The sequence below is a fragment of the Mytilus galloprovincialis genome, chromosome 6, assembly GCF_965363235.1.
Source record: "Mytilus galloprovincialis chromosome 6, xbMytGall1.hap1.1, whole genome shotgun sequence".
NCBI classification, from domain to species: Eukaryota; Metazoa; Mollusca; class Bivalvia; order Mytilida; family Mytilidae; genus Mytilus; species Mytilus galloprovincialis.
Genome location: NC_134843.1, coordinates 48,192,585 through 48,307,749, shown reverse-complemented (window position 1 = coordinate 48,307,749; position 115,165 = coordinate 48,192,585). Strand labels below are relative to the sequence as shown.

At 31.8% G+C, this 115,165-nt stretch overlaps 2 protein-coding genes and 1 long non-coding RNA gene across 6 annotated transcripts; 1 reads left to right on the top strand and 2 right to left on the bottom strand.

Moving 5' to 3' along the window:
• Positions 1 to 4,699: 4,699 nt before the first annotated feature.
• On the bottom strand, positions 4,700 to 103,194 carry LOC143079744 (uncharacterized). Of its 4 annotated transcripts, none has more exons than XM_076255300.1 (53): positions 103,072 to 103,194; positions 98,600 to 98,672; positions 96,069 to 96,215; positions 95,368 to 95,462; positions 93,894 to 93,944; positions 93,118 to 93,234; positions 90,764 to 90,819; positions 90,277 to 90,438; positions 81,286 to 82,438; positions 80,086 to 80,148; positions 79,900 to 79,965; positions 70,470 to 70,535; positions 68,318 to 68,381; positions 67,698 to 67,811; positions 64,755 to 64,943; positions 64,433 to 64,564; positions 63,613 to 63,714; positions 63,151 to 63,195; positions 62,200 to 62,391; positions 61,357 to 61,485; positions 59,808 to 59,925; positions 56,070 to 56,215; positions 55,395 to 55,535; positions 54,944 to 55,005; positions 53,686 to 53,767; positions 53,112 to 53,271; positions 52,876 to 52,930; positions 50,962 to 51,019; positions 50,124 to 50,213; positions 49,082 to 49,144; positions 48,353 to 48,414; positions 47,166 to 47,295; positions 46,549 to 46,619; positions 45,619 to 45,738; positions 44,589 to 44,708; positions 40,367 to 40,542; positions 39,613 to 39,698; positions 38,799 to 38,945; positions 37,974 to 38,066; positions 36,211 to 36,275; positions 35,722 to 35,850; positions 33,356 to 33,416; positions 32,915 to 32,982; positions 32,369 to 32,444; positions 31,690 to 31,742; positions 26,599 to 26,718; positions 25,498 to 25,573; positions 18,028 to 18,128; positions 15,223 to 15,360; positions 14,663 to 14,776; positions 13,647 to 13,806; positions 13,172 to 13,265; positions 4,700 to 11,000 (listed from the first exon to the last, which is right to left on the bottom strand). In XM_076255300.1, exons 2-53 carry the CDS (start codon positions 98,621 to 98,623, stop codon positions 10,846 to 10,848), a joined length of 6,357 nt encoding a protein of 2,118 aa, XP_076111415.1. In that variant the 5' UTR covers positions 98,624 to 98,672; positions 103,072 to 103,194; the 3' UTR covers positions 4,700 to 10,845. The 4 variants fall into 4 exon arrangements, with proteins under 4 accessions (XP_076111415.1, XP_076111416.1, XP_076111417.1 ...); XM_076255301.1 differs by having other exon boundaries at positions 103,076 to 103,187; XM_076255302.1 differs by having other exon boundaries at positions 98,600 to 98,667; positions 103,072 to 103,181.
• LOC143079745 (uncharacterized) lies at positions 21,973 to 23,008 on the top strand. The gene is made up of 2 exons (XM_076255304.1): positions 21,973 to 22,187; positions 22,512 to 23,008. The coding sequence occupies exons 1-2, from the start codon at positions 22,112 to 22,114 to the stop codon at positions 22,820 to 22,822; spliced, it is 387 nt and encodes a 128-aa protein (XP_076111419.1). The 5' UTR covers positions 21,973 to 22,111; the 3' UTR covers positions 22,823 to 23,008.
• Positions 66,210 to 67,360, bottom strand: LOC143078162 (uncharacterized). The gene is made up of 2 exons (XR_012979081.1): positions 66,967 to 67,360; positions 66,210 to 66,483 (listed from the first exon to the last, which is right to left on the bottom strand). It is a non-coding gene; the product is annotated as an uncharacterized LOC143078162 (long non-coding RNA).
• Positions 103,195 to 115,165: the final 11,971 nt, after the last annotated feature.

Below are 115,165 nucleotides of genomic sequence, written 5' to 3'. Positions count from 1 at the left end.
CTTGCAGTTTCTGTTCAATTTTTTTTTATAGCCTTCTATTCAGATCATGTTTAAATATAAAAAAGAAGATGTGGTATGATTGCCAATGAGACAACTCTCCACAAGAGACCAAAATGACACAGAAATTAACAACTAAAGGTCACAGTACAGCCTTCAACAATACATATATGTTATTGTAATGACAGGTTTAAGGTTTTGTAAAACCTGACATTTATATATCCATGCTGTCTCATAGGAAGTAAATTTTGTTTTAGATAATTTAAACATATCAAATGTACATGGTGGTATATTTCCAATATTTTAATTTGCTTTTCATTGGCATTTAGTCAGAACAGTTTTTAATATAGGTGACGGGTAGACCAATTAGTGTTCAATATAAATATGATATATCTGTTAACTTACACATTTTATATAACATATATATTTTTATAATGCCAATTTAAGTTTGAGTTTAATTTTTTAATGGGCTTCAAGTCAGGTCATGTTAATTTTTATATACTTGTAAAGCCCTAACCAACAAAAAAAAAGAAGAAAATTGTCAGGACATATGTTTATAAAGTAAATGGACAAGACATATCATTTCATTATGTTAAATAATTGGTCCTTTCTTTGTTAAACTACATTTTGTGCAACTTTATTACTTTTTTGTATGTAAATGTACACTAAATTGATACATTATAGATTTAGTCGACGTGTAGTTACAACTAAACCAGTTTTATGAATAGCTAGGTTTTGTCCATGTAGGAGGACTGGTAACCCTTACTCTGATGGGTATTTGTCTTATAAATTAGTAGAGCTGCATTTTAAGAATCAATTTGATTTCCATTAACAAATTGTGATTTATATTTGATTGCTTACAATATATGGATTCATGTTTGAATATATTAAGAGATACAATATACAAGATATTTTATTTACCAGTCATGTTTCCCAAAATTTGAGCTATACAATCAAATGAATTACAAAATAAAGCACAGTAAATGATTAGAATGATTTAAATAAAAACATATCATTTAAATAAGGTAACATAATTATAAACATTATCATTGACAAAACATTAAGTTCTTTGGAAGGCACTAAGACCTGGAGAAATTAAATTTCTAATTCATAGACCTAGGCCTATGGGAGATAACTCCTGATAAATTTTATTATATTTTCTATTTTTTCAAACTACATGGATATTTTCTAGAAGTATTAATGATAAGGGCTGTTCTAAACTGTTCAATAGGGTTGAGAATCACATTTTGTAAACCATTTACCAGTAACAATATTTATTGTCTTATACATCTGAAACATCAAACAACAAAATAACCACAAATGCCTTTATCATTGATACTAAAGTGCTTCCCATCATTCCCTGGTCGGTGATTACAAGAAACGCCTAAGTGAATATGAACCAGTCCATGTAAAAAGCCTTGTTAAAAGAGACTTGAAAAGTTAAATATTGAGTTTTCTAATTGCTTTATGAAGAAGAACATTTGTTAGACCATTGATATTTAGTATGTTGTTGCATAATTAGCCTCCTTTAGCATTTAGTTTTGTGATGAGTTGAGGCTCGTATTCATGCTTCTATCAGAAGTTAAAACATTGTTTTATTGAACAGTTCTCTTATTAAGAAAAGGAAATGTGCATGTCCATCAAGAATGAGCAAAACATACATAGTAAGCTATAAAAGGACCTGAAATGATAAAATGCAGACAATTTAGAACTATTCAAAAGTGAAATTCAACAGGCTTGTTTATACTACAAAACAAAAACCTAAAAACTGTTAATATGGAGGTACAATGTACAGGTTATGCAAGTAAAGAAATTTATTTTGATACCTCTGATTTTTCAAATTGGTTTATTGTTGAAAACAGAAAAGGTATGCTTCTTGAATGGATTTTTTCATTTTAAAAATTTAGAACAAAAATGATTTTCTATTAAAAAAGTTTATTGCTTTTATGTTTTTTGCTACCAAATATTTTATTTATAGACACATATAATCAGTTTTTATATTTTTTCCTTCATTAGGAATGTTTATAATAAAATATTGATCAACCATTGTTTTTCTTTCGATTTAATTGATCAATTTGGTACCAGTGTATAGGTTACGTGTTTCGGGAATAAACTTCCTCATGAACATTAGAGACCAAAACAGTTTCGGAAGCTTTTACATAAATGCAAGTGAGTGTCAGAAACTATATGAATATAAGAAAATATATGGTGTATGGCAGTGAAACAAAAACAAACAGCTCAAATAGCTCAGACAAGAGTTTATGTAATAGGTCAAGCTCTTAGTCTAGTTTAACTATATTAAGACTATCAGAGATCTGCTATTAACACGAAATAAGATGATAACAAGAGACAACTAATAAAAAGGTTCCCAACTTGGGACTAACACATGAACATGGTTAAGATACATGTAACTTTTGTTAAAATGAACTTAACTTGAAATCAACTTTTAGTCTGGGAGAACTGATTTATTTATTTATAGATGAAACTGGTGTTTGACCTAGCTTTCAGTGAAAACTAAATTCTCATAGATCAGTACTTTGTGTCATTTGTTATTTGTACATTTCTGTTTATGGTTTCAGTATAAATTAGGCTTTTTTTCTATTTTGCTCATTGTTGCAGGCTGTACAATGGCCAATAATTGTTCATTGGTTATTATGGTTTTACATTTTTCTCATTGGCAATCATACTGCAACTTCTTACTTTCATTTCAAAATACTTAACCCACATAAGTTAAAAGGTGAAGCTCGACACTGTGATGATGGCATCTGTAGATTTCATACAGCAACTTCATCAACAGTTCTTGATTTATTCATCAAATCTATCTTGTTTTGTTGGGAAAATAAACATAAGTTTTATTGCCATATTATTTTTCTAATCTGAAATAAGTTCCAGTTAATTATAAATAAGAAGCAATGTTTCATTTTATTCTGTGATTGCTGTTTTTATTTACAAGTCTTGACTTTTTGAAATGGGAAATGGACAAATAACTGAGACTTTAAATGAAAGCACTGATATTTTAAAACAAAACGAATAACCACATAATAGGATTAAACTCTATCTATAAGCTCAGAGAAGCTGCCATCAACTTTCGAGCTATACCATTGAATTTGGAAATTGGCCAAGTTGATAAATTCTATGAGAAGAGAAGGTTTTTCAGAAAACAGAACAATTCTGTATAGGTACAAGCAACCATTAAATAAATTTCAAACAAGGAAATGTTGGATGACTGTCAATAAACAGGTATCTATTCTACTCTAAAGCATAAAGATGGGAATAATTTCAGAAACCTGGTCACTGTTCATTGTTCTGAAAAAAAGAATACACTATTGAACAAAATGTGAAAAAATTCAAAGGACCATAATGAATGATTTGAGACTTTTATAAAGAAAAAAAAAAGGAAAAACAAATATGGAAAACCACAAGGCACAAGAATATGGAAGCATTAAACATTCTAAAAGTGCTAAACTCTATGGGACAGTGTTGTTCCAACACAACAAAAGAACAAACTATAAAAGATCAGTTGGAATGGGCTTGACTGGGTACAGTAGTAGGCGTGTGTGTTTCAAACATCATGTTTTCTGTACAATAATTGACCATGTGATAGCTAAATACTGTGGATTCATTTATTTTTGTGGATTGAGGAAAACTTGCATATTCGTGGATATTTGATTTCGTGGTTTTGTCAATCTCTGCACTCAAAGCAATAGAAAATATGTAAATCATTGAACATTTAAATTCGTAGTTCACTTGTACCCACAAAATCCCACGAAAATTGGTTTCTAACGAATAATAATAAATCCACAGTATTAAAAGAAAAAAAAAATGTTTTTGGTCCAGTGGCAAATTAAATGCTTATTCAGGATGAGAACATGTTAGTGCAATATGAATATGAATTATTTTGTACTGGACTAACACACTGAGCAGGATTTTTAACATGCTAGTTCACAATGTAGCAGTCAACAGAAAGACATGTCACCCTAGCTGGACTTCAAGTTGACAAGTCTTTGCTCTTACTACTATAGGCTGTTTGCTTAGATAAGAAGCAGATTTTTTTTTTTTTTTAAAAGTCTTTGGTTTGACTAAGCCATGGTTCCAACCCATGACCTCAATCACTTACAAAAAATACAAATATTTTATCAATATGGATATTGGATAACAATCCTCCAGGAATATTAGAAATCAAAAGGTTGACTCCTAAAAAAAGTTTGAAGAGAATTTTCATTATAAGTTTGATTTTCTACCTGGTTTCAAATTCTATATAAAATGTAAATAAATGGAGTACATCTCCATGGGAGTCGATGAGACACATATAAAGCCCTGCTGGCATAAAACTATAAAGGGACATAACTCAAGAAAGGTGAAAGTGCAGCCACCAAAATTCAAACTTGATCTGTGGTTGGTTGTGTAGAAGTTTCATAACATTTGGTTGAGGAAAATTTAAGTAAGAAAACAGAAACCAATTTCATGAGGTATATACGGAACGATACTAAAGACAGACAATAAAACTTAATGCCCCCTATAAAAATTACTGATTTTTTTTTTTAATATATAATCTATTTCTGTGTAATTTTGACTCTTGAAGAGAATTGTTTCATTGCTATCATACCCCATTTTCTTATTTTCATATTAACAGCTATTTTTAACTGATGTTACATTCCATCTAATGATAGTCGGCTGTTTTGATTTTAAAAAAAGACAAAGAACATTTTTCTTTATTTTTATTTTATTCATAAAATAGTTTGAAATGAATAATGAACACATTAAAATGGAAGCTTCTTTTTTACATCACTCTGACTCACATCATCTGAGATTTAAATAAAATTAAACATTATCAATTTTTCAGCACCAGATGCTCATTTTGACAATAAATGTCTCTTCAATGATGGTCGAGCCAAAAATATTGAAAATACAAAACTTATTAAAAGAATCAGACTGAGAGCTTATAAAACAAAAAGGAATAAAGATATGTGTATATTAAATACGTCCCATTCTTCTTGATATAATATTCTTAGTGAGAATATGGTATAAATTAAACTTTTAATTATTTCAGAAGTCACCTGAAGATGCTAATATATTATATTAAAAGTTGTGCAGTTGAAAACCAATAGCATATTCCTTTTCCCAAAACCTTTTTTTCCAGAATCCTAAATCCTAATTCTGTAATAAAATTTGAAGGATGTTCATTTGACATTGTTGTTTTATTTTCTTCTAGTAATAGGCAATATTTTACTTAGGGAGTCTACTACTTATTCAATTAAATAAAGAGTTCATACACATTTTTATGTCAAAATTCTAAGACTAAATCATTACATGCCACTTCAGTGGCGGATCCAGAAATTTTCAGAAGGGGGAGGGGGAGAGGGCATTGACTGCCCTAAGAGGGAGCCAGCTTCAGTGATTCCCTTTATAATCAACCAATTTTTTTCCACAAAAGAGCTCCCCTCCCCCCCTGAGTCTGCATATGGACTTATCTATCATTTAAGAAATTCTGTCTGTCAAATTAACCCTTTTGTTTATTCAAAAAAACTATTAAAGATGTGAGTTAATCCTTTGATGCATAACGATAAAGATATTTAGAAAATGTTTGTAAACTATAGAATTGCAATACATTTTTCTGTACACTTTCTATAGTTTTTCTGGGCTGTTGATAACCAGAGATTGTTGATAACAAGTCATAATAAAACTCATGATTTTGTATTTGAGTTTTGGGAAAGGTTTTTTCTTAACATTCATTCAAGAAATACAAAGATCCTTTCTCCTGAAGGATTTTTAACAAACCAAAAACAAAAGAAGATAAAACTAAATAATCATATACATTTCTACATTTCTACAAAATAATTGTTTTCACACAACAAAAGAACTTAAGCTCTCAGTTATGACTTTCCACACAAAAACTAAAAATCAAAATTAATGTAACAAAAAAAATGTTGTCTAAAACTTTGAAATAAATTCCAAAGTATTACATAAATTCTGGCAAATATATATGAAATATGACAATTGGCACTGTATGATTTCCTAACAGATTACAAATGGTACAAGTAACCCTGAGATAAATACTGGTTGATTGACTGATTGCTGCTTTATCATCCAGCTACAAATATTATATGCACATTTAGGATATCAAAAATATTTCAAAATATACTTTGGACAATATCTTTTGATCCTATAAAAAATTCTCAAGTTTGAAAAACTGCCAGTAAGGCTTGACAATGTAATTAATATCTTCAATCACAGATTTTGATGACGCTGACAACGCAGAAAATGTAGGAATGCTATAAAATTGAGAAAAGAATTGAGGATTATGTCAAAGATACAGCAACCTGACATAAGAGTAAGAAACATCCACAAGCCACCAATAGGTCTTTAACACAGTAAGAAAATCCCTAAACCTAAGGCGTGCTTCAGCTGGCCCCTTAAGAAAAAGGTGTACTAGTTCAGTGATAGTGAAGGCCGTACTCAACTCCAAAACATATAAATGAACTAAATCAAAAATCCTACAAGACTTACAAAGGCCAGAGGCTCCTGACAGGCAAAAATTATAATACCTGGGACCTACATGGCTGCATGTAATTTATCAAGATGACTTGTACATCAGAGCATAAATGAATATTTCAAGACCAAATATTTAAATCATTAACTTTCATAGAAGCCAACAAAACTCGGTCCAAAATTTCCTTTGAACATTGAGTGTTGTATCAAATTTTTAACAATCGGCTACAAGGAAGAGGGCTACACAGCAGATGTGAAAAATTGTCTTACTCTCTACCACTCAACATTATCATTATCAGACCAAATATCAAAACATTTCATTTTATAGAAGTCAAAAAAAGAAAGTTTTGAACGGAATTGAGCAGTTACTGACCAACTTCTGTGACTAATGAAAAGAATAAAATAAAATATAAATAATTATACTTTAAAAGATTTTACTTTTTTCAAAGAACTTGTAATCTTGATTTTGTGCAGTGCTATCACATCAAATGTTTATCAAAATTATATAGGCAGAAGTCCTGTTTAAATTTTTCAAGTGACTGAAATTCAAAAGTGCTAGTTTTTGCTGCATTTGTAGAAAGAAAAAAAAATTCAAACCTCTATTGACAAGTAGCTTATTTAAACAGAGAATTTCTTGCTCCAGTAACATATACAGTCAGCAGAAAAATTAAATTGAGATTTGTGTGCAAGTGAATTTTATTCCTATAGCAACATTATAACACATATTACACAAACTGATAGCAACATTATAACACATATTACACCAAACTCCTATGTGTTTTATATTCATTGTGTACTAAAATTAATAGGAAAATGATAATAGTTTATGTTAATTTGGTTTTTACTTCAATTATTTTCATCATTACCAGAAGATTTTTTTTTTATATTATCATTAAAAGCTCCTTACAGGGAACCTTCAAACCATTGACGAGTTTAATATCTCATTGTTAGCAGAAAAGTTATTATTAGCCACTAAATTTTCACTGTTTATATCATGTAAAAGTTTCTTATAATGTTTATAAAATTTCATAAAAGCTTGACAAAGTTATAGTTGTCTTGAAAAAACTTTGAAAACAAACTGAACCATAATGTCAGAGGTGGATATAGATGGTGGGGCTCACCACTTAAAGTGTTACAAATGGGTGAATATCCTTAATGCCCTTCTAATTGAGGAACTGAAGAGATGTGTGTAAACAAAAAATCTCTGTGTAGTGATATTGGACATGTTTCTGTTTTAAAAAAAGTGACTGAACTTATCCATTTGTTTTAATTTGGAAAGTAGAGAACCGTAGAATAAATGTGTAAAAACTATGGAACTATTAGATGTATTCAAAGTATTAAATTTTAAGAGCTTATTGGCTGAAAAAAAAGTTGACAGGAGGAGCCACATCACGAAAGGATTCAAGGGGTATGCTCATTTATGGAAAAAAGGAATCTTAAAAAATAAACCACAGGACTCCAAAAATTAAACCACATATGTGAAAATGTCTTATAACTTTGAAAAAAATTACATATATGCATATTCAAGTTAGATGACTGACTTATGGCACTGACAATGATTTTATCATTTGTTCATTATAACTATTTAAGAATGTGTCAAACATTTTACAGGTCAATTTGAAAAGGAGATATGTCTCGTCTCAAGAATAACTACTGTCAATATGTACAGAAAGTAGTTTACTCTGGGTCACCTTAAAATCACTCTAAAAAACATTAAATAAGAGGTGCTTAACTACAAATGGTATGAAATAATTCAATCAATTCTAGACACATGATGGTAATTTTATTGGTTAACTGTTATGATATGCAGTAGAAACATATATACTGATGTGTGGGATGATACATACTAGATCAAATAATCATTTAAAAAAATACAAAACTTTATATATTTACATATTTACATAATGATGAGTATTCTTTTGTTTTGAACACAAGCTGTTAGATCTTAAATGGTACATTCATTTACAAGTTAATGTGTACTTTTTGATACATTCAATCACCACTTATACATTTCGAATGGTAATTCTACAATCACTTTTTGATACATTGAGATAACAAATGATAAAATTTTCAATGAACTGTACCTGATAAATCATAAAAAGATTGTCAAACTATATAAATCAAGAAGAAGTATAATAATTGCAGAATATAATTGAAATGTTTTGTATAATGTATAAGACCTTTAATATTGACAGTGCCATTTCAAAAAAAATAAAAGACATCTATTCTAATTCACATGTCTTTCACATGGGGAAATGCATCGACTTTTATTTGAATAATTAAGAAGTATGTGAAGCATGTGAATTTAATAAAAAACAAAGTTTGTTTCACATTTGTATAACATCTCTTTTTCTATTGCATAGAATGCCAGACTAATGCCCATGTGTTGCCAAATATTACTTACAGCACTGTATTCTAGCACTATGACCTTTAATCTTTCTACATTCTAATCATTCATTCAAAAAAAAGTGAAGTCTAACACCAATTGTTGATGTATTTTGGTTTCAAAATATTTGTTCTCAGGTTTATCTGATAAAAGTTAATCCAGATACATTGTGAATGGGCATTAAACATATAAATTATAATTTTAATTTTACTTGTTAAAACACCTTGTTAAATTAAAAGACAAAATAAAAACTTTGGCTTTTTCCTGTGTGTTAGACCCTGTTCACACTAGCATTTTTTTAAACTATCTAAATAAGACCAGTTAGCCTTCACATCATATTTAATCCTAAGGATCTCTATCGGTTTAATCTAAACCATTGCATTCACACTACAAGTACTGATCGAAGTACTGAACATCGGATGACCGCAAGTTCCAGTGGATCACAAGCACTTGCCTCAGAAAAAAATCATATCTCTATACCTGAAAGTTGTTATGATACATAGATATATTTTTTTCTGACACAACTTCCTGTGTGAATGATGAATAAATGGCAGGGAATTCAACCTCACCGTAATATCTATTATATTGTAGTGATATAATCATTTGTTATCAGTATACTCATGTTCGTTGTTATATATCATATTGAATTGTATAGCAAGTTATATATATATAGCAGATCATCAAAATACCTCTACATGTAAATTTTAATCCTTTTGCAATGATCCATAAATTTTTATAAGGGCTGCCTTAAGAGGAAGCTCGTTCCATTCAGTGATTCCCTATATAGTCAACCAAATTTTCCCCACAAAGAGGGTGTCTAGGCCCCCCCCCCCCCCCCCTGGATTCCCCATGGATTGTTTGTCATTCTATTCTACTGATACTCTTCTGTTATAATTCATTTTTCTAATTGATAGGATTTGAGTACTCATTCATATTTTCCCACTTTTGTTGCAAAACGTTCTCAGGATATTCTTCCACATGTGTTAACATAAATTATTGGTATTCAATGATATGCTATTGATATATATATTCCTCATGACAAAAAACATTTTCATATCATTTATCTAATTATATAATTATACAAAATATGTTTGGTTTTCAAAAATGCAAGTCACATTGGTAGAAATGACTACGGCAATAAAACACCAGAATGACTCAAGATAATCCATTGTAAAAATGCAATTGATCCGACCTAATTATCACTGTGTATTAGTTGTATAAGTATAAATATTTAATCAAATTAATGTTTTGATACACACACTTGCAAAAAAATAAATAATGGATGAATTAATTGATTCACTTAGGTTACAGGTTAAAATGTTGATACTGCTGTTCTTATAGTTTTTGTTTATTTTCAGCACTTTCATGTTGTTCATCCATTTTGTAATAAATTATATGTTTGATTTTTCTGCCATATTTGCGCACAAATTATTTTTGATTCAATCATACTAGTTTAAATCAATCTCTGCTTTCACATATCAGTTAAATTGGTTCACATAAGATTGATTCAAAATAAACTACTTCTTTTGGTGTTTTAGTTTAGACTAATTCACAAGATTGATTCAAAGCATTCACATTGGGCTTAAATCGATCTAAAGGGAACCAATCTTGTATCAATTGATCTAAATGTCCAAGGGTGAATAGGGTCTCTTATTATACTGGAGTAAAACAAAATAAAAATTGTTTCAAAGCTATTAATAAACTAGGAAAATAATACACTTCAAATTTCTAGAAAGCCCAAACTAAAGTAAAAAAAAAAAAAAAAAACAGGGAAAAAAAATCAAGGATGATCCCCTACCATTTACTCATTCAAAACCAGAAACACAAACAATAATACCTCACAAAAAAAGTTAAGGATCACTTCCTCAGATAAGAGGTAGACAGATTGTGGTAAAAAAATTGTAGCAGCACATAAGTTTTTCCATCTTGATATATCATGGAGGTAGTAGGAACGATGCTGCATAACTCTATCCTCAGTTAAATATATCATATGGACTATATTCTGCTGAAGTTTTATATTTTACTTCCTCGTCTGAAACTGATGAGGAATCTTCACTACTAACATCATTTACATTTTTTTCTATAGCTGATGGTTTCTTCAAGTTGCTTGGAAGCTGTTTATTCTTACCTATAAAAGAAATACATAAAGTCAAATGTGGAGAATACCAAAAGTGAGTAAACCTTTGGTCCAACTGGTCACAAAAAGTACTACTGTACATTTAAATAAAGTGAACAGACATTCATTAAATTCAGCAGTTTATTTCAATGATTAATATTCAGTTAAATTGTGAATTTTGAAAATGTTCAAGCATATACATTTTTGTTTGCTTGTATGAAATATACTGAGAAATCACATTAATTTTTTATCAAGTTTAACAATGTTATCAGTATTGCTTCAATAAAATTGACAATTTCATAACAGTATGAAATCAAAGCAAATCACCAGAAAGTTGGTATGGTCAACAGTATTTCCTTAAACTGCATTATTGGTGGCTGAAAACTGTAACTAGAGGCTCTAAAGAGCCTGTGTCGCTCACCTTGGTCTATGTGAATATTAAACAAAGGACGCAGATGGATTCATGACAAAATTGTGTTTTGGTGATGGTGATGTGTTTGTACATCTTACTTTACTGAACATTCTTGCTGCTTACAATTATCTCTATCTATAATGAACTTGGCCCAGTAGTTTCAGAGGAGAAGATTTTTGTAAAAGATAACTAAGATTTACGAAAAAAAGTTAAAAATTGACTATATAGGGCAATAACTCCTAAAGGAGTCAACTGACCATTTCGGTCATGTTGACTTATTTGTAGAAATTACTTTGCCGACATTTATTGCTTTTTACAGTTTATCTCTATCTATAATAATATTCAAGATAATAACAAAAAACAGCAAAATTTCCTTAAAATTACCAATTCAAGGGCAGCAACCCAACAACAGGTTGTCCGATTCATCTGAAAATTTCAGGGCAGATAGATCTTGTTATGATAAACAATTTTACTTCATGTCAGATTTACTTTAAACTTTGGTTTTTGAGTTATAAGCCAAAAACTGAATTTTACCCCTATGTTCTATCTTTAGCCGTGGCGGCCATCTTGGTTGGTTGGCCAGGTCACGCCACACATTTTTTAAACTAGATACCCCAATGATGATTGTGGCCAAGTTTCGTTTAATTTGGCCCAGTAGTTTCAGAGGAGAAGATTTTTGTAAAAGTTAACAGACTACGCCGGACGACGACATACGCCGGACGACGACATACGACGGACGCAAAGTGATGAGAAAAGCTCACTTGGCCCTTTGGGCCAGGTGAGCTAAAAACAGTAAAATTTCCTTAAAATTACCAATTTAGGGGCAGCAACCTATCATTGGGTTGTCCGATTCATCTCAAAATTTCACAGCAGATAGATCTTGACCTGATAAACAATTTTTCTCCCATGTCAGATTTGCTCTAAATGCTTTGGTTTTTGAGTTATAAGCCAAAAACTGAATTTTACCCCTATGTTCTATTTTTAGCCATGGCGGCCATCTTGGTTGGATGGCCGGGTCACCGGACACATTTTTTAAACTAGATACCCCAAAGATGATTGTGGCCAAGTTTGGATTAATTTGGCTCAGTAGTTTGAGAGGATAAAATTTTTGTAAAAGATTACTAAGATTTACGAAAAATGGTTAAAAATTGACTATAAAGGGCAACAACTCCTAAAGGGGTCAACTGACCAATTCGGTCATGTTGACTTATTTGTAAATCTTACTTTGCTGAACATTATTACTGTTTACAGTTTATCTCTATCTATAATAATATTCAAGATAATAACCAAAAACAGTAAAATTTCCTTAAAATTACTAATTCAGGGGCAGCAACCTATCAACGGGTTGTCCGATTCATCTCAAAATTTCACAGCAGATAGATCTTGACCTGAAAAACAATTTTACCCCCGTGTCAGATTTGCTCTAAATGCTTTGGTTTTTGAGTTATTAGCCAAAAACTGCATTTTACCCCTATGTTCTATTTTTAGCCATGGCGGCCATCTTGGTTGGTTGGCCGGGTCACGCCACACATTTTTTAAACTAGATACCCCAATGATGATTGTGGCCAAGTTTGGTTTAATTTGGCCCAGTAGTTTCAGAGGAGAAGATTTTTGTAAAAGTTAACGACGACGGACGACGGACGCAAAGTGATGGGAAAAGCTCACTTGGCCCTTTGGGCCAGGTGAGCTAATAATGGATGACATTAGCACATTATGATGAAATTGGATTTCAATAGTAATTTTGATGCTAACAGGGAATTGTGTTACTTACTTTTAGTTAACATAAATGGTCTTTCATCATCACAAACTTCAGAATCTGATGAACTGTCAACAAATCTTTCAAAATCTACACTTAAATTGGAAGGCTGAAAAATACATTATAAAGTGCAATCAAATGTTTATGAACCAATACCATTTTTTCTAAAATAAATAAAGTAAAAATCCAAAAGTATTATTAACTGTTCCAACAGAACGTTAATGACCCACAGACTGCCTTTTGTAATACAATAAATAACAAGGATTGGTATATCAATAAAAAAAAATATGCGTACTTATTCTTTGGTCCAACCAATTTATAACATCAAAATCAAAATGTTCTCATCTTTGATAAGGATGTAATGTTTGCAGCAGAATTGCCAGGAACCAAAAATGAACAAAAATAATTATCTTATGTCTTGAAATACATTCTGCAAATTTAAAAGACGGTGTAAAACACCTTAAATTGCTTGTAACATAATAAAACCAACCTTCTGTTTTTGCCTCAAAAGTCTTGGCCATTGTCCTTTCTCAACTTTCCTTAGAGAAATTCCAACTTCGCTACCTCTGATTTCATATTTACACTTTGACGGATTTACTGCATCATAAAGCTCATAAAAAAAGGAATATAGTTTTCCATCAACTTTTGTCCTAAAAATAAATATTTAACAAATGATGTTGTCATTAATACATATGTATAAGGATTATTCAAGAAAATTTCCACACATGTCCATTTCTAAAGATATGCATCCCTTGTAACTTATAAAAATAACAAACTTCAACATGCAAACTATGCCGAAAATCTTAAGTTAATGCAATATATTTCATGTATTTTTAAGTTGCTGAACTTTCTATTGCTATCCAAAAACTTTTATTTAAAAATAAAGATATTTCATTCATTTCAAAAAATACTATGAAATTATTACAAGTCTCAAAAATAAAAAAAAGTGCTTTTCTTCATTCCTTCTCCCATAATCCTATATATATATATATATGTGTTAGTCAGGAGCCTGTAAATCAGTGGTTGTCGTTCATTGATGTATATCATATTTGTTTTTCTATCATTATTTTGTACATAAATACAGTGATTTCTTTTCTCGTTTGAATTGTTTTATATTTTATATTTTTGATTTAGGGCCTTTTAAAGTGGACTTTGCAGGATGGGTTTAACTCCTTGTTGAAAGTTGTACAGTGACTTAGATTCTATAGTTTTCAATTTCGAGGTCATTTGGTCTCTTGTGGAGAATTGCAATCATACCACATTTTCTTATTTTTTTAGTATATCACTTCGGGAAGTGTGAATACAATATCTACATGATATCTAAACTGATTATTGTATATAACAAATGGTCTATTCCTTGGGATTTTCTATTCACCCAAACATTGTAGCATTCAATGATTTTCATTCTCTTTACACAACATGTACAATAATTGATCAATCAAGACTGAGGGTAACTCAAGTATTTTAAGGAATTAAATGGTCTGTGCAAACCAATTTTATACTAACTTGAATTCCAGAGTCCTTGGTTGGAAATCAATATGACATGTGACCACAGCTTTAATCTTCACACTAACAACTACTATAAAGGTATTCTGTACCCAATGCACTGGAGGCTGTGCCCTGTAAGTAACAAATCAAAAGATATAATGGCATACAAAACAATATACTGAAAGATTTTCATTACAGAACTGAATGCTTCTTTTTTTGTAAATTCATTGTAAAACATTTTGTAAAGACTGAGGAAGATTTAGACCTTGACATATTATTTAAACACAAACGGAGCTTTTTGAGCTGTAGAATTACTTACCACTCTGTAATTTTGGGTCAATACTTTAATTTGACATTAAAATTAGAAAGATCATATCATAGGGAACATGTGTACTAAGTTTAACAATTGATTGGACTTCAACTTCATCAAAAACTACCTCGACCAAAAACTTTAACCTGAAGCGGGACGAACGAACGGACGAACGGAGGCACAGACCAGAAAACATAATGCCCCTCTACTATCGTAGGTGGGGCAAAAAAAAAGAAGCAAAATCATAATGAGACTATTATATACTCACCCCTGTTTGGGACTTTCAATATGCCCTGTTGGTCTGTTTGTTATAGAAGTTGATTGAGGTATTTTCACTACTAAAGCATGGTATAAAGTCTGGCAATGTTTTCTTGTGTCCTCAGAAATGTGGACTGAATTCAAGATCCTTTAAACAGAACACAAAAAAATTATTCCAAATAAAGCATGTTAGAATATAACAATGGTTTATTTAAAAAATGTTCTACTGACTTATGATTGATTAGAATCTGTCTGATTTAGGCAACATTTTTTTATGATTAAATACAGGTAACTGAAGGCCAAAATCATTTACAGGTACTAAGATATGCTCATCCCTTGAATTTTTACTAGATAACATTCTTGTTCGCTTTGGAGATTCCGTATATTGTCAGGTATTCGGAATTCCAATGGGGACTAACCGTGCACCACTTATTGCGGACCTGTTTTTGTATTGCTATGAGTTACAATTTATGACAAAAATTAGCAAAGACCCATCGAAACAACATCTGATAAACAAATTTAATAATACTTTTAGATATTTGGATGACATTTTGGTTCTCAATAATGACGACTTCAGTATATATACTAAAGAAATTTATCCTGTTGAACTTACTTTAAATAAAGCTAATACTAACAATGACCACTGCCCTTTTCTCGATCTTGATATCTATATCACTAATGGAAAGCTTAATACTAAAATCTATGATAAAAGAGATGATTTTTCATTTCCTATTGTTAACTAGATATCATTGAGATGGGAGCCATCTCTGTGGGCCCCGCTGTGAATAATGTGCATTAAAAAATTGTATCTTTACCATAGGACATGGGTTTGTCAACTGAAATCAAAGTTTTTGACCTTGACCTTTGACCTAGGAAGTTGTAAATAAATTATGACACACCCTTTGGTGTTGGTTTATAAACATGTCAAGTATAAACTTTGAAATGATAACGGTTCTCAAGATATAGAGCGGACACTATCTTTACCATAGGACATGGGGTTGTCAACTGAAACCAAAGTTTTTGACCTTGACCTTTGACCTAGGAAGTTGCACATAAATTATGACACACCCTTTGGTGTTGGTTTATATACATGTCAAGTATAAACTTTGAAATGATAACGGTTCTCAAGATATAGAGCGGACACAATCTTTACCATAGGACATGAGGTTGTCAACTGAAACCAAAGTTTTTGACCTTGAACTTTGCCCTAGGCAGTCGTTAATAAATTATGACACACCCTCTGGTGTTGGTTCATATACATGTCAAGTATAAACTTTGAAATCATAACGGTTCTCAAGATATAGAGCGGACACGATCTTCACCACAGGACACAGGGTTGTCAACTGAAACCAAAGTTTTTTTACCTTGACCTTTGACCTAGGAAGTTGTACATACATCATGACACGCCCTCTGGTGGTGGTTAATAAACATGTAAAGTATAAAGTATGAAATCATAATGGTTCTCTAGATATGGAGCGGACACAAAGTTAAAGTGTTACGGACGGACGGACGGACGGACAGACTGATCACTATAGGGCGACCCGCCTTTGGCGGGGCCCTAATTATCCATTTTTAGATGGTGACATTCCCTTGTCACCATCTTACGGTGTTTATATATCTCAACTTGTACGATTTGCTCGTGTATGTAACAATGTTTTAGATTTTAATGAGAGAAATTTATGCATTACTGAAAAATTATAACACCAGGGTTTTTCAAAACATTTACTAAATTTTATCATCGGTATAAGGACATCATTCGTAAATATAGCTCAACATGCCGACTTCTTATACGTTCAGGTATTTCACATCCAATTTTTTATGGAAATATTTTTTATAAAGCACAAAAATGTCAGTATTCACATCAAAAACTAACAAACTCTTTAAATAGACTTATGAAGAAGGGATATAGTTACAATACTGTTGTCAGGTCATTAAAGATTGCATATTTTGGCGTTAATATTGATTCACTTATAGGGTGTTTGCATTGGAACTAAACACATTTATTCAAAAACCAGTTGTTGGCATGACACGGATTATGTTCTTCTCATATATGTTATGATGGTATGATACTAAACCCCTAACGGGAAGGATTGTGTCTGATATTCATATGATGAAATCATAATCTTTCAATCAGTTTAATCGAAGTCTGGAGCTGGCATGTCAGTTAACTGCTTGTAGTCTGTTGTTATTTATGTATTATTGTCATTTTGTTTATTTTCTTTGGTGACATCTTCTGACATCAGACACATAAACATGTTTAACCCTGCCGCAGTTTTGCGCCTGTCCCAAGTCAGGAGCCTCTGGCCTTTGTTAGTCTTGTATTATTCTAATTTTAGTTTCTTGTGTACAATTTGGAAATTAGTATGGCGTTCATTATCACTGAACTAGTATATATTTGTTTAGGGGCCAGCTGAAGGACGCCTCCGATTGCGGGAATTTCTCGCTACATTAAAGACCTGTCAGTGACCTTCTGCTGTTGTTTTTTCTATCGTCGGGTCGATGTCTCTTTGACACATTCCCCATTTCCATTCTCAATTTTATCATCTGTTCATATCCAATGATTTCACTAGAATATCATTTAATAAAAATTAAAGAAACAGAATAGTCACTTGAAAGGATATGAAGGTTAAAAAGTTTGAAATTTTGCCCACCTGTGCCAATATCTGCTAGAGATAGCTAAAAAAGAGAACAATTCACCTAGGTTGTAGTGTTATCTTGCATATAACAGTTTTTCTGATCCTTTTACAATTTCTTTTTTTCAAGCAAAATGGCACTTGTTTTCTTCTTTCAAACATAAAATGGCATATGAATATACCTGGTTAAAATGACTGCAACACCATATTCCAATAAAACTGTTTTGTTTTTCCTGTTGTCATGGCAATAGTTGTCACAAAGCTTTACACCATAGAGTATACACTAAAAATAGAAGTTGATATCACAACAATACACACAGAAATGCTAAGGAGATGAGGGTTTGAGACTTACCAGATCTCCAATGTAATCCAGTGCAGATTGACATATATATATAACATCAATTTAGCTCCACGCCAATTGCATCATAAAGCATCACTGAATGTGCATTTGATATGTATTTTTAAAATTTTTTTTACACAATATGTGTGTGTGCAGTTTCAACAGTTTATTACAAATCTTTATTTGTGTTTCAGAAATATTTGTGTTTAATTACAGTATTTTCTCTACTTATCAGATAATACTTGGCAAGAACATTTGTTTATGATGACTGATTTCTGAGGAATATGTAAAATTATGCAAACAAAAACTGCCATTATTATCAAATTTGTTTTTTTTTTTGAAAAAATATATCTTTTTTATTCTTTTTACCTGTATTTACCTGAGGTATTGCCGCATTTGAAAGGTTTCATTTTTGGCCTAAATGAAATATGGTTTGTGGCTCAAATGAAATGCAAATTGACCCAAAAGCAAAGCACCGTTCTTTTTATCTTTAGTTTAATGGAAATGAAATACTTATTTAGATTTTATTGCATCATAATCTTAAAAAACAATAGCTTAACTATTAACATTATTTGGGATTTCTGACAAACTGGGAGCAATATAGTGTATTAATCTCTGAAGCAAACAAATATATTTTTGTTTTTTTTATGTTTTCTGGCCCTTTACTCACGATGTAAACATTCTCATGTCAGCTGACATATTGTATGAAAGAAATAAGGCATCACAATTGTCAAATGTCACATTTTTGTTATAATTTGCTAGAAAGCTATTTTGAATTGTTAAAAGAAAAAGGATTTAATTTTATATAGAATTATTAAATAGAATTATTTCAGTAAAATTATTTGTCCATTTTAACTTTTTTTTGTGGAAAAAAATACATCTGTAACTATACCTAATAATATGCTTTAATTAATCAAATGTAAACAAAAATTTCGAATTTTTGCTGCTGTGTAAAATGAATACAATTATCAAATATATTAGTTAACTTCAATACTTATTACTACAAAGCCTAGAAAATTCAATTTAAGTTAAATAAAACATACAATATCAGAGATTAAATATCATAAATAAAAAACAAATACTGAGAGATTAAATACAAAATATAGAACAAAATGATGACCTATACAATTGTATGGATTTAATCATGTTTGATTGTTATCAGGACAACTTCCTGTTTATAAAGGTGTGGATTAAACAACAACTTCTTTGATCTATAGATAAATATCTATAAGAATTAAGTTAATAAATTTGTTTTAAAAAATCATCATAACTTATTTAAGGTTTGGAGAAACAAAATGTGTCAAGCCAAAAGTCAAATTTCAAAATTCCATTAACAGCCATATCCTACATACATTACTTTTTAATACCTACATATATTATTAAAATAAAAACACAATTATTTTCATTTCTATGTCTAGAGAATATCAATTTTTGATGCATGTATATCTAAAATAACTTTATTATAACCATGCAATCAAAATAAATAAGAAAATTGTCTTGTCCCTATCCTGTATTCTATCAGGATACTGTACAAAAAGTTATATCTATAATCATAGGCTGATCCAGGGGGGGGGGGGGGCGGGCCCCCCTTTCGTGGGAAAAATTTGGTTGATTATATAGGGAATCATTGAAGCATGAATGGAGCGGGCCCCCCTTTAGATCAGTCAGCGGGCCCCCCTTAGGAAAAGTTCTGGATCCGCCACTGATAATAATAGATATAAGAAGATGGGGTATGAGTTCCAATGTGACAACTCTCCTTCCAAGTCACAATTTAAAAAAAGTTAAACCATTAAAGGTCAAAGTACGTTCTTTAACACAGAGCCTTGGCTCACACAGAACAGCAATCTATACTAGTGTAAACCATCCAAATGGCAAATATAAATAATGATTAAAAAAGTTTGTTTCTTAAAATTGATGTAATGGGTAGATGGCTATAAAGTGTGCATATCTCTTTCATTGAAATGTGGACCACTGCATGTGTTCTTTACTAGGAACACACTTAAAGAGCCAAATGAAGCTGGAATTGTTACACAATTTGAAAAAGACGGAAGAAAGACTAGAAATCTGTTTTTAATAAGTTGTTTATTCAAATCAGAAGAGCAACTGCTAAAGAAATTTATTTGAGCTATTTTGAGTTGTTTTTGCAAACTAAGAAATCATTTATTTGGTTCAACATACAATTTTTCACTTTCTAGACAAATCTTCTTAGAAAACTTAAAAACACTTATAATCATAATAATAAAAAAAAAATTTGTGTGGGATTATTTTGAATTTATCAAACTAGACAAAGTGATGCACACTCCAATCTGAAGTACCTGTATTACATTGTATAACAAAGTGGATACTTTTATAGCTGACTATGTGGTATGGTCAATGCTCATTGTTGAAGGCTTTATGGTGACCTATAGTTGTTAATTTCTGTGTCATTTGGTCTCTATTTTTTTCATTGGCAATTACACCACATCTTCTTTTTTATATAAATTTGAACTTTCTATGAGATATATAATTGTGTCTGGGAGAAACAGATGATGCAATTAAGTGTTATTTTAAAATACACAAAGTTGAACAAGGGAGCACATAAGTCTATGGTTTACTGTAGGAAGAATTTTCAGGAAACACTATGCAACTCTTATGCAAGTAAATACCGCCTAAAAATGACTAAGTTCAACTATCCCCCAAAAGAGCAAATATTAATAAAAATAAAAAAACCCTGACCCCATACACATCTACAATATATGAACAATTATCCAGTAAAGTGAAAACTTCCTTGTTTCTAAACTGTATGAAAAGTTATCTGGAATAACTATAAACCCATAATGAGACAGACAGACTTTCAGTTGCAGGGGCATAATAAAAATCAATAAGAGAAATGAACTATCACTTTGGTTATCAGCAACAAAACGTCTGTCATATTATATTCCTATCTATATCAGTGACACCTATTAGAAATAGACAAATCTCTCTGTTGGAGGTATTGCAAAACATGAGGTATGAGCAATGCCAGACCAATAAAGGTGTAACAATAATTAGGTGTGTTTGATGCCATCCTATCAGTGTCATACACCTTGTGTCATAACATGACAGTAGATTGTAATTGCAGGAAATTATAGTAAAAATACTGAAAAATTATAATTTTAACTTTCATAAGTTTTCAGTGCAAGTTCTTTGAACCCATTCATGCATGTCCATGTTAATATAAAATATAGAACAATTTTATTGTGGGTTTTGAAAATACTATTCCAAAAAACGATGGAATTGTTTTAGTTTTAAAAAAAAAAGTTCTGAATAAACCACAACTCAAATTTATCATTCAGTACCCATCAATCAAATTTAAAAACTATTTTCTAATAAAGTTCTGGGATTTCTTCATTATTGTCAATTTGCTATCTTTAACATTAACAATGACTTAAAATCCTAAAGTGAGAGAAAATAATAAGTGTCATCATTATGTCACTAACTTACATGCGTATGGAAGATATTATCTTGTCTTTTTTTCACACAATAAAAACAATTAAAGGACTAAAGAACTGTTTTTTAAATTAACATCATTTAACTTTTTGATCTTATCTTCATTATTTCCTGTGTGAAAAGAAATGATCAACTAATGTTTTTCTTTTGATCTGTAGAAATAATTGTATTACAAACAGTTAATCATCTACACCAGATTTAATCCTTTTTAGCACCTTTCCTTGTGTGCCCTTTAGGGACAAATGGTCATTGTCTAGTACAAAGGGCTCACTGTGGGGGATTAACAAGAAGGGGTGTGGCAGTTTGAATGACAAGCTGTCATAACAGACATGTGTAAAATGACTTGAGTATCAATGCATGTGTGAAGTCTGCTGAGTATAAATTAAAAATCAGGTCTGAGATGGAATCATAAAAGAATAAGTTCCCAGATAGACAACAAGTGCTTCTTAGTAAGGAATATGGCTGACCATAATGTACAACTTAAACAACTTTTGAGAATTCAGGAAAAGATTACTACACACCAGAAATTAATAGGTAAATTAATACTTTTAATCAAATTTAATTTCAAAACCAAATCATTAAAGACAATTTGCAAAAATTAAGGACAGATATATAGTTTGTGTTATAGTCCAAATCCATTTTACTTAATAATATTTCATTAAAAAAGGTCATTTGTTGATTTTCTCACGCAAATTTAAACACAATAGTCTGTTTGGTTTTATTTAAAATTAATGAAAAGCAGAGATGTTGGCGAAAATTCTGCTGAAAATTTTAATGTTATTAAAGTATACAATTTTTAATGGTGAATGAATACACACTTCAATAATATCTCTAACATTGATAATCTTTATTTTTCAGAAAGCCAAATAAGACAAAGTGACCAAAGACTATTTAGAAGTACAATAGATGAGAATATATCAGTTCAAGTGCAACAACTTACAAGGAAATCTGTTCTGGAGGGAATTGCTAAGATGTTAGCCAAAGTCAAAGAAGTAACAGACAAACAGATAGAATCTCTGGCTCATTGTGATAGAGATACAGACTTAACGCTTGACTTGTCGATGGACAGTACAAACAGTCAATATTATGGGCCATCAATCTTGAATTTGAAAAGTGATAAGTTTGCAGGACCAATTACAGATCTTTTTACACTTCAAAGAAATGTATGACGCAAGCTTAGCCTAAGTTTTAAGACAGTGCTGAAGATTTACTTTGTGCTTTTCATGCTTAGGAGTTATTGAACAATACTGACAGTGCTAACAAATTTAATGGTGCTTTATAATAACCTTATGTGTCAAATACAGTTTATGTGTCATACAATGCTAAATTGAAGATAAATTCATGAAACTTATAAACTTGTGTTTGTTTTTACTGGTCAAGATCAGATAATTTTAGTTGCCTTGTCAGTCTATATCTAAATGGTAAATGGTTGAATTTAATTTTAAACGACTGGCTTTCTCTCACATGACAAACAGAATTTAATCTGTAAGAAAGTGAAGTAAGTCTGGGAACATTTGATTTCACATGAAGTTGGTGATACTGTGGATTAATTCTTTTTAAGGTTTATTTTTTTGTGGATTCAGGAATACTTATGTTTTTGTGAATACTTTGTACTGTGGACTTTACAAATTAGTCTAAACAATAATGGCTTTTCTATTTGTACAAATAAAACAAATGATCTTTACAATTTATACTATATTAAGGACATAGTCAATACAGTAACAAGGACAGATAAAATCATCCAAATTGGACTCACTGTTTTCGCAACATTGCTTGTTATACTTTTGAATTTTAGTCTTAAATATTATGATCTTTTTACTAGTCCTTATTGGTTTTGAACTATCAGTAACTCAAAGAACTCTCAGATCTGAACTTATATATTTATATAGTGTTCTTTTAGTTATTAGGAATGAGGGATGGATAAATACCCTGCCACATCAGGTCTGTGTTTTTGTTTCATGTTTTTCTGCTTTGAATCAATCTGATGAGTTAAGCCTTTTTCAACTGATTTTTATAGTTATTCTTATTGTGCTGTAAACCAGTGTTCCATGTCAGGTGAGGAGTTGCAATCACAATCATGTTTTACCCTGCCACATTCTTTATGTGCTTGTCCCAAGTCAGGAGCCTGTAGTTCAGTGGTTGTCGTTGGTTAATGTTTGTCATATTTGTTTTTTGTCAATTGTTTTCTTAAAAATTAGGCACTGAATTGTTTTACATTTTTCACATCAGGCTTTTTATAGCAGACTATATTGTATGGGTTTTTCTCATTGTCAAAGGCTGTATTGTTGCCTATAATGTTTATTTATTTGAACTTTGGTGGATAGTTGTCTCATTGACAATCATACCATCTTATTTTGATAAATACCAAATTGAAATGAATTGAACAATAGTGCATATCTAAATTTACTTTGTGTACAAAAAATAAGAAAAAAAGCTACGATAGACCTTTTCTGTATGGTATACCTTAATAAACAGAACTGACCACATGAAATAAAGCTGTTTATTTAATAAGACATTCAAAAAGTCTGAATCGTACAAGACTTTGTAAATTAAGAATTTGATGCTGTGTAAAGTTGAATTAGGTTTTGACCAAAATTTTGCAGAAACATATTCCAAGCTTTTCATTGATATTCTCTGTTTGACTTGAATATTTTGATGTGGGGATGTAAACTAAATGTGAACAATGTTTGACCATGACCTTGCAGACAGGAATTTCAACTTTATTTGCAAGTCACACTTTCTGGAGTTTAGCAACCCATAGTACCAATTTCATTTCAATAATTCAAGGCATTAAAAAAGTTCTGACTATAAACAACCAGCACTGACATACATGTTAGGACATAGAGCTAAAGTGATTATGAAATTACTCTAATCTTCATTCCTAAGTGTGTAAAATAGGAAAAACCTCCTACTTTACATGTATTTCTGTACAAATCATCTCCGAAAAATGAGAATGATCTGAATAATAACCCTTCAGTCACAATGATATTGAGAGCATTCAAAGCATTAAGTTAACTTCAAATGTGTGAGATGTTAGTAACGATTAGAGGTTATAAGTATGAAATAAAAGAGAAGTTGGGTGAAAAAAGCACAACAATCTTACAGCATGCACTAACTTAAATAAACATAAGGATGTCATCTGTATGACAAGTATGTGTTTACATGTAGCAAGTGGTGTTAAATTTTGTGGTGTCCTAGTAGTTCTACATTTTTTAACATACAAGTTGTCTTAGTGAAATGGCTAGAATGATTTCTCAAAGTCCTAGTCAAGTATTTTGACAGAGTTAAAACAACATCTATACTTAGACATGTTGTTTCCAGCAGCACCTTTCACAGTGTAGAAGTTGGTGATTAGGTATATTTATGGGAACCTTTAGAGGTAATTCAAGTATGGTTGGTATGCAGTTGTATAAGAATTTGCATATCTCGTTTTCATGGAGATTATTAGTTACCCCCCTTTTAAGTCATGGTCTATTGACGTTGAAACTTTTGCTTGGTTTACATATATAAGTTTTGCAAGGTCAGTTTAAAGGGAATCATTAGTAGTAGGTCAATGATATTCAATATGCAGATGTATTAACATGGGCATATCTTATTTCCATGTAGATCATGTGGGCCTGCCCACTCAGTCTATTTGACTTGATTCTGACTTTTTCTGAATTTAGATTTTTTTTTATTCACCTAAGATTTTTAAATGATAGACGAAAAGATATGAAACAAATAGTCTACTTTTAAAATAATCAGATGAAGAAAAAGCCTTTTATTAGCCAGGGAGCGTGTGGAAATATTTGCTTGAATTTAATCTGCTTTAGGTAAGAATCCTAGGCTAAGATGTTTGGCTTACCTTTTCAGACTGACTCTTGTCCAACACAGATACAACAGCTCTTATCAGTTTATCCTGCCTCAGCTGATCAGCACTCCTGAAACAGTTTGTGATTTCTATTAGAATAGATGAGGATAATTTTCAGTGTAAATTATGCATGTCAATTTATTGTCAAAAGATGTACCATTCAACTTCCATTTTACAAAGAGTTATCCTATTCAAAAAACCTTATAGCTAAAGCTAAACTGCCACATTTAAGGTGGCTCAAAGGTATAAATATACCACCCACCACATTTGAAGTACTTTAAAAGAAAACATACATATTTTAAACAGAGCTGTTATTGATGAAAAAATGTTGAATCATTTGCTTCAGTCTTCATACATTAAGTTTTTCATTGCTTTTTTTTTTTTTAAAGTTTGATGACGAGATGTGAAGTTCTGGTTATAAAACATGAAAAATTGGTGAAATTTATTATTACCATAAGGTCAAATTATCATATTGTGTATCACATATATTAATAATGAAGCATATTTTATGTGTGGCTTCAATTAACCTATTTCTGTTTTTTACACTCCAAATGAAACAAAATTTTCTCCCCTTTTAAACAAAGTTTTTTATGTTTGTGAAAAAGAGTGAAATATATTGATCAACTCTTTCATGACCTATATTTTCTACTGGGTACTAAGCTGTACTCTAGCTTGTTCCATAGATTTAGAGCAAAATCTTAACATAAGCAGATTCTTTTTGGTGGTAAAAATATTTTAACCCCTCTATTTTTTCGCCAAAATAATTCAAAATATCAGCAACTAGAAATTTATTGACAGGTTCAAATACACTCTAGCCACATTAAGTAAATTTACATCAAATTTACCAACATTCCACCACCCCATTTAACAAATTAGAATTGACCACAAAAGTTTGCTGTAAAATGATTGCCTTATGCTCAAATTTACCTTGTGGAATAAAAATCACATAAACCTATAATGTAGATCAGAAATAAGAGCCAGACTTTAAAGACAACAAGTCAATTTTTGGTAGATAGGAATGAAGTTCCAACTTAAACCAATGAATAAGCTCCCTTTCCATTCAATAATGTATATAATTATTTAAAATATGCTAACCTTTCCATCAGTTTAACCAGGTATTTTAAGGCAGCTTCTTCTACACTAGTCTCACCTATCTTTTCTAGGTGTTTCTGTGCTACTGTACAAACACCAAAATTCTGAGCCCATTCACATATTCTGCAAAATCATATAAATAAAACATTTTGATCAAATCAACTATTAACTGTTAATAGCAAAAGAAAATCACTAGAAGATGTATTAAATGTATCAGTATTTACTGGAACTGATTGAACACTAAACCAACCAACAAATTACTTAATGGAGTGAGTTCTGACTATGTTATTGCTCCCACAACATGTCTGCACACATTTTTTGTCCGTCTTTTTCTAGGTAATACTAACAATTCTTTTTTCCCACTTGCCTATCCCTTCATGCTGTTCACAGAAGTTTGGAAAGTATTATGCATCTGGTGCAGTAAAAATAGCACTGTTTATGTTAATGATGGCACTGGGTCGATACCTCTGCTGATAGACTGTTAGTCCATGTGGGTAGCACCACCCTAGTCTAATCTTTGGTATTGTTATGAAATTTGGAAATTGTTTTGATATAAAATTTGAATATCATTTTAAATGAAAGAATACATGACCCTTAAAAAGGTTTGATTCCTTATCCCAATTTAAATATTCTTCAGGTACTTTTTGGTTTGATCAGTGCCTCCACATTTGTCATAACTGCCAACCTCTGAAACCTTCAAAGAGGAGATCTCCTACTCAGCCATGACAGCTGAGGGGGAGATTTTCACGAACGACATTTTTAAGTGAAATATATGACCTGTTTATTCATTCATCTACAAAACACATATAAGAGTTACTAAATATACTTTATTTCTTCAAATAAGATTATAACCTGTCATGCCTATGTTATTTGTTTATTTCCTTTCACATCAACTTTGTCATTTGCATCCCATGAAAAGAACTATAATATATTTGCATTCCATGTGTTTAACTATTATGGTTTCTCTGGTACAGTATGTGTATGCACATTTACATTGAATAGATCTTTGTTCCATACATAACTTATAAATTTCAATTCAAACATTGAATAGAGGTATATTTTTTTAAGTGATTTTTAAAATAAAGTTATTTTTTTCTCCTTAGGCATAAAAAAATCATTTAATTGCCATCCTTTTATGATTCTTTGCTCAATTTGTATTTAATTTATATTGTTTTATCAATTCACATTATTCTAAGCAGGGAAACTTAAACTAGAGGCTCTAAAGAGCCTGTGTCGCTCACCTTGGTCTATGTGAATATTAAACAAAGGAAGCAGATTGATTCATGACAAAATTGTGTTTTGGTGATGGTGATGTTAGTACATCTTACTTTACTGAACATTCTTGCTTCTTACAATTATCTCCATCTATAATGAACTTGGCCCAGTAGTTTCAGTGGAAAATGTTAGTAAAAATTTACAAATTTTATGAAAATTGTTAACCAGATGCTCCGCAGGGCGCAGCTTTATACGACCGCATAGGTTGAACCCTGAACGGTTGGGGCAAGTATGGACACAACATTCAAGCTGGATTCAGCTCTAAATTTGGATTGTGATTAAATAGTTGACACAGCATAGGTTTCTGACACAGAATGAATGTGGTCTAATGAACTTAAAATACTTTTTTTTCCTTTGAGCAATTCACTATGCTGTTGAATATTAATCCTCTCAAAAAATGTTTGAAGAAATTTTCTTTTTATTTATGAAATCTGAAATGAGAAAAATTTACCCCCCCCCCCCCCCCATTTTTTTTTTTCACATCCTTTCCCTTTTTCCAAAACTGATCTCAATTCAAATTTCTAATGGAGTTTGCAACAATAACAACAATAACTACTCATTTAAATACATCATAAAATATTAAAATGTAACAAAAGGTGCTTGTTATCACTGAATGGTAAAGATTGTTTTAATTTATCAGTTGGTAGTAAAAGTGAATATACATTGTATATTGTATAAAACAATGATTTAAGTTGATTCAACTACTATTCTGGACAAAGAAAGATAACTCCAATCAATTGAAAATTTCTTGCTATTGCACAATATTGTGCAATTAGATATTTCTTGCTATTGCGCAATACTGTGCAATTGAAAATATTTGCTATTGCACAATACTGTGCAATTGAAAATTTCTTGCTATTGCACAATACTGTGCAATTGAAAATTTCTTGCTATTGCACAATACTTAATATAATAATTTTGGATCCTGATTTGAACCAACTTGAAAACTGGGCCCATAATCAAAAATCTAAGTACATGTTTAGATTCAGCATATCAAAAAAGCTCAAGAATTCAATTTTTGTTAAAATCAAACTTAGTTTAATTTTGGACCCTTTGGACTTTAATGTAGACCAATTTGAAAACGGGACTAAAAATTAAGAATCTACATACACAGTAAGATTTGGCATATCAAAGAACCCCAATTATTCAATTTTTGATGAAATCAAACAAAGTTTAATTTGGACCCGATTTGGACCAACTTGAAAACTGGGCCAATAATCAAAAATCTGAGTACATTTTTAGATTCAGCATATCAAAGAACCCCTAGGATTCAATTTTTGTCAAAATCAAACTAAGTTTAACTTTGGACCCTTTGGACCTTAATGTAGACCAATTTGAAAACGGGACCAAAAATTAAGAATCTACATACACAGTTAGATTCGGCATATCAAAGAACCCCAATTATTCAATTTTTGATGAAATCAAACTAAGTTCAATTTTGGACCCTTTGGGCCCTTTATTCCTAAACTGTCCCAAAATCAAACCCAACCTTCCTTTAGTGGTCATAAACCTTGTGTTTAAATTTCATTGATTTCTATTTACTTAAACTAAAGTTATTGTGCGAAAACCAAGAATAATGCTTATTTGGGCCCTTTTTTGGCCCCCAATTCCTAAACTGTTAAAACCAAAACTCCCAAAATCAATCCCAACCTTCCTTTTGTGGTCATAAACCTTGTGTCAAAATTTCATAGATTTCTATTTACTTAAACTTAAGTTATTGTGCGAAAACCAAGAAAATGCTTATTTGGACCCTTTTTGGCCCCTAATTCCTAAAATGTTGGGATCAAAACTCCCAAACTCAATCCCAACCTTCCTTTTGTGGTCATAAACCTTGTGTTAAAATTTCATAGATTTCTATTCACTTTTACTAAAGATAGAGTGCGAAAACTAAAAGTATTCGGACAACGACGACGACGCCAACGTGATAGCAATATATGACGAAAATTAAAATTTTTGCGGTCGTATAAAAATTGACTATAAAGGACAATAACTCCTTCGGGGGTCAATTGATTATTTTGGTCATGTTGACTTATTTTTAGGTCTTACTTTGCTGTACATTATTGCTGTTTACAGTTTATCTCTATCTATAATAATATTCAAGATAATAACAAATAAACAGCTGCGCCATGAGCGCATGATACGCCCGACGTCTTGTGTGGAAGTTTTATGCAATAATCATAAATAGTTTCTGAGGAAGTTTTAAGCAATAACCATTTATTGTTTTTGAGACACTGCGGGACATGTGAAACCCCTCCCCCACCCTGTTTTTTTTTACAAATATCACTAAAATAAAATTTTGAATCAAACCAAAAAGTATACAGATCTTTAAATTAGTATATCAAAGAAGTGTGTACAGTTTCAAGCAATAATCATAAATTGTTTTTGAGATACGGCGCGACATGTAAAAAAAACCCTCCCCTTTTTTACAAAATACTCAATAACTCAAAAATAAAATTTTGAGTCATCACCAAAAAGTATACAGATCTTTAGATTAATATAACAAAGAAGTGTGTAAAGTTTTAAGCAATAATCATAAATCGTTTTTGAGATACGGCACAACATGTAAAAAAACCCTCCCCCTTTTTTACAAAATACTCAATAACTCAAAAATGAAATTTTGAATCATCACCAAAAAGTATTCAGATCTTTAGATTAATATAACAAAGAAGTGTGTAAAGTTGTAAGCAATAATCATAAATCGTTTTTGAGATACGGCGCGACATGTAAAAAAAACCTCCCCCTTTTTTACAAAATACTCAAAAACTCAAAATTGAAATTTTGAATCATCACCAAAAAGTATACAGATATTAAGATTAATATAACTAAGAAGTGTGTAAAGTTTTAAGCAATAATCAAGAAACATTTTTGAGATACGGTGCAACATGTGAAAAAAAACACACCCCTGTTTTAGTTACAAAATGCCGTAACTCAAAAAGTTTAAATCTTATTTTCACCAAAAAGTATACAGATCATTTGACCATCATAAGAAACAACTATATTAAGTTTCATGAAATTTGGATAAGTTGTTCTCAAGTTACGGTGCGACATGTTTACGCCGGACATCTTGGTTGGTTGGCAGGGTCACTGGACACATTTTTTAAACTAGATACCCCAATGATGATTGTGGCCAAGTTTGGTTTAATTTGGCCTAGCAGTTTCAGAGGAAAAAAATTTTGTAAAAGTTTATGACACGGGCGATGACGACGCCGGACGCAAAGTGATGAGAAAAGTCCACTTGGCCCTTTGGGCCAGGTGAGCTAAAAACAGGTTTAAACAGGGGAAGTAATCCGAAATTTCTTTAAAGTGTTTAGATAGCTTGAAGCAAAAGTCGTTAATGATCCTTAATGATCCTTTATTAGTACTATGCTTGACACCCAAGCTGCCAAGTGAAGCCATTTAATTACACATTGTCTGTGATTTACAAGTAACAACAACCCTCATTAGTGACACAAAAATGTACTTAACGTTGACTTGTCATTCAAGGCTAAAGTATCCAAAAGCGGGAGATTCTGTGCTCCCGAGTGGGAGGGTACCGGCAAGCAGGAGATTTCCCGAATTTCAGCATTTAAGCAGGAGTCTCCCGCTCAAAACTGGAGGGTTGGCAGGTATGACATTCGTTCAAGTTATAGTTTTTGAAATATTTCAGCCTTGAGTATAACTGAATAATATTTGTTGTTGAAATGTCCATCTTGGTGCAGTAAAATTTATGTAACTATTAGGAAAATTTCTTTAAGAAAGGAAATAATGAATCAATCATAATAACACAGAAATGTAATCTTGTTTTCTATCTTTCATATGTCCATTGTAAACTTAACATACCTGCTTGATGAAACACACAGTGATGATAAAGCTGTATAGATTTCAACAAGAGTCTGAAAATTTAAATACTATAATTATGAGGCTATATGAAGAGGTGTTTTCAACTCATTACTGAAGACTGTGTTTAAGCTGTTTCCTTGTTTTCAATCTAAATAACTGAGATATTGTTGCAAATATAACTTACATACATAACTTCATTTCTTATAAGATAAGGAAAAGAATATAAAATTAATACATGTAACAATCAGCAAAATGTTCATATATCAAAGGACCAGCACTTTATTTACTCCTTTCCCATTTTTGACATTCAATTTTTGGTTCTTCCCTCGCCGGGATTCGAACCCATGCTACTGTGATATCGTGACACCAAATCGCCTGCACTGCAGCCGTCCCGCTAGACCACACGACCACCTGGGCTCTATTTATTTTTTATTTTATTTTATTTATTTCTATATATATATATATAGAAATAAATACACAACTTATATTCTAATAAGTATGTGAAATGTTTCTATCTCCAAATACCAAGTATGCTGTCTAAATTATTAAGTCAAAATAGGTGCAGCTCTGATATTTTTGTCTGAATACAAACATCCACTTCCCTTTTCATTACATATATATCAAATAAAGTGTTCAAGGAGAGGTATTTCTTCTTTATATATGCTAATAAGTTACTTACTGAGATCCTTTCTCCAACGTCCAGAAACTGGCACAAAATCTCTATTGTACGCTTGTTATTAAACACAGATAAGAAGCTGAAAATAACCAAAAACCCTGTTTCAAACAATTTTTTTTCTTTTAAATGTTCCACTTAAAACATTTATTTAAGTTTTCAAACTGTTGTTACAAACAAGTCAAAAACAATGTCCATTCACATCAACAACAGTTTTGTTAATTTAATACATATATACCAGTACTCATATTCACATAACTAACATCCTGCAATACAATTCAAAATTACTTTTCCAAAGCTTAAAAAACAATAATTTGAATGATCCTAAAATCTTTTTTTTAGAAATGGATGTACATATATCCAGTAAACTAAAAGTTCATAGTAAATTCATCAAATAAGAGAAATTGCAAATCTAATTATTTTAAATGTAAATTTTCACATAACAATTGAATATTTCACATTTGAAATTCATCTATCTACATGTTAAAGTTCTTTAACTTTGAAAATAATCTGACACTAAAGGAGAATTTCATTTATCATGTGAGGACTAACCTGTTACTGATTTCCAAGAACTTGTCTATAGATATTATTGCTTGTTCTTGTATATCTGGTCTACAGTTCTGTAAAAACAATATAATTTCACTCACTTATAAGAAGACTTTCAAATAGAATTGATGTAAAGTATACTTTTAAATTCCTCTGAAATATTTAAGATATAATATATAATCACAATTTCCTTTCTAAACTTTTAATTCTAAATTACTCTCTGCAAAGTTAAATTTCTCTAAAGCGGTTTGGTATCTATATCATGATAGTTGTGATGATTTCTGTCCAAACAAATGAAGATAAACTTTTATACTGAAAAAACTGTGAAAAAAACTCTTCCAAACTAATTCTGTTTAAATTACAGTGTTTATCCCTTCCCCTTTACATAATAGTGAGCTCTCCCTTTCTCTCTCTAAAAAAAAAGAGCAATAAAAGTGATATAACTACCTGTTCCAGACATTTGATTATTCCTATACCACACTCTTGCTCAATGATTTCTTCTTGTAACCTGCAAAACAAATTATTTAATTCAATTTCAACCACTGGTGTACTTTCAACACATGCCACTGATAAAAAAATACTTCCAGGCATATTATAAACAAGTAAATTTCAAACACTAGAATACTGAGCAAATATATGTAAGGTAATCATATGTCATAATAGTTTATGTAATACAAATGTAAAGTAGATTGCACCTGTCCTAAGTCAGGAATCTAATGTACAGTAGTTGTCGTTTGTTTATGCAATTTATAAGTGTTTCTTGTTTTTTATATAGATTAGACCTTGGTTTTCCCGTTTGAATGGTTTTACACTAGTAATTTTGAGGCCCTTTATAGCTTGTTGTTCGGTGTGAGCCAAGGCTCCGTGTTGAAGGCCGTACATTGACCTATAATGGTTTATCTTTATAAATTGTTATTTGGATGGAGAGTTGTCTCATTGGCACTCACACCACCTCTTCCTATATCTATCTATATGGATAATGGTTAAAACTTTTTTCATGAAAACTTTGCACATGAAGATCAAGATAACCATAATATTCATGGGTTAAATATCAAGACCTTTATTTTTTTTTTCTTTCCGAAAGTCAGCAAAGAAAAAAACATAGTTTAAACAAATTTATTTATAGTGGATTGGGAAACAAGTTTTGCAACTTATATAAATCCCTTCCAACTTTGTGGGTGCGAGTGCTGCCTTGTAGCGGCATTAGCCTACTCTTTTTCAAAATCTACAAGGGTGTCTTTAATGTGTATGGCTCTCTCTTAACATGGGTCAGCCATTTATCAACCCCTTCCAACAGACTATCATTGTTTCCTCAAGACCATACTCGCAAATGGTGTCAAGGGAGAGTTGAAAATAAGTCCCTGCAATTTTTATCCCAGAACAGGAATCAAACCAGGAACCTTTGTGTTAGTAGTCTGATGCACTAACCACTACACCACGGCTCTCAAATTAACATATTTAAAAACTAGATGTGTCAAAGCGACACGAATGGCCCCATCCCAAAAAGTTGAAAAATCTGCAATTTCAATATAAACACATGTGGACACAAACATGATGGTAGCCTCACATATCAAAAATCAGCTCAAAATCTGGAGGGGAATAGAGAAATATTCATTTAACTGTGATTTTCAATAATTTATCAAAGTCAAAAACCTGTAATTTCAGCGAAAAATTAGCGTAGCAGAACAAAACTTAAGCTTGACCTATAACTTATCATGGTTCACTCACATACCAAAAATCAGCCCAATATCTGAAGGCGTTTAGAAAAAAAGTCTGTATAACTGTGATTTTCAACAATTTCTCAAAGTCCAAAGCCCATAATTTCGGCAAAAATTAGTGGAGCAGAACGAAACTTAAACTTGATCAGTAACTCATCATTGTAAACTCACATACCAAAAAATCAGCCCCATATCTGAAGTTGTTTAGAAAAAAAGTCCATATAGCTGTGATTTTCAACAATTCTTAAAGTCCAAAGCCCGTAATTTCGGCAAAAATTAGTGGAGCAAAACGAAACTTAAACTTGATCTGTAACTCATCATGGTTAACTCACATACCAAAAATCAGCCCAATATCTGAAGGCTTAAAGAACAAGAATGTGTCCATAGTACACGAATGCCCCACTCGCACTATCATTTTCTATGTTCAGTGGACCGTGAAATTGGGGTCAAAACTTTAATTTGGAATTAAAATTAGAAAGATCATATCATAGGGAACATGTGTACTAAGTTTCAAGTTGATGTAACTTTAACTTCATCAAAAACTACCTTGACCAAAAACTTTAACCTGAACTTCGCACTATCATTTTCTATGTTCAGTGGACCATGAAATTGGGGTCAAAACTATAATTTGGCATTAAAATTAGAAAGATCATATCATGGGGAACAAGTGTACTAAGTTTCAAGTTGATTGGACTTCAACTTCTTCAAAAACTACCTTGACCAAAAACTTTAACCTGAAGCGGACAGACGAACGGAGGCACAGACAGACGGACGGACGGACGAACGGAGGCACAGACCAGAAAACATAATGCCCCTCTACTATCGTAGGTGGGCCATAAAAAAACTGTGTATAATGGTTTGTTGCAGAATGATGGAATGACGGAATTATGGAAAGACGGAATTACAGAAAGACGGAATTACGGACAAGGGTAAAACTATATGGCAACGACAACTTCGTTGCGGGGCCATAAAAAACATATGTTGCTCCTCAAAAAGCTGGAATATTGGGATTTAGTGTGAAATAAAATAAACAACAGCGAAAAAATTAATACAAATAATCTTGCTTCTTCAGCCATGATGTATAATTCAAATTACCTTTGACTGGCTCTTGCTGAAGAGAACAAACTTTCTAAGATCCACTGATGTGATGGAGGGTCTGAGATTCTTCCTATCATCTTAATGATGGATGCCAATGCCTTGTAACCTATCAAATCTAATGGAGAACTAAAATAGAACAATTGTTTATATATAGATTAAACAGCAATAGCAAAACAATTTCTCCCTCAAGTTAATTCAACTGTTGAGAGTAAAGAAATGTGGAGGTTCAATCTTGAACAAAGCAAGAAAAAGACAACCATAATTGTCCTGGATCTTTTAGTCATAATAAAAATAATAGTGACATAAAAATATAATTTATTTTAAGGAATCAATGCTTGCTGTTTACCTACATAATTTTGTATCTAATACTATCATTTTTTTTTAAATCATCCTAAAACTAATCAGTTTCACATATGGTTTGAATATCAAAACAGATTTCAACACATAAAATAGAATTAATATTAAGTTGGAAAGATAACTGCCTACCTTTGTAGATTTTGTCCAACAATATTAAAGATATCCTTTGGTGCTTTTTTCGCTCTTTCTGTGATCTAAAATGAAAATTTGAAAAATTAGATATTTGTTTAACTTGAATGAAGTTAAGCTTGTCCTCTACAAAGTCAACTTACTGTGGACCTATATCACCGTGTATCATTGTACAGCGGATATAGGTACTAACCAAGCGGACATGAGGGATTTTGATCTTACACGGTAACGAAAAATCTTTGTTTTGTTCACATAATATCAATGTGTACTTCAATCTAAACATAATTGCTGTTTTAAGAAATGATTTGGTCGTAGGTTGATGATTAGAGATGTCTCATTATTTTCCCAAAACAAGAGGGATTACTAAAAGCATGTGCAAATACTTGTAAAAGAAGTTGGTCCTCGTCTCATCCGATATAATTCTATATTCATTGCAACTCTTTTTCTGATAGGGGGTCAATGTGTGTGTGTAATAAGTATAGCTGTTTCAATAATTGGCATTGAAATCTTTCATACATATGTTATTATTCTATATTTTATCCCTAAAGAAGTGTTGTGTACGGTGTTTAGCTGACCACATAAATTCTTATGTACGGTGCATAGTTAAGTTGTTGTACACCGTACACAAAAACTTTATTTATATACTCGTTTATTACCCAAACAGTTTCAAGGAATGAGTAATCACAGGTAGGTTTATGATTGGTAACTATTACTGTTGCCCTGTATTAGGTTTCTTTCCGATAAAACATGTAAATGTCTTATCAACTGTATCGAAATTGAAAGTGGGTGTTGACTTTCACAACTATTTGCGCATAAGAACTTAATTGTTCTTATTTGAATATCAAAGTTGTTTTATGAATAGGAAAAAAACGATGCAAAAATTATTTGGGAGCAGGAATTTCAAATGTTGAGAAATGTACATTGAATATTGATAAAGCAAAACAAAGATCTTCGTTACCTTGTAAGGTCAAAATCGATCATGCCTGCTTGGTTAGTACCTATATCCGGTGTACTGATGATACACGGTGTATATACATCTACCACTATGCATGTTATATCTTTCTCCTATCATAAAATATCATTTAGTTCGTAAGAAGAAATAAGAAGAAATTTAATATCTTTTAATCTAGTTTAATAGCAAATGGAAACAATTTACAGCATAATTTTTTTTTTTAACTTTCACTAACGATGAGGAAAAGACATTAGTAAAACTGAGATATTTTTAGTCCACATAAAAACAAGAATGTGTCCCTAGTACACGGATGCCCCATCCGCACTATCATTCTCTATGTTCAGAGGACCGTGAAAATGGGGGACAATCCCTTATTTGGCATTGAAATTAGAAAGATCATATCATAGGGAACATGTGTACTAAGTTTCAAGTTGATTGGACTTCATTAAAAACTACCTCGACCAAAAACTTCAACCTGAAGCAGGACGAACGTACAAACAAGGAACGAACGGACGAACGAACAGGTGGTTGGACGGACGGATGGATGGACAAACGCACGCACAGACCAGAAAACATAATGCCCATAAATGGGGCATAATAAATGGGACATAAAAAAATTTGTTCTATCAGAATAAAAATAATTCATTCACGTCATATCTATATGCTGGTTTTCTCTCATGCTTGATGAAACAATGCTAGCCATCTTACTACAACTCATATTACAACGAACACATAACCTAACATGAAAGAATGATATATTGAACAAAACTTGTAAGTATTATACATGTAAAGATAAGTTCCCTCTACTCACCTTTTCCCAGTATATGATGCCACAGAGATCTGGTATTTTCTGTGCTGTAGATTTGTATATTTTTCTGCCCATCTGAGGAATAGGACACAGCTCCTGTTCAAATACAAATATTAAGAAAATATAATATCCCACAGGGACTAGGACCATGGTGTAAATTTGCTATTTGTCATAGTCAGTGCTTAGTGAAGATGAGAGTATTATATTTTTTCGTAGTTCTTTGTTTATTACTTATTAGCTTGTTGTTTTTGTAATATCAAGTGGATTTTTTTCAGTTGATCAAGCAATTTATATTTTGTCAGAAACATTCCTGTTTTCTTTCTCCTTTTTCAAAGTTTGCTAGGTCTATTTGAACAATGTGCTATGCTCAGCTGTGGTGAAATGCCTTCTTCTGTAGTGAAAATGATGAATAACAATCCTATCAAGTACCAGAGCTTTCTAACAGTGTCAGAGGTCTTGCTTTCACAGTTTCATTGAGGTACAAAAGTTTAAAAAAGTAAGCCCCTAAACTCCAATAGGAATGGTCAAATCAAAATTCACTGTATATTGGGGTGAACTATATATGGTTTAAACAAGTTTGCCAAGTATGAGAGTTTTCTGTCAAACAAATGCATTTATAGGTGCCAATGTTACAATTCTATAAAAATATTGTTAAAATTCAATGCTTTATCAAATCTCAAATGATAACAAAAGGAAAACTTCATTCAGTCTTCAAGTTGTCATTAATGTTGTTAATAGGAATCTGTTTCAGCTAAGGAAAGAAATTGTTCATCTAGTGACTATCTTGCAAACAATAGGAGAGGAATGCAGCTGTCCCCTTAACCTTACCTGGAGTGGTGAATTAGGTTTTGGTGATGCCAGGCTGGACCAGACTAGTTCCTGACACAAGTTTACATCATCTGATGTGTCTGTGTCATACAGTACTACCTCATACTTAAATAATCCAGAATACACTGCTGGAGACTTAGATACAACCTGAAATGATGACATAGTATGACTTTAGGTAAATGCGGGGAAAACAGCAATGAGACAGCAATGCAACAGCACAAACATCAAATAGTTTTTCAACCATAGGAAGAAGATAAGGTTGAATCAGTTTTGCAGTTTAAAAAATCTGTCAAATGACATCCAAAGCAAAGGTTATATTGCATAAAACTTGCTTTTCATGCTATACTCAAAATATTACTTATCAAGTCAATCTTTTTTAACCAAAAAATTATTTTTTTTGTTCAAAGAATGAGTATTTCATCAGAAATCAGAAAGAAAAAAAATCATTTCACCAAATTATTGTCGGATACAATTTTGTATTGAACAAACAATCAGTACAGCTCAACAGTAGAGAGATTTGGGAATTGGTAAAAAAAAAAAAAAAAAAAATAGCACAAGAATGTGATGAACTTTTAAAGAAATTTTTACCTTCAAGTTTTATATTAATATACCATTATCCCTGTTACTATCATTAAGCAAGTATCTATTCATTCACATGTTTGTATATGCATTTTTGTTGTAATTACTATCAACTTGAAAAAGATTAATTCAGTATCCTTAACCAAGAACAAACAAATAACCAAAAGCAAACATTTTAATTCAACTGGTCCCACTTACAATTACTTTATCATACTACAAGAGAATACTGACTTACACTAGCCATAACCCGTTTCTTGTCATCATTAACCATATGTGTCAAGTCCCAGAACAGGTCACCACTTTCATCGTCCCAATCATCACCTGAAGTCAAAGGCAACTTTTTAGGTTATTTAAATCTTATGAATGAAAATTCTATCATAATGAAATAAAACATAGAAAAAACTGGCTCCGTCTTTAAAGGCTATGCTCATTGTTGAAGGCAGTACGGTGACCTATAGTTGGTAATGTCTGTGTCATTTTGGTCTCTTGTGGACAGCTGTCTCATTGGTAATCATACCACATCTTCTTTTTTATATTATTAATTTAACATGATCAGAAAAATGTCATATATCCTTGTGAGATGTTAAAAACATGTTTATATTAAAAGGCAGTTTATAATTTTAAAGTATCAAGGACACTCTGATATTATTCTTATATTTCACTTTAAGGCTAATAATTGAGTGCATTTAAGAACTTGACTGAAGCTTGCCTCAGGTATCCTGAAAACTGGGCACACTAATGCATTGGTTATATCTGTTAGACACATATGATTTCCATGCATTTTTTATCATGTAATTTAATCCAGTTAGGCCAATTTCAACAAATATTTTTTTAAGCTCAACAACCCTCTTTATTTGTATTGAACGCATAATATAAATGAGTTCGATTTGGAGACACAGTTTTTCTGAAATTATTTCCCTTCACGTTCATAATAAACCAAATCATTTTCGATTTTTTTCACCCATTAAAATCTATGAATAACAAAGTACCTCTGGGTTGAACATAAGCTAATTCACATTCAATAGCTTGGAAAGGAACCATCATGAAATCGTGTGGGAGTTGAAAGAGATCTTCTCTGGTTACAGTCCTCTTATCTCCGTAGTCTCCATAAAATACCTCTACACTACCTTCCTCCTGTCCACAAATCACCTTTACTCTATACCATCTGTAAATATACAGGTCAAATATACTGGACAATCAGTCAAAACAAAATACCTCTACACTACCTTCCTCCTGTCCACAAATCACCTTTACTCTATACCATCTGTAAATATACAGGTCAAATATACTGGACAATCAGTCAACACAAGATACCTCTACACTACCTTCCTCCTGTCCACAAATTACCTTAACTCTATACCATCTGTAAATATACAGGTCAAATATACTGGACAATCAGTCAAAACAAAATACCTCTACACTACCTTCCTCCTGTCCACAAATCAACTTTTACTCTATACCATCTGTAAATATACAGGTCAAATATACTGGACAATCAGTCAACACAAGATACCTCTACACTACCTTCCTCCTGTCCACAAATTACCTTTACTCTATACCATCTGTAAATATACAGGTCAAATATACTGGACAATCAGTCAACACAAGATACCTCTACACTACCTTCCTCCTGTCAACAAATCACCTTTACTCTATACCATCTGTAAATATACAGGTCAAATATACTGGACAATCAGTCAAAACAAAATACCTCTACACTACCTTCCTCCTGTCCACAAATCACCTTTTACTCTATACCATCTGTAAATATACAGGTCAAATATACTGGACAATCAGTCAACACAAGATACCTCTACACTACCTTCCTCCTGTCCACAAATTACCTTTACTCTATACCATCTGTAAATATACAGGTCAAATATACTGGACAATCAGTCAACACAAGATACCTCTACACTACACCACCTTCCTTCTGTCCACAAATCACCTTTACTCTATACCATCTGTAAATATACAGGTCAAATATACTGGATAATCAGTCGACACAAAATACCTCTACACTACCTTCCTCCTGTCCAGAAATCACCTTTACTCTATACCATCTGTAAATATACAGGTCAAATATACTGGACAATCAGTCAACACAAGATACCTCTACACTACCTTCCTCCTGTCCACAAATCACCTTTACTCTATACCATCTGTAAATATACAGTACAAACAGTCAAAACAAAATACCTATACACTACCTTCCTCCTGTCCACAAATCATCTTTACTCTATACCATCTGTAAATATACAGGTCAAATATATTGTACAAACAGTCAAATCAAAATACCTCTACACTACCTTCCTCCTGTCCAGAAATTACCTTTACTCTATACCAAGGCTTCCAAAAAATATTTGAGCCAGCTGGACATTTCATATCTGATCCCAATTTTAATCAAACAAAAGGCAATTATGATAATCAGATGGCCATTCCAATGATTGACATTACATTAAAAAAAAAAACGATTTTAAACTTTACTTTGATATGAATTTGATGTTCGGATGTAACTGTTAAATTGGCAGTGCATCATTCAAAGTGTGCACATCAGCGTGCTCATATCTGCCTTAGACTTTTTATTTGTGCATAATGGCATTGTCAAACTTTACTTTCGTTTTCACATTGTTCTAACCGGACGTTGACTTGACAATGGTAAAACATGGACCATAAACGGATACGTAAAATCTGTGTACGTTTACAAAGCACGACTGAGTGAAGAAGCTCTTTCCACGTTATTTCTTCAACAAAATACTTGAAATGAACGTTAGATACAGGTATCAATGATAATTTTAGCATTTTTGAAGAAATGTAGGATGCATAATTAAATTTCCCACCTGTGCACATGCGCACACGTGTTTTAGTTCATACGACGTAGTTCTGACGATTTTTCATTTAAAACATTTTAAAATTTTTCATCAAATCATGTTGATAAACTAATTTCTAATAATTTTAATCTTTTGGACTAAATTAATTAGAAACAAACCGCTGAAAAGTAAGAAAAAAAATTGTGAATAAACCGATCAATTTATACGATGTCCGGTACTGATCATAGTTCACCTGTCACTTGAACAGGTAGATTTCAGCTGTCCAACTACTAATTAGCCTTGATTAAAATTAAAAAGTATTGAAGTAGGTGTTGTTTTGATAGTAATTAATCATCACGTCACATTTATGACCGGAAATGTGTTGATATTAAAGGTAAAAGGTTGGGTCAAAAAGATCGTGAATTATGTAAAAAAGCCTTGAAAACTAAAAAGTATATGACCATTTCATGCTTTGCCCAGCCGGACTTTTACCGGACATTATACAAATGACCGGAATATATGACTGTTTTGGAAGCCCTGCTTTATACCATCTGTAAATATACAAGTCAAATATACTGGACAATCAGTCAAAATAAAATAACAGGATGAAACCAAATAAAATTTGTAAGACTACAAAAGAACTTGTTCAGTCTCTAAATAATATAGGCATAAATTAATTAAAGTCCATGTTTTAGTTTTAAAAAAAATGGATTGTTTTACCCTTGTCAATAAGTGGATACCCCTACCAGACATAGTTTCAATCCCAAATTAGTGAGTATCAATGGTAGTTTAATCTTTTAACTGTTTTACCCTCATTTGACAGTTAAGTTATTAAGAGTTTGCAGGAAAGTTATGTCACCTGGTAGAACACAGATCTGTAAACCTTAAACAATTCAATATTTCCGAATGTAAAGGACTATGGGTAAATTCATTGCTTACCAGAATTTTTAAAAATAAATTCAATCTCAAATGTTTCAGACATATTTCATGTATCTCTAGTGTCTTTAATCACATTGGTTTTATACAAGCTTTTGAAATAAAAAAAATGTCATTTACTTATATCAAATGATGCTTTGTAAAATACAACAGCTATATCTGCATACATTTTCGAAAGCATTGAAAAACAGACGAAAAATTGCAATAATTTTTTATTTCATGGTTGTAGAATAAAAATGCAATTATTAGAATTGAATTGTCCTTTTTAAATTTCAGCAGGTTGTAAAAGTTTTTTTCGAGTTCAAATTTTTAATATGAAGCACCTTAAAACAAAATATGCCTGGTAATCACTTGTACACTCCAATAAAATTATAAAAAAAGCATTAAATTCTTTTAAAAGAGTTTATAAAATTATTTTCACAATGTATCAGCTTTATATGGTATTTGAAATGTGAACAGTCATTCCTGTAAGTCAACATACTTGCACTTTCAGTGTTGTACAAAGTATTGGTGCTGTAAGTTTTGTGTACATCCATATTGTGAATTTGTATGCAGTGTTAAGCCAGAACCAACTACATCATTTCCCTAACATTTGCACGTTTACAATACTTTCATTATAACACTTGGTATCAATCCAAGTCTGCTCTCAAATATTTTTTTTTGAGTGAACTCAAGTGCTTAGGTAAGCATCTCCTGCTACCCAACACATGTTCTTTTATGACCGCAGCATATTCCTTTTGCTTCTACAGAAATGGTTTATTTTCAACACAACTTTTGCATAATATGGTTGATTTATTAGTATATTATATGAAGATTTAGCTCTCAAATATACATTGATGAAAGATAACTGTACTGTATTTTAGAGCTTAAAATTATATTTATTCATGGCAAAAATGGATAATTTCATATCAGGGCAATAAAAGGGGGAGATAATCCAAGTATCTTTTTATGCATTTTCATTCAATATCATATGGTTAACCTTATTTCAAGTAGTAATTTCATTTACCAGTATTTAAAGATATGGCTGGTTTAACCATAATAAAATTGAGGAGCTGAGCAAGGGGAAAGTTTGGAGCTGTTTAAAATTGATATTATTCAGAATTTAAGGGGATAAGCCAGGTGCAACCCATGTGAATCTGACCCTGCAGGTCATAAAGCTAAATGTCAGTAGCAGATCCAAAGCTTTGAAATCTGCAATCAATACATAGGCCGGGCTTAATTGTTAATGTAAAAAAATGTAAATGAAAAATATAGTCTATCTATTTAATTTCAAAATTTTGTTCTAAATACCCAGTACTGTATTTGGTCATACACAAGTTATTGATATCTTAAAACAGACTGAACCTAAATATTAATACCTCAGTTGCCAAAGATGGAATTAAGGATCACTATTGTCTCGCTTTTGTGAAATAGATGTCACAGACTCGACAATAAAATGAAAACAACTATAAACCAACCAACCAACCTGTCATCATCTGGAAACTTGGCTGCACATATAGCCTCATTTAAATCTTCTTCTGTGAAGGGCATATTTTCGTCACACCTGTCCATTGTGTTATTGAGACAGTCCATCATTTTTTCTAGTCTTTAAAGAAATACAATCAAAATTAAATCATGGAGCAATGGTACAAATTAAAAGAGAATAACTTGCAGGTAAATCTGTTTAACATGTCTCCCTTTCAGCAAATGCATGCTAGAAGTTATTCTGGTTTAACAACAGCATTTTAGTACTGGAGACTTTTTGTCATTGCATATGAGAATAAATATGGTAAATTGGTCAAGATTTCAACTGCTTTCAATATATTGATCAGTGGAATAATGAAATGTACATAAAATAATGTGGGACAAATCCATATATGACAACATTCAATTCAAACTCAATAGTTTGGTATAATGAATAATAAAAAAAACATTTAACGACTCAATATTGGGATACACAACCTAAATTAGTTTGCAAACTTGTAAAGTTAAAAAAAAATCTGTTTAAATGTTTTGCTCCTTAGTCCGGAAAATTAGTATATATTTTTTGAAGAATTCTATACCAGTAGGTACATAACTTCAACACATATGTGCAAATTAGGTACCCACTTTTTTCTGCCCAATCCCAAACCCAACATCATCATACTGTCAGCTGGTTTTGGATTTTATCCAACCCATTCATAAACACAAAAAGAAGCAAAACAACAATGAACAATGCAGTACAAAAGAATGCTCAGTTCAAACAGAATGTTCTGATATGAAATCATGTTGTCCCTAACTAGTTGCTCTACCTTGGAAAATATTGTATTTCATACATCAATACCATAAATATTACAGGAACACAACTTATTATGCAATGTCTAGAATATAACAAAATTTCCATAATTGCATCAAACATTTAGGTTGCAAATTGATTTTAGTCCAAAAAAATACAAGATGCATCAAGAGATACCAAAAAACTGGATATTTTTCTTTAGACATATCATTCATAGTATTTCAAGTTTTACAAAACTTACTGTTTACAAGATTCTTTCCTCTGTACAAAGAACAGGTTGGGCAACTCCACTGCAGATACATACACTTCATGGAACTCAGAATTCTCTGGCAGTAAGTCTACTGATAATGTCTCTTCAGATCTGCAGAAAAATACTCCCAATGAATAGGTTTGATAAGACAACAATATGGCCCCTATTCTATCTACGATTTCAAATTAGGATTGTATTGCTATTATCACTATGTATCATAGATAAAACAATAACTAGATAAAAAATGAATCATTTTTTTAAAATTCATATATCAATGCTATTTTATTGGCATCAAAATCAGCAACAAATTAAATAAATACTACAGGAAATATTTTTTTTGTTGATACAAAAAGTGCATGTGTTTTCCCAAAAAAAAATCTTTTTCACATCATGATTGTTATAACAAATAATCCAGAACCTTCTCTTGTCCTTCTTATATGACAACATACGAGAGTGAATCCTGTAAGAAGGGATACCTTGTTTTATTATCTTATCTATTAAAGTGAATTCCAAGTTATTCCTCCCCAAGCATGCCTACAACTTACAATGTAAGTTTGAGCAACACAGCCAAAACTTGACAACTGGCATAAGAATAATAGCTTCCAAACTTATCACAGTATTATTCAAATCTTCTGTATTTTGCATAAAACTATCATGATAATGGAACTTAAGGAATTTGCTGACAGATGTTCACAAAATGTACATGTACACAGAAAGCTTTCAGCTGTCCCACTATATATTATGTGATATTTTTAGATTATTGTTCTTTTATTTTTTTACTTTTCAATATTTATATTGTCATTCAAGAACCTAATAATTAAATTACATATGGCCCAATATAATGATTTCTGTATAATGAAATTGTTATTAGAATAATATTTTTGTATGCGTTTGAATACAATTGACTTATTCCCATCTTACTTGTGCAATTCCTTATTGATATCTGGAATTTTTATCTTTCCTTTACAAAGTTCATACAGGTTTTGTAGATGCTGAAAAAATAAAGATGAAATTTTTTGTAAAGGTTTCAAAAGGAATCCATTCATTGTTTATATGAAGATGTCAATAATAATTATTGATTTTTTTTCAAACTATACTCTGTGTCCTCTGCTAAGTTCTAACAATCATTCTAACAAAGAACCATGGGAGTACATGAAGGCCAAAAAAATAATTGTAAAATAAACATTTGGCAAAATTAATTTATCAAAATACTCTATAATTACAAATCAGATTTTTCAAAATTGAAAGACATTTTACAATAACCAATCCCAACAATACCATAAAGTAAATGAATCCAAGGAATTTCAGGAACTTTTATCCTAACAATTCAAATATTAAATACCTAGTTCATGAAATTTTATCAAAGCATTCTCTTGCTTGAGTATAATGTGAATAGACAGACAAAGTAAACCTTCAAAAGCCTGGTTTAAAGACCAAATTATGATCATTGAACCCTGAATTGTCAATCATAACATTCTTGGGTAATCAGAGATGAATTTCAAATCTGCAACTTAAAAAATAAAGTAAAATAGACAAACCTTAGGGTTATCAACAGCAAAACCATTCTTCAGTAGTTCAGAACGTACATACATTTTATGCACTTTTGTTCCAACTGCTGTTAATTCAATCTCCTCAACCAAAGGATCAAGCCAAAGGGTGTTCTCCATGCTGTGAGATAATAAAAAGTGGATTTATTAATATAAATTAGAACATCTTTATTTTATGTGTACAAAGAACTATGTATCAATGTTTATAAGTCTGCAATGTGGACCATTCTATCAACATTCTGCAATATCCACCACACAAACAAAAATATTACAATAATACTGTAAATGTCTGTACCAAGTCAGGAGCCTGTAATTTAGTTGTTGACATTTGTTGCTGTATATCATATTTGATTTTTGTTTGTTATTTTGTACATAAATTAGTCTCATAGTTGTTTAAATTGAGTAGTTTTACATTTTGTCATGTCAGGGCTTATTTTAGCTTATTCCGTAAGACCATATAGTATCCTATAGTTGATTATTTTTTCATCATTTGTTATCTGGTTGATAGTTATTTCATTGGCAATCATACCAATCTCATTATTTTACATTCAATCCACTGTACATTTGTTATTACATGTTGAAAGAGTAACAAAACTGCTACACTGTACACTAGCAGACGATTTATGCAGGTTTTTCAGAGTTTCTTATTTGTTAAAACTGATAATTGAAATCAGTTCTTAGTGGTGGGAGTTGTGGGACATTGGTTATTTTTTGGCATATTGTAATACAACTCCTCTGAGACCAATAGACAGAGAGCTCATATACTTGATAGGACTATTTGCCATCAGGTGCAGTAGACCATATCATCCTGTCATTTTAATTTGACCATTTTTATGGGAGTTAATAGACTTAAATTTTATTTTGACTATCATATCACTTTGGCACATTTTGTGACATACAATTTAATTCTTAATATATTCATTGGGACCTTAGAATGATGAATGTCAAGGTCAGTCCTGATTTGGTCTAATGGTTTCAAGGATTCAGAATTTTTTGTTATAAAAGAACACCATATTTGTCACTTGTCCTTTTATATTGCCTTAAGCCAAAGATTCCTTTCCTTGAAATTATCTCTACCTGCAGAGTTTCACATTTTGTATTCACATCTTTTGCCTACAAACAATTCTACAGATACCACAGCTTTATTTTCATCATTGTTTGTATTTCATTCTACTTACCTCAAAACAATTCTGCCATCTAATTCTTTGTGTTCTATAAGCTGATGAATGAACATACTGGCCTAGAAATATAGTATGCAAATATTTTTCATCATTTACTGAAATAGTTTACTAACAATAACATGTCTTTCTTGCATATTTATGTAGCATAACAAGCTAAATAATTGACTTTTATTGAAGTAATCTCCCTCATGATTATAATAAATTTGCTGCAAGGCAAGAAATAAATACTCGTAGTTTAAAGTAATATCCAGGGTTGCATTTTTGTGATAAACAGGAATGACATATTTTAATCAAAGTCAACTAAAAAGTGTTTAATGAACTGTCAGAAATAAATCATTTGAAAGTTTTGTCTGGATATTATTTCATAGAAGACATATTTTCAAACTTTTAACATTTCAGGTGAATTGATCGCTGTCTAGCTGACGCTTCCTCATTTTTTTTATTCTACGGATGACCTAATTCTGTTTTATTCTTACTAACAAAACCCATTACATCAATTAAACAATTTGTCTTATAATAAGGTAAACAAACAATATAATGATAAAAGCAGGTACTATTCTAAAGGATATTTCAGTCAGTAAAACCATATTAATTAAATTAATCCTGCTTGCTTCAAGCTCAATGGCATATATTTCATGCATTTTACAGATGTTCAATAATAACACAAATAATTAAAAAAAATCACCCCAAAAAAATATCCATTGTACAAAGAGAAGAAATTCTTACCCTTGGTGTCCAATCTTCATCACTATCTATAGGTTTAATTCTGCATATGTATACATCAACAGCCTGAGAAGATAAAATATCATGATTAACATTTGTGTGTCAGCAACAAGATTAACCAAAATATGTCAAGTTGCTATCATTTATTTCAATAGACTGATGGTGTGTTTTCTGTGTTGAAGATCGTACTTTGACGTATAGTGGTTTACTTTTACAAATTGTGACTTGGATAGAAAGTTGTTTCATTAGCACATCTTCTTATATCTATGACATTAAAAATGTTTTCATCTACAGCTAATTTATTTGTTAAAAGTAGGGATGTCAACGAGTTCTTGAGTATAGCTCGATAGTACCGAGTATCAATTACCAAAATGATACTCGACTAATTGGTCTTTTGTGAGAATATTGTTGCTTTCTTAAGTTTATAAACAAAAAAATATTTTTATTGAGACTGCCTGCCAGGAAATTATTATTCATTAATCAAAATTAATAAAATTTAAATTATTATTAGAATGTTTGCGTTTAACTGCCATTTAAAATTCTGCAAAAAGGTACATATAGGATTTATAAATATGAGTACTTTTCCAAGGCTTATGTTTTTAGCTTATCTTATTCACTCTCCCATCTCTGAATTGTCAGAGCATATATTTTCATCAGCATGATTGTTAGTTACCAAACAAATTGAGAAATCCCTACGTTTCAGAAAAATAATGTTGAGGGTTTTACTATCATAAGACAACGAGCCACAATAAATGTACATAAAAGAGTATAATTTTGTGTTTCCATTTTGTAAACGATTTACCAAGCGAGTATTTGAGTATCGCTTGGTAAATCCAACGAGTAATTGATTAGTAAATCTTCACCGAGTTGACATCCCTAGTTAAAAGCTTCAAACAGAATCTGAATGAATTTTAAAATTGTTTGCTTGAAAAATATACTAGCATATGGTTAGCCCAAGATAAAATTAATACTTCAATTAATGACTTGGGCTTCGAAATTTCGAAAAAAAAAATTATATTAATCTCTTGAAAGGATTCTACAATACCTGAAATGATATATTTTTCAGTTTCTGAGGTAGGTCAAACAATTTTTTTGCTTCTACTTTCTGTTCAGTTCCATCATCTACAAACTTCACCTAAAACAAAATCAAAGTTGATAGCTATTTAAAGCAGTTTTCTACAGCATATTTACAAATATTTGCAATGTTTTAACTGTTGCAAAAATATTACAGTATTAGTAGTATGGCATTTACTAGAACTCAGTGTTAATTCATACAAGTATTGCTTGCAACATGTTCTGAAATCATATTAAATAATCTGCAATTGTTGTTTCTTTCTCATGCATCGTATATATACAAGCTGCCCAAATAATTTCTGAATTCACAGTATATGGCTTTCTTGTATTTCATTGATGACAGTATTATTATCAAACTAAAATAAGTTCCTGACATCTACATCATTTTGGTCTCTAGTGGATCTTTAGCAATCATATCATTTCTTCTTATTATTGTATACTGCTGCAAAATTAACGTATTAAGAGGGGGAAGGTTTCATCAAATTTTCAAACTACATAAAATCTTAAATAAAAACTTCTTTTTCTTTTGTTTCACATTTACATACATTTCAAGAAGGTACACATTTCTATTACAAAGAAATCTGTCTTGATGACTGTTGAAACAAGAAGAAACATGAAAAAGGCCCACATTCAAATGACAGCCCTTAGGTAAATTATACTGAAATAAGCCTGCCTCAATATCTGAAATTAATTTTGTTCTTTATCGTTTAGCAGAATTGATTCATATTGAACTTTTGGTGGCCCTAATGAAAAAATTAAGTGAAATGAAACCAATACCAATACACAAACAACAGTACAAACTATCTTACAGTCGCCATTATTCCTCCATCATTAGAGTTCAAATTACCAAGGTCTGTAATCTTCACTCTGTAAGATATTCAACAAAACATAATATCATTGTTCACTAAGGCTCACAGATTAAAACAATTTTTATTCCAAATTTAGCTGGTTTGATTTGAACTATTAAATACTTGAATTCAAAATTTGAAAATGTTAGAGCTTGATGAAAGCAGCATATGACTGTATCTCCCTATCAATTTTGAAATTGGAAACCACTGTTCTGTATCTGAGTTTTTTATTCCAAAATTGAGTAATAAATAACTCAATAAATATATCTATTATATATATAATTTCGTACTCCAAGTACTGAGTCAAGTTTTATGACTGAGTCTAAAATTAAAATCTTAAAAATTATTAAATTCATTGAATAAAATTGAGAATGGATATGGGGAATGTGCCAAAGAGACAACAACCCGACCATAGAGCAGACAACAGCAGAAGGTCACCAACAGGTCTTCAATGTATGCTGTCACCAACAGGTCTTCAAAGTATGCTGAGTTGGAAACTTGACATAGGCCATAATTTTGTTTGATGATAATTGATGGAACAGCATCCCCAAAATAAACCACTATCATTAACATATTTAATCAGAAATTGTTTAAACAAGGAAATAACTCCATAGCATTAACAAAGATTCTGTTGTGAAGATTATTTTACTTTCAACTGAAAGCTAATATGCTAATGCAACAGCCAATCAATCACGAAAGCTCAATCATAAGTTCTTATTCTGAACTTGAGCTTCATAGTTAGATGTTGACACAAAATACTGGTGAAAATGTAACTACAAATAGTAGCACCCACTTGGATTCAATGTATTATGACAAAAAATTAGCCACTTAAAGAAGTGACCCTTATGAATTACCATTAAACAATTTCAAAAGCAATGGCTCATCAAATTGTGGCCTACAGACATTTTTGTCCAAAACAATTGTGAAATATAACTTTACTTGAAGAACTAGAGGCTCTCAAGAGCCTGTATCGCTCACCTGACTCTACTTGGGTTTTTGAAATCATATAAAAAAAGATAAAATTTGGCTACAAAATTACAAAACTTGTTCAACACCTCATAAGGAACAATCATGCTATGTTGGGTTTCATTCCCTTCAGTGGTTCTCTATAAGAAGACTTTTGTATGCATTTCCCATAGGGTCCTATGATAAACTAACCCCAACCCCCCCATTTTGGATGATGGTTCGGCTACTAAGTAACAACACTTGGTCAGTATCTCATAAGAAACATTTATGCTATGTTTGATTTCATTCCATTTAGTGGTTTTCAAAAAGAAGAAATTTGAATGTATTTCCCATAGGGTCCTATGTTAAACTAAGTCCCCTACTGGCGGCCATCTTAGATGTTTGATCGGCGACAAAGTAACAACACCATAAGGAACAATCATGCTATGTTTGATTCTATTCCATTCAGTGGTTCTCTAAAAGAAGAAATTTGAATGCATTTCCCATAGGGGCCTATGTTAAACTATGTCCCCTGCTAGTGGCCATCTTGGATGATGGATCGGCTACAAAGTAACAACACTTGGTCAGCACCTCATAAGGAACAATCATGCTATGTTTGATTTTATTCCATTAAGTGGTTCTCTCAAAGAAGAAATTTGAATGCATTTCCCATAGGGTCCTATGTTAAACTAAGTCCCCCGCTGGCGGCCATCTTGGATGATGGATCCGCTACAAAGTAACAACACTTGGTCAGCACCTTATAAGGAACATTCATGCCATGTTTGGTTTCATTCCATTCAGTGGTTCTCTAGAAGAAGTTCAAAATGTAAAATGTTAACAACGACGACAACAGAAGATGAGAAAAGCTCACTTGGCCCTTCGGCCAGGTGAGCTAAAAATCAAAGAGCTTCTACATTTAAATTGACCTACCTGTGAAATATTTCGCTAAATTCATATGCACAAACATCACCAATACACATATTTGCTGCAAATAAAAAATGTATACTTTTATAAGTACATAAGACACAATAAGTGCATAACAGTCACTTTGTCAGCATTTTAGACTGGTCTATTCTTTCTGATGACTTTGAAACCAGTAAGATTAATTATCTTAATAAAGAAATAAGTTTCAAGACAAAAACAGAAAACAAAAATTAGAAACATACTGTGTCGTTGTCTGTTCATATGATCTCCAAAGAAAGACTGCATCTGGAAAAGGAGGTTAGTATAATCACATCTTAAATCTGTAACTGTTCCATCTGGAGCTTTGTGTTCCTGGATTATTCCATGGAAATGACTGGCATCTACTATATTTGTCATTCTTATCTGCAACAGAATCAAAAATATATAACTAAATTTCCATTTATAAAGATTTTCAAATCTACTTAATAAGTTTAGGAATGATTTCTCCAATTTTTCATATTTCCTCAATATTTATTTTGTTATCATTCCAGCATATTTTTAGATTATGTATTAAAATTGTTTGCCAAGCTACCTCTATATCTCAAAAGTTTTACAAAACTTACATCTTATATATACTTGTGAAATTCTTGTTCTTTCATACTAAGACATTTTTAATAAAGTTCTAAATTCATTTCTTTCCAAATATTTCAAATGGAAAATCATAATCTAAAGAGCCTATGTTTGATCACCTAATTTTATGTCCATCTTTGATAATGGCAACACTCCTTAAAGGTTTCTAAAATATAATTAGGATAAGCTAAACTTCCAAAACCCTACCTTGACATATCCACAAGTTAATTTACTTCTTCCATCAATATCTGGTACAATCAAATGTCTATCCTTACACACATCTTCATGTCTGCAATAAATACATTATCAATTAGGAATCATGTTCAACTCAAATATAAACGTATTAGTAATGATTTCTAGTATATCAGGTTGTCATAACCAAGTAAACAAACATTGACACACTTTTTAATATTTTCAAAACTTTCATATGTCATTTTTCACTGTTTTATTGGTAGAAAGATTGATGTGTTGTTTGTTTATCATTATATTTATGTCAAAATGCCAGATTTTAATTAATTGACAATTAATTTTATTTGCTTAAAATAATTATGCAATTTGAGAGTTTGGATAGTATGTCGAGTGGCAAATATTTCATTCTTATTTAGAATGATAAGGGTAATAAATGAAGGTTAGGGCTCACACTACCAGGCATCTAGGGTGAAGAACTTTCCCAACCGTCACTTTGCTTTCCCCAACCCAAAACGAAAACAAGTCGCTCTGTTGTTTACAGTACTCGCTTTCAGTCGCTTCCATCATTGGACATTTTCAATTTTTTATTGATAATTAAAGAAATTCAGACATAAACAATTCATTTTCTTATGAAAAGATGTTGAAGAATTGTCTTTCCAGTGTGTAGCAGGTTATTTAATAAAAAGACAACATTTTATCACTTTATTATCTTCCGGTGCTTGTTACTTGAAAACGTACATCAACTTAACTTTCAGCAGCAAAATAACTAAGTTTGTTACTTCATTTAAATGTGATAAAAGTTGCCTCCAGTAAATGTTTAATCCATTTAATGCATTAAAAACGTTATGTTCCTTTCCAAATAGCTTGTCAAACATCGTTTATTTTTGTAAATTTTCTTAGTTGGAAGTTTCCCACAAGAACCTAAACTTAAACAACTTTGAATTTTAACTGTTACTTTAATTGTATACTCAGATATGAACTGAACAATATAAAAAGAACATTTTTTACACTTGACCCTTTATACTATAGTAAAATCCAAACATTGTAGCACAGTACGCAAATGAGCACTTCTCTTTCAAATCTCACCACTTCTCCCTATCATTTTCAAAAAGAGAAGTTCTCCCTATGAATCTGAAGTATTGTGAGCCCTGGAAGGTAAAATTTGAACTGCCAGTGAAAAGGGGGCCATTTCTAATTAGGGAAGAAGTTAAATAATAAATAAATAAATATATACAATTTCAATCCTGTGCTACAACTGGATATGTCATTTACATACCTGCATCTTCCAAAAGCTTTCAAGTAATGACAAAGCCTCTTTTCCTTGTCTAGATTAAGTGCCTGGAAAACAAGATCAATATTTTTGTATTTTCTCAAAATCATACTTTATCTATTACTTATACAAGAGAAAACTTTTTTTCATCTAGATGAAACCATCTACAGATAATAATATCTTTTTGTGCCCATAAGGAGAGATGAATATCTTCCACGTACATTCAGGAAACATTTGAAGGCTCTGAATTACATACTGTTGAAGGAATTTAATTCCACAAAACATGTTCTTTCTTTTTTCCTGATTACTTTCCCTGCATTTACTACACTATAAGCTGAAACTATTGAATGCAACTCTTCCAAACTAAATAAATTATCAAGTTTGATTTTCAAACTATGTTACTTGCCTTTAGTATAAATATCCATGTAACAACCCTAAAGCATTTAATACACAATACCTGATTCCTGCCTGCTAACATTTGTCTCAGCTGTTCTGGAAGTTTGACCTTTGACCTTATCAACAGCTTAGATATGGTGTCAACAGTTTCTGTAGATTCTTCAGTAATCAGTATGTATGATGTTGGTATAACACTTTGTTCCTGCAAAACAATGATCAAAATATTGTAGGCAAGCTGCTGTTGTTCAATTGATATACAGCCCTTTGGTCTAGTAATAGCATGCTCACTTGGGAGCAGAAAGTTGTAAATTTGATCCCTAGCACAGTCCAACCAAAGATTTATATATTTTTCTTTTTGTAAAGGGACTTAACTTGAGAATGGTGAAAGAAATACCACCTAAATTTGAACTTATCTGTATTTCAATGGTAATAAGCAACTAGCTTTCAGTGACTGTTAGTAATCTTCTTTTGCTGCCTTGTGTCTATTGTTTTTATGCTTATCAATTTTGTACCTTGTACTGATTTTTTGATTTTAGCTCCATTGCAACTGATCTTTATAATTTTTTCTTATTCATTGATGTAACACCACTGTCCAAGGTTAGGTGAGGATTGAGTGCTTACAAACATGTCTATCCCACCACATTCATGTGCCTGTCCAAAGTCAGGAGCCTGTAGTTCCAATGGTTGTTGTTGGTTGATTTGTTTTATCGTAAATTATTTTTGATAAAAAACTGACCTCATCTTTGGTCAAGAAATTCCAGTAATGTCTTGACATACATGACATTCTATTTCCAAACTTGGTCTTTGAATCTGGCAGATCATAGTGGATGATGGTGGTGGCATTATTAATATAAAGATGTGGTATACTGCCATCAGTGGCAACTGTAAACATCAAATATCATACTAAAGGTTAGTTCTTATACATGTTTCACATTTTCATGTTTCGAAAATACAAAAAACTAAAACAAGAAGGAAGCAGCATTAGCCAAAGATGTTTATTAAGGTAACACGATACCGAATGACGTTACGCCAAGAGTTATCGTTCCTGACGTTATCGAATAACGTTCACACTTACAAGCCAATGCAGCAGGTTTTGCAATCAAAAAGTGATTAAATTATTAAAAAAAATATTTTTGGCAACTATGTGACATTTTTTATGGTAACTTTTTCTAGATGCAGAGTGCCGAGAGTTTTAATGCAATATATAACGATTAACTTATTTGCTTTATCGTTTCCCGGCATTTCTTTTGCTCATTATTAACTTTTAAAAATGTATTAGGCTACTTTACTTTTAAATATTCTGTTTCTGTAATATTTAAGCATCTGCACGATTTATCTATATATGTTCTTGTGCATAATAGACTGAGTTTTATCACTTTATTTTATTCTTGGTATGATATTTGTTATAAAGACTTATTCATGATGCCCGCCGTATCCCAATTAAATTTTTTTTATGAAAGTAGAAATCTAATCTATAGAAACTTAGGATGATGTGTAAAAACATGGGGAATTGTACATCTATTTATTCGTGATAAAATGATCGTCAAAAACACCAGTCGGGCAAAATGGAAAAAAGGAAATTTATCTGGATGAGAATACAGATATAATTAGGCGAAAAAGCACAACACAAGCAGACTTTAAAACTCGTACAAAAAAAGTGTGTTAGTATGGAATGTAAAGAAAGTTGTTTAATTTGGTTATTTTTCCGAATAACTTTCTCTGTGTTCCAAGTGTAAACAGTCTCTGAAATACATTGGTCTGTACAGAGTAAATCCGATATAGGTTCGGAAACATTAAAAAGATAAAGTGCTAGATTTGTAATCCTATAAACTTTAGTCTACACGGGATAGACAATTTACACACCAAGGGTGACTAGGGATAGAAATATGGTCACTTGGTCTTCTTCCGACCGGCGTAAAATGCTTCCAAAGTGGGCATCCGTTTGGCTGTGTGGGATACATTCATAAAATATTTGCCACTGGACGTTTAGCAACCAGCAATTAAATATTACAATTTACAACCGTCACTTGAAACTTTAGTTGTTAAAATTTAAATCATTGCCTATAATTTTTTCAAAGAAATCGACAAAGTTTACGAACATTTACGCACAAAGAAATATCTACATTACCGCCTTCTCATTACGGAAGTGGGGTAACATGAGTTTTTATTTGTAAAAGTACAAATACAAATAAAACAAAAAAATATATGGAACATGTTATTTGTACAGCAGTTGGCTGTTAGAATGATAAATGGAGATATGGGATATGTATACTCATATTAAAGGTGCGCATATCGTCTGGATTTTCTTTATTTTTGGTTCATGACAGGTTGCTGGAATAGGCATTTTGATAAAATATAAAAGGCTTGCAGAGTACAGACTCCGGCTAACATCTCAAATATGTGGAATTTCGAGCTGGAAAATTTATATTTCCCAGTTTGATTTACTCATAAAGAATGCATATGTGATCTCAAGATTTGTTTTGTAAATAATTTTCCACAAATGAGTGAAATTTTGCATACAGAAATGCAATGTTTGTCCGACTTGCTGAGCAAGCAACTCACACATTTTCACCACGCAAAGTTCACTATACTAATGTACGTAGCAAGTCAAGAATATAAGTTTTGATTTTTTCTTTGAGTTTTGTTATTTTATTTTTTAGAATGTGTATTTTATCAGGATCATTATTTCCCCTCATAATTTTTACAACTAACAGAATGTTTAACCTTTTTTGACTGTTGCATCATATGTGTCTTTTTTAAACAACTGGTTCAAAATTGTAAATTGGTATCGTCTCTAACATGCATGAACTATCTGCCACTGAACGTTAAACAACCATCAAAAATCGAGCAATTATAAAACTGTTAACTGAATTAAATTTTTCAAGTACTCTTTGTCTGCGTGGATGAAGCAATGACACCACCATTGTCTTAAAGGATTGAGTTAAAACTCAGTAATTCAAATGAATCACACGTAAAAAAAAATCATGTTATTTTCACGTGAACTTTACAAAAATATGGAGGTATTTTTCATGATTTTTATTAAATTTTAGAATAAAGATATTATTTGAATAATCTTATTTTAGAAATATACGTGAATTTACCAAATTCCTGTGATTTATTCATGAACTATTATCATAAGATTCACGTGGAACCAACCAGTTTAGGCAAGTTTCAAGTATATGCTTGTTTGGTGTGAAAATCAGACGAGATTATTGTTAATTCATATGAGTGAAATTTCCATGTGCAGGACGAAATAAATTATATCAGTAGAATTTCATATATTGCATTACTTGTAAATTTAAGAAACCCGACAGGGGAAATGAAAATGAAATAACCACCATCCAGATCCCGACACATATTTTAGGAACAACGTTACATTCTGTATTCAATAACGTCACACGTTTTCGGTCAAATTCTAAGGGTATCAATCAGCTTTGAGGCCATTTATCTCAAAAACAAGGATGGTGACATATGATTTTCTATACGTGTATGGATTCAGTTTGCAATCCTGGATATTATGTTAGTTTTTTGTTGTTCTCCGTATATAAGAACATAGCCATCCGTTGAAAAATCTAAAAGGATAAGCCGAAAAGTAGGCATTTCCCCTATATACCTATGTAAATTTGTCGCCAAGATTGACGTTTTTCTATGAAAATATCAAGAAAAGGAAAATGGTGACCCCCATTTTTTATTACATATTCTGATGGAACTCGATTCAAATAACATGTGTGCCCAAAAAGTTTGGAAATCGGGAGATATGCCATTCGGTATCGTGTTACCTTAAGTGTATGACATGCAGTATCTCCTAAAAATATAGTTTAATCATTAAAAAAAATAATAATATGACAATAAATATTGAAAGTGGGGTATTCTTAGCTGGCTTTTTAAACTTTATCATGATAAAAACATGTAATTATGACAATTGAAAGCACTGGACTCTTAACATGAACAAGCAAGCAATTATTAAAGACATTGAAGCAATTTCAAATGATGTTGTGCACAGTATACCTTAACATATTTTCAGAAATTGAAATACATGTACAATTGTATGCTGAAAGGGTTTTTAAATGTTTAATCATTGTCAAAAATGAAGTGATTGCACAGCAGATCTACAAAATCACTTACAGAGTTATATCCATCCTTAATACATCAAGACTAAATACTCTTTTATACATAAACTGAGAAATGTGTGACCAAAACACGGTTTAACATTAATTTTTACAACATAGTGACCTGGATATTCTACTTGTTCCAATGAGAATCCACTTATACAAACTTTTTACTTGTTTCAAAAATTCTGTAACTTCAATTATGGATAAAACTGTATCATTGACATCATTGTGTTCAAGGTTTCATTTCTCTGAAATATGTGAACAAATAAACTTTTCCCTGTCATAAGCTACCATAAATGACTACCTGTTCATAAAATATATTTTAAGACACCAATAAATTATGGATAAAGATAAAGTCTTACCCAATATAATTGGTTCCTCCTCTTCATAACAATACCAACTCGAGCTCTTCTCTTCAATGTCAAATTTGTCCATACTATCATGAGCAAGCATAGCACAGAGTGAACGAGACTGTAAAAGCTAAAGTGAAACAAAACAACATAATGTGTCTATAACTGTAATTTGGTCAGATGCATAATAAGTTTTGCTGAACCTGCAGCTTGAAAAAACTACTTTTCACTATATTATATTTTTGAAAAAAGCATGTTATAATTTAATTTTAAATGCAACACATCTTCTGATTGGCTGACGTCGTTTTGTTTATCAGCTCATAGACATAAATTAGTCATGTGACCATGACATCATCAACATTTTTTCATGATTTACTCCGGTTTGAAATTTAATTAAGAATTGAATTATAAGAAATGACTGTAATATTTTCTGCCTATTCGAAATGACATGAAAAATGTAGTGCACACTTTAAAATAACCAGTTATGCGAGTTATTCGGTGTGCACCACATTTTTTATGTTATTTCTTCATAGACAGAAAAAATATTACAGTCATTCCTTAAATAGACTATATTTTGGAAATGTATTTGAAAGGCACTTTCAGTGTGTTTAAAAAAAATCTTTTTCTCACCATATCCCTCTCTGGGTCTAATTTGCACTCTTTGTGAAAGCATTTTTGTGATGTAATGTGTCTGTAATTGTAATTTGGTCAGATAAACTAATGCTCTATTGCACAGTAAATTTATCTGTTTTGTTTCATAGCAAGAAACAGATTTTTATTTTCTGAAAGCACATAATATGAGCTATCATGTTGCAGTTAAAATGATTTTCTTGTTATTTACAAACAAGAATGTGTCCAAAGTACATGGATGCCCCATTCGCACTATCATTTTCCTTGTTCAATGGACTGTGAAATTGAGTAAAAAAATTAATTTGGCCTTAAAGTTAAAAAGATAATACCATAAGGAACATGTGTACTCAGTTTCAAGTTGATTGGACTTCAACTTCATCACAAACTACCTTGACCAAAAACTTTAATCTGAAACTCACATTTTCATTTCCTGTGTTCATTGGACCGTGAACTTGGGGTCAGAAGTCTAATTTGGCTTTAAAATTAGAAAGATCATATCATAAGGAACACATGTTCTAAGTTTCAAGTTGATTTGATTTCAGCTTCATCAAAAACTACCTTGACCAAAAACTTAAACCTGAAGCGGACAGACAGAGGAACAATCGGACAAACAGACAAACGAAAGTATGCACAGACTAGAAAACATAATGCCCCTCTACTATCGTAGGTGGGGCATAAAAATAAATGTTAATAAATAAATTGTACGGATATAACCAGTGCACTAAATAAACCTGATATTCAAATGTTCTTAACAGATTCACACTCAAAATATTTGAAAACAATGGTTCATAAAACTGCATGATGAGATCAATTGAAGAAACAAATAATTTTAAAAAATAAAACCACATACTAAATACACTATTTTTTTGGATCATGCAACCAGAAACACATTTTTTTTCGCGACCCTAATTTTGTATCTGATTATACAAACCTTGTATACATTACATGCCAAGTTGACCTTTGAGGCAAATATAATGAGTTTACAGTTTTCTTTAAGAATATCATCCATTATATCAAGGAACTTGTTGGGTTTCTGCATATGGCGACACACCACAGGTATCTGTAATATTAGATCAAATTGATAATCCTCCTTAAAAACAATCCAAAAACTCAGGCATTTCCTTGTCATATTCATCATCTATTCTTCATATGCCAAACTTGAGGTCAAATAGTTTAACTTTGACTTTTCAGAGTAATTTTAAAAGAGTTCAGGTTTGTCTGAAATTTCAACCTACAAGTGTTCTGTATGAACCAAATCAATCATATTTAGCTCAAAAGTAACAAATATGTTAAATATCATACATGCAATTAAACTTTATAAAAAAGAATAAGAAATATTTTACTAAGACCTGTTCATGTTGGATTGTATGTTAATTTGGGTAATACATGGCAGTAACAGGTAATTAAATGATTTATAGAACATCAGCATGAAATAATTACAAGAACCTGTTGATTCAATAATAATTACGAGTTGTTCTATATTCATCTATAGTGATGAGTTTATTTGCAAGGTCATGGATGTTGTACCAGAAATAAATGTTAGAAGGTGTCATAAAATCTTGTATTGTTTCACAAGCATAAACTCATAGCTGATTCATGTCCTTTTTTCTTTAAGCTGCTGTTTGTGAAAACCACACAAATCAACTTCTTCAGACAATCATATAGAGTCATTTCTGAACAAGTGTGAACCTTTCCAACACTTTTATGTAATTTTGTAATAATAAATTTCACTGCATTTTAACTCAATTTACACAACATTCAAAACAATATTTACCTGTCGCACTTTTCCATACAATGAAGCTTCATATCTGGAAGTAATAGCAATTTTAGGTTCACACATATATGAACTGATAAAACTCTGGACTTTGGACTCCCACTGTGTACCAAATAACAACAGCTGCTGGGGAGCAGTTCGGTCATCTTGTTTTCTTAGCTCATCACTGTAAGTTTTTACAATGAATCTCACCTGAAAAAGGAATTTTACAATCATATGCATTTGTTAATTTTCAAAAGGAACAGTGAAAGTTATTTGAATTTACCTTTTTAAATAGGCATATTTTTCAATACATGAACAATAATCTTGATTATTTTTTGGCATAATTATTACCATAACTGCCAACTTTTGAAAATTCCAATGCATGAGATAATTTTCAAAGGTACAATTTTTGTTGGCGTTTGTATGCACTGTAGTCTATAAATACAGATGTGGTCAAAATCATGAAGCTTACGCCTTTTTGCTTTTATCTCTGCAAGATCAAAGTGACTACTAAAGTCTGTTGTGTATACATTCTTTTGATCAATTTATTTCAAGGGTACCTACTGTGTAAAATAAATTTTGTAATTTCTACCATATTTTACACATCAGCAGACTTAACATGCTTGCCATTCTTTCCATTTCCTAGTTTTTCTGCTTTATATTATTATTTTGACCATGAACAGATGTTGACTTGCATGGACAATTACATTGTAGTTATTGACGGGAATTGTTGACTCTAAATACCTTTCAGAATCGACCTTATAATTACCGTACCACAGGATTTCTACTTCAGGTATCGGTTCATCATATAAATTTTTAAGTACAACATAGAAAGAAGATTTGCCTTCAGTTAATTGAAAGTGAAAGTTAAACTGTTGAAAAAATATTGAAATTCTGCAACTTCCCCTGGTTTATGTGACATCTTATATTATCAATTTTGTTGATGAGATATTTACTAATCTTACACACCTCCTCTGTAAAATTATTTAGGGTCACCTCTGCATCATCAACTACCTGCAAGAGAAAAGTGTTAAAGATATATTTATTATATATTAATTGAATTATGAAGTTAAAAAAACACACTCAATACCTATATCTAAATTATACTAGTGTAAAGAACATAAAGGTAAAACAATACTTGGAAAGTTAACTAAAGAACTAATATTTAAAGAAAGGCAACTAGAAAAAACATTCAAAACAACATTTTCATCACATAATTCATTACCAACAACAAATAAGTGTTTCTGTGGAAACACTGTTTGATTAAATTTCAATAATTATTATCATTTTTTTTTAAATTGACACTGTGTCATCTGTTTCATAAACACTATCTTCACATAGTGTAAAGTTTTTGAATCTTTAAACGAAGTTATTTTTATGATAAAATATTATGGTCAGAGAATAAACTAAACAAATACAAATTTGACTTACCAAATGACACAATCTGTTGAGATGAACATAATTTAGTTCTAATACACGTTTCAGGCTGGGTGGAGTACACAATAAGATTTCACAACCATTTATCAAAGGACACTACAATACAATATAAGAGTACATATGTTGTAAGTTAAATTCAAACATACAAATACAGATTAGTGTGTCATAAAGCTTTAAAGCACAAAGTCACATAGTAGAAATTAAAAATATATCCTATAACACAAACTCCTGATTTCTATCACTAACCATCAAAGTTCATGTGCCTGATTTCTTGTTTTGTGTTTTTATTTGACATATATTACATCTATTTTATATGCTCTCAATATCAGGTGGCAAAATTGTTATAGAACTTCTGATTTCATTCCCAATCAAGTTTTGAAATAAAGGTCATGATGACTTACAACTGACAAAATATCATTCAAAAGATGATTACAAAATTAAATGATTACATTTTTCTCTTACAGTTTCTGAAATATGATCCTACATATGCAACAACTAACAATGTACTCTCTCTCAACTCTGTTTACACAAAATAAAATTAACATATATACACGGACTATCTTGGTAAGTTATATGTATTGGACAATAATGTTTTAAATAAACACTATCATGTACTGTTAAAGCACAGCTTACATACAATTGTAATTGTGAAATTCAAACTTCAATAATTGTGCAATAGTGTCTGTTAAGTGACATATATCTTATCAATGTAGAGGGCAAGATATATATATCTTTAATGCATTAACATTGTTAAGTTATGTATACATAGACCCCATGGCCAATGAGTTAATTACTTATTCCCATTTTAACTAACCATTTTTAGATCTTCTCCGGAGCCATACAGTTCAATGATACGTATCTTTTTTTCTCCTTGTAACAAACCATGAGTAACACATAACAAGTGTCGTATTTTCTTCCAAGATGGCACCAATACTACAGCAAATGGCTGAAAATTTATATGAGTACATGAAAACTGGTAAGAGTGGAAACTTTAATAAAAACTTAATCAAAACATTTTATCAAATATTATACAATAAATACTTTAATATTTAATTTAAAGGAAAACAAGAACCTCCTGACTGCTTCTTTTACACAATGACTACCTTTGAAATCATCTTAAATTTACATATACTTACCCCTGGTCCTTTAGGCAGAGTAGCATACCTCCCAGTGTTGAGTATCTGGGAGATGATAGGAATCAAGTAGCCAAGTGTTTTCCCAGAATCAGGGGGAGACAATCCAACAAAGTTCATTCCACGCAGAATACATTTCCAAGCATAAGCCTGTATAAGTCTTGGTGCAGGAAAATCTAATTGACGTAATGCCTGTAAAATAGATAAATATTTGTTATGAATGTTTTCTCTTATTATTAACACTAGTGTTATAATAAAAGACAGGGGCTTTCTGATTCAAAGCCCAGGCATTCTAAAAATAACAAAATAAAGCATATGATGATTTAGAAGTATCATTTATAATCAACTTTTAATCATTTTTTACAGATAAATTACAATTATTGAATGTAAAATTAAATAGAATGAAATTCAAAACAGTGTGGCTGTGGCCATTGATTGACACATTAAATTCATCCATTGACTGGAACAATTTACGTGAACGTTTGTCTGTAACGACCACTGTTCACGACGTACCTACGATAGATATTTAAACTGTGGGGTCACCAAAGGTTTCTTAATGCCTTTAATTATAAAATGATTCGAAAAATTTATCAAAGGACACTACAATCAGGAAATTAATCAGGAATAACCTTTATGTTTTGACTTATATAATTGATATAAATCAAAACATCGTGTTATTTCTGATTAATTTTTCGAATTACTTTATTAAGGTGTTGAGAACCTTTGAGTGTTGAGAACCCATAGTTTAAGTGTCTTTAAAAAGTACATAGTGAGTAGTGGTCGTTACATACAAACGTTCACCTAAATTGTCCCAGTCAATGGATGAATTTAATGTGTCAATCAATGGCCACAGCCACACGATTTGAATTTCATTCTAGTTACTATCATCAGACCTAGTTAAACTGCCAGGCTGATGATGAGCACTCCCCCCCCCCCCTCTGTTTTTCCCCTGAAAGCAGTCCAATTTTAACAGCTTTTCCGTATTTCAGTTCATTTGTTAAACATGAATTCACACACTGAAATGTCTCATCTGCTTTATGCTTCAACTTTTTAAGTTGAAAGTATAAAGGTTTTACTACAAATATCACATAAACTTAACATTATTAATAATACATTTAAATGAGGTTAAGGTCATATGAACCCTGCACAGTTAAGGCCATAGTTATTATATTTTTAGTTTTACGAAATTTTCTTACAAAACCAATGGGTAGGAGGACGAAAAAAAATTAAAAAAAAAATTCAAGATTTTCTTTTTTTTTTATTTATTTCATTTTACGGACACCTATTAAGAAAAGAATGGGTAGGAGGAAGAAAAAAAAAACTTCCAAAACAAAACACATTCCAAAAACAAACTGCAGAACTTCACAAATGATGACCATGATGACATGCGCTTGTGCTGTGACCATGTATTGATTTAATACTCTTTAATATGTCAGTATCTATGTACTTTATCTGGAATTAAAACAAATTTTAATTCAAGTATAAATACTTTTTTTATTTTTTTTTACAATACAACAGACATGTCAGACAATGACAGTTCAATGTTCATTTTTGGACTTTTTTAACTTTTTTGGCATTCCTGGTCGCAGGTTTCATTTTCTTCCAATGCATCCTTTGTATATGGGCCGCACAATACTGAAGTCTTCCTTCAGCTGAACTATTTCAGGATTGTTTGCAATGTCTTCAAAGTCCCCGCAAAAAAAGCAAACATCATTGAAAACCTGTGTGATACCTATTTAAAATAAAAGATGAAAAAAATCTCAGAAATTGTTTCATTCATGCCAGTGATTCAATCATATCATACCACTTTTTCTGCCTTGTACATTTTTAATATATTTATATATAAAATAGGAATTTTGTATTAAACTGAAAAATACAATTTAGATTCCAAAATTGTTTGAGACTCCAATCATGTTTGTGTATGAGGGTTTTGATTCCCTCCTCTAGGAGACAATTCAAATGTTATCCTTGGGCAAGGTTGGACAGACTATCCTAAGTAACTAAGATTAAGTCAGAGTGGACTGTTTGCTATTGCAGTATTCGCTACTAATATGTTTTTTTTCACATATAAGAAAAAAATCTCAGATAGAAACTACTACAAAATTACAGCTATAAATATTGTTTTCATGCATTTCACCAACACACAAATGTTGCATACTTTCATATTTAAGAATTGCTTTTCATCTTGATGAAATTCTAATTTAAAAATACATACCTGCATAAATGATAATAAGTCACCTCCATCAGACTTTCACAGGACAAGGATTCCCTGACAATGACTTTGTCTTGATACACATTTGGCCAATAGATGTATCAGTCTCCCCTTTTACTTTGTTTTTGATTACCGCAAGTTCAAAATCAAAACCAACTATATACGGAACCACCGCACCATGGTGGTCAAAAACATTCAAGTCCCTTCTAACATCGATCGCTAAGCGTAAATTCCTATTCTTTCAAGCGCTGTGCAGAGTCGGATCGAAAAATACAACTAAAAACCAAATTATTTTATTTTTACAACAAAGAACCGTGGCAGGCGGAAAAAAAAAAAATTGTCGTTTTCCAATTTTATTTTTTTTCCAATTCGGCAAAAGTTAGGGTCGGCGGATTTGTAAAACTAAAAAATAAAATAACTATGGCTTAAAAACATATTGTAGATCCCTTTTGCTTTAACAAAGGGCATATACTGTGAGATGTAGGGACTATAAATCCAAAACAATGACAGTAAATTCTCTGTTTTTTGTCACTTATCTTATTGACAATCACACAATGGCGCAGAACATTGCACTTCAGGCCATAGCACTTAAGAATCCTGCTCGCACCTCTGAGTTCTACATAATATATTTGGAACTAATTACTAAAAATAATTTGGTTGAAGCAAAGAGGGACATTTCCAAATTTTCTCTTCTGTTATATTTGTCTTTAATATGAACTTATTACAATAGTTACCTCTCTCATTAACTTGCCAATAGGTGCATCTTTGAGATCAGTAATAGGATTAATTCTATCAGCACTATGGACAAGCACCTGGTCTAAGTTATCCATTCTAACAGGCTCTATTCCCTGAAAAGGTATCAAGGCAACATACAGAAAACATGCTCCTCAACTATTATTTTTTTTCATGAATAAGTAGGAATTTTGTGTTATGAATTGATGCAATGCATCTTTTCTTTCCTATTGAAAAAATAGTAAAAATTTCAATTTTTAAAGAATCAAATATTTGAATTTTCATATTTTTACAGTACTTATATTTCATTCATTACAGAAGCATGAAGTTTATATTTGTTCACCAGATGAAAATACCATGTAAAGTGACACAGCATGTTAACATTTTTAAAATTTAATAAACTATTATTCCATTATCTCAGAGTAATATCTTAATTACAAGTTTGATAATCACTTCAATTAAGGTATAATTAACTTGACCTAAAGTTGTTAACTTCAATGTCATTTTGGTCCCTGGTGGACAGTTTTCTCAGTTGCAGAAAAATTAACATAAAACGCATTGCAAATCTTGACAATTCATTAATATAAAACCCTGATTTTATGACACTGTAAATTCAACTTACCATAAGTGAAACTCCTCCTAGTATTCCTGTTGTGTTACAGCTGGGTTTTAATATACTTAAAAGTCTGTAAATATATCAAAGAATTTTTTTAAATTAATGATTTCAAATAAAAGCATGTACTTTTTAAAAATCTTTCTACTTTTACTTTCATATTAACCAGGAAGTAAAAAAAGACTATTTTTAATTCTACACCTAAGTTAAAAATAATGTTATCTAAAGTCAATATCACAATATTTTGATGTTTGAATTATGTGATGGTCCAGAATTATCCAAAGCTATTCTTACTAACAATTTCTGTGTTTGTATGATGTAATATTTAGGTACATTATTACTGAAACATGCACTGCTTGAACAAACTTCAAATCCAGCAAAAAAGAAAGCAAATACTAAAAAAAACAGGTGCTCTGCAAGGCGCAGCTTTATGCGACCGCAGAAGTCCAACCCTGAACAGTTGGGGCAAGTATGGACACAGCATTCAAGCTTGATACAGTTCTGAATTTTGGATTGTGATCAAATTTTAGGCATAATATGAGTTTCTGACACATAAACCAATGTCAAGATCTTACAAATCTATTGCGCAATATTGTGCAATTAAAGATTTTTTCTTTTAACTTTTCAAAAATTTGGAATTTAAGAAATTTGAAAAAAAACAAGAATGTGTCCATAGTACACGGATGCCCCACTCCCACTATCATTTTCTATGTTCAGTGGACCGTGAAATTGGGGTCAAAACTTTAATTTGGAATTAAAATTAGAAAGATCATATCATAGGGAACATGTGTACTAAGTCTCAAGTTGATGTAACTTTAACTTCATCAAAAACTACCTTGACCAAAAACTTTAACCTGAACTTTGCACTATCATTTTCTATGTTCAGTGGACCATGAAATTGGGGTCAAAACTATAATTTGGCATTAAAATTAGAAAGATCATATCATGGGGAACATGTGTATTAAGTTTCAAGTTGATTGGACTTTAGCTTCATCAAAAACTACCTCGACCAAAAACTTTAACCGGACAGACGAACGGAGGCACAGACCAGAAAACATAATGCCCCTCTACTATCGTAGGTGGGGCATAAAAATCAAAACAACTACCACCCCCTTTTTTTAGGAATTAGTCCAAACCCTGACATTTCTTTATACATAATACACAAGTAGTGTAAGGGAGGTAAATCCGAACATTTCCAACATTGTATGTTACAGGTTTTAGAATTACCTCTTTTACACTGCTTTTAAATTTTCTTAATTGTCCATTGACCAGAAATACCTAGCTTTTCCCCTTTTTTGCCCTAATTCCGAAACACTTTTAAGCCATTATCCCCCAAAGTCAATACTAACCATCCCTTCATGGTATGGAAACTTGTGGTTTAATTTCAGAGAGATTTATACACTTAAACATAAGTTATTGTTTGAAAACTACAAAAATGATTAATTTAGGTCCCCTTTTTGGCCGCTAATTCATAAACTATTGGGACCATAACCCCAAAAATTAATCCCAACCTTCCTTTAGTGGTATTGAACCTTCTTATAGAGATTATAGAAATCCATCCACTTAAACACAAGTTATTGTCTGTAAACTAGAAACATTTTGGCCTTTTTTTGGCCCCTTATTTCTACATATATTCGGGAAAATTAACCCCAAACTGAATCCCAGCCTTCCCCGTGTTATATGGTAGCTTGTGGTACAATGTCCGAGAAATCCATACAGTTACAAGTTATTTTCTTGAAACTAGAAAAATGCTTGTTTTTGGCCCTTTTTTGGTCCTTAATTCCTAGACTGTTTGCCCAATAACCCCTTACAATAAATTCCAACTTTCTACTTATGGTATTAAACATTGTGGTACAATTTCAGAACAATTGAAATACTAATACACAACTTTTTGTCCTGAAACTAGATAAATGCTGTATTTGACCCCTTTTGGCCCCTAATTCCTTAACCTTTGGGACCATAACCTCAAAAATCAATTCCCAAGCTTCCTTTTGTGGTTATAAACATTGTGTTAAAATTTTATTGATTTCTTTTCACGTATTCAAAAGTTATTATCCGGAAACAATCTGTCTTTGGACGACGACGACGTGATACCAATATACGACCAAAATTTTTTTTAAATTTTGCGGTCGATAAAAAGTACTTAATAAATAAATCTTACTGATGTCCTTGCTGTTTACTGATCATGTCAGCTCTTCGCTTTTCTTCTTCTGTCATATTTCTCAAACTAAAATATAAATGTTCTTACAAATCTTTCCAACTCTTTCTAACTCTGTATCTATTAAATGTAATTGTCACATATGCAAATTTTGGAAATTAATAGACAGTATAGGCATGTTTTTTTTATTCACCTTTTACTTAAGGCAAATATGAAGTATTGTTTTTCTATCAAAGATAAATATGATTGTTACTCCAATAAAAATCAATATTTTTGTTTTGAAAATATTGAAATACTCATTTTTACTTTTTTTGTGAATAAATAATTCTAGATATATCTATCTATCAGTAATACTTTCTATATTATGTATTGTGGTTATCTGGTAACCTTTGTGCTATTATAATACCTATTGCCTGACCAGTTTAAAAAATTGTCAATACAATTTGTCCATTTATATTGTACAATAGGTATTGTGAGAGCTAATATCAACAGGTGGTCATCTAACTATCCCTAGATTTATCTGGTTGTTTCTGACAGAGCTAATTTAAATGAATAATAGCTAGCTTGCTTTTTCTCATGTTCAATGTCCTGAATGGACTCTTCAATTTAGGTATGGGACATTTTACATTTAATATACAATTTGTTCTTAGTAATAGATATTTATTGTAAATTTATTTATTTTACTAGAAATAATTCAATTTAAGAATATTTTGTAAAATTATGGTGACTTGAGTAACACCGGTATCACTCAGATTACAATTCTACCTTGACAGGTAAGTTTGTATTTAGCCTATAAAATACTTATTTAACCTTGAGAATTGAAAGGTCAGTTTATCCCATTCATACAATAGAAGTTTACCTATGAGGGTCTGAATGGGGTTTACAGAATAGAGAATACATTTAATAGCAACAAAAAATAGATAATAGAGAAAATGAAAAACAAAATAAAGAATAGAGAATAATGCAGTGCAAAAGTATAAAGAATAACTGTGCAAAATAACTGAAAAGGTAACTGTAATGCAATACTGATAATATAACGGTCAATGTACAGAATTGATAAATAATCTTGTAACAGAAAGACTAAAAATAGTAAAATCACTTTCATGAGAATTTTACAGAATGAGAGTTATTTTTAAGGCTATTAAAAGAAAAATGTCCTAAAAATTTAAAGAATACAGACATTAAAAAAAAAAAAACAATCCAGGTCCTCATGTCATTTACATTGTCAAAATATAGGACACACTATTGTTATTCCAAGACTATACTAGACATCTAGTCAAACTGGTTTTAAACTAGACATCTAGTCAAACTGGTTTGGTATAACTGACTGTTTCTTGCCCTAGATGTCTATTTCACAGTGACCTTATGTGTTTGTGCTAAGAGTACATTGTACTGTCATATTTATTGATTTTCTGTTGGACAAAACAGTGGCTTGAGATTTCAAGTTTATAGGAATCAATATAATCTTTAAAAGTTTATTCTATATGAACTGATATTAGTATAATAAATTAATTTTTTGAATTATATATCCTGGTTGATGATGTTTTTTTTTTTGGGACCAAGATGTTTTCTTCATTCTTATTCACATTATGATTATTTTAACCTACAATGCACATTAAAAATAGAAAAAAAATTCAGCTCTCATTTAAAATATTTTGCAACTAAATAATAATCTGTCAAATTTGGTGCAAACAAAAAACAAGACAGTGTAATAGATAACCTGCAAGCATAGTCTATTTCTATAAAGTCAAGCAGATATTTTTTTTTTTATATCTGAAAAAAAACTACCATGTAACGAAATATGCAATTAAAGGTCGAAAATAACCCCAAAAATTCAACATTAACAGATTTTGAACAATCGAATGTTTAAATATTGGTCAGAATATAGGGTTCTGTTGTACTTTAACAATATCACAATAACAATAAAGTGACCTTAATTTTGGACAAGGTAAATGGCATGAAGCCAAATGTATCAACTTCTATTGTATGAATGGGATAAACTGACCTTTCAATTCTCAAGGCTAAATAAGTATTTTATAGGCTAAATACAAACTTACCTGGCAAGGTAGAATTGTAATCTAAGTGATACCGGTGTTACTCAAGTCACCATAACATAAAATTTACTTTCAATATACACTTTTTATATACCTTTTACGGTGACCCCTTTGAAACAGAAAAAAACCTTGGCCAGTTGCAAGCACCTTCAATTGTAACCCATTTCTTTTTGTGTCTCTAAACATTTTCTAAACAGTCAAGATGGAAATTTCAATCAGTAAATGCAGTTTATAAAAGAGTAAATAGAATGTTTGCTTCATGGTGATTTTAATTAAGAAATAATTTATGCAAGCTATACTTTATTGTAGTTTTAACTTGGGTAGGCATTATATTTGTGATTATTTTTGACCGAGCAATAGTGAGGGCTAAAATAACATGAATATAATGCCTACCCATGTTAAAACTACAATAAAGTATAGCTTGCATCAATTATATCAATTCTGAATAGAACAATTAAGGTAATTTTTATGTCCGATAAGTATAAGTGTAAAAGCACTAGTGTAGGCTCTTCCATGAACCTCCCTTTTTTGTTTGTAAAGAAGTAAAAGGCACTGTGTTTTTTCAGAGGGAGGAGTTTGAACAGCAAGCATGAACGGTTGTCGCATCTAGGTGAAATATGTCAATTTCGGAATGCAACACATTACAGTCATAATAAATGAGTTAGTAACATCATGTGCACCATTTAAGAGTTTGAAAGTGTTTTTAAAAAAGTTAAGGACATATACATGTATTAAGTGCATGATAATTTGATAAAATTCATTATCCTGAAGAAGTCAATATACGCATGTGCAAACAAATTTCATTGGATTTAGAGCATGGGTTTGTTCACAAAGTGAAAGAAGCACGTCATATTAGAATGTGGGATATATTTTCATTTTAAGTTTCTGATTCCTGATATGGAATTAAAGGGAAACTTCGCAAAAAAATCAAAAATTGATATTATGTTCATTCTGTATAAAAATGCTCAAATTCATAGATATTAAAGTTTTATTCCGCTAGATAAGCGATCACCATCGATTTTAAATTTAGAGTATCAATTCTCTGCGTTCGGCCATTTTGTCTTCTTTCCCGATTAATAACAACGATATGTCTATAAACCACAAAGGAACAAAACTACAGTAACCGATGTAGTCGTAATTGCGTGTCGATATCTTGTCAATCGTACGGTTGTTTTATCCGACTAACTAACTTGATACGGAAAATATTCTTATTTTTTTAGATTACCATGGTCTGTTGTTTTTAAACTGTTGATATTGGAATTAGGTAAAAAGTCAAAGTTGAAATCATAAATAAGTTTTCCGTGAAAATTGTTTTCGAAAATCTATTTGTTCATAATTCTTTAAAGTAATAAACTTTTTCAAATAAATTCTGATCTTCCCTCATCTGATCACCAGCATGGCTAAAGGTATTACTTCCAAAGGTATTGTGAGGGGTGTGAGGTGACACGTCCAGGTATTCAAGCGATTTCCTGTCGGGCTTGCAAGTTCATGCATCGTTTCACTTCTGCAGGTATTGATCAGTGTACACGGCCGATAACTTATAACTTTCCATTTTGAACTATCAGATGTATAATATACAACTCTGTCTTACTTGTCATTACTAAACTCACACGCTTGTTTATAAATAACATTTCTGGTGTAAAGAATATTATTCATAAAAATATAAATAATACCCAAAAAATAAGATTTGATGAAATTAAACTCTATTTAAATATTTTTTCCAAGGGTGAATTTGGGAAAATGTAACATATACTCATTGTCAATAGTGAAGGACAGATTGGAACATACCAGAAATATATACATGTATACATTGAACATAAGAAAAAAACATATATTTTGAATAAATTGGGGTAAAAGATTTGTAAATAGACTAGTCCACGTATGCCAACAGTATGTAATCATCGAATGTCGATAGACTATTGTATACCAGAAGAAGAAGAAGAAGAAGAAGAGAACCAATTTGATTTAAATACAGGTCGATGTATAATTTGCTTTGGTTCATCGAAGTTGTGTACATAGTAAAATCACAGATTTATATTTCAATAAGATTGTTCACGAACAAAGGAAGGAATTCGTCATCACAATTGTTATATATGCCACTGGACGAACACTGATTATCCCCAAGGGATGTGAATATTTAGCTGGGTAACTATTGAGTATCAAAGTTTCAAATTAATTTCGGGATTTATTTTCTTTCTTGGTATTCAATAACAGAAAAAAGAATAAATTACTTGTCCGCTAAATAGGGGTATTCTTGTCAGATAAAAGACTTTTAGTTATATTTAAAAAATAGGGAAATATGACATTAAATTGGTTCTGTCTTTTTTTAAACATCGTTAAAAAGATGTGTGTCTAAGGTGAACGCCACAAGAACCCTGTAATACTAGTACGAGAGTATAGCATGTAAACATTCCTTCTCAATAATATGGTTGTATTGGAAAGCTTTTCATACAGATTGACAACTCATGGTCCGATATGCATGTAATATTTGCCACATGACGCCCATAGTTCTTTCTACCATCATCATCTTATTCTTTGATATTGCTGTAAACATCGATGGTTCACACCCAATCAAAATGGGAGTAATGTACCTTCAGAGCTTCTCCGTGTTATACACTTGTGTAAGAATGAAATGTTAAAAAGAAACTAAAAAAAAAAAATCATGCATGTTGTATGTTGTATTTTTTTTCAATTAAAAACTTTAAAATTGTGATTGTTTTATGAGCATTTAAACACAGCCAGATTTGAATACAAGTTAAGAAATTCCGGTAAAGTCAATGATATCAAACAGATGTGCAATGGTATATCAAATTGGGTAATATTGCATTTAGTTTTTATTAAAGATTAAAACTACTATTTTTTACTTCATATTTGAATCTTTACGCCAATTGCCGCTAAGAAAGTAATAAAAAAATTGTTTCCTTTTATTTTTATACACTTTCGGAATTACGAATCTGAATTTTATTTTCAATTAATTTACACAATTTAATAATTGTATCTTTATTCTCATCGTGTATTAAATCTTAGTGTATTAAATACAGCATACTCTTTCTAATCCTTTCTGTCAAGTTATCCTTTCCAAATAACAACATTCATACCTGTGTACGCTTGAACTCACACCTGCGGCTAAATAGCTACAAGGTAAACGAATTGACCTCAAGCCGAGAAATATACAGTGACCTTTACAAAATAATATACACACTCTGCTCACACATTAGTTGTATTGAAATGATTATCAAAACAATAACGGTAAATAGAACTGAAATATTTTCAGTTCAATATCAGTAAAAATGTTCAATAAATATTTTATGAAAAAAATCTCAACAATAATTAATGAAATTTATTCGAAAACATTTACTAGAGATAATTTTATAGGAGTTTAATTCAATCAATACAAAACGGTATATGCATATTCATTTTCGTTCATTCTTATATTGTGGTTAATAACTACGACCATTCGTCAGCTGTGCGCTTTTAATTACGTATATTGTCGATAAGCTATAAGAGTTAAACAGATTTTATTTTTTCCCAGAATTCAACACATCGGGCCAAAACGTCACGACCCACTCGAGAATGCAACCAAAAAAGTTACAAATACTTGATTTTCTCCGTTATTAGAAGGAATATAAATTTAAAACTTTGCAAATGTGTTTTTTATGTTAAGATGAACATAATTAGATGATAAGTAAAAAATCGCGGAATTTCCCTTTAAAGCTTTTGAAGTTATTTTTATAATTAAAGATTACATCTATTTCCTATTTGTGAAAAGGATTTTTTGGGGTGGATAGCCCACCAAACTGTGAATAATTCAACAAGATGAATTATGTATAGCTTTGTGTTTTCTAATGGGATATATTTTCATTTTATATTACGACTCCTGAAATGAAATAAAAGTGATGCTAGTTATATCTCATATATAGGATCTACTTCAATTGGAATTACTGATCAAATTTATTTTCAATGTATCAAACTAGAGGCTCTAAAGAGCCTGTGTCGCTCACCTTGGTCTATGTGAATATTAAACAAAGGAAGCAGATGGATTCATGACAAAATTGTGTTTTGGTGATGGTGATGTGTTTGTACATCTTACTTTACTGAACATTCTAGCTACTTACAATTATCTCTATCTATAATGAACTTGGCCCAGTAGTTTCAGTGGAAAATGTTAGTTAAAATTTACAAATTTTATGAAAATTGTTAAAAATTGACTATAAAGGACAATAACTCCTTAGGGGTCAATTGACCATTTCCATCATGTTGACTTATTTGTAAATCTTCTTTGCTTAACATTATTGATGTTTACAGTTTATCTCTATCTATAATAATATTCAAGATAATAACCAAAAACAGCAAAATTTCCTTAAAATTACCAATTCAGGGGCAGCAACCCAACAACAGGTTGTCAGATTCATCTGAAAATTTCAGGGCAGATAGATCTTGACCTGATAAACAATTTTACCCGATGTCAGATTTGCTCTACAGGCTGCGGTTTCAGAGTTATAAGCCAAAATCTACATTTCACCCCTATGTTCTATTTTTAGCCATGGCGGCCATCTTGGTGAGTTGGCCAGGTCACGGGACACAATTTTTAAACTACATACCCCAATGATGATTGTGGCCAAGTTTGGTTTAATTTGGCCCAGCAGTTTCAGAGGAGAAGATTTTTGTAAAAGATAACTAAGATTTACGAAAAATGGTTAAAAATTGACTATAAAGGGCAATAACTCCTAAAGAAATCAATAGACCATTTTAGTCTTGTTTGACTTATTTGTAGATCTTACTTTGCTGAACATTTTTGCTGTTTACAGTTTATCTCTATCTATAATAATATTCAAGATAATAACCAAAAACAGCAAAATGTCCTTAAAATTACCAACTCAGGGGCAGCAACCTATCAACGGGTTGTCCAATTCATCTCAAAATTTCAGGGCAGATAGATCTTGACCTGATAAACAATTTTACCCGATGTCAGATTTGCTCTAAATGCTTTGGTTTTTGAGTGATAAGCCAAAAACTGCATTTTACCCCTATGTTCTATTTTTAGCCATGGCAGCCATCTTGGTTGGTCAGCCAGGTCATCGGACACAATTTTTTAACTATATACCCTAATAATGATTGTGGCCAAGTTTGGTAAAAATTGGCCCAGTAGTTTCAGAGGAGAAGATTTTTGTAAAAGATGACTAAGATTTACGAAAAATGGTTAAAAATTGATTATAAAGGGCAATAACTCCTAAAGGGGTCAACAGACCATTTTGGTCCTGTTGACTTATTTGTAGATCTTACTTTACTGAACATTTTTGTTGTTTACAGTTTATCTCTATCTATGATAATATTCAAGATAATAACCAAAAACAGCAAAATTTCCTTAAAATTACCAATTCAGGGGCAGCAACCTATCAACAGGTTGTCCGATTCATCTCAAAATTTCAGGGCAGATAGATCTAGACCTGATTAACCATTTTACCCCATGTCAGATTTGCTCTAAATGCTTTGGTTTTTGAGTTATAAGCCAAAAACTGCATTTTACCCCTATGTTCTATTTTTAGCCATGGCGGCCATCTTGGTTGGTTGGCCGGGTCACCGGACACAATTTTTAAACTAGATACCCTAATAATGATTGTGGCCAAGTTTGGTAAAAATTGGCCCAGTAGTTTCAGAGGAGAAGATTTTTGTAAAAGCTAACGACGGACGCCGACGACGACGGACGCCGGATGCCAAGTGATGACAAAAGCTCACTTGGCCCTTTGGGCCAGGTGAGCTAAAAATTACAAATGGATTAGTGAATAGAAATTTCAGTGTTTTATTCTTCATTATGAAAGTGGGATTTACCAGCATTGATTTATTTGTGATTGTTTTCCAAATATTTTCTATGGAATTACTAAATCTACGTTCTTCTCCACCCAAATTTTAGAAAATTTTTTTAAAAAAGTATGAATAACATATTTGTGACACATTCATAAGCAACTGATAAATATAAAAGATTAAACATAGCTATTTCACTATATTGACACAAGGAAAGCAAGCTAGCTAGCTATCAGTTATTTAAATTAGCTCTGTCAAAAACAACCAGGTAAATCTACAGGTAGTTAAATGACCACCTGTTGATATTAGCTCTCACAATACATATTGTACAATATAAATGGACAAATTGAAAATAGTATATATTTGTTTAGGGGCCAGTTGAAGGACGCCTCCGGGTGCGGGAATTTCTCGTTGCATTGAAGACCTGTTGGTGACCTTCTGCTGTTGTCTGCTCTATGGTCGGGTTGTTGTCTCTTTGGCACATTCCCCATTTCCGTTCTCAATTTTAAATTGTATTGACTATTTTTTAAACTGGTCAGGCAATAGGTATTATAATACCACAAAGGTTACCAGATAACCACAGCAACATTACATTTATTTTCTTTCCATTTTAGATTCATGTAATGGAAGTTTTATGCTTCTACTATCTAAAATTTTAAGTAAATCTATAATGCAGCTTGAGAATTTAAGAAGAGAATAAAAATCTATTCAACTTTTATTAAGCATACACCTTCATGACAACTTCATTTATATTGAAAAGTATAAAATTTAACAGCTAACAGGCTATTATTTGAACTTGGAATTATTTTTAATTATGGAATTTGCCTAATTTCTTGTGCTGGAAATTTTTAATGAATTCCATGTTTATTCTGTATTATAATGTTCTGTGCTGCACACAACACTTTCTATTACAAAGAAGATAGCACATTTTCAATAGACTGTACTGTGCCGCGCACAACACTATCTTTACAAAATTCACTGTGTGGAAAGTATTATGCACCGCTCAAAACATTTTAATGCAGAATAAACATGGAATTTTTCAAAAATTTTAAACACAAGAAATTATGCAAATTCCATAATTAAAAATAATTCCAAGTTCAAATAATAGGCTGTTAGCTGTTCAAGTTTATATGATGACACTTTTAAAGTAATGGAAAAGTAACATTCAAATTTATAAATGTACTTAATTTGGCCTTTTTAACTTTTTTGGATTGGAGTGTCACTGATGAGTCTGTAGACAAAAGGCTCGTCTGGCATATATACAAAATTCAATCCTGGTATCTATGATGATGTTGATATCAAAATCTATTTCCATAGTGAAATAAGTCTCATTTACGCTTGAATGTAAAAATAATAGAAACCAGTGCATATTTTCACAATCACAATCATGCAATCGAGCCATGGGTTGAAATTATTTACTTTGGCACTTGGCGGGTACACAATTTCCTGTGAACATGGTGTAACGACATAAGTCTAGTTTTAATCTAATTTTCAATATGTTGTTTTACCATTCAATTTAACTTATTGCCAGTAAATGATAAAATAAATGATTATTTCAATGACTTATTCTATCCTACCTGGGGGATTTCTTTTTGGATGGACTAATCTCTGTTCCTGATGAACTGGCAACATCATCACTAAATCTGAAAAGTGACACAAAAAAATACAAGATTCATACAGATTTTAAAGTTTGATATGTTCTTTTTGACATAGTTATCATGATTAACAGTCATTTGACAGTCCTTAGCATATTGGAAAGTTACCTTACAGATGACTTTTCTTTCTTTGGAGATGCATAAAGATCCATGTCAGACATTTCTTCTTTTCTAAAATGCATTTTACAAGCTTTAATTATATTAATTATAAAAATAGCCATTTAGAAGCAGCAAGAACAAAGCGTTGGATTGCAAAATATATTGAAGTGTAAATGTCCTGCTCAAATCCTCATAACCTTGTACTATTGAATGGTAGGAAGTATCTGTAAAACCAATTTCTTATAGCGAAAGGGCATGTCTTTCTTAGTATAAATAAATAGATAATTTGTCTATGGGCCACAGATGCCCCCGCTTGTAAATAATACCAGTCAACGTCCATATACAGATACAAGATGAACATAGTTGTGACCATTTTCTTTATTATTATAAGCATAAATCCATAACATATGGTCATGACAAACTAAAGTTAGAGAATGTAAAGGACAGGTTTCTAAATGTTTCCATCTATAAAGGTGCATAACTCAAGAACAGTAAAAGTGACACCACCCAGTTTTAAACTTGATCTGTGTCTTGTGGTAATAAGCATTGTGTTTATATGTTTTATAACAATTGGTTGTGGCAAACTAATGTAAGAGAATGGAAACAAAAAAATCATATTTTTTTATGTTTATAAAGGGGCATAACTCATGAATGGTATAAGTGAAGCCATCCAATTTTTGACTTGATCTGTGTTATTTATATAGTTCGTTCTTATGTTGTACTGTTATACCACTGTCCCAGGTTAGGGGGAGGGTTGGGATCCCGCTAACATGTTTAACCCCGCCACATTATTCAAGTATGTGCCTGTCCCAAGTCAGGAGACTGTAATTCAGTGGTTGTTGTTTGTTTATGTGTTACATATTTGTTTTTCGTTCATTTTTTACATAAATAAGGCTGTTAGTTTTCTCGTTTGAATTGTTTTACATTGTCTTATCGGGGTCTATTATAGCTAACTATGCGGTATGGGCTTTGCTCATTGTTGAAGGCCATACGGTGACCTATAGTTGTTAATGTCTGTGTCCTTTTGGTCTTTTGTGGATAGTTGTCTCATTGGCAATCATACCACATCTTCTTTTTATATGTAGAAGTATTGCGTATATTTTTTATAACATTTGGTTGAGGCAAACTAAAATTCAAGAATAGAAACCAATCTGAAAAATGTTAAATATGAAGCATTTGACCATATATATAAATATCTCACAAAGTTACCTCATTTCCTGTTTTGTGTCTTGATTGCCACTTCCTGTAAAAGCTAATTGTTGGTTCACTTTTAGAATTGATGAAATGTTTTTAGAATGATCTGTGTCACTACCTGATGACAAACCTATTCTACTAAGAGCAGCTTTAGGTAAGCGACCCCTGGTCAAGGGAACATTTGTGTCTTTCCTCAGTAGAGTGTTAAGTCCACTGTTTTGATTTGATAGAGCTGCACTTGAGTCAGATTCTGAATCATCAAACTGTCCTGGCACACCTCTGTACACTTTTTGTCTAGCTCCACCACTGTCCAATGAACTGGACAATACAGGATTATCTCTTAGTTTATTAAAAAGGGACGTATTAATTTGAGGACTAGTTGAGGTTTTATGATCAGAATCAATATCAGAGGTAGAACTTGGAGATGATGGTGGCAAACGAAAATTCTTAGCTAATCTTAGAATATCTAATTGTCCTCTCCCCCTGCCTGTAGGTGGAAATGCTGAAGATATTGGAGGTGCATTTCCTCTAGTCAAGGTCATTGGTGAAGGTGATCTTCCTCTACTTGAGGTCATAGGTGAAGGTGACCTCTCTTTACAAAGGTTTAAAGGTGAACTTGCCCTTCCTCTTCCTAAAGTTATAGCTGTAGGAGATAAACTTCTCCCTCGTGATAATGATTCTGTGTCACTGTATGAATTATGCACTTGTAGATTATTTCTATTTATATTCCTCACATCACTCATGCCTGTGTCTGAAACATTTCCTGACAATGATAAACATGGTTTTGTAATAAATCTGGAGTTTTCATTTTTTCTCTGAGATCTAGTATCTTCAGTTGTTAAGGAATCCTTATCACTAATATAAATCTGTTTATAGTCAGCAGCATCTTCAGATCTTCTTTCCCGTCTTTTTGTGGGGGACATTTTCATTTTTGGAGGTTTTCCTATAAGAGTTGAACTTGAACTACTCCCCTTATAGTTTGTATCAGATAAATATTCTGGACCTGTGAATTGTTTCAGTGCTATAATATCGTCAGTATCAGAATGTAATGGTGAAGGTGTATGATGCCTTCCAAATATTTCACTGTCACTGAAACTTGCGTTCTGTTCATCAGCCAAAAGGGTCTGTAAGAATTTGGTATTTCTGGTCATTGTTGTTTTTGATTGATCTAAAAATGATAAATTAAACATTTTTTCCATCATGCCATCATTATGAAAATGCTGATCATATTACAGTATCCAAACCATACAGCATCTGATGGATATAGCTATGACAATTCTAAAAGTATGATTATATAGACAACTAGAACACACCCGTATATCGCGGGTCCGTGACTGAATTAAAGTATATAACTATGCGCAAGCCTTATTTTAGTATTAGTAATGTATCTGATAAAGTCATGCTGGTTATAAGATACACAGTTTTCTCTCGGCTTTCAAATCTTTTAGTTTGAACCCGTCGAACTGGAACTGATCAATTATTGATAATATTAATTATTTGGAAAACAAAAGGTCCTGGAATGGAGTATTTTTTAATCAACAGCATTGTCCTATATTAGTTATAAATATTGAATTCTTTGATTCGCTGTTTTACGTCATGCCCGCTAACAAATTGAAAACTGTACCTATACGCCTTATTTTAGTCCAGATTTTTAGTATTCGTATTGTTATCTTAGAAAGTCTTACTGATTAAAATACTACAATAGGTAACAATTTGACAATTAAGTAGTGTCAACCCTGTGATTATGACCCGTGTAATACTATATAGCATATTAATCCTGAATACACCGTTTGGTGGTGCGCCTGTCAGATGAGGAACGTACAGATAAGGTAATCGGTAACAGGTGAATATACTATTGGTATCGGTATCCGACTCGACCCGGAACTTCTTAATTATTGGCAATATTAATTACGTGGAAAACAAAAGGGCCTGGAGTGGTGTAATTTTTTAATCTACACCTTTGTACTATATTAGTTATATATAAAGTTGAATTCTTTGATTCGTCGTTTTTACGTGATGACGGCTGACAAATTGGACCTCGTAATTTTAGTATTATAGATAACTGTCTAGTGTCTTTAAATATCAGCTGTATTTGTACGAGGCTAGGAAACAAGGTGTATGCGAGCTTTTAGCGAGCTATTACACCTGTTTCGAGCCAAGTACAAATACAGCTGATATTTAAAGACACTAAACGGTTATTGTCTTTATCCTGTAATTAATTCTGTATATAATTTGTGTTTTGAAAGACACAAAAACTAACATATTTAGCATTTATTTTCGATTTGTAATGCCTTGAGGCCCAAGTAGTAATATCAAAATCACACATTACTCTGAAGACAGGTTCGCAAAAAAAGAATCTCGAATGGTCAACAATAATACATCGCTCAAGGTGAATAATTATCTATTTTAACATAACAACTAATTTCAACATTAAAAAAAAATAACAAAACATTGTCAAATTTGAAACAGAAGTGTACGAATTGTCTTACGCTCCAGACTTGACATTCACTAAACAATGCATGCTGAAATTGACATGGTTGATTTTGTAACATAATCATACACATTCAAGTTTGAAATCGACAATTGTCATCGTCATTGGAATGCAACAGGAATACACATTCTGAGATCACACAGGTTCAAACAATACTCAGTCCGGCATTGGGCGGAGCTTTAAAGCTGTATCTGTATACTATCTGTATAGTATACAGATACAGCATAGCGATATCTGTAGGGCTGTATCTGTATAGTAGGACACCCAATTGCAGGATAATACAGTCTTCACGCTGAACAGCAGCCCAGACAGCCCAGGCTTGTAAAATTGCTCTCGGGCCTGTAAAAATCATATCTACAGGCCAACAGAATTTAACTAAATAATTTCAAAAGTTGAGCTTCGGGCCTGTAGATTTTACAGTTCATCGTGAAGACTGTAATATGATATAATTCATAATCTAAAACATTTTATTATATTCTGACCATACATTAAAGGATAATTTCGCATGGTAATAATGTATATCGTCTTTAGAATTGCTAAAAGAAAAATACAAAAAAAAAAAATATCTAACTTATTACCAGACACATCAGTTATTGATACCAATTTCAAAGTCTTTGTTTTGAACCAGCCTGATATCAAACCTATGCATGATCTCCTTCACTCAAAAAGTTTTCTTATCACAAGCTAAGAGGTCATGTAAGAAGGTGAATAGTGTACACTGTAGACAGCAAACAAGTGTGTGTAATGATTAAATAGTCATTATATACGGTCCTACTAAAAAGCGCACAGGAAAAGAAAAAGCGCCCGGGGAAGGAAAAATAGCGCCCGGGAGAATAAAATAATAATATCTTATAACAATAAATGTTTTCTTGAATAAAACTAGAGGCTCTCAAGAGCCTGTATCGCTCACCTGATTCTACTTGGGTTTTTGAAATCATGTAACAAGAAAAAAATTTGGCTACAAAGTAACAACACTACGCCAGCACCTCATTAAGAAAGGAACATTTATGCTATGTTTGCTTTCATTCAATTCAGTGGTTCTCTAAAAGAAGACATTTGTATGTATTTCCCATAGGGTCCTATGTTAAACAAAGTCCCCTGCTGGAAGCCACCTTGGTTGATGGATTGGCTACAAAGTAACAACACTTGGTCAGCATGTCATAAGGAACATTCATGCTATGTTTGACTTCATTCCATTTAGTGGTTCTCTAAAAGAAGACATTTGTATGTATTTCCCATTGGGTCCTATGTTAAACTAAGCCCCCCGCTGGCAGCCATCTTGGATGATGGATCTGCTACAAAGTAACAACACTTGGTCAGCACCTCATAGGGAACATTCATGCCAAGTTTGGTTTTATTCCATTCAGTAGTTCTCTAAAAGAAGTCATTTGTATGCATTACCCATAGGGTCCTATGTTAAACTAAGTCCCTCCCTGGAGGCTATCTTGGATGATAGATCCGCTACAAAGTAACAAAACTTGGTCAGAACCTTATAAGGAACATTCATGCCAAGTTTGGTTTCATTCCATTCAGTAGTTCTATAAAAGAAGTCATTTGTATGCATTTCCCATAGGGTCCTATGTTAAACTAAGTCCCTCCCTGGGGGCTATCTTGGATGATAGATCCGCTACAAAGTAACAACACTTGGTCAAAGGAACATTCATGCCAAGTTTGGTTTCATTCCATTCAGTGGTTCTCTAAGAGAAGTCATTTGTATGCATTTCCCATTGGGTCCAATGTTAAACTAAGTCCCCCACTGGTGGCCATCTTGGATGATGGATCGGCTACAAAGTAACAACACTTGATCAGCACCTTATAAGGAACATTCATGCCATGTTTGGTTTCATTCCATTCAGTGGTTCTCTAAAAGAAGTCATTTGTATGCATTTCCCATAGGGTCCTATGTTAAACTAAGTCCCCCGCTGGCAGCCATCTTGGATGACGGATCGGCTACAAAGTAACAACACTTGGTCAGCACCTTATAAGGAACACTCATGCCATGTTTGGTTTTATTCCATTCAGTGGTTCTCTAGAAGAAGTTCAAATGTAAAAAGTTAAAGAGGACGACAACGACGACGGACGACGGACGCCAAGTGATGAGAAAAGCTCACCTGGCTTGTTTTGTCCTTCATATAAATGGGGATATGTACGATGCTACATCTAAAGTGTGTAGATAGTGTTGTTGCACTTTTACATTTTAGATTTCAAAATTGTATATAAGTAAGTATTAAAGTAAATATAAACAAGAGTTTTGTGTACCAAAATGGCCGTCTGCAGTATATTGATCTCCAAAAAGGCGTTTTCGTAAAAACAGTAAAGGGTGCAAGAGTTCTGCTAGAATCACAACCAAATACAACAGAAGTGTTGATGTTGAAGTGAGCATACACAAAACTATAGTGTTCATGGAATATATTGGCATTTTCCCCAACACAAGTTTGCATGGAAATACTAACTAGAGGCTCTAAAGAGCCTGTGTCGCTCACCTTGGTCTATGTGCATATTAAACAAAGGACACAAATGGATTCATGACAAAATTGTATTTTGGTGATGGTGATGTGTTTGAAGTTCTTACTTTACTGAACGATTTTGCTTCTTACAATTATATCTATAATGAACTTTGCCCATTAGTAACAGAGAACTATATTTGGTAAAAATTTACATAAATTTACCAAATTAATGAAAATTGTTAAAAATTGACTATAAAGGGCAATAACTCCTTAAGGGGTCAATTGACCATTTAGGTCATGTTGACTTATTTGTAGATCTTACTTTGCTGAACATTATTGCTGTTTACAGTTTATCGCTATCTATAATAGTATTCAAGATAACCAAAAACGGTAAAATTTCTTTAAAAATTACCAATTGGAGGGCAGCAACCCAACAACCAGTTGTCCAATTCATCTGAAAAATTCAGGGCAGATAGATATTGACTTGATTAACAATTTAACTTCTTGTCAGATTTGCTCTAGATGCTTTGGTTTCATAGTTATAAGCCAAAAACTGCATTTTACCCCTATGTTCTATTTTTAGCCGTGGCGGCCATCTTGGTTGAATGGCCAGGTCATCGGACACATTTTTCAAACTAGATACCCCAAAGATGATTGTGGCCTAGTAGTTTCAGTGGAGATTTTGTAAAAGATTACTTAGATTTATGAAAAATGGTTAAAGATTGACTATAAAGGGAAATAACTCCTAAAGGGGTCAACTGACCATTTTGGTCATGTTGACTTATTTGTAGATCTTACTTTGCTGAACATTATTGCTGTTTACAGTTTATCTCTATCTATAATAATATTCAAGATAATAACCAAAAACAGCAAAATTTCCATAAAATTACCAATTCAGGGGCAGCAACCCAACAACCGATTGACCGATTCATCTGAAAATTTCAGGGCAGATAGATCTTGACCTGATAAACATTTTTATCCCATGTCAGATTTCCTCAAAATGCTTTGGTTTTTGAGTTATAAGCCAAAAACTGCATTTTCCCCCTTTGTTCTATTTTTAGCCGTGGCGGCCATCTTGGTTGGTTGACCAGGTCACGCCACACATTTTTTAAACTAGATACCCCAAAGATGATTGTGGCCAAGTTTGGATTAATTTGGCCTAGTAGTTTCAGAGGAGAAGATTTTTGTAAAAGATTACTTTAATTAACGAAAAATGGTTAAAAATTGACTATAAAGGGCAATAACTCCTAAACGGGTCAACTGACCATTTTGGTCATGTTGACTTATTTGTAGATCTTACTTTGCTGAACATTATTGCTGTTTACAGTTTATCGCTATCTATAATAGTATCCAAGATAACCAAAAACGGCAAAATTTCTTTAAAAATTACCAATTGGAGGGCAGCAACCCAACAACCAGTTGTCCAATTCATCTGAAAATTTCAGGGCAGATAGATCTTGACCTGATAAACATTTTTATCCCGTCAGATTTCCTCAAAATGCTTTGGTTTTTGAGTTATAAGCCAAAAACTGCATTTTACCCCTATGTTCTATTTTTAGCGGTGGCGGCCATCTTGGTTGATTGACCAGGTCACGCCACACATTTTTTAAACTAGATACCCCAAAGATGATTGTGGCCAAGTTTGAATTAATTTGGCCCAGTAGTTTCAGAGGAGAAGATTTTTGTAAAAGATTACTTTAATTTACGAAAAATGGTTAAAAATTTACTATAAAGGGCAATAACTCCTAAACGGGTCAACTGACCATTTTGGTCATGTTGACTTATTTGTAGATCTTACTTTGCTAAACATTATTGCTGTTTACAGTTTATCTCTATCTATAATAATATTCAAGATAATAACCAAAAACAGCAAAATTTCCTCAAAATTACCAATTCAGGGGCAGCAACCCAACAACCAATTGACCGATTCATCTGAAAATTTCAGGGCAGATAGATCTTGACCTGATAAACATTTTTATCCCATGTCAGATTCCTCAAAATGCTTTGGTTTTTGAGTTATAAGCCAAAAACTGCATTTTACCCCTATGTTCTATTTTTAGCGGTGGTGGCCATCTTGGTTGGTTGACCAGGTCACGCCACACATTTTTTAAACTAGATACCCCAAAGATGATTGTGGCCAAGTTTGAATTAATTTGGCCCAGTAGTTTCAGAGGAGAAGATTTTTGTAAAAGATTACTTTAATTTACGAAAAATGGTTAAAAATTGACTATAAAGGGCAATAACTCCTAAACGGGTCAACTGACCATTTTGGTCATGTTGACTTATTTGTAGATCTTACTTTGCTGAACATTATTGCTGTTTACAGTTTATCTCTATCTATAATAATATTCAAGATAATAACCAAAAACAGCAAAATTTCCTCAAAATTACCAATTCAGGGGCAGCAACCCAACAACCGATTGACCGATTCATCTGAAAATTTCAGGGCAGATAGATCTTGACCTGATAAACATTTTTACCCCATGTCAGATTTGCTCTAAATGCTTTGGTTTTTGAGTTATAAGCCAAAAACTGCATTTTACCCCTATGTTCTATTTTTAGCCGTGGCGGCCATCTTGGTTGGTTGACCGGGTCACGCCACACATTTTTTAAACTAGATACCCCAATGATGATTGTGGCCAAGTTTGGTTTGATTTGGCCCAGTAGTTTCAGAGGAGAAGATTTTTGTAAAAGCTAACGCCGGACGACGACGGACGACGGACGACGGACGCCGGACGCAAAGTGATGAGAAAAGCTCACTTGGCCCTTTGGGCCAGGTGAGCTAAAAATGAACATATGGCGATTACATCCGAACAAATGCATAAATTGTTGAAGATATCAAGGGAATGGTAAAAACACAGAATTGCAGGGAAATTTATACCGATCTAGCGTTAAATGATTCAATGGAAGGGAAGCCCCAAGAGACTTAAAACAGATACAAAATTTCAAGTACATCGAGAAGAAAAAGAAACGAGCACACCAAAAGAAGGCCTCTAATAATGTCGACGAAATACAAACATTAATGAGCATGCAACTGGTTGATTATGTGTAACTCTTTTAGTTTTGATTAAATTTATATTTATCTGTGAAATTTAAGTTGTTTTTTCATTTTTCATTGTGATATCGTTTTTAAAAAACATGTCTTTTGATGTCTTACATTTTATAAATCTTCAGCATAAACTGTGAATCATTATTATCTGTCTTTCGAAATAGTATTCATATATTATTGTTAAAATTGAAACATTCATACTTGTTTTTGTGCCTTATTACAAATGTCTATTATCTGAATTTGCAAAATACTTGTCTAAAATTAAAAAAATCAATGTGCATAACTTCTTTCATCGACACAAAGTTGTCTCATGCCAATACAACATCTATATATTTTCCCCAGGCGCCTGTTCTTTTCCCCGGGCGCTATTTTTTCTTCCCCGGGAGCTTTTTTCTTTTCCCCGTGTGCTTTTTCTTCACCTGGGCGCATTTTAGTAGGACCCATTATATAAGACCAATATAGTGATACAACTACTTCTTATACATGCAATATTTAATGATCCCTTTTTTATATAACTGTTCTACTTTAACATTGTTAATGATTTTTCAGATTAATGGCTATAAAAGAAGGTATTTTGTGATGTTTTTTAAATAAATATAAACATTCTCATTAAAGTACTAAATATCTGATATTTCACTTGAAATTTCTGACAACTGTCAATACCAACAACATTTGAAAGCTCCTGTTATTTACTACACAATTATGGTTATAAATGTAAAGGAATATAAATTATGACTTAAACCCTTAAGGAGATGTGGGGAAAAAAATCCCCTTCCAATTTTCCCTGTTTCAAAAACAAAATTTTATACATTATTTTTATTTTAATTCATATCAATCATCATTTTTTTTTTCAATTATCATCAATAAAGCCCAAATTTACCACCATCCAATCTAAAAAGGGAGCAGCTCTAATTTCTTTTAATTTGTGTCACTTTAAAGGACTCTTATGTGGTTGACAAAAATTGATTACTTATATATAAATACTAATTCTAAGATATCCCTTTTAATCATAACCTTACCTGGAGCTACCTGACCATCCGTTTCATCAGGGACTGCATATCTTTTTGTAACTAGCAAATCATTGAAATTATAAGTTTCCCCGCCTTTATTGAGGTATAAGATGATATGCATCCTTCCCGTGTTGTCTGTGTATAATACCTTAGCACTAGCTGAGACTGATCCTGTCAAATAATATAGATTTTACAAACATGAATTAAGAAGTTAGAACAGAAATATGCTATTGTATTAGAACAATCTAATTTAATTGTACATGGTACTCACAAAAGGCTCTTTCAAATTAGAGGCTCTGAAGAGCCTGTGTTGCTCACCTAGGTCTATATGCATCTTCAAAACTGTAGACTACTGATTACAGTTTCTCTGTCTTATTTATTTTTTTCCAAACAAAATAAAACTTTGGATGAGATGAATGGTTACCTATATCATTGGTTTAGAAGTTTGTAATTTCTTTAGTTTAGACAAGAGACATAATTTAAAATTTAAACTTACTTTTTACACATGCTTCCATACATGTAGTTGCAGAGTCATCCCACTTCAAACATGATCTAAAAAAAATGTTTTAACATATCAATAGTATAATCAAATGCAATCATTTAAAATAAAATGTATCTTTCTCATCAAAATCCTGCCTATTTACACTGATATATGTTCCTGAACAAGAATTTTTTATTAGAAAGATTCCCAATTACTTTTCCTAGATTTCCACATTATACTTAAAATTGTACAACTGGTATTAAACAAAAGTTACTTTAATAACATAAAGAATTGATGTCAATGTATTAAATCTTTATCGAATACTGGCTCTTGGTCATTTAGACGGATAAACAACAGATTAGGCAAATGCTTTAAATCATTGTTGTCTTTCCGATCAGATAAGCACTTGGCAATCTAGGATCAAGACGGGAAAAAAAATTGCTTGATATTGTGCATTTATTTCATTCATCATTCAGTCAAAAATAAATGCTGAAACTGTCCATGGGACACAAATGATGCTCCAGCTTGAATATCATATAAAGGGACATAACTGAAAAACGGTTAAAGTGACGCTACCCAAATGTGTATTTTATCTCAATTTTGTGGTGTAAGTATTTATTGTATATAAGTTTCATAACATTTTGTTGAGGCAAACTTAAGATGTAAAGAAGCATAACTCTAGAACAGAAAAAGTGACACCACCAAAATTCAAACTTTATCTGCATTTTGTGGTAATATACATTGTGTATAAGTTTTATAACATTTGGTTGAGGCTAACTGAAGTTAGAGAACAGAAATGAAAAATTCAGCACTTTTTTTTCATTTTTAAAGACCATAACTCTGGAACAGTTCAAGTGACACCACCAAAATTCAAATATAATCTGTGTTTTGTGGTAACAAGCATTTAGTATAAGTATTGTTACATTTATTTGAGGCAAACTCAAGTTAGAAAACGGAAACAAACTTTGGGACATAAGAATGGACAGGGGGACAAGGGGAAAACTTAATGCCCCATCCACAACAGTAGGGGCATACAAATAAACAATCAGGCAGATTAAAAAAAACTATCTCAGTAGGGGAAATTAACAATCATTTTCAGTGGCCTTACCACAGAAAGAGGTATATATATATCTATATATATATATATATATATATATATCAGTGGCCTTACCACAGAAAGAGGTATATATATATATATATATATATATATATATATATATATATATATATATATATATATATAAGTACGTCTGAGTCAGTGACAACTCTACAACAGATGTATCCATCGGATCGCCATCAATGATGGTGATACATGGCTGTGTACATAATGTATATACAACTCGTCTAAACATCAACCCAACAATGTTAGATCTGTAAATTTGCTTTCGCAAATTTTTGGTTCTTCCCTCGCCGGGATTCGAACCCATGCTACAGCATCACAGTAGCATGGGTTCGAATCCCGGCGAGGGAAGAACCAAAAATTTGCGAAAGCAAATTTACAGATCTAACATTGTTGGGTTGATGTTTAGACGAGTTGTATATATATATATATATATATATATATATATATATGTATATATCTATAATACTAAAATTACGAGGTCCAATTTGTCAGCCGTCATCACGTAAAAACGACGAATCAAAGAATTCAACTTTATATACAACTAATATAGTACAAAGGTGTAGATTAAAAATTACACCACTCCAGGCCCTTTTGTTTTCCACGTAATTAATATTGCCAATAATTAGGAAGTTCCGGGTCGAGTCCGATACCGATACCAATAGTATAATCACGTGTTACCTATTACCTTATCTGTACGTTCCGCATCTGACAGGCGCACCACCAAACGATGTATTCAGGATTAATATGCTATATACATGGGTCATAATCACAGGGTTGACACTACTAAATTGTCAAATTGTTACCTATTGAAGTATTTTAATCCGTAAGACTTTCTAAGATAACAATACGAATACTAAAAATCTGGACTAAAAATAAGTTTCAATTTGTTAGCGGGCATGAAGTAAAACAGCGAATCAAAGAATTCAACTGTATTTATAACTAATATAGGACAATGCTGTTGATTAAAAAATACTCCATTCCAGGACCTTTTGTTTTCCAAATAATTAATATTACCAATAATTGATAAGTTCCAGTTCGACGGGTACAAACAGAAAGATTTGAAAGCAGAGAAAATTGTGTATCTTATAATCGGCATGACTTTATCAGATGGCAGTACTAATACGAAGATAAGGCTTGCGCATAGTTATATACTTTAATTCAGTCACGGATCCGCGATATCACGGGTGTGTTCTAGTATATATATATATATATACAACTCGTCTAAACATATATATATCAATCTTACCTTTCTGCCACTGACAGATCTTCCTGAATTGCCAGTGTCAAGGCCTTAACACCAAACACAGAGCACTCTTTGATCTGGAAAGGCAGCTTCAGGAACTTTTCTAGTGACTTGCGTATCCTGAAATAGTAAATTCAGAACAACACTCTCACAATGATACTGTTTCTTCTACAGATTTTATCATCCAACAGCAAAATTAAGAAATATTTGCAATGTTGATATCAATGTGAAAAATAAATATGAAATCTGTAAACAAATCTACTTAAAAGTTACAAATTTGTCAGTTATTTTTAGAATTACACTAAAATACACACATTAAATTTTAAATTAAGCATAAAATAATTCAAACTGATATAAACATAAGGAGAGGTGGTATGATTGACAACTATACACCAAAGTTCAAATGAACCAACTTTTATACACATTCTTTTTCAGTAGATTTGTTATTACTTAGAAATGTCTTTCAAATGCAACAACAGTTATGACACAAGATGTATTATTCTTTATATATTATGAAGTAATTCTTATTCAAGCAGAGAATTACAGCGATTATACTTTGGGTGATTGAGAGACAGTTTAACTTACGTCAAGTGTTAACACTATTTTAAACACCATTTTCATTTATCCATTGCTAAAGTAACTATATCTTTTATTAACATTGATCTATTATTATGTAATAAGTTTTCATATTGAGCTGAAATTACACAATTAGAGGAAATAGACGTTGTTAACTGCCTGTCCATACATTGAGTTTACCAAGCATATATTGTACTACTTACCATCTGACACTTATAGACTCAGTTTCTCCACCTTTATCAACAAAGTAACAACTGAAAGAGATAAAATGTCTATAATAATTGAACATAAAATTAAAATTTTACAGCTAAACAACATATGCAAACATCCTCTTAAGGTATTAATCAATTAAGTATTGTTTATCTAAAAAGGTAAATTTCCTTCTAAAACTTTTAAACAAATGAGGAGGTCTATTTTGACCTGGAAATTCCTCCTGGAATTTCAAAATTTTCTTTTGCAGTGGAATGGAAAATAAATTTCATACTACAGTCGAACCTCGTTGTGTCGAACTCGGTTGTGTCGAAAACTCGGATGAGTCGAAGTAATTTCTCGGTCCTGGCATAATTCCCTTTGATCAATGCACTGACGAGTCGAACTCGGATGATTCGAATTCTCGGTTAAGTCGCGGTAATTCTTAAGTCCCGTCGATGTAAAATTGATGTAAATTGACCCCGATATCTCGAAGTTCAAAATTAAAAAAAAATTGAAAGAAATAAAAACTGTAAAAATAAAATTCATAACGGATGTTTTTCTTGTTTAACCTATTCATTTCCATAAGTGATTAAAGCTGTGTAAATTCCATAAGTGATTAAAGCTGTGTAAACATATTTGTTTGTAAAACAGTTAATATGACATGTTTATGATGACCGCTAATCAACACTTTTGTTGATCGTCCAAGCGGAACTTAAATGTGCTGAACCTATTTCACTTGGTATAAAAACGAAACGAATTTTAATGATCCAAGCTGAGATTAAATTAACTATTAGAATAAGAACAATAATTAAAAGGATTAAAATATCTTATTAATTATTATGTGTCGGTCTTTTTAATCTATGAACACTGTTCTCATTCTTTAAAGATTAGTTATGAAAATATTTTCGCGAGTGATTCCATAATTTATAGTGACTGACCTTTGTAAATATTTGTGTATTGATTTTATTTGTGAATGTTGTGTGTTGAATTTTTAAAAATACGGAACATAAATACACAACTACATATTATCATATCGAAAAAAGCACAATGATCAATAAACATGGATCTAGTTTACAGAAATCACATATTGGTATTTCATACATTTCAAATATATGACGTCACACTCGATCTCGGATGAGTCGAACCTCGGATGAGTCGAATACTTTCGTCTGGTCCCTTCGACTTCAACACAACAAAGTTCGACTGTATTCTACTCTAGGGAGGTTCCTAAACAATAAACTGCTACAAAAAGCAGTAACAGCTAATTCTGTGTATTGGTAAAGAAAATCTGAAAAAAACACTCATTTTAAACATTTAAAAGGCAAGCACACAACTTCATGTCCTGAAGAATCTATGCAAATATGGTTGAATTATATGTGAAGCAGTTTCAATAAGCTTTTAGGATCAACAAGTCTGTGACTATGACTCTATTGCTAGACCCTATTAAGCCTTGCAAATAAACATGCATTATCATTATTTCCTCACCAAGCTTCCTGTCCATATTTTCTGGCAAAAACACCCTCATTCCTTACTCTGTACCACTGTCTGTCCTTTTGTCTGAAAGCTATACAAATTTCACCCTGAAAGTAGGAAAATTTTGTGAGAAAAAAATGCTAGCATGTATATATCTATTCTACATCATTCTTTATTTTTCTACTACTGACATTTCCTGAAAACCATCAAATTGTCATGCATACTTTATTTCACATAAAGTCTGATTTAGCCAACTTTGTAACAATTCATTTTTGGCAATTATCTAGCAACAATTCAAATTCCTGTTATTTTTTCTACTGAAGAAAGTCATAAAAAATAGTTGATCAGTATCTTGAAATAAAAGAAGAATGCATCTAAGGACACTAATCTTATTATTGCCTGTAAGCTTTGAATTTTTTATAGAATATGGTGATCTCTAGAATGGTAAATGGTTCACTGCCCAAATTAGATCTCAGTCTGCTTGTTGTAGTGCTTAGCATCAACTATGAGTTTCATGAAATTTGGATGTACAAACTTAATTTAGACTGGAAACTTTTCTTTCCAAGTTATAAAGGGGCATAACTCTAGAACAGTTAACAACAGAAACCCTGCCAAACAATGTATGCAAGTTGCAGTATTAAACATTGTGTATGAGTGCTACAAAATCAGGATGAGGCAAACTTATTCCTGTTTATTTTCAGGAAAATGCTTACTTTTGATGGTATGTATTGCTGTTGGACAGTCTGTTCCTGGTTATAGACTTGATTTAAATCTTCTTGCAATTGTAGAAAATGTTGATGTTCAAAAGATGCTGTTTCACTATCTATTTCTCTACAGAAGAAGTGACCTGGGCTGTTTATCTGTAATAAATTGTAAAATTACTTAAAAATAACTATGACCAGATGCTTTGCATGGATTAGCTTTATATGACCGCAGAAAACGAACCCTGAACAGTTGGGTCAAGTATGGACACAACATTCAAGCTGGATACAGCTCTGAATTTGGATTGTGATTAAATAGTTGACACAGCATAGGTTTCAGACACAGAATGAATGTGGTTTAATGAACTTAAAAATTTGTTTTTGCTTTTGAGCAATTCACTATGCTGTTGAATATTAATCCTTTCAAAAAAAAACCAGATGTGCCGCAGGGTGCAGCTTTATACGACCGCAGAGGTTGAACCCTGAACAGCTGGGGCAAGTATGGACACAACATTCAAGCTGGATTCAGCTCTAAATTTGGATTGTGATTAAATAGTTGACACAGCATAGGTTTCTGACACAGAATGAATGTGGTCTAATGAGACTTAAAATATTTGTTTTGCCTTTGAGCAATTCACTATGCTGTTGAATATTAATCCTCTCAAAAAAATGTTTGAAGAAATTTTCTTTTTATTTATGAAATCTGAAATGAGAAAAATTTATTGTGCAATTATTGTGCAATTAGATATTTCTTGCTATTGCGCAATACTGTGCAATTGAAAATATTTGCTATTGCACAATACTGTGCAATTGAAGATTTCTTGCTATTGTGCAATACTGTGCAATTGAAAATTTCTTGCTATTGCACAATACTGTGCAATTGAAGATTTCTTGCTATTGCTGAATACTGTGCAATTGAAAATTTCTTGCTATTGCACAATACTTAATATAATAATTTTGGATCCTGATTTGAACCAACTTGAAAACTGGGCCCATAATCAAAAATCTAAGTACATGTTTGGATTCAGCATATGAAAAAAGCCCAAAAATTCAATTTTTGTTAAAATCAAACTTAGTTTAATTTTGGACCCTTTGGACTTTAATGTAGACCCATTTGAAAACGGGACCAAAAATTAAGAATCTACATACACAGTTAGATTCGGCATATATCAAAGAACCCCAATTATTCAATTTTTGATGAAATCAAACAAAGTTCAATTTTGGACCCTTTGGGCCCCTTATTCCTGAACTGTTGGGACCAAAACTCCCAAAATCAAACCAAACCTTCCTTTTATGGTCATAAACCTTGTGTTTAAATTTCATAGATTTCTATTTACTTATACTAAAGTTATGGTGCGAAAACCAAGAATAATGCTTATTTGGGCCCCTTTTTGGCCCCTAATTCCTACACTGTTGGGACCTCAACTCCCAAAATCAATCCCAACCTTCCTTTTGTGGTCATAAACCTTGTGTTTAAATTTCATTGATTTCTATTTTTACTTATACATGTACTAAAGTTATTGTGCGAAAACCAAGAATAATGCTTATTTGGGCCCTTTTTTGGCCCTTAATTCCTAAACTGTTGGAACCAAAACTCCCAAAATCAATCCCAACCATCCTTTTGTGGTCATAAACCTTGTGTCAAAATTTCATAGATTTCTATTTACTTAAACTAAAGTTATAGTACGAAAACCAAGAAAATGCTTATTTGGGCCCTTTTTGGCCCCTAATACCTAAAATGTTGGGACCAAAACTCCCAAAATCAATCCCAACCTTCCTTTTGTGGTCATAAACCTTGTGCTAAAATTTCATAGATTTCTATTCACTTTTACTAAAGTTAGAGTGCGAAAACTAAAAGTTTTCGGACGACGACGCCAACATCATACCAATATACGACCAAAAAAATTTTAATTTTTGCGGTCGTATAAAAATTAAAGAAATTTTCTATTTAATTTCTAAATCTTGAATGGTGTTCAAATCTATGGGTTCCGCCATCGTTATCGGCCCAAAGATAAAATATGGCGTTATTCAATTGTGACGTTATATGTTACTCTCTGCCATAGATTTAGAGAAAACAAAAATCTGCATAGATTTGAGTTGTTTGGCGTTTGTAACTTCACATTTACCATAGATTAGGAATCAGCCATTGATTTGGATCCCGCCATAGATTTGAGTCTTACATATATATAACAGTATTCTTTAAATGGAATTGGATTACCTCCCTTGCACTAAAATGTACTTTTAAATTGTCTAAATTGTCCTTTAACCAGAAAAAAAACTTGTTTTTCCCCTTTTTTTACCCCTATTTGGTAAGTGATTTGAGCCATAACCCCCCATAACCATTCCTTTGTAGTATGGACACTTGTAATAATAATTTCAGAGAAATTTATACACTTAAACACAAGTTATTCTTTGGAAACTACAAAAACGCATATTTGGCCCCCAACTTTTTGTTTGTTTGAGCGGAATTTAAATGACTGATTAAGATATGCACTACAGGTATAAATGGTTGAACAAGTAAACTTATGATTGTGGTAATTTACCTCTAGTATCTGGATAGAGATCATCTTCTTTGCAATATGATTCTAAGCATCTATGACATCATTCATATCTAAACTAAAAAGATGGTATAATTAAAACTAACATGAATTAAAATTTTACTACTAATTGTTACAAAGATATACTCAATTTCATCAGAAGAAAACCTACTGAAACCTTCTAAAGCACACATCCAGTAAAAAAAAATTTTTGTTGTTTTTTTCAAACTTAAATATGATTTAAAAAAAAAACACAATGGTTAAAGAGATTTATTACATTGGTTGCAATGAATTACATTGATTTCCCTGTTAAATAAAAACCGATAATTTCACATGTGAAATAAACGTGGTTATTTCACTCTCTGACGTCATACAACAAAAGGCGTTGTCAAGACGTCGATAACGGCGGATCAAAACAAACTGTGAATGCGTAGAAAAAAAATATAGTTCCTTACATGTTTTACATTAATTTCTTTTAAAAAAGCCATTTGCCAATGTAATAAAAAGAATAACTAATTAAAGAATTCAAATATCGAAAAAATATTCAACTGGTGACCGATCAACACTTATAATTAACTCATGTGCTACGCGCATTCGTGAATTAATGTGTTGTTCTGTCACTCGTCAAATATTTTTCTCTATTTGAATTCTTCGATTAGTTATTCCATCATTCTAACCAAGGTATGTGTTGTCCAAGTCATTACAGTATGATGACAGGTGGAGAAGTGTAACAGGATTGCTTCTCTTGTTTAGTATACACTAGGGCAGGCAACCTGTAAGATGTTGGGCTAGGCAAGTAGAACTTTACATCAGTTGGTTAGAGAACAGACTTCAAGCACAAAGGTCACAGGTTTGAGTCCAAGAAGAAACAATGTGATTTTCAAATGAGAATCAATACCATTACAGACATACATTGTAATTTACAGAAAACTTTTAAGTATTGTTGATCAAAAGTTACAAGTAAATATTTAACTTTGGTACACTGAAAAATTTAGTTATTGTATGATGCTACTAGAAGTTCCAAGTCCCTTCACTGATAAGGTGTATTACTTTTAGTATCATCATGTATTGTATTTCCATCTACTAACATATTTCTCCGAATTTTCCTTTTATATGTTTGAACATATACATGCCTAATATTTTGCAAGTCACTAGTATACTTGTGCATAAAATAATTGTATCTGTCAGAAATACATGAAATATATTTCGATATTAAATAATTTTTTTTTAATTTGAGTTCACTAGATCAATGGTACCTTTGTTGAAAAAAAATAGCATCATCTGTTTTCTATCTATCCAATGTCGGAAATGACATGTCGTACATCTGAAATTGGTTATAATTTGATGCCAATGTTTATTTCAAATTATTTTATTAAAGTGTTAGAGGCGATCAAACTTATGACCTAATGAATTAAATGGTTACATATATATTCAACTTTAAGATATAAAATATTATTTTGATATCTTTATTTGACTGCAGGGGTTTCATTATCTTTCATGTTGACTGGTATTTTCCACGTTTCTAGGTGGTACTTTTCAATTTATTCCATGAATATCTTATATAAAAATTTCTACATTTAGGCGGTACTTGTCAATAGCATAGAAGGGTAAAAGTACCGGGTACTGCCTCCTAATGAACGGCCTGTGACTGGTTGTACACATTTCAAATGAGGCATTTTGGAAGCCTTGTATGATCTTGTATACAGTCATGTTTTTGTTCTATACTTTAGTTAATGCATTGTGAAGTGAGTTTGGTGAGTATTGTCTGTAATTTCCACTGACAGACTGTTGTTTATGTAAATTAAAATAAATCTATATTATATTTTTTCAACAAAGAGTTGTACTCAAGGATCATGCCCATTTCCGTTTAAAAAAACCTTTTAGTATAACAACTAACCACATTACAGTCATGTGATTTAATGACCTGGATAAAAACTTCCGTGCAAAAAGACCTCTGCCATATTTCTATAATATTTGTTAATATTCGATAGATTCTTTTGGAGGGTTAAATAGTATTAGTGAAAGGGTACAAAAATGTGATATCAAAAAAACAAAAACATAAATACTTTATTATAATAACTTCACTTGGAACTTCTTTACCACACGTACATGGTATTATTTATGATATGAGCCCATGGGCTAATATGGGAAATTCACTTCTGCTTCCAATTTTCTTATGTCATTACTTATCGTTGGGGGTATCTGACGCTATCATATGCATGAAAACATTTGTATTAAATCTTTTTTTAACTTCAAATCATAAAATAACCAGGTGCTCCACAGGGTGCAGGTTTATACGACCGCAGAGGTCGAACCCTGAACAGCTGGGTCAAGTATGGACAAAACATTTAAGATTGATACAGCTCTGAATTTGGATTGTGATCAAATTTTTGACATTATATGGGTTTCTTACACAAAATAAATGTCAAGATCTTACAAATCTATTGCACAATATATTGAGCAATTAAAGATTTCTTCTTCAGACTTTTCAAAAATTTGGAATTTGAGAAATTTGCAAAAAAAATTGAAAACTACTACCACCCCCCTTTTTTTTGCAATTAGTCCAAAACCTGACATTTGTTTATGCATAATTAAGAGGTAGTGTAAGGGAGGTAAATCAGAACATACCCAACATTGTACTTTAAATGTTTTTGAATGACCTCCCTTACACTGCTTTTAAATTGTCTTAATTGTCCATTGACCAGAAAAACCTAGTTTTTCCCCTTTTTTTGCCCCTAATTCCAAAACATTTTGCGCAATAACCCCCCCCCCCCCCCAAAGTCAATACTAACTATCCCTTTATGGTATGGAAACTTATGGTATAATTTCAGAGAGATTCTTGGATTAAACACAAGCTAATGTTTGAAAACTACAAAAATGCTTATTTTGGGTCCCCTTTTTGGCTCCTAATTCAAAAACTATTGGGACCATAACCCCCAAAATCAATCCCAACCTTTCTTTAGTGGTATTAAACCTTCTGGTTATAAAGATCCATTTACTAAAACTAAAGTAATTGTCCAGAAACTAAATGCGTCTTCGGACGATGACGATGCAGACGACGACATGATAGCATTAGACGAGGCAACAATTTTTTTTAAAAAGGTTAAATGATGTGCAATGTTTTATATAACGTCTTGAAGTCTTGAAACAGAAATTATTCACAGCCTTATTAAGTACGATTTTCGATTATTGACACTGTTGAGTTTCTGTTATCAATCATCAGAATCAGAACGCAGACGATTCACAGAGTAAGCATAATTAAACTGTCTGATTTATTCTTCCCAGCTACTTTAATATTTGCTAGATAAAATGAATAGTAACAGCATATTATTAATTAACTACTTGGACGAGAAATCAGTAATTACATCTGACAATGTTGACAAAAAAATCCATGGACGTAAAAGCGAAAAGAAGTTCAGATATGAAATGATTTCTGTATCTTCTTCACTGTAAGTTTCTTATTTTATTCTTATAATTCAAGGTGAATATATCATTTAATAAAAGTGTTATGAACTTACTGTTTCTCTATAGATCTAATAAAAGTATTATGAACTTGCTGTTTCTCTATCAGCTGTACTGGCTCTCGACTCTTTGAGTCTCTGGTCAATATTATACAGCTTACCTCGAATCTATAACAGGGCCAATAGGACAGTTCCGGGATACCGTTTTCAGATGAATCTGTCATGTGACTTCCATCACCACATGTAGAAAATGTATCATGTATGCATAGAAAATTTCCAACACATGTTGAGCAAACGGGTGAAAAAGTTTGTTTTTATACTGCACAACATATTTTGGAAATTTTAAATTTAATAAGATGGTCACCCTCCCTCAGTCGTACAGGAATCAAGATTAGGTACTTACGGAACATAAATTATGTTTATGTTACCCTACAGAATGACAATTATGAAAGTACTGGAAACTTTTACTAGAGCAGGGATACAGGCGCACCTTCTATCTGGTAAATGACTTCACAAAGGCGTGTGCAAAATTGATGATCTTTTTCGGTGAAAGACATGATTCTAGAAATTACATATACAGAAACAGCAAGTTAATAACACCACAGGAATCGGAAGTTCTATCAATAAAATTCTGTAAATAATAAAGTCGACTATCAATAGAGTTTCTCGTCCTGTCGCTTCTCTAAGAGAAGCTCTATTGATAGTTGACTTTATTATTTACAGAATTTTATTGATAGAACTTCCTATTCCTGTGATAACACTATATCACTATATTATTTACACTGTGGGCTCTTGTTTCATGCCATTGTAAATTTCCCTTCTTCGTTCTTTTGTATACAGGAGAAGGTCTTTACAATCGCCCGAAACAGCCAGGTGCTTAGTAACTTTATGCCTTGGAAATAATATTAATAAAAAATTATTAATGACTATAAATTATATGCTTGAAAGTTGAAGTTAAAAGGCAAGTACAAAAGCATCTTAACATGCTTTGTGGAACGAGAGGATTGCAAAACTTACATACGTAACTCTTTGAATCTTCTTTGCAAGGTTCAACATTAAACTTTTATTTACAGTTGAAATTGTTTTTCCATACATGTGCCACTTATCATCTGCAGCATCCAGGGGAACTACTCCGAGGAAATTACAATCAGGACAGCTCGACCCAAAGACATTTCGGACTATGACAAGTCGGCCACGAAATACATCGCCGTGTACTATACTTTTCCCAAAATAGTTGGACGTCGCGTACGGTGATAATACGGGTTTTGCTTTCCAGTTCGCCTTTATTGCATTTGTTAGAAGTTTCGGAATTGATAACTATATAAATGTATATATCAAAATGTGCGTAATTAAAAGTAGAAAGGGAATATGCCTTAAAATCAATACTTTTATTCATTTTGTTACTCGAATGATCCCTCATAACACTGATTTTGAGCGTGTAGACAAGTAACACCGCAACATATGATCAGCGTTGCTTTGAAGTTATTCTTGTCATTTTTTAAACTTATTAAAAAAAATGTTGTACTCCTAGCACGAGAAGTCTTTGGTGTTCATGGTGTATGTTTTATCTGAGACTACTATAACACAGTATATAGTAGTCTCAGGTTTTATTTATGACGTCATCGTTAACTGGACGCGTCTGACCAGGACGAAAAGTTCACTTCGTTTTGTGGTCAAGCCGAAAATAGAAAAAAAAATATGGATAGGGGTAAAGTTAAGAGTGATTTTAAAAGTTAATTCAAATAGATTATTCCGAAAATGAAATATATTTTTATTCCGTATATAATAAGGGAAAAAAAATAAAAAGTTGTGTTACAACATTTCAAAAGATCGTGTCAGAATTAATGATTTTTTGAAATTTGTATTTCTGTCACAAAACCCAAATCTCGCATATTTTTTGGAGCTCTTCAAAATTCGGACGAATGCTGCAGATCCAAACCACAATTTACATATCCACCCTTCCTGTGTCAAAATTATACAATAAATATACAACTTTCTATGTCTTCAGTTAGTAAGTATTGTTTAAATTATGTCCTAAATTGTTCATTTTATTAAATCTGTTGAAATGTCACATTCGCCGTTTTCTTTTCTGACGTTTTGGCGTATTTATTAAGTGTCTTATGAAAAGTAATAGGCAGTTACAGTCTTTTCTACGATATGAAATTTATTTTATACGTGAAAACTATTTTTTTAGGTGTATGTATCGAAGTTTTAAGAGAAAATATTGAAAAAAAAATAAACGCGATCTTTTTGTTTTTGTCTAGTCAAAATGTCACAAAACGCCGTTTTTTACATTTTTGTTACAAGTATGATAAGTCATAATATACAGTTTTGAAGGGGGAAAATTTGAAATTAAAATAGCACAAAAAAATACTATATAACATTAAAATCTACTGTTCAGGGATTTTTTTAACCCATTTTCGATCACATGTCTGAAGAATCAACGACACAGTCAGCGACTACTTTTGTCTAGTCATAATGTAACACCATGCGTTTTTACTTGTTTTGATGTTACGTTCTGTAAAACTTGACATGTAGTGCCTAACGTCGCAAATTACGGAAGCCTTTACGTGCCATGCTAATGAACTTTTTCCAATTTGATATGACGAATTATGAATTTGATATAACAAAATATGAATTTAATATAACAAATTATCAATTTGATATAACAGATTATCAATTTGGTATAACAAATTATCAATTTGATGTAACAGATTATCAATTTGATATAACAAATTATCAATTAGAAATAACAAATTGTGAATTTCTCTACCAACAGTATGATTTAATTATTATAATTATAATGAGATTGATTGAAACATTGCGTAACCAACATTGGCGCATTTTTTTGTGTATTGAGACATTGTTTATCTGACGTCCAGCGACAAATATGTCATTGAATGCTTATTCAAAACTTTCTTAACAGGTCAGAAACCCTCTCCCTTCCCTCTTATCTATTATTTGAGGCAGTTTGGGGGACTAGTTTGAACGTTCTCTATTCAGTACATGGGACCTGGTGTCTTAGAACGAACGATTATAATAGAAAAAGGATCAATTTAAATTGCACATTTTCAAATCAGAAAGAATGGATAGTGTGTTTCTAGGGACATGGGAACATGCAAGGATAAACAATGCTTCCCACTCCTCAAAATCCTGGCATGCTTCTTTATCAATTTCGATGGGCACATACAAGGATTAATGAAACATCCTTAAGTTCATCCTTGCATTTTTCTTTATATGTTTGATTCAATATTTATTTTGTTTGCCCACTTTTTATTAAAAACAAAGACCCATGCGCGAGATCTAGAAAAGAAAACCCATGCACAATCAGTGCAAAAGGGATCTGATATATCAAATTTATAATTTTTCATTTCAAATTATCATAATTTTGATACAATATCTTAACAGATTTTTATCGAATCTAGTTCAAATTAATATCTGTATCTGTTTCGGCGGAGGACATTTTAGCGCATTGGTAGGACATTTTAGAGAAAAAAAGCTAACGTTTTAGCGCCAAAGTAAAGCCCATTTTAGCCCAAAATTTATAACCCATTCCAGCGAAAATGGAAATTATCAATGCCCACTTTAGAGCAATGCTTTAATCCATTTTATGATTACTGATTAATGATCAATATATTTTTTAAATAGAAGCAAGACAACACAATTTAAAAAATATCATGTCCATTAAAGTATAACACTCAAATTTTAAAATCAAATTTTAAAAGTCCGTTCTAGCCTGGAATTTATATTCCAGAGAACGTACGTAATGGGCTCTGGGTATACTGTTATGTTTATCTTTTTAATACTGGTTAATGAAATCATTACAGTGTGTACTGGCTGGTCATTATCGCGTATGATACGATTTTGACACGCCTACATAGCTAATAAATATTCATGACTTTATAGATAAGAACAGCACGTGTAGCCATAAAAACAGAGAGTTGTAGATTTGTAGGTTAACTGTACATATGTAGTTTTGAAAATATAGAATAGATACAAAAATATGTGTTTTTAATATTAGTATCCGAGCAAGTAAAACACGGATCTATCATGGTGGAGGACTCAAATTGTATATATTAATATTGTGACTTCGTGGTAGTTGTTTGAACAGTTCACAATGGCTTGTTTTTCTCCTGGATATAATAACTTTTTCTTTGGATTTATATAGATTTTTCGCTTATTATATAACATTTATGTGGATATTGGAGGTGGTGCTATGACTAGATATAGACCGGTGATTTAAAAAGTGAAAAAATATCAAATAACTTAACTTTTAGGAACTATATACAGCAACAGAATTTTCAATAGTATTGTGTACATGCATCTTTATAATTACTAGCATTTCTGAACATTACATTACAGTGTACGAAACTCAACTCTCGAATTTTTAATTATATCTATTAGTTCCAAAATCATTTTTTAAAGTAAAATATAACCGATAACCGCTGAGCTGTTAAAAATATTGTATCCAGTGCAAAATGATACTTTTCATATATATTTTAATCCGTTTTCTCCAATGATACTGTGAGTCTATTTTTGTGTGTGAAAATTGTTTCGCCACAACCAATCGTCGTTTTATACAGATCTGTGTGTGAGAATTGCCTCGCCACAGATAGTCAAGATAAAGTTTTATACTTGTGTGTGAGAATTGCCTCGCCACAAGATTCTGGAATTGAGTGTGTGAATATTGATTCGCCACCTGTGATGTGATTGTCTCGCCACTATCGATATATCTAAATACCAAACCAGAGATGAAAGAACATTTTAGTGACAATGTTGAAATTTGACATTTTGTCAATATGCTTTACATTGAATTGTTTGTGACATGTAATCAATTTGTTTGTTCTATTTGAATTGGTTCTTTTGCATGCTTGTATATAGGGCTACACGTGACTGCATTTAGTATATTTGTTGTTGTTGATTTAAAAATACGGTGATGATAAGGTTGTTTTTTTGTTTTTTTTGTAAAAGTTACTTTTGTTATTTGAGTGTCTAATTGTATCAGGAATTTTGGGGTGGAATCAAATGATTCAAGAGATTTAAAGTGTAAAAGTGGCCAGAAACTGGGGGCCGGTATTTTATTAAAGGGGCCAAAAATTGGTAGCTGGGATTTTATTAGAGGGGCCAAAAAATTGGTGGCCGGAATTTTTTAAAATGTTTAAACGTTGAACAACAGATGTAGTAGCGCAAAAGATGTTATGCTAGAAATAACCTTTGTTTTCATATATTAATATCTATTTTGAATGAATGTTGTAAGACTCTTTAATCTCCGGCCAGGGATTAATGGATAATTGTGTGAGTGTGTGAGATAAACTAGTTATTATTATTTGAAATATATTAAGAGTCACGGGTCTCTGCTAGTGTCATCACTTTGAAACATGTATGTTTATTTTTAAAGCTACATTTTTATGCATCGCAAGTGTTCACTTGAGCAAGTTGACAGTTGTAATATGTCGTGCTCTTGGAAGTATCCGTAAAATAAACAAGTGAGAGTTTAATGGTCAAGATTTTACGACCTGTGGTATCGAACATCTGTGTCTGGGATTTCACAGAGAGATATTAATGTTGTTGTGGTTTTTACATAATGAGTTTTAATGAGATTTAGTGGTTAGATTAGTTGATTTGTAACTATAAAAGTTATGCACACTTGTCATTTTGACAGATCAGATAAACAGAATTTCTGTTTCAAGACTACATTAATTACACTGGGAACTAAGTTTAAACCATGATCATTGATTTTAATTGATACAAATGTTTATTTTTTTTTTTTTTTTTTCATATTTATTTTGACCTTATAATTTTTTTTTTACTGCATATTTTAGCGATGATCTTTTAAAACTGTCTGTTTTTTTTGTTTTTTTTTCTCATTTTTTTATACTAAACAAAATTTGTAGTCATAAAAATTAACACATAGAATTATTATTTAATGAGAACTTATGATTTTTTTTTTTCAAGTTTTAAATGTGTGTATATTAAAGTACAATTAGTATTTGCTGAGAGGTTGTTTCAATTTTGTTTTTTATTATTATTATTCATAATTTTTATATAAATAGATTTCATTGACCAGTAAGAAATTTTTAGAAATTTCTAATTTGTGGGCGGGGATGTTATGTTTATCTTTTTAATACTGGTTAATGAAATCATTACAGTGTGTACTGGCTGGTCATTATCGCGTATGATACGATTTTGACACGCCTACATAGCTAATAAATATTCATGACTTTATAGATAAGAACAGCACGTGTAGCCATAAAAACAGAGAGTTGTAGATTTGTAGGTTAACTGTACATATGTAGTTTTGAAAATATAGAATAGATACAAAAATATGTGTTTTTAATATTAGTATCCGAGCAAGTAAAACACGGATCTATCAATACCCCTTGTACAATACTGTTCATAAAGTTGCAGTAGGAACTGATATTTCTCTTTATCTTGTCTAGATTGTGGTGAACATTCGTCTATACATTGTATTTTTATATATGTTGTTGTTTGCAATTTGATGATAGTATCAAGAAAAACTATAGAATTACTTTTATTTCCATGATGAACCAAAGTGAACATATATATATACAACTGCATAAATTAATGCTCGTGGTTTTAGTATTATTCAACTAGGAAAGTTTCGCTAAAATGGGCTATTGAAAATACAGCTGAACGGATTAATCCTGCGCTAAAATGGGCTCTAATGTCTGCGCTAAAATGTCCCCTAGTCATGAGTTTTTCGCTAAAATTATCTGCGCCCATCTGTTTTCTTGTTCATAGGTGAGATTAAATTTCCTTTTGTTTATGAAATTGGCAAATTTGATTAAATTAACTTTATTGTGGTTAATTTTGAATTTGCTTTCAACTGTTGATTCTTTTAACATTTAATACAGGCGATGAAACAAACGATTCAACTAATAAAATTTGTATTCGAAAATTATCAAAAGCGGATAAAAGAATAAGCCCTTGACGCCATTTGCGAGTATGATGGTCTTGTGAAACAACGATAGTCCGTCGGAAGGGGGCGATAAATGACTGATCCGTGTTAAGAGAGAGCAGTATCTCTTGCACGTAAAAGTCACCCTTTTAGATTTCGAAAAGAGCAGGCTAAGGCTACAGAAACACTCGCTCCCTCAAAGTGGAAACGGATTAATATAAGTTGTAATAACTTGTTTCCTAATCCACTATAAATAAATATGTTTAAACTAAAAAAAAAAAAAAGGCAGCAGAAAAGACAGGGGTTTAAACTTTTTTTTAAAAATATCCTGTTTCAATCAAAAAAAAAGAGAAAATATCTTTGCTCCAAGGGGATACTAATTTAAATGAATATTATTTTTCTGTTTTTATTTAACTGTACTTTAAAAAAATATGTGCCGCTTTTGCATTTCGGTTCTATACGTAGCAAGTCAAGCAAAGCGCTCATATAAACTTATGCTGTATGATTGAGCTGCACGAAATGAAAAAAAGTACGACGTTATTTATACAATGCCAAACTCCATACAGCGTTATCGTTCGGGTCATACTTCCCTTTCTCTGTAAAGAAGCGTAGCCAGATGTCACCACTGTTTCGGAGTTTGATACAATGCATGAAAAATAACGTCAAACTAACGTTACCAAAACCAACACCAACACCGTACGCGACGTCTTGATGAGTTTTAAAGTTACGTATCCATCTCGTCCTGTGTGGTGGAAATAGTTGGTGTCTTATCGCTGATGGATTTTTTTTTATATCACGGTCTGTTTTATAATTGGCACTGGCTATGGTCACATTGATATGTAGCCTCAACAATAAAAAAAAAAGGCAGACTGTCAATGGTTATTTGACCGGCACCGGCAAAATAGCAAATTTGCTATTTAGCCGGCTCTGGTTTAATTTTATCTCACTGGAATTAAAATGTAAGAATTATAATAAGATATCAAAATTCCATATTTAAAAACTTGTATTAACTGTTACTCATAAACACTTAAACTTTTAACTATCAAATTAAATATATTCTGAAATTAAAATCTCCTTTTTAACATCATGTACCTGTATATAACTTAAGGAAACTCTTTTGTAGTTTGAAAAATATTACAAACCAAATGAACTGAATATGTCGGATGAGTACTTTCAACCTAAATAGTTGGTTAGTATATAGTGTGATAATGGATGATACAACACCTAAAAAAATTGAGCTTAATGCACAATTCAATTCCTACAAAGAGTTTGCATTGGGTATAGAAAATTATGAAAAGGAACATTTTGTTCAGGTGTGGAAAATGGGTGCACGTCCCATCAAAACCATGAAATGTCGAACACCAAACAGAAACATCAATGAAGAATTAAAATATGTAGTATATCTGTAACATGTGCACAACGTCCTTTAAGCGTGTATTGGGCGTACGAGAAGCGTACCTAAGTGTTTATTGGGTGTTCAAGAAACATATGTTGGCGTATGCGGCGTTTGTCTAACGTAGATGGACACATATGTAGCATATGCACACATGACGCAGATTCAAGCCAGTATAATGTGTAGTTCCTGTTTGGATTGGCAACATTTATCTTATATTGTGCTAGACTAAAACAACTTCCAAAGGCAAAGAATTGGTTTTGTAACAATTGCAAATGTTTAATAATGTGTTCAATTCGGAAATTCATAGCAAACAACTTTTAAAATTGTCTGTCGTGTCTGTTTAATGATGTAGTTTTACATAACACTATTTTTATCAGTTGGCAGGATACTCAAACCGTAGATTTTACACAGATTTAAAAATCATTTTTTTATAAATATTTTAGAAAAAAAAAATTTAATAATGTATATACAAATGTGTTTTCATGCTTTTAATTAATACAGCATTATAAAGTTATAAAATGTATCTATAATACTAAAATTACGAGGTCCAATTTGTCAGCCGTCATCGGGTAAAAACGACACATCAAAGAATTCAACTCTATATATAACTAATAAGGACAATGGTGTAGATTAAAAATTACACCACTCCAGACCCTTCTGTTTTCCACATAATTAATATTGCCAATAATTAACAAGTTCCGGGTCTAATCCGATACCGATACCAATAGTATATTCACCTGTTAGCTATATTACCTTATCTGTACGTTCCGCATTTGACAGGCGCACCACCAAACGGTGTATTTAGGATTTTGCTATATACACGGGTCATAATCAAAGGGCTAACACTACCAGGGCCGTAACTAGGGTTCAAATTCAGGGGAGACAGGGGTTTGGGGCCGCCGAATGAGGCCCCCAAGAGAGGGGGTTAGGGGGCGCAGCCTCCCGCTGATTTTTTTTTCTCACAGTAAAATGGCTAAAAATTACCCGTTTTCATTCGATTTACTTACTTTACGAAACATCAGTATTGCTTGAACCTGGAAGCAATTTTTATGCAAAAACAAACTGAGATTGCTGTTCGGGGTGAGTCAAGGCTCCGTTTTGAAGCCGTACTTTGACCTATAATTATTAACCGTATTAAATACATTGTGACCGCGGATTTTGTTCTCAATATGACTAAAAATCACCCGTTTTCCTTCGATTCCTTACTTCAAGAAACATTAGTATTGCTGGATACTGGTAGCAATTTTTATGCAAACAATTATTACCTGTATTTAAAGATATTTTCGTTAGAAATCAAACTGGTGAGTTAAAAAAAACATCTAAAGCAAGATATTTTTTTTGACTGTCGAGGACCTTGAATTTCAATATTGTTGAAAGCTGAACAGACTTGTATATAACTACAACCAGGGTCTTTCTAAACTAGTATATACTTAGATTAGAAAGTCCCTGCTTCAACGAATGGGAGTGTTTAACTACTAAGGCATTGACCATAATGTTCTCGAACGATCGGCCGGGAGACGTTAAAAATATGACCCAACAGCTGATTCAGCCGGTAATGAATTTCCGATATCATAAAAGATTCACAATACAAAGGGAACTTCCTCTGCTTTATGGAGCCCCTAAATAAATGTGAATAGTTAAGTTTTATTCCAAATTGTCGAACACGTCGAAAGCAAAGTTTCATATGTGTTCTCGTACGAATACTGAATAACAGACGGACGGCCACACGAAACAAAAATACTGAAAGGGTTCACTTTCGATCAAAAATCCGGAAAATGACAGATATATCAAGTATCATGATAACACTGTTAAAACTGTAAACTTGTGTTGTTTATAATATAAATTAAAGTTCTTCGTGTACATATTGTCAATATTCATTTCATTTTATTACTTCAAAAAAATAATTTTGGTGTAGAAAATTCAGGGGAGGCAGTTGCCTCTCCTGCCTCATAGGTAGTTACGGCCCTGACTACTAAATTCTAATCATTGTCAAATTGTTCCCTATTGTAGCTTTATTCAGCAATCAGCAAGACTTTCTAAGATAACTAATATAGGACAATGATGTTGATTAAAAAATACCCCATTCCTGGATAGCCTGGACCTTTTGTTTTCCAAATAATTAATATTTCCAATAATTGATAAGTTCCAGGTCGACGGGTTCAAACAGAAAGATTTGAAAGCAGAGAAAACTGTGTATCTTATAATCGACATGACTTTATCAGATGACAATACCAATTACTAAAATAAGGCTTAGGCATAGTTATATACTTTGATTCAGTCACGGACCCGCGATATCACGGGTGTGTACTTGTTATATATTATAAATTATCTATTTATGAACATATTCAATATCTTATTTTTGTTTGTACTGAATTTTTAATGCTTGATATTGTGATTAAATGAGTTTAAATTATTATTAAGCTTTTTGATTCTCTACTTATCACACCAATGAACAGTTTTATTCAGTACCGGCTAAATAGCCACTGTCAAAACAAAAAAAAACAGGGCTGATTAATTACGAAGACAAAGAGACAAAGACAAATACTTTATTAGAGTCTCACCTCAAAATTGACATACATTTATACATTTATAAAATTACAGTAATATTTAAAACAACATGAGCCACTCTAAAAAGAGTTATGAGAGACTATAAAATTTCTACAAAACACATTATTATCTACAATTATATAAAATACCTTTTCTTTTTAATAATACATCATAGCAGATTTTGGCTAAAAAGTAACACACATTTTCATCAGTGAATAAAAATTTGAATTTATCATCATCAGACAAATTAACAAAATCACAATTAAAAGAGCTAGCATGTCTAAATAAAATAGCTCGTAAATCTGCATATACTGGGCAGTTAATTAAGACATGTTTCTCATCTTCAATAATGTTATTTTTCTTACATTGCTCATTAAAACATAATCTATTGTCAACCATAATGCCTTCATATCGGCCAGTTTCTATTCTCAGAGGTGCAACACCACATCTAAATTTAGCATATGCACTCTTATATTTTCCAGGCATATTAATACCTAAATATTTTTCTTTATTAAAACATTGCTTAAACATTCTATACGTTCGCAATTTACTTCTTTCATTGTACATTAAGTCAGAGTACCACTTCTCTTTATATCTACAAAAATTTTCCTTTTCAATTTGTTTAATTGTATTTTTATCAATAGAAAAATCAGTATTACATAAAAACTCCATATCCATTTCTTTAAATTTCACATTGACTCTATAATTCCAATTTCTAAATTTACTATTACAGCATTTATTGCCCCATAAGAAAACCTTTTTATTAACTCTAAAATGAGACATTTTAGTAAGTCTCGACCATAATCTAAAAATACATGTCCACTGAGATATAATACTGGGCATCCAACCCATATCTCCATATAAGGCTAAGTTAGGGGTGTATTTACCCACACCCATAAAAAATCTCATTGCTCTATTTTTTACAGCATTAATACAAGAAAAATCCTGGTGACCCCAAATTGAGGCACCGTATTCAATGACAGACATAACAAGTGTATCAAAAAGTTTTGTAAATGTATCAAATTGAAAACCGCCATTAGCTTTACATTTAGCTATTAATAAACCTAAAGACCTACTTGCAGATTTAGCTACTGCCTTAGCCATACAATTGTAGTCTAAAAATTCTGACAACAGTAAACCTAGATAAGTATAACTAGGAACAATTTCCATATCATTATTATTAAGTACAAAAGTAAAATTTGTCTTTGGTGTAGACTTAGTTCTGAAATGTACAATTTTTGATTTCTCTAGATTTACAACTAAATCATTTTTACAACACCATATATTTAAAGTATCCAACATTTTTTGTAGATCTTTCTCATTTTCTGTTATAAATACAAGATCATCTGCATAAAGTAGTACACACATTTTTTCATCATCAATTTTTACTCCAGTATCTAATTTTTTAACTTCATCTACAAGGTCATTAATAAAAATGTTAAACAAAATTGGAGACAGAATACACCCTTGTTTCAAACCACATTTAACCTCAAACCAATCAGTAAAATTACCATTTACTTTTACACATGAATATACATTTCTATAAAGTGAAAAAATAGCATTTAACATTTTACTACTTATACCTAAATTTTCCAATTTACCAAAAAGCAAATCCCTGTTTATTACGAATGTAACAATAATATTTGTGTCTGCGGTTACATTGTGTTATTGTTGCCTTCATGCACTTCAATGTATGCTGGGACTAACTACGTTTTGAATAAAACCAAACAAAATACTCGACTACCGTGAACTTGAAAACAATCAGTACATGCAACAGAAAACAGCTTACCCTGCCTTGCAAAACATCAATATGTAACCATCCAAGGTATCCCCAAAATACTTTTTAATTTAAAGTTTAAACCCATCAAAGTCAAGTGGACCAGACAAACATAAGCCACGTCTCCTGGGGGAGTTAGCACGCAAAAATACAAGGAAAATGGCTTTTCATTCTGACAAGTGTAATGTTATGTCCATCAGGCGAAATAAAAATAAATTCGCATACAATTACTACAATTATACTCATTATACATTCAATCAGACCTAAAACGACATAGTCACATTAACACCATCTGTAACAAGACAAACAGTTCACTAAATTTTCTCAGAAAGAATCATAACTTCAATTCCACCTATAAGTAAAGGAACAGCCAGCATATAAATATCTAGTCAGACCATCACTAGAATATGCCTGTTCAGTCTGGGATCATTACTTCACTGAGGATATAAATAAAATCGAAAAAGTACAAAGA

Coding starts and splice junctions, on each gene's coding strand:
- LOC143079745 (XM_076255304.1), top strand. CDS start 22,112: ATGGCTGACCATAATGTACAACTTAAACAACTTTTGAGAATTCAGGAA. Junction 22,188..22,511: donor TACACACCAGAAATTAATAG/GTAAATTAATAC, acceptor TTTATTTTTCAG/AAAGCCAAATAAGACAAAGT.
- LOC143079744 (XM_076255300.1), bottom strand. CDS start 98,623: ATGATCTCTATCCAGATACTAGAG. Junction 31,743..32,368: donor ACGTTGGAGAAAGGATCTCA/GTAAGTAACTTA, acceptor TTAAATTTTCAG/ACTCTTGTTGAAATCTATAC. Junction 13,266..13,646: donor TTTTGAGGCAAAAACAGAAG/GTTGGTTTTATT, acceptor TGTATTTTTCAG/CCTTCCAATTTAAGTGTAGA.